This window comes from Sabethes cyaneus, chromosome 1, assembly GCF_943734655.1.
Source record: "Sabethes cyaneus chromosome 1, idSabCyanKW18_F2, whole genome shotgun sequence".
NCBI classification, from domain to species: domain Eukaryota; kingdom Metazoa; phylum Arthropoda; class Insecta; order Diptera; family Culicidae; genus Sabethes; species Sabethes cyaneus.
In genome coordinates, this window is record NC_071353.1 from 11,244,077 (window position 1) to 11,388,255 (window position 144,179).

The window sequence follows — 144,179 nt, forward strand, 5'->3', positions numbered from 1 at the left end:
GCGTAGTTGGTTGTTTATCTAATTTTTGTTTGTTTTTTTTGTTATGGTAATACTTTCCTTTACTTGGTATAATTTTTTTTCTTTGCTTTTGGGCGAAACGAAACATTCAATAACTTATCGTTAATCTCTAGCTGGTAGTTAGTCTATCATCGAAACAATAAAAGTTCGCATTCGTCGGTCCATTCGCAATTGTTTCCGTTATTAAGTATGTATATATGTATAAGATATGGTAGCCTCCTTTCAAAAAATCTGGGAGTGATTTTCAATTACTTAATTCTTTGCTCTACAGTCAGAGAGTAGTTCTACTAGAAGACTTGTTTGCATGGTTTGCTTCGATCATATTTTTTTTCACACTCATCGTGACTACTGGTTCTGTCGCTGTTGTTGTCTACTCAAAAACAAACAAAAAAATGCCATGAAAGAAAAAGACAACTACGGCCCCTTCCTTTCGGGTGGCGATCGTGTCTTTTCATATCAAACCATATTCCACCGCCAGCTGTGACGATTTTTTTTATGCGTTCATTTGATGATTGGGTAGATTCGCAGTTTGATAAAAGTACAGAAACGTTAAAGTTATATAGATAGAATGGTACTTGGCTTTTGAGGGAGTAATTTTTCTTTTGCAGAGAACATTTGGTGCGAGACTATAAACATACAAAATGGCTTGGCAACCAAGGAACGGCTTGGCATGTCAAAACACAGACCGAAACAAAAACCGAAAACCAAAAAACGGTGACTACTGGTTACTACAGGTTTTTAACTATTACTTTCTACTACTACTACTACTACTGCTACTACTGAGCTACTAGCACTAATAATGCCACTGTGATTATTCATTGCGAATCGGACCAATCAACCGGCACGTATAATAGGAAAACCGAAAACAAGCTACTTGCGCGCGTTCAAACTAAACACGATTTGCGCGATCGCACGCACGCAGGCATCATCATAATCATCATCTAGCTATGCTGTCAGTGAGACTGTGACAGGAGACGTACGGGTTGAAACGAGGAAACATTAAAATCATTTGCGCCTACACCGCCTACTAAGGGTTTTTTCTCTGCCGCCGTTTGACTACTGTGGGTTTTTATAGTTATTTTTTCTTCTTTATTCTACCTTCCGTGGCTTCGCGTGGCTTTCCATAAAGTTAGATACTTTTGCTTCACAATAATTGTAATTCGAGTTACTTTATATGTTTTCAACATATGTTTGGTTGTTTTGCTTCTTCTTTTTTTTTCTTTAGATTTAATTGTTTCACGTTTTCCTCTAGGTAATTGCTTCGTGGTTTATGTGTGAGTGTGTTTAATGCTGTGTGTTGATTAAACATGCGTTTGCTTCGCACTTTTTTTGGGGGAATATTTAGTTTTGTTTTTAAATTTATCAACACTAGTCTATTCACTAACTTTTTGTTTAGCTGGAAATTTAGTTAGTCAGTTTTATCTTCAAAAATAACATATTTGGTTTAGCTCTGATTAACTCTTTTCAGCTGTTTTGTGTATGTAAGTGTGTATTTGCCAGTGTCTGACTAGAAATCAAGGGATCAACTGATTCTTTCCCCCATTGTTTTTTTTTTTATTTTTGGTAAATTTGTTGTTTCTTTATCCTCACAAATATTCATTTAAAATAATTCCTATCTATGTTGCTTTTTCGGTTGTATATATATAATAGTGAGTTATAGTAGTATGTGTAAGTGAGAGTAGTTGGAGCCTAGGTTTTTTGCTCAATGAGTTTTGCCTCTGTTTGCCGTTTGTTCAAAAATCGATTCTTAATGGTTGACATTTATAGTGGTCTCAGGAGGCGAAAAAGTAGTCCGAAAAAGTAAAACGACAATCCAAAAAAAAATGGTTGATTGTTTTCGAATACGGTGTTTCGCACTGTTTTGACATTTCGGTTTCATAGGCTGAGTTTGAAATAAATATCCGTCAGAAAATGAACAAAACGAAATTGAAAATTTTGAAATTAATATGGAATCAACAACATAACCTTACGTTACGGTTACTTTGGGTTCAATAGACGGTTGCTAGGGTAACTCCCCAACAAAGGTAAACGAAAACCAATTCAGTTTCACACGATTTGCATAGTTCTCTCCCGTACTCTTTTACTGGACGATTCAGAGCTTCCGCTTGTGTGTACAAGTATGTGTTTTTGTGTGTGTGTGTGTTTATGTGAATGATGCTAATTTTTTCCACCCTTACTTGGCTACACTTCACTTCTGGCTAAGATTGATATCATTTACTGTTTGTTTTGCTTTCATTGTGTAATTTAACTTGTTTTTTTTTTGTTATTTTGTTGATATTTACAAACGTAACTATCACTACTGCATTCATTGTTACTATCTAAGTGCGTGTACCTTACCATTACTTTTAATTTATATATATTCCTTAGGTGTGATAGGTGTGTGTAATTTTTTTTCGATTCTTTTCCTTGGTGCAAATGTCACCATTTTGTTTTCAAAGCATTTTGTTGTTTTTTTTTTTGGATGTGTAATACTTCAACATTTTGTGTTTTTTTTCTGTTCATGTTTCACATGCTGTACTGGGTACTGGGTGCCTGCATTCGCATGCAAGCGGCAACGGAATTCCTCCACACCCCAGCGAGCGAACCGAAAGTATCGACGACGCGCACTCGTGCGCTCGCCATTTTTTTCTTTTCTGCACTCAGACTGATCTGCATGGACGATTGATTTACTGACGGTTGCTTTGATGGTGATGTTTGGTTGGTTGGTTGGTTGTGGTCATGAAGGAAAGATACAGGAAGGAGCTCTATTTATGCGGTGGCACACAGCCGCACAGTGACGATGGCCATCAAGGGAGCTACACCAGTAGGCTGGGCGCTAGCCATTCATCGTCAGCTAACTGGAAAGAGACAATGGCAAGAGAGAAAGAAGACAAGAAAACAGAGGTCATCGTTTGCAGCAGTGGTCATTCGCTATCATTGCGCTGTCAAATCAATACAAAAAGTTGTGTTTTTGAATGACATAGCAAAACTCAAAATTGGTAAACACAAATCAAAGAGTAAACAGTGCCATGTGTATCTGTGCGGCTGTGCGTTTGTTTTAAAAAGAAACAGAAAAAAACTACCTAACCTAGATGGTGCTGGAAACTACAATTTGGCTACTCAAAAATGATCGTGCAGTTGTTGTGTTTCTATTCTAGTAGCTCGTGCTAGTAGCTAACCAGTGACTGTATCTGTGGGCTCACCTGGAACTGCTGCATCGGATAGGCGACGACTCCGGCGGCCTGCGGGAGAGCACCACCTACGCCGGCCTGTGCCAGCTGCTGTGCGGTAGCAGGGATCTGGGCTTGGGTTGGAACCCCCGGCCATGCTCCTGGCAGTTGCATTCCCATTCTGAAATGAATGATTTCTCGTCAAAACTATCTTCATTACATAAAGCAAGAAATTTCCATCCTACCCCATATAACCCTGCTGGTAACCGGCAAACTGGCCGTACGTGTATCCCTGCATACCCTGGAGAAACTGTCCCTGGAGCGGTGCGGCGGCCGGTGCCGGCGTAGTTGGATAGGTCGGTGCTGGTGGATACCAATAGCCAGCCACCTGTTGACCGTACGCCGTGTTGAAGGGAAAACCGGCCTGGCTCAGGGCTTGACTTGCCAGTGAAGGAGCATTATTGGGATCACCACTCTCCTTACCCCAAGAACATTTAACCGTTTGGGCGTTAATTTCCGAGTTATGTACCGCTACGATGGCGTGAGTAGCTGCTTCTTTAGTAGAAAATCTGGGGGAAAAACACCCACATTAAATTTCAATGAAAACAAACGAATCAAAAACAAAAACGAACAAACTCACCTTACAAATGCGTAACCCTTGTCCTTGAAGACGCGAATCTCCTGTATGGTACCGAACGGGGAGAACGTCTTCTGCAGGATCTCCTCGCTCAGGCCACCGGCCAGCGTGCCGCCAACGCCGCCACAGTAGACGGTACAGTTGGTCGGGCTGCTTTGATTGTACACCTCGTCGAAAGTGAGCGGTTTGGCGTTCACTGGAATAGTTCAAAGGAGAGCCAAATGTTAGCCGGGAAAAGGTGATCGAGTTTGCGAGATCGAGGCACTAGGAAAAGCTTTCAATCTGAATGAAAAATTGAGTGAAAACAGTCTTGAGAAAGAGAGAGAGAGAGAGAGAGATGGAAAAAATTATCAAAGAAGAAAAATATTTACGTTTAGCTTTGGGTGAATCATCATACAAAATGACGGTTTTGTGGAATCAAAAATTACGCTTGAAAGAGTAATATTTTGTATGGTGAATTGCTATAGGTCTAGTAGAGAAAAATATTGTAAATTGAGAAAAAGTTAATACATTTCGAAAGTTTACTTTCGATTTTAACGAAAACCACCTGAACGTGAACAGTAATGTGCGGCATCACCTCGTCGCAGTTTCAAAACTATTCTTGCCATGTATACCACTTCAAAGCATCCTACCAGATCTGAGTTATCGATCCTTAGATAATTGGATGTAAGTCTAAACGAACGAAAAATTTGAGTAACTTTGAAAGTTTTGAAGAAAGAAGTTGTACAACAAGGTTCTGACAAAGTATCACGGAGGTATGTAAAAATGGATTTTGGGTATCTTCCAGGGTGAAGCTTCTATGTGACCACGGCCCGAGGAGCTATCCCCAGCATATTTAAGTTTGTATTTGTTGATAACATTGCTAGGAAACTGCTGATCTGGTAAGCGGAATAAAATGGCCGCACAGATTGATCAATAGTGCGAGGAGTTCGAGGAAAAGTTCGCAAAAAAGCTTTTATTTTGACTACTAATGTTTCCCTTGCCCTAAACCAAATGTTCTCTTAACCAGGTTACAATAAACATCAAACGCCAACGACATTGGACGCAGCACCGATAACAGCTCCCAATAACAACGCTTCCGTGTCCAATCTACTGTTAAACTTCTTCAACAGTAGATTGGCTACTGATTTCTGGATTTCTGGTTAAGTAGTGGCTCCTGTTATAACAAATATTGAGTGTGTTTAATCTACCTTTTTGCTGACAAATTGTTGTTCTACCCGAGCAGGAGCCAATACCTTATCCATACCAAATGAATATCAAGTTCAGCTATCATATCTAAATTTGATATTCGTTAGTTATCGCATTTTTTATAATGAATAACTTATGAATATCTCGATGAGGTATGATACCTCAATATGCTATTAATAAGTTATTTTACATTTTTGTACTATACCAAATAAATTCCTGAATCAGCCATGAAGCTACAAAGAATGACTTGTAAATGCCTCATTGAGGTACAATACCTCGATTGACGTCCCGTGTAGTAAAAATATTTGATATTATTAAGATATTGCAATAACAAAACGAGCTTTTATTTAAGTCGACCAAACCTCGTGATTTTTGACCATGAATTGCGGTCAGGCATATATTTTTTTTTTTGAAACGATGGTTCTACAATAGATGAAGGGACGGTAAAAGAAAAGAAAGACTCCTACTTTTTGTGCAATGCTGGAAGGTGCATGGGTCGAACCCATCTATAATCTGAGATTATAACCGGATTCGAACCCACAACACCCGCTAGGGCATGTGGCTCGCTGGTACAGCGTGTTAACCGCGGTTCTCAGCGCAAAACTCCGTGTCGTCGTCCCGCCAGTAAACACAAAGTTAGATTAAACTTCTCGGTCGGTGGTTTCTACAGTAGGTGGAGGAAGAGGCACAATTTGTGTCTAAAAATAGCCCAACCCATGTCGCTACATTAATAAGGGGGGTTGTGCAGTCTCCTTTTGTCCTCTGTAGTCCTCTCAGCACCTCTGTAGTTCATAGATACACGGGTACCAGCGAGCCACATGCCCTGGCGGGTGATGCATTGGACAAAAGGTAGGAGTCCCAACGACAACTTGTTAAGCGTAGCTACCTATTACCACCCCTCCCCCCCCCCCCCCAAGCAACACACATTTGGCACTTTTAGCTGCACAACAAGTTATTTATGACTACAATTGGTCACATATCGGTTGCCACAACTGGTTTGTAACAACTGTGCTACTAGACTAGAGCCGCTTCCTTTCCACTGTTTTCCCTCCATTCCCAAAAAATCTTTCTTCATTACTTTCCCTTGCCGTCCTTCATCTATTGATTGTAGAACCATCGTTTAAAAAAAATATTATTTAAGTGTTTGTAGAGCATTTTTAGCTATAATTTTAGCTATTTTACCTCTTATATCAGGCTCGTCAATACCAAATTCAGATATGCAGTTATTCACCAAAAAATATCTGGACCAGGTATTCTTCAGTAATTTTCTCCTGCTCGGGTAACGATTAACGCATCCCGGACGCCTACTTGTCGTTATTTTAAGTGGACCTACCTTAATCCCACGAGTGATCTTCGATTTTCCTGAGTGGATAAGTTGCTACGGATTCGCCATTGTTTATGGTGCTATTGTTATCGTCCAACTCATTAATCCATCGCATTCTGCTTGCTGGTAAAATGTCGGCTGACGAAAGAGAACGGTTACGGAGTGATACTGGATCTAATACTCCGGTCTCTAAGAAGGATGGTGACAATTTAGAAATACCGGGACCCATTTTGGAGAGTGCGTTACAAACTTTGTCTAAACGCTTTGATGAGACCAACCAAAAGTTCGACTCGTTTAAAACTGATCTCACATCCAAGCTGAACGAGATTAAACTGGACATACAAAAGCAAATTGATACCATCGAAAGCGATATCATCGAACTGGAATTAAAAAGCAGTGTAGAATTTCAATCGTTCCGAACGAACTCACCACGGTTAGTAATCGTCTGGATTCGGCTACCGAGAACATCCATCGTATCGAACTTCGAAATGAGTTGCTAGCTGTAGGTGTACCATATGTTTCAACCGAGGATCTTCAAGGTTATCTACTGAGTATGGCACGGGAAAGAAAAACAACACATATTCAATGCAAACGGCTGCGTTCCGGAAACTTATCTGATGGGGACCAATGCTTTACCTTGTTGCAGTTTTCGATGGCCAGTATACGGGACGAGTTCTATGCGAAATACCTGTCCAAACGCAACTTAAATCTAAAACATCTGGGCATTAATCTCGATCGTCGTATTTTCATTAATGAAAATCTCATATCCAGTGCAAGATCCATTAAGCAAGCAGCCTTGAAACTGCGTAAGGAAAACAAATTACAGCCAGTAACTACTAAACGGGGTATTATCTATGTGAGGAAAACCGCAAATGGACCATTGCTACCCATTACGTCCACTGAGCAGCTAGAATAGATTAGTTTATCTTTATCAAGTGCTTCACACTGAAATTTGTTGAACAAAATGTTTTATGTGAATGTATTGTACGAAATTTGTATGTAATTTAAGTATCCAGAATATCGTTAAGTAGCCAAAACATGATTATTGCTTGCGTTTTATAAGCTAATGTTTGACTCTGTACTATCCACCGCATTTCCCCAATACTCAATACCGAAAATCGTTATGAATGCAGCATTGACGGAGTTTAAATTAAATCTGTGTCACGCTAATGGACACCCTGGATAAATAATTTGAGTAAGCTGGAGCTGGGAGTCTCTTGGCTGGTAAACGGCTGAATAATGCGTACCGTCGGTGCATTGTGCAAGTGTAGGCATAAAATAGACCCTACAGTGTTGCAAAGCCTCTTATTCAGCAACTCCTATTCCTACCTCCTCGTGGTACCAGCCGGGATACGAGCAACTTTGGTGGAGATCGGATAACCACCCCGGTGGAAGCCAAGGTCGTATGCTGACAGGAAAGGAGGGCTCTTTCGAGCTTCGTTGGCCCTCCGGCAAAACAGGGGGTTGGTCTAGCAGGCTTTGCAAGCCATCACCACGAAAAATACTAAAGCACGGAACGAAGAACAAATAAATTCTCACTGGAACATTCGGAATAGACCCACGCGACGAAAAAGGACTGTGGATTGGAAACTCGGGACGTGGAACTGCCGATCTCTCACCTTCCAAGGGAGCACTCGAGTGCTCTCCGACGTATTGAAAAGCCGCAAGTTCGACGTCGTAGCGCTGCAGGAGGTGTGCTGGAAGAGCTCAACGGTACGTACGTTCAGAGATGGACATACCATCTACCAGAGCTGCGGCAACACACACGAGCTGGGTACAGCTTTCATAGTGATGGGCGAGATGCGGAAACGGGTGATTGGGTGGTGGCCAATCAATCCTCGAATGTGCAGGTTGAGAATCAAGGGCCGATTCTTCAACATAAGCATCATCAACGTGCACAGCCCTCACCTCAGAAGTACCGATGACGACAAGGATGAATTCTACGCGCAGTTGGAGAGTGAATACGACCGCTGCCCAAAACATGATATCAAGATCGTCATCGGGGATTTCAATGCTCAGGTCGGCCAGGAGGAGGAATACAAACCGGTGATTGGAAGGTTCAGTGCACACCAGCGAACCAATGAAATGGGCCTAAGACTTATCGACTTTGCCGCCTCCAAGAATATGGCCGTACATAGTACCCTTTTCCAGCACAAAATCCATCACAAGTACACCTGGAGGTCACCAAATCAGACAGAATCACAGATTTACCACGTTTTGATCGACAGTCGGCACTTCTAAGACATTATCGACGTTAGATCCTATCGAAGCGCTAACGTTGACTCGAACCGATGCCAGGCTCAATTAGATCTCGCGCGGCTGAAGCATCCAGACGTCGCCGCAAACTATGCGCATTCACTCGAAACTGCGCTGCCGGAAGAGGACGAGCTGGACGAAGCCCCTCTCGGTGACTGTTGGAACACTATCAGCAGTGTGGCGGAAAACTCCATCAGGCATGTGGCCCGGAATCAGCGGAACGATTGGTTTGACGATGAATGTAGGAGGGTGATGGATAAGGAGAACGCTGCGCGGGCGGCCAAAATGCGCAGTGCCACACGTCAGAACGTGGAAAGACACAAACTGAAGAAGATGCAGCGAAACCAAATCTTTCGGGAGAAAAAGCGCTACCAGAAATATGCAGAGTTGGAGCCGATGCATCGTTCTCAGGAAACGCGAAAGTTCTACCAGAAAATGAATGGATCCCGCAAAGGCTTTGGGCCGCGAGCCGAAATGTGTCGGGATAAGACTGGCAGTATTCTGACGGACGATCGTGAGGTCACCGATAGGTGGAAGCAGCATTTCGACGAACACCTGAATGGCGCCCAGGCGGAGAACCATGGCGGCGGGGAAAGCGATTTCGACGGTGCAACTAACGGGGAAGAGGTGTCAGCCCCAACGATAGGCGAAATTAAGGAGGCCATCATGCAGCTAAAGAACAACAAGTCAGCTGGAAAAGATGGCATCGGAGCGGAGCTTATTAAAATGGGACCACAAAAGCTGGCCGTTTGTCTACACCGACTAATTGTTAGAATTTGGGATACGGAACAGCTACCGGAGGAGGGGAAAGATGGGGTTATCTGCCCGATCTATAAAAAGGGCGACAAGTTGGACTGTGAGAACTATCGAGCGATCACCGTTCTCAATGCCGCCTATAAAGTGCTGTCCCAAATCATTTTTCGCCGACTATCACCAACTGCGAATAGATTTGTGGGAACTTATCAAGCCGGCTTCGTCGAAGGTCGGTCTACAACGGATCAAATATTTACACTGCGGCAAATCCTCCAAAAGGGCTATGAATACAGAGTTCCCACGCATCATTTATTCGTTAACTTCAAAGCCGCATATGATACCATCGACCGGAAAGAGCTATGGAAAATCATGGACGAGAACAGCTTCCTCAGGAAGCTCATCAAACTGATTAAATCTACGATGGATGGTACACAGTGCTGTGTTCGGATTTCGGGTGGATTGTCAAGTTCATTCGAACCACGCAGAGGGCTTCGTCAAGGTGATGGTCTTTCATGCCTGCTGTTCAACATAGCGCTACAAGGTGTTATGAACCGAGCGGATATCAACACGCGGGGCACGATATTCAACAAATCTAGTCAATTCGTCTGCTTTGCCGATGACATGGATATTATCGGCAGAACATCTGTGGCGGTGGCTGAACAGTACACCAGACTAAAGCGCGAAGCAGAAAAGATTGGGTTAAAGGTAAATACGTCTAAAACAAAGTACATGCTGGCCAGCGGAACCGAGGCCAAACGACACCGCTTGGGCAGTAGTATATTGATCGACGGCGATGAGTTTGAGGTAGTCGATGAATTTGTCTACCTTGGCTCACTGGTAACGGCGGACAATGATACCAGCCGTGAGATTCGGAGGCGTATTATCAGCGGAAGTCGTGCTTACTATGGGCTCCACAAGCAATTGCGGTCGAGCAGACTAAGTCCCCGTACAAAGTGCACCCTGTACAAGACGCTTATTAGACCGGTTGTTCTCTACGGTTGTTCTCTTCTCGAGGAGGACCTGTGAGTGCTCGGAGTTTTCGAACGACGAGTGCTAAGAACGATCTTCGGCGGCGTACAGGAGAACGGAGTATGGAGGCGGAGGATGAACCATGAACTCGCACAGCTCTATGGCGAACCCAGTATCCAGAAGGCAACTAAAGCTGGACGGATACGATGGGCAGGGCATGTTGCAAGAATGCCGGACAACTACCCTGCAAAGATGGTGTTCGCCTCAAATCCGGTAGGAACAAGACGACCAGGAGCGCAGCGAGCAAGATGGTTAGACCAGGTGGAGCGAGATCTGGCGGAGGTACTCGGTGTCGGAGGAATTGGAGAGCGGTAACCCTCAACCGAGTTACATGGAGAAACTTTGTTTGACAGGCTTTGTCTTAGGACAGCAAGCCACCTAAGTAAGCAAATAAGTAACTAACCTAAGCAGAAATTGTAATTACTCACTGATACACTGTACAATACAATATAATGATTACTACCTTTATGTAGTCAATAGATTAATAATTAATAGGTGATTAAGCCATGTCTTGGCAAAAGGGTTAAGCTTCTTCCGCTTGCTGCTTATATAAATTCGATGACGATAAAAGTCGATGACGATCAAATCGATGACGGATAAATCACAGGGCTGTATAAATTTATCCTAATAGGGGTTACTTGAAATTTACGTCGCAACAACACCTTAAATGTAAAATAATTTAGCAGTTTTTTAATTTAAAGGGTGTCTCACATCAAATTGCACCACGGAAGACACGCTGTAGAAAATTACCCATTGGGTATTTTTGCCTGAATAATTGGGAAGAAGTAGTTAAGACTGTATTATTTACACTGTATTTTTCTCGCTGTCAGTTTTACGAGAATTGGAAAAATGGTATCACCCGAAAAGCAACGTCGCGAATTGATTTTAGGAAGTACCTGGAAAATATTCAACTATCTTATCGGTACATCGGAAAACAACTCAGAATCGTCCAGCCAACGGTGAGTCGCGTGATTAAACGTTACTACGAAACTGTGAGCATCGAACGGAAGGAGAAATGCGGCCGAAATAGATATTCTATTAGTGATCAGGATCACAAGCGAGTCGTGGAAGCGTTAAGGAGTATCCCTATGCTTCGGCCATTGATGTGACCAAAAAGTTGAATCTGTCCAAGTCTTTCGTTCAGCCAAGGAACGGGAAGGACTGCATACGTACAAAGTGCGGAACGCTCAAAATCATGACGAACGGCAAAATACGGTGGGAAAGTCACGGGCCCGAAAACTGTACACCCAGATGCTGACGAAGCCTCATTGTCAAGGTGAACTGTCGGCAGCTTCCGGGGCTACTGTTCTTCACGCTGTTCGTGACTACAGGGTCTTTAAACAGGCAGATCTACCTCAAGGAGTGTCTACAGAAGCGACTGCTTTCTCTGTTGAGGCCCTACGATCTTCTGGCTGGATTTGGCTTCTTGCCACTATTCAAAGGATTTCTTTGAGTGGTACGAAGTCAACGCGGTTACTTTCGTATCCAAGGACATAAACCCCTCCAACGCACCGGAATCAGGGATGGCTAGATCACTTTGACTCAATTTTGATTCATTTAACAGTACTGTCTTAACGGGGCCAAATATGACAAAGTTATGTATGGGACATTTGTTGAACAGGTTATTGTCTATAATTTTGCTGAATAAAGTTTTGCTGTATCTTTTGTAGTTACGGCGCTACAATGCTAATATCTTATTAGTGACTAAATGAACGTTCATTTAGTCACTGGTGTATTACTAGCGTTGTGGCACCGTAACTACAAAAGATTCAGCAAATCTTTGTTCAGAAAAATTGTAGATTAGAACTAGTTCTACAAATGTCTCGTCTATATATATAAGAGCCTTGTCTGTAGCCAAAACGAGGGGTGCGATTTGGGGCGATAATGACCCACATTAAGCAAAGACTCAAACCAATTATACCAGATTGCATTCAAGACGAGCAAAAGTAACGTAGTTGCACCTCATAGAGTTACATAGCGTACCTCCGATTTAGTGTCAATTATACGCGAGGCGACGCGCGCGGGTTACAGCTAGTATATAATACTAGCTATCATATTTGGCTCGGCTGAGACGGGACTGTCAAATGAATCAAAATTGTGTCAAAGTGATCGAACCATCTCTGACCGGAACTAAGGCCCATCGAAAAATACTGTGCTCTTATGAAGCAGGCACTACGGAAGCATCCCAAGGAGCTCAAATGTGAGGAAGACATGAAGAAAAAGTGGGCTTCCGTACAGAAGCAGCTGCAGCCAGATGTTGTACAGTACTTTATGAGTGGAATTAAGCGTAAAGTGCGAGCATACGGTTATGGCATTGAAGTTGAATGAATGAAATAAGTATGCCAGAAGTTTATTAATGGGTTATATTTTATTGACGGAAAGTTTAAAAAGGTTCAGTAATTTTCTGCAGCGTTTTGTTCCGTGGTGCAATTTGATGTGGGGCATTAATCATCCAAATCTGAATTTCAATCAACGCATGTAAAAACAGGAAATTTGATATCTCAAAAATGCAGATTTCACTCTCATGTGCCTGAAAAGCGTTTTGAAAGTGTTTGTGATCGTTGAAGTATTATAAAATTGATTTTCTGAATTTTTCATAACCGGAGAACTTAACTGTTTCACAACCGGGGCGGACGCCGGTAAAAATTTATGGAATATTTTTTGAGTCAATTATTTGACTTAAAATTTGCCTGTGTGATGAAATAGAGGTCCAAAACTGAGGTTACATATATTCTACTACCTTTTTATTACCTTTGTTATACTATATAACAAAGGTTTAGGAATTGGTCGAAAAACACGAAGTTGATCCAAGGCCCGGAGGGCCGTGTCACATATACCAATCGATCAGGTTCGACGAATGAGCAATGTCTGTGTGTGTGTGTGTGTGTGTGTGTGTGTGTGTGTGTGTGTGTGTGTGTGTGTGTGTGTGTGTGTGTGTGTGTGTGTGTGTGTGTGTGTGTGTGTGTGTGTGTGTGTGTGTGTGTGTGTGTGTGTATGTGTGTATGTGTGTGCGCTTCAATTTTCAATCGCCTATTTCTCGGAGATGGCTGCACCGATTTGATCGCTCTTACTTTTATTTGAAAGGTATTATTACCTAGTATATCACTGTTAAATTGTTTCGCGGTCCGAATTTTAGTTTAAAAGTTATAAGCAAAAATGTGAAAATTACGTAACACGATTTTCTCCGGAACCATATAACCGATCTCATCGATCTTGGTACCAAATGAAAGCTCTTACTATTGCTAAACTTCACGACAATTTTCATTGAAAACAAACAAGTGGTTTAAAAGTTAGCCTTAAAAAACCAGTTTTGACAAGGTTCAAATGATCGCCTGTTTCTCAGAGATGGCCAAACCGATTTAGGCGCTATTAATTTCATTTGGCAGGTAATATAGCCGGATAGATCACTATTGAATGGTTTTTTGATTGGCTGTTTAATTTGAAAGTTATGAGCAATCGAATACACCACACCAAAATTAACAATAATTTTTAATGATTTTAACCAAGGTAATTTACCTAATTTCAATTATTTTAATATCCAACGAGAGGTTTTCACACTACGAATATATATGCAAAATTTCATAAGAATTGATTTCACCGGTCAAAAGATATTAACCCTCGAATACTCGCGCCAACTTTTATAACACAGTTACTCGCGCGCACAATAAATAGCCCAAACCCGAAGAAAACGTGCGCACTAGAGTTTAGACTGAGAAAACTTGGTTTTAAGTTTATCAAACCTTTGGAAGAGTTTCTTAGAATTGAAAACTCTATCGTCTGGTAGAATCTGAATTTTGATTAGTCCTCCCAAAAGTGAAATAAAAAATTTATTTTCCTTCAGTTTGAATATAACACATTGATGTGTTCCGCAAACTTTTAGAATATATTATTACAAGAAATTTTGCTGAAGACAGTGACCTTCTATCTCTTCAGCAAAGATAGAAAAATCTTATTTATTGTATTATATTGTATTGTATTGATTTGTAAAATCAGTTTTTCTATTTTAGCTCTTTTTGTAATTGTTGTATGAGTTTTTCAGGTATTTCAAAGTTGTATAAATAATAAAAATACACAACTTTGCTGAACATAGTATACCTTTATGTTTGCTTGTTTAGGAACTGTAGAACTTTGATTATAAAAAATACCCTGATTTTGACCCCGAATTACTCGATTACCAACAGACGGATACATTTTAAACATTTTACATTTGCTGGTAGTTTTGCTGCATACAGACACCATTTTTCCACATGAAGAAACGAGAGAAAATTCTAGTTGGGGCCAATTGCGGTACACGTTACATGCTGCTTGCTTCGTTTCTGTGATGTCAGTTTATGCTGATCTATTTTCCCAACAATTTAAAGCATTAATGCATTGAATAATTATGACATTTTCCTCATAACAAGTTAATTGAAGAATATACGTTAGTGTATACGTAATATACGATTTGTAACTTTATAACAATATGGCATTCAAAAACCTACACATGTTGCTTAAAATACAACAGCGTGGGTAACCGAAGGTTAATAAAAATTGATGAAATTTATTCAAGAAAACTTTATTGTTGTGAATCAAATAGAATGGCATTACATGAAATTATGCATAGTTCAAACATCTATAAACTAGACCTTTACTACGCAATGTTAAAGAATAATATTTTATCTTACAACTTACTTTTACTTGCAATTACCCTCATTAGTAGCAACTGACTTAGCAATTTCATGAGAAAAGCAACTATCAAAATTTATAAGTGCTTCTATTTGGTTCAAATTTTGTATACTTATTCAATTTCCAAAAAATACATGTAAACCAAACGTGTCTATTTCTATCTCAAATAGCAAGTAAGACCGTATAACAAAGGTTCCTTTCACCACTAGGTGGATTAAATCAGGTTTTCTGTTTTATTTTATACACAAAAAAATCAATCCCAAAACACTCAAAAAAATCTTTTTCGGGTAGTGTTTTCGAACACAAGCCCTACAAAACATTCTATAAGTTGTATTTTGATTTTTGTTTGCTGAAAAGCTAGAATACAATCTGATGAGACGTTGATAGTAGCTTGGTAGTGCTAGTTTAATAAACACGTCAAAAATAGTGGGTGTTTCACAACCGGGAACAATCCCCTATGCATCGCTGGCCGTTGTCGATCGCGTCGGTGTGCAGGCTATGGGGCCCGGTCACCGGTCAATAATCGTTCGGATTGTTTATCAACCCGCTTTCAGTCTAGTCAGCGGTCCAAACCGTGAACAGAGGCCCTTCTTATGATACTGAAGATAAATCTCCTGTTGACGTCGATGACGACGACATATTCATATTCATATATCGAATGCTAGTTCTTCGCCTTGTTTTTATTTTGGGCCTGTCCTCTGTTCTCCGCACCCTAGGGGGAAAATCATCACTAATTCTTAACAATATACACTAGTATGGTATGGTTTCGTGGTGATGAATTGGTTCTTCAGTTGGCATATGTATAACAAATTATATTTTAAAACAAACTGCGCAGCTCAAATTCCAAATCATTTTATGATTAATTTTTGTATTTTCATCAAAAGTCGAGACTGTTGTGCATACGTAATCATTTTGCATCGTTAATAATGTTATAGTAGTAGTATTTAATAGTAGCAGTAGTAAAATCACATGCGATTATCAATATCAAACAATCAAACAGTTATAAGTAAACACATCAAAATGGCTGTTGGGTACTTGGGAGACTAGTTTCTTCTACGAAGACACACCAACAGACAGAGAAACAAACAAATAGAGCTGACATATGACATTCAGATTAGGAGGATGGGAAGCACAGACACAGATATGGACAGATTAATATTTACAATTCGAGCTTGCTGTGGAAATTGGTGGAGAGAGAGCCCGTGCCCTGAAAAGGATCTATTTTCGAATTAGTTTTCTCCGCCGCCCCTCTGTCTCGTCGCCGTCACCCGGGGGCGGCCGGCCGGGGACGAGAAATCCAATTAGCGTAATGACTAAATAATTACCAAAACAAAAGGTTGTGCACACCGCAATATGTTGCGGACGAGTTTATTAGTAGCGGTTGCCATCGCGACACACCGCGCGTCCATGCACCACCACCACCCCCTCTGTCGTGTTGTTGAAGATGTGTGTGTGTGTGTGTGTGTGTGTGTGTGAGTGTTTGTGTATGTGATGACAAGTGACACGTACGGGGGGGGAACAAACAATTGAAACTAATTCCTCCCTCTTTAAATGTAGTATATGTTTGCTTTGATGCACACAAGTGTTAATGCGATGAAACTGGAATGTAAACTAAGCAATTGTGGAATGATTTTGGATAGTGCTTTGGAAAGTGCAGATTTTTTTTTTGATGTGCTATTATGTTCTAGGTAGGTTAAGTTTGGCATAGTTGTAGGGTTGAAAAATCCGGGATAGCTCGAGGTGGAAGGAAGGAAGGGCACTAGATAGACTGAACTAAAACTAGGACTCGGTAGATAGTTAGAGTAGAAGTTCAAGTGGAAGTAGTGCCGGTTGTAGTAGTATAAGCAGAAGATAGAAAAAGTATGAGCAGTAGTGGGTAGCAACGAAGTAGAGAAAATAGAGAGAAAAAAAAGAGGAAAAAAATAATTAAAATTAATTTTAGCGGTAACATGCACCGTAAACTTACATAAAGCAGTTTCTGGCCGCGCGCAGGTAAATGGGTCTACGATTTTTTCTAGCTTTTTTAAACTTTTTTTTGTGAATGTGTGTGTTGAATTCAACTCAAGCATTAAAGCTCTACTGCAAAAAGGCGTGGGTAACATAAATAATGTCAGAATTAGTTTTTCGCTTTTGTTTTGTTTTTCTTAAAATAACTATGTATATATATATTATTCAGGGTAGACATGAACAAGTAGATTGGAGTTTTATAGTTTTAAAACGGGGGAAAACAAGGCGGCTGTAGTAGAGGTGAGCTTTCGATCCGTGCAGTGGATTTTCTTTTTTCGGAGGTGGAAGTCTGCTAAATAGCTGCTATGTGAAGGGATAGAAAAGGTTTCGTGTCTTGCAGCGCTCAAATAAAACGATTGCATCAGACTCGGAACTGGGGAACACTTGATTTTTTCTAATAAATTTTCCCAAACAACGCAGAGGGGTTTTTGCTGGCATTTCTTTGCTACGCCAGGCAGCAGTCTGACAGCTTTGTTTTGCTTGTGTGACGAGGGACACCGGAGTGAACCGTTCACTCGACGGAAGACCTACATTCAACTAGAAGGAAATGTATTCCAAAATTTCACCCCGATGAATAGTTGTCCACATTCAAGTGGGACGAGCATCTAGAGAGGATAGGATGAGAAAGATAGAGACAGAGAGAGAGAGAGACAAATACACGGAGACCGAAAGATAGTGGTTAAACGAAAATCGAGAACAATCTACAATAGTCCAGGACTACTTTTTGCTAGGATGGGAGGAGGGGTTACATCAACAAGATTTATGTGTATTTCTGAATTTTGCATGAAGTGCACACATGATCGTCTTCATGGGGATTTCCGACGGAACAGGGAGGCAGACAACACTAGTGGGAACCATATATACCATATAAAACATACAGATAGCGGCCAACAGAGCAGATCCGACGATAGTTGCGGAACAGGAAAACGACATCCAACAAAAGGGAATGAAAGTGCTTCGTATCAAATAGGATCACTTGAAAGGATGGGCACATTGAGATCGTTACTCGGGTGAATCACCATTTGGACAGTCACTCTCCTCTCACAGACAATCGCACACCGATGCACACTTCCTCGAGTCGAGTTGAAGACAGAACATAAAATTGTTCCACAATTTATCTTGTTGATTAAAAAAAACTTTCATCGAGTTTGAATTTCCTCCTGTAAAACAAATCTCATGTGAATGCAACAGCAGATAATTGCGTCACGTTGCACACAGAACAGCGCAAACAGCTGCGACATTCCAGGATTTTAATTTGTGCCTAAGACGGCGGCGCGGCGGCGTGCTTTAGAGCAGTTTGTTCCTTGGGTGGAATGCCGAGCAGATTAAGAAACTTACGGCTGAAACTGAAAGCAAAGATAAGGTTTGCTGCGGTAAATGCAAACAGACAAAAAATCTGCACCGTATGTTGCTGCCTGATTTTTTTTTGTATCAATGCCAGGACACTCACACGTAAATGTGCTGTAGCCAGAGCAACTTTTCTCATCAAACTTTTTTTTCGCCCGGGTATTTCCCCGCACGCGGATGAATAAAAAAAGTATCCTGCCTGATGTACATCACACACCAACCAACCAACCAACCCGACTGGGGGCTGGGGCGATGTGTAAGAATTGCACAATGCGCGCACGAGAGGTGTAGCTTCTTGGGAGCTTCTTTTCCCCATTCCGGTGTGCAACATCGGCCACACCGGGACGCAGTGTATTTTTCTTCTTCCTTTATAAATTCGTAGTGCTTTGTTAACATTATGATTTCCTTGTTTTGCCTTTCGTAGGTACGCTGCTTGCTGCACTGCCAACCACCGAGGGAGACATACGTCTAAGACACACAAAGCCATCGCTGGGGGAAATTAAAACTAGTTTCTCTTATTTTCTCAATTTATGGTAAACTTTCCGCTGCACTTCTGTCGAGATTTTCTATTTTCCTTCCAAACCCGGAGATCATGGGATTTTGCACGTTTCGCTCCGATCTAACAGCTGCGACTGCCACCGAATCCGGGGGCAGGAAGGGCCGTTAATTCAACAAACAGCAATGCGTCTCCATTGAACGGCAACGCTCGGTAGTTTATGTTCAATCGATCACTACTCCCTCGCTTGTCGTTAAAATTAATGTTTCCAAAGTGTACGAGCGGGCTTTTCTTTGGGATTATACATAGAAAGCATGCTTTCTAGTGAAGAGAAAAAAAAACTCCCCATCATCTTCAACGGAAGCTGCGCTACACACAGTCTCAACCCTCGTCAGGCCGCCGACCGGTCGGTCTGTAGTCCAGGTTCGTTCGAGGCACCAGCACAGACACGCAGCCAAATTTTGATTAATTTGTGTTCTCGCTTGTTACATGCGGCGCGCGGCGGCCCCGGAGGTGTCATTCGTCACTGCTTGCTTCATCTACGTGAGCAAAATTTCGATAATTAAAATTTAATTAGTGAAGCCGTTCGCTTTTCAAACGCAAGTCAGGCACCAAGCCTAATCAGTCTTTTCGGAAACAATTGCAACACACCCGGGATGCCGGGATCCGTTCGTTCCCCTCGCATCCACTCGAAAGTGCCGTGCAATGTGTCTTATCATGATAGCTAACGGTGAATCTTAACGGGCGGCATTTCTTTCCTCGTCCTTGTCCCCTCTACCCACCCGCACCCAGTGTATTCAAATCAAATCGGTAATAAATCATAACGTGATTATTGTTTTGTGTAACTAATAAATCACAGCCAGTTAAATTAATATATATGCTAGCTGGCAGCTTGATGCTTGACGGAATAAGCTACGATCGTGTAATAAAACTTTACGCAGGATTTTTTTTTTGATGGGGGGGGGGTCTGTTTGTGCCATCCACACATTGCTGTTGGCTCCGGTTTGTCTGCACGTACGTACGTGGTAGGTACGTCCGATCCAATCGACGACGACGTCGACGGCGCGGCGTCTTGTCGTTGATCTCGTCAGTCAGCCACGAACCACACAGCGAAAGCGAATCACTAGGGGCAAGTTATTGTTTTGGGTGAAAGTTGATAAGACTGGCGTTTATTTATTATTCACAGCACGCGCAGTAGGCGTTGACCCGCCAGGCAAGGCGCGCGGTCGGCCGATTTGAACGGAACGAAACTCGGTTAAAAAGTTGCAATCAGCGGGCGAAAGAAGCAGAAATTTGAAATGTTATGAAGACATATTTTGCAATTCTTTAAATTAAACTGCATATTTTCATCACCAGGTAAGTAAATGTTACCATCAGTTAAAGGTTCTGCGTAGGGATTTCAACCTTGTTAATGTTAATGATATTTTCCTAAGATTTCAGCATTTTTTTTTTGGAACGCACCGAACATGCCCAAATTTCCGTTTTGAGAGCATCCACAACATTCAGATATGCCCAACTGTCTGTGAACAACCCGTAGACACCTTCGCCGATAGTTGTCCCTCTTTTCCTTTTGATGCAGCATTCTGTTTGATCCTTGTTGTTTCGCACCTAAAGCACGGACGAACAGACATAACCCTCACAGTCCCATTTTTCGTATGCTGTAACAATCAATTCAAAATTAGTGTGCTAGTGATAGTGTTCAGGCAGAAGGTGCGTGACGATATTTTTGTGGGATTTGCTTCAAAGACTTATCTGTTTGTCTGTGCATAAAGTATCCTATAAAATATTTCTCAATCAGCCTTAGTTGAGCGCTATTCGCCGGGTTCCACTGCTTGGAAATCACAGTTACGCCATTGTCGTCGTACCACTGCACTCTGTTTGATCAAGCTTGAATTATTGATGCAAATCGAGCGAGAAGCAATCCGCGAGCACGTAGGCTCGTAGCGTCGTTCTGCGCAGCCCGCTCACGAAACCGACAGCTCGTGCGCTGCCATCAACCTGCGAGTGTTTCAACCACTCAGAAAACCATCAGAAAGTCTTCTGACTGTTATCTTAAATTTCTTTGATTGTCGTCTCAACACCGTGCCTGAAAGTCGTCTGAAGAACATCTTAATACGATTGAAAGACATAAGAAAGTCGTATAAAAATCGCCTGAAGCTTGTTCGAGAATTGTTTGGAAGTCTAATGAAGCCCTCTGGAAGTCAAATGAAAGTGACCTGACTTAAATTTAACTAAAAATTGCCTAAAAAAGTCGTCTGAAGACAAACTGAAAATCTAGTGAAAGATATCAGAAAGTTATAGGAAAGTCGCCTAAAGTTTGCTTAAAAATCGCTAAAAAGTCGCCTGAAGGCCAATATCATCTGATATAAATCAAAAGGTGGTTTGTAATTTATTTAAGACGTTTAAAAGCCGTCTGAAAGTCGTCTGAACAGTTTACGACGGTCATCTGTAATTCGCTTGAAGACCATCTGCCAGACATCAGAAAGTCGTATGTAAGTTATCTGAAAGTTTTCTAAAACTTAATCGTTCGGGAATCATTTGAAAGTCTGATGAGGCTGCCTATAGGTCATCTGAAAGCTATCTGAAAGTCGATTATTGCCACCAGTAAGTCGTATGAGTTATCGGAAATTATTCTAAAATCGTCCGAAGGTCGCCTGAAAGTCTTTTTAACATCGAACGAAAATCAACTGAAAATCAGAAGAATTATTAATAATTTTTGAGCGTCTCAGCAGAAATCACGAAAAATCGAGAAAAAAAAATTCAAAATTTCTCACTTATTCATGTTTACCTACGTAAAAAACAATCATTGATCACATTTTATTTGTGGTACAGTTACTCTGTTATGGTTAAATTGCATAACTTCTGCCTAATTTTGATTAAAAACAAACTTTTCCTACACCTTTCCATAGCACCTTACTGCCATTCTTCCGAGAGCCCGGGAAAGGGATTTTGATACCGTACGAGAACCGGGATCTGAATATGTTTGCGACATTTCAATTCGAAAAATTTAATTCGAAAAACATTAATTTCGCAACATGAACGCGATGTTTACAATGTTTACCAACTATTTATTGGTTCAGATATCAAACGTTATATTGCGATTAGCGATGAACACAAAAAAAACTGAGATGCCAGAGAGGGTACTGTTGCTACGCTGAGTGAATTTATTGTTGCACAAAATTGGGTGGTTTCCAATATGTACAAAATGCGCTACAAAGTAACGACATCTGTTGTATTAAACAGGGAAACATTGATAGTTTCAAGCTGTTACAAGTATACTCTCACGTATGGCGCACGATGAAACACTAGCGCCAACTTCTGTTCTTTATTAACAGACACTAGTGGCGGTATCCTATTCCTAGCGATTTTACCATCTTTTGGTCGTAACCGTGAAGGTGAGGACAAAAATCATCGGAAAACTGTCTGTAGGTCTTCTGAAAGACATCAAAAAGTCGCATGCAAGTCATCTGAAGAAGGCCAGAATGCCATTTAAATGTGGTTTTTGAAAGCCATCAGAAAATCGTTTAAAATTTATTTGAAAGTTATCTAAAAGCAGCCCGAAAGTCATTTGAAATTCGTACGACGGTCGCCTGAAACTCGTCTGAATAGGGTAATGTCGTTAGCGTCGGACCAGTGTTCTGCTATGGTCGGACCACCGCGATTTTTTCAGTTTTAGTAACTCGTGATATCTATGTCCAAGCATTCTAAAACCTCTTACTGTGACAGCTAACATTTCACAATGTATTGTGATTTCAATCCTGTATTCAAAACACGCATGCTGAATTCACTGACAGAATGAATCAGTACAAAAGTTTTCCAGGTGCAGTGAACTTTTCTTCAAGAAATGATTCATGAAATGCAATTATCGAAATAAATATTAAAAATGTATTAAGTGTGTTGTACTCTATACGAAGACTATAGAAAGATCTCGTCGTTTGGGTAAGGCAAGGAGAAATGCTACAAAAGCGCTTATTGTAAAGGTCGGGCCACTTGTGCAGTCATGGTTGGACAATATCGCCAAAAATTTCGCACAGATGTAATTGAAAATGGGATATTTATACTTATATGGGCATTTGTTCACGGAATTTTCTATTTATTCTCTATTTAGAATTTCAATACGTATTTCTTGGATTTAGAGCGATGGGTCAACCTGTACAACATGGCCCGACTGACAACATTTTTTGTCTATAACTTTATTATTTTTCAAGTAATCAGTTTAAGATTTTCCAGAACTATAGCTTATTCTTAGACCTTTCCAACGATGCATTTCCGAAATTCCTTTTGAAACGGAAGTTTTGGAACCGGAAGTTACGCCAACCGGTTTCAGGTTTGATCCAACCCAACTAAGATAAGGTTCCGCCCAAAGAACAGTCGGGTAGGGGAGACCAGGTAGACTTGATCCCTTGGGACACTTGATCCATTCATTGTTTCTCAGTAAATACAATGCTGTTTTTATGCAGAAAAAAACGAAGTTGTACATTTCATTCAACTAACAAAATTGCAAAACAAAAATGTAATAAATTTTTACATTGCAAAGAAAATATAATATAATAAGATTTGCAACGGAATAATTCTCTATACTTCTTTTTTTAGTGAAGTCCAACTTTTTGTCTACGGAAAACTGCCTTGAAATTTTTGAATTACTTTTCAAATAAAAAATTAGCTAAACATGTTTATTCATTGATGCTGTATACATTTTACAATAAAACTTGTATATATTTTACAAAATTAATTTTCAGTAAAACTTACTACGACAGGTACACTTGATCCACATAATTTCAGTGACACTTGATCCTTTTGTTAGGAAATGAAGAGCTTGGAGGCCGTTATGTCGTAAATAATAAAATGAACAATTCTCCATATCGTAAACATTCGTTATGTAAAAATTACGAATAGTTTGGAAATCCGGCTAGAACGACCGCAAAAATGTTCAATTTGAATGTAATGACACTTAAGCGATATGTGAGAGAGCGAAAAAATGCTTCTGAAAAGTTCATCTACCAACCGGACTACGGAGGAGCAACCTGTGCATTTTCCAAGGATGAAGAAAGACTGCTCGGACAAAGAATTCATCTGAACAAAACAACTCATCTTCTTTGAAGAATTCTATTAATCAGGTACCAAAATCGATGATTCCGTACAATACAATTATCAAAACACCTGTAAATATAAAACCATTTCCAAAGGCATCACCACGTAAAAATATGCGAAGAGTAAGAAAACGAGGAGATACACATCCTTACAGATGCACCAACGAAATTGAAGCTGGAGGCCGCTCTGATTATTAAACAGGAAAAATATAATGCTTCAAAAATTAAAACCCAACGAAAAAGTTCTCGTCGCAAATTATAAGAGATGTCCAAATCTATACTTTTACAGCACTTAACGATTTCTAAATACTTTTTATACTTTTGAATTAAACTGTTGTACACTAAATAATGATACTATATGAACTAGGCCTATTTTAATAAAACTTCCAAATGAAAGTTGAGCTTTAAAAATATATATTTGCAAATGGATCAATTGTGGCTAAACGGGGGATCAAGTCTCCCGCATATTTTGAATATATACAATTTTCTGTACTTTCCAAAATATCTCATATCTTTTGTTTAGCGCTACGTATCACTAACTGATAAATTGTAGGTAGTAAGCTGTATTGTGAACTGCCGAAAAGTTGAAAACCCAGGTTTTTTTTCTGGTGGACTTTTGAGAAATATACATAAAACAAAATGGGGATCAAGTCTCCCTTGTTTCCCCTATCTACGAAATCCCCTGTAAGGATTGCTCAGCTGACGGGTATATCGGACAAACCCGTCGAAAATTTAAAACTCGGCTCAAAGAACATAAAAAAGCTATAGAGAACGAAAGGACCAATGATTCGAGTGTAGTGATGTATTCTATCTGCCTCCAACACAAAATTGATTGCGAGAACGCAAAGCTCCTAAAAATGTGAGAAAATCCTCTCATTTGAATGGGTGGGAATCGATGTACATCAGCACCGCAGATCGGCTTCTAATGAATGGAGATGAGGCCCTCATCTCATCGCCTCGTCCTAACTGACGAAACTGAATCTGTAGCAGACAACAAATCACAATACGTATGCAGTCGATCCAGTAGATGGGTTGGATCAAACCCGACAACGGTTAGTGTAAAAGGTACTTTTAATGTTTTGTAAGAACAAGAACCATAAGTGCTGTGTCTTGTTTGTCCGCGTTAAGTTGTTCTAACGTCAAGCAAAGCAGTCAATTTATAAGTCTTCTGACTTATCTGGAAATTATTCGAAAGTCGTCCGAACATCGTACAAAGGTCGCCTGACAGTCTTCTGAAGACCGTCTGTAGTACAACTGAAAGATATCAGAGAAGCCTATGAAAATCGACTGAAACTTGCTCGAGAATCATTTGGAAGTCTAATGAAGGCGTCTGGAAATCATCTGAAAGTGACCTAAAAGTCGCGTAAAGCCCTACATCGCTTGAAAGTCGTCTGAAGACTGTTTGAAAGTCTACTGAAAGACATCAGAAAGTAACTTTAGTCAATTAAAGTAGCAATTCGTCCCAAAGGTCGCCTGAAGGCCAATATAATCTAAAAGTCACCGAAAAGTTATTTGGATTCGTTTGGAAGATGTCTAAAATGTTGTCCAATCTAAATGTCGTCTGAGCTTCGTACGACGACCGCTTGAAATTCGTTTGAAGACCATCTTTATTTGAAAGTCTAATGAAGCCTTCGACGAATCACCTGAAAGTTAACTGAAAATCGATCGCAGGTTGCCTGAAAGTCGTTATAAAGTCGATTGAAAGTCGTCTGGAAGCCATCAGAAAGTTATTAGAAAGTCGTTCAAAAATCGTCGGAACATCGTACGAAAATCAATTGAAAATTAGAATTTATTTTTAATTTGTGATTAGATCTTTTAGTCATAACCAAAATACTCGTATCTGTGAAGGTCAAGACTGAAAATCATCGGGAAACTGTCTGCAGTTCCATTGAAATGCACCAGAAAGTCGTATAAAAGTCGCCTGACGGTCGCCAGAAAGTCGCCTGAATGCCATTTAAATGTCGTTAGAAAGTCACTCGAAAATCATTTGAAATTTGTTTGAAAGTCATCTGAAAGTCGGATAACCATCGTTCGCTGGTCGCTTAAAACTCGTCTCGTCTGAAAACCGCCTGCAAGTGGTCTAAAAGTCACCAGAAAGTCGTTTAAAAGTCATTTGTGAACCGACTGAAGTTTGTCCAAAAATTTTTTGAAAATCGAATGAAACAGTCTGCAAGTCGTCTGAAAGCCATACATGAGCCGTATGAAAGTCAGCCGTATGAAAATGATCTTAAAATACACTCAAGTCGCTTTTTACGCGAAAGATGCGATCTGCGTAAATCGAAACCGTGTAAATTAAAAATTAACTAAATTCCGAAATTCGTTTAAATTTTAAAATTGATGTAGAAAGACTCACGAATTCCATAACTACGCGTAGAGCACATTTGCGTAAATTTCAAAACTAAACTTCGCACAAAAACAGCGTCAATTCTGAAATTAGTGTGAAATCCGAAATTGGCATAAAATTAGTCGTAATAAAGCGACTTCAGTATAGTTTGAAGGTCACCTGAATGTCATGCCAAGGTCGATTAAAGTCGGTTTGAAAGTCGCACGAAAGTCATATGAAAGTTGTTTGAAATTCATCTAAAAGTTATTTGAAAATTCCTGATGTTCAACTGAAAGCCCTCTGAAAGTCATTGCTTATAACTGAAGGTTTGGGGCCGAATCAGCGCGACCATCACGAATTTCGAAAATACGCGTACACTTAGTCCTTATCACAATGCCGACGACACCGAACCTTTATTCGGAAGGAGAAGGTAATTTTTCGGTACTGGTCCAATCGAACGTTTATTCGGGAATGATCAAATTCGTGCTTGAATAGGCGATCAATAAATTGTCTCGTGATCGTATATATGTGAAAAACATTAAGTTTTATTTGAATTAAGTAATGATTTTACATTTTATTTATGTTTAATGTACGAGAAATATTTGAAACATGGTTAAGCAATATAAAAGATATTTAATTGAATTAACACACAGCGCTCGCGAACACGTCTGACTCTCGTGGTGGATCTCGGCTCACTGACTACTTCGGCTTACTCCTCTATGTAAGGTTCTCTCGTTCTTACATATATATACGATCGCGGGCGTGTAGTGAAACGTTTACCTAATTTGTCCATAGTTCGCAACAGCTAAAGCTACTTAAAAGCTTTTAGAGTTGTCTAAAACCCGTCTGAAACAAACTTGAACATCATCCGAAAGGCGGTCGGAAATCACTCGAAAACCGTTTGGAAGAGCCGAAATTTCCTGACCAATCAACAACAACATCAAAGAGCCTCTGAAGCCGAATACAATCATCTATGAAACGACATAGAAATAATGTACAAATGTAAACTTGATTGTCTTAAATTTCATCTTAATGATGCTTAGCTTAATTTGTCATCTGAATATCTTAAACGCCACGAAACAATCACGAAGCAATGAGCAGCGTAGCTAGATTAATTAACATCATAAAGTGCTGACTTTTTCGATATTGTTGAATTGATTTATACAAGAGATCCTAATGTCCTAATGAATGCTGTTTCATGTTTGACACATGATTATATTCACATTGTAATGTTGGTATGGTACAGTATAACAAAAAATAGCTACCAGTTTGAGTAGACAAGCAAAAGTCAAGGACCAATACTACTGCCTTGTAGCGCAAAATTACTAGTAGTTTATCGACAATTGATAAAGTTAATGCATAGTTGACACAATCAGCCAGGAAAGCCAATAGAAGGCGACAAAAAGCACATAAGTAATTAGTCGACGAAGTCGAAATGATTGACGTAAACCATCATTTGAACAAATCGATATGATAGAACGACAATTTCAGTTCGGAAAGGCCCTTACCATGCATGGCTGTTTTTTATGAAATAGTCCTCTGTTAAATCAATAAAATCTTAGGGGAACTTATCATGTTTATGTAAACTGCAAGACATGCAAACAGTTCAAAAGTTCCTACTTCCGGCAAAAGGGTTAAAGATTTATGAAGTAATCAAATTGTAGTATTGATGGTCGACGTTCTGCCTGAAGTGTATGTACTTGAATTATTTACAAATTGCGACCAAACACATTTCTCATTAAATCTCATTTCCATAATGATAAGCAGTGCGTACGAATTTCTGCTCGCTCATTAGTGAAAAACGAGCTGACTAAGCCCATTAATTTCGAACCCATCTAAATTCAAAACGCGAACACACTCAATTAAACGCACACACACAGAGCGGTGAGAGCCGGCCGTGCCGAGAGTGGCAAGCAGGGAAGAAGAAGCCCATCGATCGAACGCCCGCCCGGCTCGACTAGCTGGAAAGTAATATTTGCTCCGACTGCTAAATATTTCACAACCAACTGCTGACAATTATGGCAAACGCATGCCAAACATCATCTCATCACCATCAGCAGCAGTACCAGTAACATCATCCCCATCAAAACGGATTGTTCCCTTCATCCGGCAGTGTCTCTCCCCTGCACCCATCATTCCGATCCGACGGCGCTCGGGCGGCAGCGGCGGCCGATGAGTGCAGGTGATTCAGCAAAAAAAAAATGGAAACAATCGCCTAATGTTTCAAATTTTCCGCACGATTTAATTCAATCTCGTCGCTGGCTGCCGCCGTCGGATGACGGGCAAATCCGGGACGAAAATGGGACGGTAAATGGCGACGCTCCGCTCCTGCCTGACGCTCCGTCGATCATCCACGGGCTTGCTTGTTCGGGAGGATTTTGGGGTTATCGAAGTTGCTCTTTGTCCTGGCGAGTGCCTGCGGTATCATCACAAGGCATTCATTGCACGGCAGTGTCATGAAGGGGAGGAACGGAAAGAGATTGATCCGGCCCAGTTTATGCTATTTCCCATTCATCGGGTATCGAGCTTAATCGAAGGTGATGCTAGTTGATGAGGATAATAACAAGACAGTGACAGCCAGTGTCCTATCGCCCGGCTGCGTTGCCGGCTGCAAAGAAGGATACACGCTTTCAATTCCTGACATTTACATCCATTCATTCGAACGGATTATAAATCATGTCAAAACGGCTAGGAATGCAGCTTACTGCTGATTTGCATGTGTTTCATACAACATATAACTACTTGGTACAAGGACCAGTGGAAACTGTAACCGTAAGCTATTTCAATTTCATTGACGTAGTAAGTCATGAGATATGGAAAGCTAGGAAAGCAGTTTGCCGGTGACTTTGACCGGGACATAAATCTATCAGTGAGTGTAGCATGATTTTCGGTTTTTGTGATGCTGGCTGGTGGCAGTGCAGCAGCGTCGTCGGTGATGGGATTGGCGTCGTTAATGACGTTGACGGTTAGCACAGCGCCTACTATTCGTGTGCACAGCTAGGGAAAAGAGCGAAACTTGGACGTTATTTGCAGTGAAATGTTATGAAATATTTAAAGACCGGCATTGGTGGCAGCTCCAAACTGGGTATTTATATTTTATGCGATTTTCACTAAAGAAGGAGCTATCGGAAATTCGGAAAACTTTTCTATTCTATTAGGAATCAATGATTTTCATGTTGATAACATTGAGACTACAGGCAGGAAATTGATGATTTCCATCCAAGGTGAATATCTTTCCCACAGTCTGCTCTGGACGTGAATTTTCCGGGCACACCTGTTCCAGTTGCCAGGCGGCTCCGGTTTGTGCCTCAGCAGTATAAACATTTGCTACCATCAACGTGGTTGCATTTCACTATTATCACCTCGAATGAAAACAACGAAACAAAGGCCACTCTTCAACTCATTCACACCGAGAAACAATGGAACAGTAACAACAAACGGTACAGCAAAAAAAAGAATGGAGGTTGCCAACTAGGTAAGGCGGGGAACTGAACGGGGGGTTAAACCAAACAGAGCGTAGGAAAGAGACAGACAGTGAGGTTTACACACTTAACAACAGAGTGAGCTCAACATCACATGAAAAACTCGAAAGAAAGTTACCGTCATTTGCGTCAGCAACAGTGTGAGTGAAATGGCGACAGGTTATAGAATACTTGCTTTTTTCTTCGTCATTTTGTTTTGTTTTTTTAGACCATTTATAGTGAGGTAAAGAAAAAAGGTATGGAATTTTCTAGTTTCATTCGAAACTAGTCACAATCATAGAGGAGAGAGAGAGAGAGAGAGAGGGATAGAGAAAAAGAGACAGAGGGTGGAAAAGAAACGACGAATCAGAAAGAAAAAAGAGAGGATAGAAAAATCTCCGACAATACTTACATTCTGCCTTGGTTGCCGGTGGTTTCCTAGTGGCCCAGTTTGTCCTGATGGATCTCGATCCGAGCCATTGTCCATTCATGGCAGCTATTGCATTTTCCGCTTCCTGTAAGCAGATGAAAGGGGAAAAATGAATGAGTTAGAGATGCTGTTAGATGAAAAGAGAGAGAGAGGGAAAGGAAAGGGAACAAGTTAAGATGATATCCTAGAGCGTTACAAAAGCTGATGGCCAAGCACTTGACACGCACTGCTTGTGGTACTCCGTGGTACAGGTCGAATGGAAAAAACGTGGCATCCCCTTGGTTGGAGGCCGAATTTTAGAAAGCTGAAAGAGATTTTCAACATAAACTATCGCTTGATAATATTTTTAAATCATCAAAGAAAACATAGCCTGATTTAGAGATAAGTTTTTGTAATTTTTATGAGTCGTTAAACTAACTTTGAAGACATATTATTCAGACTTTTGAGGATCTATATTTGGCTTAACGAACCAACAAAGAACAGGAAAGGTGTAGTTGAAAATAGTGATAATATTTTGCCGTGGGGCTCTTGAACGGATTTCACTGCACAGTCGTCCGGCATCCTTGCAATGTGGCCGGCCCACCGTAGTCTCCCAACTTTCTCCAGGTGATACTATGGGAATCTCTCCAAGCAGTGGGTGTAGCTCGTGATGCATACGCTTCCGCCACTCTCCGCTTTCCGTTTGTACTCCGCCAACATTGTCTGCAACACTTTTCGTTCAAATACGGCAAGTGCGCGTATACCTTCCGTAAGCAAAGTTACTGTTTCAAGCCCGTAGAAGACTACCGATCTGATTAGCGTTTTGTACATCGTCCACTTTGTGCGGTCTGCGGTGGCATATGCTCTTTGATCGAAGCGTCTTGCGGAGGGAAAAGTAGGTTCGACTTACACCTTGAAAGCGTCATTTAATCTTCTTACTCATTTTTGTTGAATAACGGCCTATCTAGCGCTTGTTTACTAAATATTAGCTGTATAATGGCTGAATAAACTGATCTTGAAATAAAATGTTTGCTGGGCGGTGCCCAGAGATCGCAAATATACGAACTCGTCAACAACTTCCGGGTTCATCGCCGTCAATAGTCACTGTCCGTGGGAGGCCAACGTCGCTTTCTTTGGAAACTCTGCCTACCTGTCCAATCCAGTCATTGGGTCAGATTTGAGTGTGATATGGCGTTCCATCTTGTTGTAGACCAACGTAATGATTTTCCGATCTTTCGGTTGGTGCCCGAATGTTTTACTCACTGTACCGGAATCAATGGCCGAATACTTTTTTGATTTATTATACAACAGTAGAAGTAGTGACGTTTCCCCCCGAGGAAATATAATATAATACCGTTTGTAGTTTTGAAACAAAATGTTAGTACGCTGTATGAATCTTTACTGAAAATCTCCAATATGGCTCTTCGACAAAGCAAGTTCCTGGAAGTTCTTACTTTTTTCCAGTATCTAAAAAAGGACCCAAGCTAAGTTTCGACGGAACAACATGGCTTGTTCCCAAGACGTTCTATTAACACTAATATCTTACAGTTTAGTTCGTTCTGTCTTAGACATATGGAGTTCAGATCGACGCTGTGTACACTGACCTAAAAGCCGCTTTTGATCGCTGTTTAGAGCATCAAATATTGCAACGGAAACTCTTTTCACTAGGCGCTTCTGACGAATTTGTCAGTTGGCTTCAGACATACTTGACAAGTCGTGGACTCTCAGTAAAGCTAGGCTCTATCGAGCTCGGTATTTTTGCAATAAGTCTGGTGTTCCACAGGAAAGTAGCTTAGGACCGATACCTTTCCTTATATACTTTAAAGACGCATGTTTGAATCCCAACGGGATGCAAATAATCGTATGCGGATGATTTGAAAAGAACCTTAGAGGACTCTAAGCAGCAACAAAATCTTATAGACCGATTTGCCGAGGTGAATAACCTCTCTAGAAACAAAGCTCCAATCTAATCCAAGGGTCTCCTGTACAACGTGTTGCCAATGGCAAAGACCTGGAAGTTGAACTAAATTTTAAGCTCACCTTCCAACACCACTGTTTCTGTTCCAGTATTATATCAAAAGCACACTGAAACCAGGGATTCATTATATGCTTAGCCAAAGACATTTATGATCTACGTGCCCTCTACTTTTCACTAGTGCTAGTTCCATTCTTAGTACGGCGTTTCCGGTTGAAGCCCGTACGTACAATTGTGGATATCAAGATTCGAGATTGAAGACAGATGCAGACTGTTAAACATCGACAGCCTAGCCAAAGAAAGAAATGTTTCGAGTGCCACATTCGTCACTAAACTACTGAAACGGGAAATCCATGCCTCGAAAATTTTGTTTATGCTGAACGTACGTAGATCTCCTAGATCCCGAGATTTTCTTCGACCCGAGTTTCAATTAATGAAATGTAAATTCAAGGTAGAAAAGATAATGGGGAAATCGGGTTTGTCCATGGATTCACTTCAATAAGTCTTTGTCAGTGGAAGCCAAAAAAGTAAAAAAAGTAAAATAAAATAAAACAAAAAGTAAAATTTGGAGTAAACAATGAGCGATGAACGCAATTACGTTTAGCAAAAGAGAATGGCCCTTCAATCTAGGTACACCTCACATTGGAGGAGCATGGGAGCGCCTGGTCAAGTCGGTGAAAACAGCGGTAACTGTGATAACAGTCCATTCTCATCATCACATCGACGGGATGCTAGAAACTGTACTTCTCGAGGTTGAATCAGCGATGAATTCGTGACGACCATTCTCATACATCCCACTTGACCACGCACAACAAGAAGCATTGTCGCCAAACCACGTCCATCAACTATCACGAAACTTGGCGCAAGCAATTAGTACTTTACGGGATTACTATCTAGTGAAACACCTGATAGACACATTCTGACGAAACTGAATCCATGATTATTCGCCGACGTTGATACGACGCACACCGTGACTTGAAACCGCTGAAACCTGACTGGATCCTAGGACCTTATAACCTGGATATTCTAAAAGTTTGAGACGGACAAGTGTGGCGGGCAGTGACGGCACGCCACGCCAAGAGAAGCCGTGAAACGACCGGCTACTTCATCGGTGACCGGGTCTTGCCATTCTTATTGCAACAGTTCGGAACTGTTCGGAATTAACTGTAGCTATTAGTTGCGATTAAGGTGAAATTAGTCGTCGTCGATTCCGCAATTTTTATAAACAGTTTTTTTGTTTGAAATAAAAATTCTTTACTGGAAAATATATTCGCTGTGTTCTGATTGGCAAGAAGAATGCAGTGAATACACTTCCATAAACAGAAACTATTCTTGAACCCGGGATCAAATATAAAGACTGAAAAGTAAAATTCTAAGTCATTTTAGTACTCAAAATGGTGGATGAAGATTCAACAGGGTGCGTAAAAAATCGAAACTCAGAACCGTTTTTGGAATCGAAATCGCCCCTACCACTACCCTGCCCCTACCGCTGTTATAACTTTAATCAGCCGCGTCAGTTTGTTCGGACAACCGTGCATTACCTGCCATACCTGTTCGCGCTCGACTACATCTTATGGTACTCTTAAGTTACTCATGGCTTACTATGATTAAAATAAAATAACTTTTTTTGTGTTGGAAAACACTAACATGGTTTCTTCGGCAAAGTTGTAGCCAATATGAAGGCAAACAAAAATGAATGACGGTTTTTTTTGCTAGCTGTCAACACTACATCTTTTCAGATCAGCATGGTTTTTTCCAAAATGTTAGGTATGAACACCGCCTTGGCCTTCCGCCAGCTTGTCGGGACATGTCCCAACATAAAGCTGGCACGGAAGAGGTTGATAAGCTGGGACATTATAATCTCGTTCGCTTTTTGTAAGAAGATGGACAGTATGCCATCCGGACCCGGAGACTTCATTGGTTCAAAGGAGCTGAGTGCCCAATTGATTGAAGCCTCCGTAAACAGTCGACGTGCAAGTAGAACCGAGTCGTTTGACACATTGCGTGATGACTCAACTTGCTGCTACGCGCCGACGTCGCTTCCAGTGGAGAAGTGTTACTTTGGTAGCAAGTTCAAATTCGTCTTGGCCGGTGAAACGTCATAACGTGACATTTAGCAACGCTAACGAGTTAGCCAGTTTCTACGGAATCAGCCCACAGTACCCAGGAATAAAGGTACGCCATTAAAGAACAGTGTAAATAGCAAAGGCCCCATATTACTGCCATGGGGCACACCAAAGTTGTTTGTAAGCCGTGAGGAATGGCAAGCATTGAGAATCACACGCAGACTTGTGCCATGCAGGTATGAACTCAGAATAAAGGTGCTTATCACAATTTCAAGTAGCTTCGAGGCGGCAGCCATGATAATTCTTCACATTCCAACGATCGTCACTTTTGGATACTGGAAACTGGATACTGGAAAGGTTTTTGGTTTTGGTTTTTTTCGGCGACAATCCGCTTATCGAATCAATGCCGAATTCAGAAGCCGTCTCCACATTACTCGGTCTTGGGCTGCCACTCTTCAGTCGCCCCTAACACCCGCTGTTCTAGCATCCTCGTCAACAGCGCTCATCCAACGGGTACGGGGTCTGCTTCGAAGTCGTCGGCCTCTGTCGGGTTCCCTGCTAAATATTGTTTTCGCTGGTCTCACATCCGGCATCCTTGCTACGTGGCCAGCCCGCTGTAGCCTGCCGTATTGTAGTCGCTTCACAATATCCGCATCTTTGTACACTTGGTATATTTCATGATTCATGCGCCTGCGCTAGACTCCTTCGTCTGATATGCCGCCAAGAATTGATCGCAGGATCTTACGCTCGAAAACGCCAAGAGCTCGTCGGTCGCTCTCTTTCAACGTCCACACTTCGTGGCCGTAGGGTACCACCGGGAGAATTAGCGTCTTATAGAGCGCGAGTTTTGTACGGAGTTGTAGGCTACGGGACCTCAGCTGGCTACGTAATCCGTAGAAGGCCCTGTTGGCAGCCGCTACCCGCCGTTTTACTTCACGGCTCACATCGTTGTCACAAGTCATACCAACATACCAACGTAAATAAATTCGTCGACTACTTCAAAAGTATCACCATCTATCAACATCGCAGTCCCAACACCCGAAGGGCTACCCCGAAGATTACCAGCCACCATATACTTTGTTTTGGTAGAATTTATGATAAACCCTATCCTCGCAGCTTCCTCCTTAAGATGCGTGTACGCTTCTTCCACAGCTCTACGGTGAATACCGATGATATCGATGTCGTCCGCGAACCCTAGGAGATTTCGCGATTATGGTAGCGCTTCTCTGCACGCCGGCCCTTCGAATAGCACCTTCCAATGCAATGTTGAACAGCAAGTTCGATAGTCCGTCACCTTGCTTCAAACCATCTAACGTCACAAACGAGTCCGAAGTCTCACCCGCTATCCTGACGCTTGATTTTGAACCATCAAGGGTGGTAGCACGTATCAGCCTAATCAGTTTTGTTGGAAAACCATGTTCAAGAATAATCTGCCACAGCTCGTTTCGTTTAACTGAATCGTACGCCGCCTTGAAGTCTATAAACAGATGATGAGTCTGCAAGTTGAATTCTCGGAATTTATCGAGGATCTGTCACAAGGTGAACATTTGTCCGTCGTGGAGCGTCCCTCTCGAAAACCGCACTGGTATTCGCCAACAAAGGTTTCCTGTAACGGCCTCATTCTGAGGAACAGGATGCGGGAGAGAATTTTGTATGCAGAATGAAGGAGAGTAATACCTCGATAATTGCTGCATTCGAGTCGATGGTCCTTTTTGTAAATTGGGCCAACCAGTCCGTAGGTAATTCCTCCTCAGTCCATACCTTTAGTATAACCTGATGGATTGCACAATACAGCCGTTCGCTCCCGACTTTCAAAAGTTCGGCGGGGATGCCGTCCTTTCCAGCTGCTTTTCCGTTTTTCAGCTCTCTCGCTGCTTTCCTAACCTCGTCCAAAGTTGGTGGATCCACAGCTTGTCCATCATTCTCAATCGTTATCCTGTTTCTGTTGACCGTTCACCATTTAACAATACATCGAAATATTGTTTCCTACGCCTAGCCACCTCCGATCTTTTGGCAATCAGGTTCCCTTCCTTGTCGTTGCACAATACAGGGGTTGGCATGGTCCGGTTCCTGATTCCGTTGATCGTATTAAAGAAGCTTCTTGTATCGTGCCTCTCGAAGCAATTCTCCGCCTCCGTAAGAACGCGATCCCAGTGCTGACGTTTATTACGACGGTGAAGTCTCTTTTCGGCAGCTCTAGCATCTTGGTCTCTCTCTCTGCTCTGGCATGTCACAGTTGCAGCCAAAATCTGGCTCGATGTTTCTCATCAGTCACTCGCTGGCACTCTGCGTCAAACCACTCACTGGAAGTGGCTGCAGCAGTAGTACCCAACACTTCCCGCGCTGTAGTACTGATCGCGTCGTGGATGTGTCTCCAATGTTCGTTCAGGTTCTCGCCGAGATGTTCACCGATCCGCTCATCAGTCTTCTGAGAGTACTCTGCAGCAACTCCCTCCGCTGATAACCGCCGAATGTTCAGTCGTATCTTCCTCGTTGGTTTCGATTTGAATACGTTGGACAACCGGGCGCGGATCTTGCTTACTTCGAGATAGTGGTCCGAGTCAACGTTTGGTCCCCGGAAGGATTGCACGTCTGCGACATCAGAAAAGCGCCGGCCATCAACCAGAACGTGGTCGATTTGAGAGCAGGCCTCTCCATTAGGGTGTTTCCAGGTGTACTTCCGAATGTTCCATCGTGCAAAATGGGTACTACAGATAACCATTCCTCTGGCTGCAGCGAAGTTGATTAGCCTCAGGCCATTGTCGTTTGTGGTAGGATGGAGGCTTTCTCTACCAATAACGGGGCGAAAGAACTTTTCACGTTCGGCCTGTGCATTTGTATCCCCGATGACTATCTCTATGTCATGTCTTGGGCACTCTCGATATGTTCTGTCGAGAAGATCATAGAATGTGATCATGTGATACTTGAATGTCGTGCCCGCAATAGGATCTACTGCGCGGAATTCGCGTTCTCTCGTCTTCGGCCACCGCATTTCCTGGATGGCTGCAACCTCGACCTCCATCTTCTGCAGCTTTCTTGCCAGGATACCCGCGCGTGCCAGTTCAAGTAGAGTCCCTACATTCCAGGTACCAAGTTTCCAATAATCGTTGTCCTTTTTCTTTTGCCTGGGTCCATGCCGATTATCCGGTTATAGTTCCTTTCCTGAATTTCTCCTAGCGAAAGTTGTTTAAGCGTACTGCCTTACTGGGGCTGCGATGCCTAGTCTCACGGACAGGGCTGCTGTCTTGGGTATAGCTGGCGAGACACAGCGTTTCACAGCGTCAGCCGTCCACTCCGGATCAGTCGCTGTTGTGTGCCGCCCCTAACCTGGGATACAGCCGCATACCTGGTACGAAAACGGCGATTCACCGTGCAGCGGAATCGCCGTCGCGAGCAGCCCCTACCCTGGAGTCAGACGCTCACGGCTGGCAAGGCTGTTCCTTTTGCCAACACACTCAGCAGGAAACATAAAAGATTCCTTCCAAATTAGAGGAAATATCAAATGTGCTTAAGAAGTCGACTTATTTGATAAGAACGGACTGCGATGCTATTTCAGATTCAATTCCGATCGATGCAGTATTGTCGGCGAAATCAGAGACAAAAAAGCGTGCAAGTCATTCAAAACAATCCAAACAAAATTGAAGAAGACTCGAGATGCCATTGTTTCTTTATTAATCCTCTGGAAAACTACTAAAAATCAAATGAAGCGTTCGGGAATACCGACATTACTGCTGGTGGCGCGCCCCAAGTAATTGCGCTCACATTTGCCTGATTTACTCGAAATCCCCACCCACATTCGTTCGAATTTCGAGTGGTAGTTTTTATTTTTCCGCAGGATATCGCAAAGCAAAAAGTGAATTATTTCCAAATTTCTTAACCTCACAGACCGCCCACTGATGCACTCTGGCAGTTAACCTTCGTTGTTGTAGTGCTGCAAACAATTTCCTCAACTTTGGCGGACCCTTCCCAAGCGAAGTAGTCGGAAATCATCGTACCTACGCTCCGCCCTCCTTCTTCGTTTCAAAAGACAAAACAAACGCAAACAATGCCGGAAAAGGCTTGACAAAGTCGTCAACTTGTGCGACTCCGGTCGGTGGTTGGTGGCTACTCACTCACTGTGTCTGATGGTAGGTAGGTAGTAGGATCGTGTTCGCCGGCAGCTCCGAAACGAAACCGAAGAAGAACCGGTGCAAAGTGTTTGAATGTTTATCTGAAGCTAAATATTTGAAAACACAACTTCTGTAAACTTTGTCCCGGTGGTGGCGGCGACGAGGGCGGCGGTTTGGTGGACGACGACGGCTTTTGGCCTGCAGAACGGAACCCCATTTCCATCGAACAGGCCAACGGGGGAGGTGAGGAGGAGGGTGGACTGCATCGAAAAGTGTTTTCATAGAACGAGCAGCAATCTCATCATTTATTCATTCCTGCTGAAGAGGGCCCGCTCTTCTCAAGTGGAGTTGTACCGTTCAGTTCAAGGATCATTTCACTTACAAACAGAATTTCAACACTTTTCAACGCGTCCTTCCGCCGGCTGAGGTTGTCTGATAGCACTTCCGGTCAAAGGACCGACTCGGGTGGTGGCCAAACTATCAAGCCAACAGTATCAGCTACACACTCTTCGCTTTGCCCGAAAGCGAGGCACTTACCGGCATCCGGAATGGAACAACTTTCGAAATAAGCTATATAATAAACAAACTCGACTGGAACTTTTCATTTAGCAATATCCGCTTTTTATTGAGCTTATATACATTTATCTTGCATTTCTTCCCGTGTTGTTATGCCAAAGTGAGAGGCTGTAATTTTCCTTTTGTCTGCTGTGGCAGTGTCGACATTGTCGTTTGGTACACAAAAAAAGGAGCAGAAAACGCTTTACAAACTCGTGTCTGTCTACCCGGTCTTCTGGCAGTTAACTTGGCGGCGAAGACGGGCAAAGAAAAATTTTATTTGCCATCGATTTCATTCACAAAACATCCCCAATTTGGCTTTTAGCATGCTCTGAATGGCACTGTGAACGGCGGCTGTGTGAGCCGGGACATACCCAGAGTGCAGTTCAGTTCCACCAACAATAGACAATAAACTGCAGTTCGTCCTAAATAGCGTTGCGCACTGATTCAACCGACGTCGGTGCCAAGCCAACCCGTCACGGCTGGTTTTCTGTCGTTCTATATGGCACAGAAAAAACGGGGATACCCACTTTCGGTGACTGGAAAAGTTTGCCTTTTCCCAACAGTAAATCAATCCGAAGCGACGTGCTTGTTAATCAGCCAATTCAGATGTATGTAAATTTTATCGATTAAAACCATTCCGTCAGTGTCGATTTTCGGTAGCATTTTAAAGCTGTTCATCCCCATCCCCATCTGAGAGCCGGCTAGAAAGTCGACACGCAATCCAACGCCAAGCAAGGACAACGCCGAGAAAAGAGCCATGGATGTTACCACGTTTGCTGTCGCCGTTGTGCCACGGAAAATAGTGTGTTGCAAATTCAGCTCCATTACCACCATTCTCCATCCATGGCAGGCATTCACAAGGATGCATCCACGCCGGCGAACAACGGCAGCGAATCAACGACAAAAACGGCACAGAATAGACACAGGCAGCACCCGGCTGCCGCCGTTCAAGTGGCCTTCTATTGCAGCGGCAGTCATCATCGTCTAGTATGAAACCGATGCCGGAATGCTGGCACGAAACCTGCAGGAAAAGCCTACCAGAACAGAACGGTTATCTTGGCAGTCGTCGCTACTCGCTGTTCGCTTGAAGGACGCAAGCCAAACCGAGAGAGACAGACATACAAACAAAAAAAGAAAAAAAAAACCAGCAGCTTGGTTTTCATTGAGAAAACGAACAACGCACTGCAAAACATCACATAGTCACTGACTCACATACACTCACACACTCACAAGTGAAACGCTTCTCTGCAGTTGCAACTACCGTGTCACCCGTGTCGTAGTCGTCTTCGTCGTCGTCGTCGTCGTCATCGTCGTCAGCGTAGAACGGCGGCGTCAGTCAGTGGTGACTCAAGAGTGCATGACGAGTGTTTTGTACCAATCGTCTAGTTTGGAGTATCCTTTGAATGACTTCCAGAATGAATACAAAACAACAAAACAAAAAAGAAGAGTTACGCAGAAATGCTTAGCAATGGGATGCGAGAAGCTTTTTTTTCACGTGCTGACATCCACGCAGCAAGCAAGCAAGCAGCCACCGCACCGCCTACTAAGGATATGATACACAACACATCACTCTATGTCAACTACCGCAACTATGTAGATTTGATAGCGTTTAGTAATGGTTACTGCGTTTTCAACAACCAGGGGACGTAATTAGAGAGAACGAGAGACTTACAGACTCGGGTAAATGATATGAATGATATTACTTCACTTTGGTTTTGTTTAATTTTGTTAGCGTGATTGGAAGGTTCAGTGCACACCAGCGAACCAATGAAATGGGCCTAATACTTATCGACTTTGCCGCCTCCAAAAATATAGCCGTACGTAGTACCTTTTTCCAGCACAGAATCCATCATAAGTAAACCTGGAGGTCACCAAATCAGACAGAATCACAGATCGACCACGTTTTGATCGACAGTCGGCACTTCTTAGACATTATCGACGTCAGATCCTATCGAAGCGCTAACGTTGACTCGGACCACTACCTAGTGATGGTCAAGACTCTCCGTTGTGTGTGAACAACATTCGGTACCAACGCCAGCCTCGGTTAGATCTCGCAGGGCTGAAGCAGTCAGACGTCGCCGCAAACTACGCGCATTCACTCGAAGCTGCGCTGCCGGAAGAGGACGAGCTGGACGAAGCCCCTCTCGAGGACTGTTGGAACACTATCAAAACAGCCATCAGCAGTGTAGCAGAGAGCTCTATCGGGCTTGTGGCCCGGAATCAGCGGAACGATTGGTTTGATGATGAATGCAAGAGGGTGATGGATGAGGAAAAGGCTGCGCGGGTGGCCAAGATGCGCAGTGCCACACGACAGAACATGGAAAGACACAAACAGAAGAAGATGCAGCGAAACCAAATCTTTCGGGAGAAAAAGCGCTACCTGGAAGAGCAGGAATATGCAGAGTTGGAGCGGCTGCATCGTTCTCAGGAAACGCGAAAATTCTACCAGAAACTGAACGGATCCCGCAAAGGCTTTGTACCGCGATCCGAAATGTGTCGGGATAAGACTGGCAGTATTCTGACGGACGATCGTGAGGTGACCGATAGGTGGAAGCAGCACTTCGACGAACACCTGAATGGCGTCCAGGCGAAGAACCATGGCGGCGGAGAAAACGATTTCGACGGTGCAACAAACGGGGAAGAGGTGCCAGCCCTAACGATAGGCGAAGTTAAGGAGGCCATCATGCAGCTAAAGAACAACAAGTCAGCTGGAAAAGATGGCATCGGAGCGGAGCTTATTAAAATGGGACCAGAACGGCTGGCCGTTTGTCTACACCGACTAATTGTTAGAATTTGGGATACGGAACAGCTGCCAGAGGAGGGGAAAGATGAGGTTATCTGCCCGATCTGTGAGAACTATCGAGCGATCACCGTTCTCAATGCCGCCTAAAAGTGCTGTCACAAATCATTTTCCGCCGTCTATCACCAATTGCGAATAGATTTGTGGGAACTTATTAAGCCGGCTTCGTCGAAGGTCGGTCTACAACGGATCAAATATTTACACTGCGGCAAATCCTCCAAAAGGGCCGTGAAAACAGAGTTCCCACGCATCATTTATTCGTTGACTTCAAAGCCGCATATGATACCATCGACCGGAAAGAGCTATGGAAAATCATGGACGGGAACAGCTTCCCCAGGAAGCTCATCAAACTGATATTAAATCTACGATGGATGGTACACAGTGCTGTGTTCGGATTTCGGGTGGATTGTCAAGTTCATTCGAATCACACAGAGGGCTTCGTCAAGGTGATGGTCTTTCATGCCTGCTGTTCAATATAGCACTACAAGGTGTTATGAACCGAGCGGATATCAACACGCGGGGCACGATAGTCAACAAATCTAGTCAATTCGTCTGCTTTGCCGATGACATGGATATTATCGGCAGAACATCTGTAGCGGTGGCTGAACAGTACACCAGACTAAAGCGCGAAGCAGAAAAGATTGGGTTAAAGATAAATACGTCCAAAACAAAATACATGCTGGCCAGCGGAACCGAGGCCGAACGACACCGCTTGAGCAGTAGTATATTGATCGACGGCGATGAGTTTGAGTTGTTCTCTACGGGCATGAAACATGGACAATGCTCGAGGAGGACCTGCGGGTGCTCGGAGTTTTCGAACGACTTAGAACGATCTTCGGCGGCGTACAGGAGAACGGAGTATGGAGGCAGAGGATGAACCATGAACTCGCACAGCTCTATGGCGAACCCAGTATCCAGAAGGTGGCTAAAACTGGACGGATACGATGGGCAGGACATGTTGCAAGAATGCCGGACAACTACCCTGCAAAGATGGGGTTCGCCTCAAATCCGGTAGGAACAAGACGACCAGGAGCGCAGCGAGCAAGATGGTTAGACCAGGTGGAGCGAGATCTGGCGGAGAGTACTCGGTGTCGGAGGAATTGGAGAGCGGTAGCCTTCAACTGAGTTACATGGAGAAACTTTGTTCAACAGGCTTGGTCTTAGGACGGCAAGCCACCTAAGTAAGTAAGTATGCGCACAGGGAAATACTCAGCCGCAAACGGAGCCTGCGGAGTACCAGGGCGCCCTCCACAGTAATCTGCCCTTACCGCATCATGAGGGGCTCTGATGTGGCGAACTTTTCTTTCCCCTCAACTCGGAGGATTCTTATGGAAAACAAAATCAAAAATTCATCAAGTGCAGATACGGTGCAAAACCCGTTCGCTAGAGGGGGCATCCAGCGTTCTCCACCAACGGTGGAGAAGGATGTAACTAGGAGCGCTAGTGTGGGTGGCAAGGACAGCGGTATGCCTATCACGTCGGACACAGTGATGAACGGCCCAGCGCTAATCAGCGCGATGGAGAAGAATAGCGACGCAGTACCTAAAGTGGTAGCAGCGTCACAGCAGCTCGAGTTCACGTCAGGTCGCGGCAATTTCTCCAAGGACCTAAAGCAGAGCTTGCTCATGCTTCGGAGAACCTTGAATGCAGCGACCAAAACGCACAACGACCTCGTGGCGCGTGCAGGTGAGGCGAAGAAGGTGACCGTAAAGGCGTCGAAGGCAGTATAGACGGACGCCTGCCCGTTGACGAAGTGTCGCAACGCGGCCCAGAAGGCCACGGAAAGCACTCCCAGCAGCGGTAAGGCGTCGGCCAAGCGTCCGATACAGTCCCCGGGAAATAGCACCGCTGGTGGACCAAAAAACACCTGATCGGTAAAAGCTCTCAGGATAGCGAGTTGGCAGAGCTAACCGATGATCCAGCGGGAAGCTCCAAGACGAGTGACCCGTGGACCGAGGTTATGGACAAGAAAAAGGGCAGAGGAAGCTCCACTAAGAAAACAGCTCCATCTAAACCGGCAAGGAAGCGAGCGAAGAAGGGCGACGCTCTCATCCTGAAAACTGACGGGTCGAAATACTCGGAGGTTCTGAAGGCCATGAGAGTAGACGCCCTACTCAAGGATCTGGGTGTAAGGAGGATTCTAGTAGGGTCTCCAAATACCCAGCTTTAGCACCAGACGATCACTCGTCTGCCGGGATTACGGATCAGTTTGCCCAGGCTAGCACGTTTTCCTAACCCTATGCTAGAATCCACCTCCCAAACCCCAAAGTCCCAAATCCTTTCCAACCTGATTTCTTCAAGTTCAACTAAAAAACCAAATTTCCGTTTCTGTCACTCTCGTCCTATTATTCCAACCGTTTCGTTAAAACCAAACTAAATTGCAGCGAAAATTAACTACTTTCACCAATATCTGTTTCCGAGCAAATTAACGAATTTAAATTTAATTTTGTTTAATTTCCCTTTTTACTTTCCGATCTCCTTTCCTCTCCTATCTTCTTCTACCTCTCTGAGATACTATCAGTGGATCTCCCGGAGCGAACTCGCTTGCCAACGGGATCGATCGGTCTGATAATATCTCCACGGGCTGTTTGTGACGTCACTATCCTCCTAACCACTCTTTCTCGCGTGAGTCGTCCCTATCGTGTATTCTTCCACCCTACTGAACTATTGTACTCCCTACTAATGTCAATGTTGGGGATGGTGTGGTGCTAAATTGATGTTTCCAGAGTACTCGCAACTTTAATCCAGGGTTTTCCGATGTACGGCTATTTTACAGGGGACGCCCAGTGAGCGACACGAAGCTACGAGATGGTGGCGTAACCTCGGCTCTGATGGGGGCCACGGCAAATGGTAGCGACACAAAACGAGCAGCGATAGCAACCGCGTGGTACAACCGCAACGGATTGGCTTCTTCACACGTTCAAGATCGGGACTGCAATTTCGCGTGAGTCAAGCGGATCCACAGCACTGGCGGTTGGAGTCTTTCCCCACGTAGATCACTCGTAATCCTGGCAACTCGTAATCCTGGTCAAGATATTTTCCACAACCGCTCTCTGAATGCACCTATAGATGCACCCAGGGGATCCGCCGAGTCCACCGATCGAACCAGATTCGTTCACCGACGAATCGCGTTTCTCCTGACGAATTTCCAACGCACGGGCGACTGCTCACGTGGTCGCTGCGAACTTTTGCCTAGGTTTATAAAACCCACTATTGTTCCGACTCACGACTCAGCTTTATCTATATGACTCGCTACTATTTTATTTAAGCACTTGACTCACGAGGTTCTTATGGTAGTTAGAGACCCCTCCCCTCACTAAGAGGGCGGCTCCCATACAAATGAAACACAAATTTCTGCATAACGCGAGAACTAATCAAGCGTATGGAACAAAATTTTACATGTGGGTGTTTTTGGAGACAAGAATGTTTTCTATGGTGAATTGAAACCTCTCCCTGCTTTAGGAGGGGGGGGCGGGGGGGCTCCTATACAAATGAAATACAAATTTTCTCATAACTCTAGAAGTTGGGGGAGTTGTTTTCTACTTTACTGTGAGGAAAATTTGTATATTAAAACACCCATGAACTCCTCAAAAACTTGCAAAACTCGAGATTGTGACAAAGATCATCCGAGATTCATGATTTATGTACAACAGAGGTTAATTTGTGGCAATACGAAGTTTGTCGGGTCAGCTAGTATTTAATAAATTAAACTCAGCGAATTTTTAAATGATTTAACGAGTTGCACTTCGTTACACTTTATTTTAACTTGTTAACATCTCGACGGTCTAAGTGGGAAAGCACGCTAGCCAGACTCATCTAGCCTGTAAGTTTTCTAATTCTTGATTTTGTTCTTATTTTTATTTCTTATCCTAGATTGTGTTTCCGGTTTTTTGAAAACCGATTCTTATTTCTAAGTTTCTGTCATCCATAGGTGACTGTAATTCCCTACACGAAAGAATTTCCACCCATAATCCTCAATCGTCAGTTGATAGTTATTTCTATTGGTTCGAGCACTGGTTGCATACCTAAAGGCTAACGGCAATATGTACTAACGCTACTTATGTAATGGTTCTATACTCATTACAACGGGCGATATGATCCTCGAGTTAAAGAAGGACGCCACCAAGAAGAGTTCCGCATACAAGTCCATAGCGGAAGAAGTGCTCGGGGACGGAGTGCAGGTACGTGCTCTCACGCCAGAAGTGACTCTCCAGCTTAAGAATGGATTCGGTGGAAGAGTTCACCGAAGTGCTCGAGGTCGTACAAGCTCTCAAAGAGCAAAGTGGAATGCTACCACTATGGGCCAGAAATCAATATTTCGGGACAAATATATTTGCGGTTAAACGGCATGTCACAGCTCAATGTGGTCTTCGGCAACTTTTTGAATAAAAAATTGATGCATATTTTGAAGGGGTCGTCCAATATTTAAGCGTTACTTTAACAACAATTTAAGTAATAATTTTTTGAGTAAATTTTTTTTCACCTTTTTGGTTTCAAAATATTAAAGATAAACCAATTTCAAGTAATTGTTCTGAAGATATGAAACTTCTACCTTTTACCCATTTTCAGCAATAGACCTTTGTTTATAAACGACCCCTCAAAACACATTTCTTCTTGTAACATGTTTATTTCAAAAGACAGCTCAATGTGATGTTCTAGAAAATATTTTGCACATAAAAGAGGAATATTTTTGCTGGAGGCTGTTTTGATTTATGTGCATTAATTAATAAGATATAACTAATTTTAGGTTAAAAACCATCTGATGAAAAATCCGAATATCTTGGCCATCTGCAAGTATCTGCAATTAGTTTGCATGCCAATTTGTAGGGAGTTGTTTAAGTTATCTGCCCAAATGTGTATTTCAGAGAATACCTGGGAATACCTGGGAATAGTACGGATTTTTTTTTTTCAAACATTTTATAACTTAACATATAACAATGCGTCCTAGTGTCAAACAGTCTTCACAGAAAATATGTATTTCAACAACTTTCATACTGAATAGCTTTGCAGAACATTTGAAAGCAATAAAATAATAAAATAATCGTGTGCAAAATTATTGAGTGAAATTGATTTTTAAGTGCTCTTTTTTAACACATCATTATATTTCGCAACCGGTAAGAGATAGATAGTTACTTTATTCAGCAAAGTTGCTTATTTTAGTATGTTCTGCAACTTTTGGAGAAAAAAAACTTATTTTAAAAACTATTTAACAAAACAAAAGTTTGTATCACCCTAATGCATGAATTCATGGGCACCCTAATAATGCAGGAAGATGCGCTATATTTTATTATTTTACTACTCCGAAGACACCACCCTTGAAAAAGTACACATTTTTCATCAGACGGTTTTTAACTTAAAAACAGTTATATCTTATTAGTTAATGCAGAAAAAGCAAAACAGTTTTCAGCAAAATTATTCCTCTTTTATGTGCAAAATGTTATCTAGAACTGTCTGTTGATATGAACATGTTACAAGAAGAAATGTGATTTAAGGGGTCGTTTATAAACAACGGTCTATTGCTGAAAATGGGTAAAAGGTAGAAGTTTCATATCTTCTGAAAAAATACTTGAAATAGGTTTATCTATAATATTTTGAAACCAAAAAAGTGAAAAAAAGTTTACTCAAAAAGTTATTACTTAAGTTGTCGTTAAAGTAACACCTAAATATTGGACGACCCCTTCAAAAGATGTATCATTTTTTGCAGTCGGAAGCTTGCTTATTTTTGTGACCATTTTACTTAACTGAAAGTTATTACTACTACTCACCCTGCATAGATTTTGCTTATTAAATCTTTTCAACCAGCATATAATAGACCTTCCAAAACAGGGTCGGATCACAACAGGAGGATTTCCGGATGAACTGTCGCGTAATCTTCAAAAGATTTGCACCAGGCATTTTTCAGTAATGCTTTGAGCAGCATGCTGTATGATATGAGTCTCACACAGCATGCCATGGCCATGACCCATGACCACAGCTAACGTCAATATTGTCACATACCCCATGTGGTGCTTTTCTCTGTCACAAATTGGAATTACCCTTCGTGGAAAACAGAAGGCCATTCCGAAATTAGCCTATCAGAAATCGTTGATTGTCTGGCTGAAACGGTGACATGTGAGCGGCCTTTGTAGGAATTATCGGAATAATAATTCTGGATCCCAGTAAGGCAACTACTCCGAGCAGATTTCAACCTCTTAATCCAGAAAACTGTTACAGCTTTCGACATGAGTTATGGAATCCAAAAAAAATAGGAATGTACCCTCCTAGTGGTGAGAATTACTTCGAAGTTCTTTCCCACGAAAAAAAGTCTAATTAACAGCCAAACAGTAAGCAGTTACTGTGCGGGCTTGGCTTGTGAATATTTTCGAATTGAACCGTCGACTATTCTGCGGAACGGTCGTCCTAGCCGAACCCTGCGTCCAAAACATTGGCAAACTCTGAATCTTTCGGCACCCAACCAGTTTCTGGTGGAAACGTAAATGCCATTTCATCAACAGCCTTCCCACGCTCGCAATCATCTAATAACCCTAATTCCAGCTTCTCTTTCAAATAATTCTAGCTTCTCGAGCGAAGCGAGCCCGTATCGTTCGGTTCGGTGTCCGCCGTTCCATTGGCCAAAGCTTATAGGTACACACGCTCATCAGCGCATTCCAATTATTGTTGCTTTAGGTGGTGGTGGCGGCGATGGCGACTGCTGGCCATAGCCGCTCGTTTGCTAATTCCATCCAAACAGGTGGAGAAGAAACGGAACGGAACGTTCGGGCCACCAGCCATCGCGGTTGTTCTAATTTGCTTGACTATCCGACACACGCGCTTCCACCATTGGCACACTGGCCACACAGAGGCCAGGCCAGGTATTGGAAAATTATTCGCATGTGGCGATGCGATGGGTTGGGTTGCTGAACGTCCCTTAATATCCAACGCAGCCCACCACCGATGATCAATCCACCGTCCGTCGGCGTCAGAATCCAATTTTAAATGGTTCATGTTTCATATTCTGATTCAATCATGTTTGCGTTTTGGCCGCGTGGTGGAATCGGAGGGTCTTTTCTCGTTGGCAACGTGGAACGATAGGAATCTGCTGCTCCTTCGATTCACGAGCGCACGGATGACGGTCTCCACCGTTGTAGTAGCAACGTCGTGCTAGGTATATTTGCATGCGAGATTCATTATTGAAACTGTAAATAATTGAAAACGCGAAACAGTTCCGGGCGCAAGCGTCGTCGTCATCGTTCTCGTTCTTGTAGGCGGCGGCGGCTGGTACTCGATGGAACACGTTCTTCGGTTGATGTATTGCATTTCAGCCAACACGTTTAAGTTCTACCCGGCAACAGTAACAATAACGACGACAAAGCGAAACCAGAAGAGCTCCCCAGAATATTGAAATGATAATTTCCGAGACTCCGAGTGGTGCAAGCATCGCGCTACCGGCTGTCAAACGCAACGGTCTGTGTTCTTTTGCCATCATCGCAGGTAGCGTTGGCTGGCTCGGTTCCAATTCAAACTCACTCATCGCTAGACGGCGTCTCAAAAGTGCGTTACCAGGAGGACGTACTGCTTGGATGGGAATGCAACGGAAACTGGTTGCCAGGTTGCGTTGTTTGCTGCGTTGTCATCAATTAAGTCTGTTGGCAACTCGGCGAGCCTAGCTGTATCTGCATTTGCAACCGAATAATAAACAAGTCCTGCTCGGTGGCGGCGCGGCGGCGGTGCTGGCCGGTGTTTTCTAAACAGCAAACAAGCACACCAGAATCGCTTTTTACGGTTGGCGTTATACCTTTGCAGCGCAAAACGTCGTCACTTCGTCACCACTGAACGGAGATTCCTTCGCAATAGCGCGTATTCCAAACGAGCTTCGGACCGTATAAAGATAGTGACTCTAGAGGGAGTACTTGGACCGGTTCCGTTCCGATGCGGAACAAACCGTGGTCGCGTGTTGCGATATATGGTCGTGAAAAACACATTTCCTCGCGATGAAATATTAATTTCAAACGGTCATAAACTGTCGCTACCTTACGACGTTGTGTGTCGCGCTTCGCTTTGGCATGGTGCAACATTGGCACAAGGATTCCGGATGACACAGAATGGTGACGTGTGTGTCTGTGTGCATTTCTGAGCTGGTCCGGTCAGTTGAACTAACGGCTCAAAAAAAGTAATAAAACGTTGCCATTCACCACACCGCTTGGCGGCCTTTCAAAGTGCGATATTCAATATGCGTACAGACGGTTATAGTGAGCTCCCAGAAGAGCAGTTCGCGAGTTTTCCACACCTACCGGCTCGTGTGTGTCTGTGTGTGTGTGTGCGTATGTCCTGTTTCATCGACACGAATGAGCCCTCGGTTGGGTTTGGTAGGTTGTATAGATCCGCCATAAACCATACATGAATTATCCTCCCGGGCTTTAAATTATTAATTTGCTCCGGTGCAAATTGCTCGTTGTTGCTGCCATTCGCTGTTTTTGGCACGCTGGAATTAAGTTGGATTTTAGTTTTGAGTGGTGAATTTCCACACTCGCTTTGATCCTGGGCTAAGTGCTGAGTGTGCCTGTGTTTGGGTTTGCAAAATGGACTCCCGAAGGACTGCCTGCTGTTACTGTTGACTCACTTGCTATTCTTTCTAGTGAAATAAATTCACAACTATATGCGTTGGGTTGTCGTGTATACAGAGGCTCTTCCCTAGATAGATTTTTCAAACAAGTAAACAAACACAGATTGGAACGAAATGGAACAAGTTTTGTGAAGGAGGAATCAATTTACTGGTACTTTGCCGGTGGTGGTTCCCGGTGGAATCAATTTGTCCTCGCACCGGAAGAAACACTTTGAGGGAGTAAGCAATCTGATCCGAATGAATGTTTATACGTTACGAATAAAGTCGAGTTTCGTGTGATGATATTTTCTCTACAACAGTTAGGTTTTTGGGGAGCTCTTTGGGTATGGAATTTCTTCACGACTAACTCCCGATTCGCTTTACGCGGGAAGCTCTCAATCGATTCCCACACTTTCTCGCTCATCCTTGATAATCTACAAACAACACACATTACAGGTAGATCCTCTAATATGGTATAAACACTAGGGTGCCACATCCTCCCCCTGCGTAAAATGAACAATTCATTATACGATATTACTCCTCGTCAGTTATCGATTACTAGAGGACCCGGCGCGCGTTGCTACGCCATTCTAAAAAAGGAGTACATGCATAATCCTGAAGACTTGATTAATTGTAATCTTGCAACCAAGAGCTTTCTTTTTGACAACCCAAGATATTCCTAAATCAAGCCGCAAATTTCTAATCCAACGCCCCAGCATTTGTGACTTGTGCAGCAAGTCCAACGTAACGATTTGGGTTCTATTACCAACCCATAAAATGGTAATGTTGGCAAAATCGTAATAAAATGTCAGTGCAGTTCGATTGAAATCAGTTGAAAACTGGTCAGAAACCATAAACTTAGTGTAATCTCAACATTATTTTCTTCATATTTTCATTACAACAATGTATTTTCTCTTCAATTTTGTTTTTAAAATAAGTATTATATTATCTTACTTTTATTTAATTTGACCCATTAATTAGGCTTCACCGATTTATTTTTAACAATTTTGTTCCAAATTTATCTTATATTTTAGTATGGACGGCAACACTCGCGAGTTCGATTACTTTTTGAATATTGCAAAAAATTCTGTTTAATTTGTATGAGAGCCCTCCCCCCTTCCAGAAAGGAGCGGAATCTCAATACGCCATAGAAAAAAATGTTGCCTCCAGTAACCCCCAAATTCATTTGCTTGATTAATTGTCGAGTTATGGGGAAATTTGTGTTTTATTTGTATGGGAGCCCTCCTCTTAGAAGAAGGAGGTTTCTCAATCTACCATAGAAAAAGAAATTCTACCTCCAAAAACCTCACATATCAAATTTGGTTCCATTTGCTTGATTAGTTCCCGAGTTATAAAGAAATTTGTGTTTCATTTGTATGGGAGCCCCCCCCCCTTCTAGAGGGGGAAGGGTCTCAAAACAACCAAAGAAAAAAATCCTGTCTCTTGAAACCCCCACATGCGAAATTTGGTTCTGTTTGCTTGATTAATAGTCAAGTTATGAGAAAATTTTTGTTTTAATTGTATGGAAGCCCCCCCTCTTAAAGGAAGGAGAGGTCTTAATTTACTATAGAAAAAATATCTACCTCCAAAAACCTTCACATATCAAATTTGGTTCCATTTGCTTGATTAGTTCCCGAGTTATAAAGAAATTTGTGTCTCATCTGTATGGGAGCCCCCCCTTCTAGATGGGGTAGGGGTCTCAAACCATGCTAACAACATTCCTCACATCAAACGCAATATGTATGCCAAGTTTCATCAAAATCCGTCGAGCGGTTTGCGAGTCTATACCGGACACACGAACAGCATTTCATTTTTAATATATACATAGATTTACATTTCTGGTGCAGTCGTCAAGTTATTCTTGTTTGCTATATTGAAATTTTGTCAACTCTCATACATAGCCTGTAGAGAAATCGCTCTCGATTTTGTGATGTGTCGAAATGCCAAAATGTCGGAATGTTTAATTCGGTTTCAGGCATTTACTATACACTGAAGTCGCTTTTTATGCGGTTTTTTATGCGACTAATTTCACGCGGTTTTCGGAATTTACGCGGTTTTCGGAATTCACGCGGTTTTTTTACGCGGTTTTCGGAATTTACGCGGTTTTTTAACCCGGTTTTCAGAATTTACGCGGTTTTATACCCGGTTTTCGGAATTAACGCGTTTTTTACGCGGTTTTCGGAATTTACGCGGTTTTTTTTACGCGTTTTTCGGAATTTACACGGTTTTCGGAATTTACGCGGATGTGCTCAAAACGTCTATTTTTTCGCGTAATGTTGAAATCCACAAAGTTTTTTTTACACGAAATTTTGGTTGTTTTACGCGGTTTTTGGAATTTCCCCGTTTTTTTATGCGGCTTTTGGAATTTACGCTGTTTTTTTACGCGGTTTTCGGAATTTACGCGGTTTTCAGAATTTACACGGTTTTCGGAATTTACGTGGTTTTTTACGCGTTTTTCGGAATTTACGCGGATGTGCTCAAAACGTCTATTTTTTCGCGTAGTGTTGAAATCCAAACTTTTTTTACGCGAAATTTTGGGAATTTACGCGGTTTTTTTACGCGGTTTTCGGAATTTACGCGGTTTTCAGAATTTACGCGTTTTTTTACGCGCTTTTCGGAATGTACATGGTTTTTTTACGCAATTTTCGGAATTTACGCGGTTTTGATTTACACGGGACGTATCCTCCGCGTAAAAAGCGACTTGAGTGTATCTTGCCTTTAATATTGTACGTCTATGAACCTTGCTGCAATGGATTGCCATAGTCTTCTACCGATTCAAAGTTTTTTTGTTCGTGTTGACCCTGGGCTATTTCCGACTCAGTCTTTTCAAGCAAGAATTTTGGACGTTTGAATAGGGCTAGTATCTCACCCTGGTTGCCGCAAATACTTTTTTTTCTTTGTTTAGTCATACGTAAAACTTGGCACGAAAATCTTATTTAGATGACTTTGTGCTCAACTCGGAGCATCCGTTTCCGATGATCGTAAGTCGCAAGTCTTCCATTTGCTTAGTTTTGAGCTCAACTTATCGCTTTTGCTTAACCTTTTTTCATTTTGTTATTTTTCACTTGGCTTAGGCCCAACCCTGCTCAAGTCTGCTCCTTTGGTTTGGGCTTAATCCTGCTCGAATCTTTTCGCATGGCTTGGGCTTAACCCATCTCAAGTCTTTCCGCTTGGCTTTGGGTTATTCCTGGTCAAGTCTTTCCGCTTATTTTGGGATTAACCCTACTTAAGTCTTCTCGTTTGGTTTGGGCTTAACCCTACTAGCAAAGTTGTTATAAAACAGTTGGGGCAGCTGATTTAGAACCAATGTGAGTCGTAAATAAGTTTATTCAACTAAAACTGCCAAAAGTATGCTGCTTGGGAACCTTACTCAAGTCTTTCCGCTCATTTTTTCTCGGTTGGTTTGGGATTAAACCTACTCAAGTCTTCCTACATGGTTCGAGCTTAACCCTGCTCAAGTCTTTTGGCTTGGTTTTGGGTTTAACCCTGCTCAAGCTTTTTTATTTTCTTGTCATGAATTCCTTTGTATAACATCTTAATGAAATCTGAAAATAAATAAGAAACTCGTAGGCGGAATGAAATATAGTAAATAAGTAATAAAATTCTACTAAAAACTTTCATCTTTCTTGTTTTCACGTTTTAAAATATGCCGAAATGGCTGCTTTAATCAGAGGTTTGATAATTCGCAAAATGAATACATGCGAAAACAGAGAAATGGATGGTTCAATTCGCCTTTAACTGACGAGCCGCATACAATCACGCTTCATAGCATCGCTGAATACGAATATCGTGTGCAAAAGTGCGAAATAACACGTTCTGCTGCTTCTAGAGCAACTAACACTACTTTAAACTATTCACTTTTCATGACCAAACTATTTTGGACTTTTAGGGTGTCATCCGATCAGCCTATACCCGCTAAATCGACCAAGTTCAATGTCCAATATTCAGTTTTTGAACGAATTCCGATTTTTACAATGACGCTATAGGTTCGTGATAACATTAAATTCAAATAATCATTTTTTCACAAATTCTCCAACCACTACTGCTAGTTACTGTCTTCGCCGCAGGCTTCTGCCGTGCTCTGCAAAAAGTCTCAATTCTCGGCGTTTTACCGGAAAAGCGCAGAAGACGAATCGATTTGCTCTCTCTCTCAGTCGGATGTTACCTTCTCGGACGCGATAAGTTTTGTTTTGCTTTTGCAGTGCTTTGCTGCTTTGCTTTACCGGCGAGTAAGCAGCAGTTTGGTCTCATCTTGCTTTTTCTGCCGGAGCGCTACCGAATACTTGCTCTCAAGGTAACGGAGCAAATCGTTCCAGTCCACATAATTGCCTATCGCATATTCTCTTTGGAACACGGAGCGAATAGTCTCGTGTCGCCAGTGTGCGAAGAAAATATTAGCTCTGCTTGTCGTTGTGCTCCTTCTGCGCAAGCTGAGCGGTCGTAAGAGACAACAGTATTCAACGGTTGAACAGAAAGTGAAAACACTTGATCGTCGTAAGAAGCAGATTGCTCTACCTCTGTATGTATAAGATGAGCAAAATTAAACCTGCTTCGTCGTCCTTATCCGTTTTATTAAATTGAATGTTAACATTGTTTAGGTGAGATTTGCCTTAAAATTAGGGTGAAAACAACGCATATCATTGGACTACTTCGGCAATCCGTAAACTTTGCGTTCAAACTTCTTCATAATTGATACTGATATTACTGACTTTAGGCATTCAAATTCAGCGCTTGCACTTAAAACACCAGGTTCAGATTGCGATAAATCCCCAATAAATTCCGGGAATTCAACTTGCAGACTCACCATTTGTTCAGAGACTTCAAGGCGGTGTATGATTCAGTTAAACGGAATGAGCTCCCTTGATGGTTCAAAATCAAGCGTCAGAAGACGGGTGAGACATCGGACTCATTTGTGATGGTTTGTTAGTAGATGGTTTGAAACATCTGGTGACGCGTTATCGAATTTGCTGTTCAGCATTGCATTAGAAGGTGCCACTCGAAGGGCAATCGTGCAGAGAAGTGGTACCATCATTCACGAAATCTCACATGCCCCTAGGACTTGCGGACAATATCGATATCATCGGTGTTAACCGTAGAGCTGTGGAAGAAGCGTACATCCATCTTAAAGAGCAGGCCACGAGGATAGGATTTATCATAAATTCTACCAAAACAAAGTAAACGATGGCCGGCAGAGAGCGTGGTGGCCCTTGGGGCGTTGAAACTGCGGTGCACAGTGATCCAAAAGAGGGAAAAGTGGTTTTCTAGCGTCTCTTGTTTTCATTTTAGCATTTCGGGTCTTCAGCACTCTCATAATCTAAAAGTGTCAAAACTTGGTCATGTTTTACTATGATAACAATAAAAAAAATAAATTTTTGTGTTAGTAGTTAGAGACATGGTTTCTTCAGCAAAGTAGTAGAAAATGTAAAAACAAGCAAATTTGCTGAAGAAATAACATTTCTATCTCTATCCAGTGCAGAACTATAGAGCATTTTCTTTGGAATTTCTTTAAAAATTAGTTTTTCATACTTAACTTGTTGGTTGATTTTACAAGAACACATTGTTCTAGTCAATTATCGAAGTACATACTCAGAACACACGGTTTTGCAGAAGACGCAAATCTCTAAGACATTTACCTGCGAAGTTATCGCTTATTCAAGCTTTATTTTTTCTGGACTTTACAAGTCTATAGGATAGAATGGGGCAAGTGGATATATCAAATCAGTGCTTCACCTTGAAGCTTAGTTCAAGTACAACAAACTTGCATAGATGCCGCTTATCCCCACTCATTTTATGTTTGCGGAAGGCTCAATTCACGTCCACTTTTTTTGTGTTAATAGTTTGAGACATGGTTTCTTCGGCAAGGTTGTAGAAAATGTAAAGGCAAACCACTCTACTGAAAAATTGACATTTCTATCTCTATCGGGTGCAGAGCTATAGAGCATTTTTTAGAAAGTTCTTTAAAAATTAGTTTTCCATGCTTAACTTTCGTTGGTTGCATTTTACAAGAACATATTATTCTAGACAGTTATCGAAGTACTTGTAACACACGTTTTTTCAGAAGACCGCACACCTCAATGACCTTTTCTTTCAAAGTTATTGCTTTTTTAAGCTACTTCACAAGCCAATAGTAGAATTGGGCAAGTGGAAACATGAAATCAGTGCATTGCCTTAAAGCCTAGATCAAGTACCATAAACTTGTATAGGTGATGCTTGTTCCCATCCACCTCCTATCCGTACCTTAAAAATATTTAACCATGTTTTAATAATCTTTTAATTTTTTTTTTTTTTTGACAGAGAGGCCATATCATGAACATCCACGCAATTGTGGATACAGTTCCAATCAACAGCTTATAGGTAAACAGAAAGTCTGTCGAAATCGATTTTCCGAAAATTGAGTTCTCTCCTGTGTTCTTCTGACGTTAGTAGCGACCCCGAAAAATCGCCACAAACATTAATACGAATATGGAAGATGATGAAGATCTACTGGTAGTAGGGGATCCTCGGAAATAGTAACCACAGTACGGCTGACCTCAGACACAAAAACTAAATCTTGAGAGCGGTTGTTGTTATTCAGTTGTAGATTTACTTGATTCATGGTCAAGAAGCCCATGCCATCTACCAATGCTATATTCACTGGAGTTAAATACGACAAGTTATTAGGAAGAGTACCGCTCTCGTCTTTGCGCCATGCAGGACGGGATTAATTGTAATCGCCGTACACAAGGACAGTGTCACTTTGAGTGGCCCTGTTGCAGAGTTCACGGACGGTGCTAATGTGCTCTGCTATTAAATCAACTGATCGGCTTTTGTCGGGAAGAATGTAAATATTGCACATCAGGAAACGATGACCCCGTATTGTAGCAGAGGCACACACTTGCTCCAGCCGTTACATGTGTTAATGCGAGAACAACCATGCCGCTCGGCAACAGCAATTAACACCCCGCCAAAACTATGGTTGTCGCTGTTAACACTGGATCGGTCGCAACGGAAAACATTGAATGAGGTACCGAAATTCTGCATTGTGAATTGATGCTGTCATTTAACCCAGCCTCCTTTAGCATAATTACGTCGTCGTAGCTACAATCGAAAGATGGCAGAAAGATATCGTCAAGTTTGGTCGTCAACCTCTTACATTCTGATAATAAAACTAATGGGCATCATCGGTAGCAGTAAGGGTAAGGGCTGTTTATTCCTGCATCACTTCCGGTGTAGTATCGAGCGGAGTATCCAGCGTTGGCGTCAGGTTCACAGCTGGGGATCTCCAAAATTTTTTGACCGAATAATCCTTCAAACTCGCGGAATACAATACCTTCCGGTCAAGTCATACTACTTATATCCGCCGCTTTTCCCATCATCCTTACAACTTCAGGTTCTTGGGATATCTGGGAGATTTGCTCGTACCATAGCAGAAATTTGTTCCGGGCGAATGGGGGATCAGTAAAGCCAAAATTTGTTTGCCGAATTGTCAACTACGGGAACGGACACAACGTTTTGCCCTATTTGCTTAGAACCGGTTTGGCATTCGGATGCTTTACAAGCCAGATCAGGTATGCGGGGACGTTTTGCAGCACGAACTATAACCCGTTTATTATAAAACTTAAAACAAAACAAGCACCAGAAATAGTCAATCGATTGTCTTTCGAAACTGAAACGGTCAGTAGGTAGGTTGCAATCTCAGTTTCCGAATAAATGACGAACCTTTCCACGGAAAAGAAGCCAAAAGTTCGACACCACCATCCAGTGGCAATGGCAACCTCCGCCGAGAAGGCGCAGCAGAAGAACAGCCGGACGGTGGCGCTGCGTGTCTGGCCGTAATATAAATTGATAATTTGATCAACTGGGCTCGCTCGCTCGCTCGCGTCGTTTGCCCCTTCGGGAGTCAACCCCTAACCTAAGCGAACAAAGCCAGCAAAACACAAGGACCGAGTGAACTAAAAGACTTTTCGGCTTCCGCACTACATTCCCCCCCCCCCCCTCCACCGTCAGGGCAATCTCCACACATTTGGCTTTCACCGCACGTCTTCTCCCGTCCTTGCTTTTGTGGATGACGGTTCCCTTAGCTTTGATTATTTGTTTCAATTTTTATTTTATGCCTGCTTTATGACCGTTTCCTCCGCTTCGCTCTGCACGGTTTCACTGTGCTGCCGTGGTTTTTATTCACGTGGCATTTTTCATTCCCCAACTTCCGTCGTGGTTGTGCGACTTTGTGCGTGTACGTTCTTTGTTTTGGCAGATTTTTACTGTTCCTCTTCCTCCACTGCTGGGTGGATTGTCAAATGTGTCCGAAATATTGCCAAGAAGACGGAATCTACGGCACAAGGACGACAATTTCCTGTACACCTCCCGGTACAGGCTTGTACGGTTTGTGTGCCAGTGTGCATTGGGAAGTAGAAATAGGTATAATATTCTTATGATAAATCAACACTCTGCAGCTATTTTTATAGTGACACGATCGTCGGTTAACGAGGGGAAGGAGGGTAAGCGTAGTTGAGCGGCACTTTGTTAGCGAGCGAGCAAATTCCATAAACATAACGACTTGACTGCTGCTCGGGCCGTCGCCGGTTGCTGCGATGCGATGCGACGGTGTGTTCAAGCTTTTAGATCATGATTTTTATATTCACAGCGGCAACTCCACTTTGCCTGGCTCGCAGGATTTCTTAGCGCTAGACCATGTGTGTACACACGTACACACTCACACACATATGTGTGTGAGTGCTGAGTGAGTGCTTGCAGGAGCAACGGGAAGGCACGAAGGAAGCGATTCTGTCATGTTTGTGCTTGGGTAGGAGAAGTGTTCTCGATAACTATTAAATCTGACACTCGAGTATTTGCAGTCGCATTCCAGGAATTTCCGAAAGCACGGCGGTTTACCGCTGCTTCCAGTCCGGTGGTCCTCACGGCCGCCCGGTCTTCATCGTACGATTTCGATGTTCCCCGAACCGGCCCCGTTGTGTGGTGTTTGCATGCTCGTCTGCGGTGCCGGTGGCCAAGTGAGGCATGGTTGTGTGTGAGTTCCCTTCGCCTTCCAGTCCAGCCCATCCAGCCAGCCAGCCGACACGGTGCCATGCCACATGCCATGCCATGCCACATGTGCTTCCGAACGAAAGTGGTGAGAATATCAAAGTTGGAACCGGAAAACCAGCAGCCGAGAAATGTATAGCGTATAATCCTTCGATGGGCAAACATCTCATATATTCGAATAAATATCTTTATTTGTGTATTTGCATAAGAATCTAGGCTGTTTTCTGAACGTTATTGGATTGCAAATAGTGTTATTTATGTTTGACGTGCTTCAGCAAATAAGGGTTCGCTCTCTGCAGTGCATCCAGCATCCGGAATTGGTGCACTGAACTGGCTACGAAAGTGTAACCGTATATAAATCTCGAAACATGGGAAGCAGAGACAACGAAAGGAGATAAAGATATACACATACCATTTGCTCGATGTGATGCTAAGTCGAGTATTAGCAGCACTGTACAAAAATCACTTCATTGCCGTATCACTTTCATTGCCTTCGGTTCTCTGAACTGAACTCCCCATGTGAACCAGGGAACCATCCATCCCACGGTTTGAAGCAGCTTTGAAGCACTGTCAGTATTTTATTTATTTATTTTTTCCATCAGTGCCGCACACCACTTATAGTGCATCATCATCAGTTGCCCTCTCCAGTCCGCGCCACATTTTAACTCCATTTCGGCCTCCAGCCGTACTTCTTCTGACAATCCAACAAAGTTGAGTGAGTGCGAGAGTTGAGCATGGAGTGGAATCTTGATTACCCTTCTAGTAGCAGTGCTGGCTGCTGCAGATGCTGTGGGTTGCCGAACGACTTTTGCTCTATTCATCGGAATGTTCCTACCGAGGATTCAAGTGAAGCCAGCCAGCCAGCCAGCCAGCCTGGCCAGGGACTGGAGGAAAAAGGCTAATGTGCTTTCCTTAAAGCTGCACACTTAAATCGAGCAAAATAAACGATCTATAATTTAGATTACACCGCCGGAGAATTTCGCAACGGTTTGTGCCCTGATATGGATGTCGGATGCAGCAGCAAGTAGCAGTCGGGAATCGGTTGGGGTTTTCGGGCTCTCCTTTTCAGCTTATTGGCAAGCGTGCCTTCTCCCCCGGATGACAGTGACAAAGGGGCAACTGTAAGCCGCTGACAAATTAATGGCTTGACCTAGAAATAAAAACACGAGTTTCGAACACTGCACCACTGCACTGCACACACAGAAAGTGCACACAAACCCGGCGGGTAATCCATCTCGCTCTCTGCTGGTGCGATTTGTGTGTTCTGCTGGTTTCGAATGGTTTTAATCGATGGCTTCATATTTTCTTTCCGAAAGGTTTTCTGCACTGGACGGGGGGGAATTTGGATGTGTTCTTTTTATTAGTATTTGGATTTGAAAATATCCATTTTTCTTCGCTTTTTTATCATGGGTTGGATGGATTATGAGGCGCCTCCATTGTTCTTTTTAAGGAGACGCAGTTTTTAAGTCGCGAAAACAAGTCATTAAGCTTCTTTTTAGATCAATCCAATAAGTTTGCTCATGGAAAGAAGCCGGTTTGAAGGTTGCCCTAAAAAATATTGCGAAATTTGATTGGATTGAAACGAGAATCTGATCTGTCGCGGTCAAAGTCAGTCTTTGAGGCCATTTTTAGGTCCATGGTGCACGTCCATGGACACGAGAGGAGGGGCTGTAAGTGTCAGCATGTCAATAGGCACTAACCTCGCAATTAACAAAATGGCGGACGATAAATACACTTAACGCAGGGCTTTTTAGAACCGAACAGACTTATAGAAGCCAAACATCAATAATCGCCGAAGTAAATCTTGAATCCTGTATGACAAATGGCGTTTGAAAACAATGTGGCAGAAACATACAATTATGGTATTTTTCAAACATGATAAAGTCAGAAGCCAAAATCTTTCGCCGACACCATTTTTCATTCAAAGATGGCCGAAGATAGTTTTAAAACCTCTTAATTGGTATATTGCAAGGTTTTGAAACTATTCTTGGAACCGGGATTAAATATAAAGTATATAAAATGGTGGATGAAAATTGAATAGAGTGCATAAAAAATTCGAAGCACAGAGCCGTTTTTGAATCGAAAATGAGGAATGCTAACCGAACCAATCGCATCTTATGTTACTCTTAAGTTGCTCATGGCTTACTATGATAGTGATAAAAAAATAACTTTTTTGTGTTGGAAAAATACAGACATGGTTTCTTCGGCAAAGTTGTAGCAAATATAAAGGTAAAAAAATTTGCTGAAGCCGTGATATGTCTGTTTCTTTCGGGTGTAGAAATACAAGGCATTTTCTTTGGAACTGCTTTAAAATTTAGTTTTCCATGCGTAGCTTTTGTTGGTTGCATTTTACAAAAACGTATTGTTTTAGGCAATTACCGAAGCATTCAAAACACACGATTCTGCAGAAGGCCGCAATTCGCTAGGACCTTTTTTACAAAATTATCGCTTATTTAAAAGCTTTATTTTTCCCTAACTTCACGAACCTATTGGATAAAATAAGGTTTTATTTATTTTTTTTATATGCGCATACTATTAAACCACTTTATAAAACACAAAAACAAGTAAATTTATGGTTTCCATAACCTTCTAGAACACTGTAAGCTTTGGGAAACAATACGTTTACAGAAAGCTTGATAAAGATTAAAACAATTAAAAGATTATTAAAACATATGTTTACATATTTTTTGAGTACAGATAGGGGGTAGATGGGGACAAGGATTACCTATACAAGTTTATGGTACTTGATCTAGGCTTTAAGGCGATGCACTGATTTCAATTGTACTATTGGCTTGTGAAGCAGCTTAAACGAGCAATAACTTTGTATGAAAATGCAACCAACAAAAATTAAGTATGAAAAACTAACTTGTAAAGAACTTTCTAAAAAAATGCTCTATAGCTCTGCACCCGATAGAGATAGAAATGTCAATTTTTCAGCAGAATGGTTTGCCTTTACATTTTCCACAACCTTGCCGAAGAAACCATGTCTCTAACTAATAACATAAAAAAGTGGACGTGAATTGAGCCTACCACAAACATAAAATGAGTGAGGATAAGCGACACCTATGCAAGTTTGTAATACTTGACCTAAGCTTCAAGGTGAAGCACTGATTCGATATATCCACTTGCCCCATTTTATCGTATAGGCTTGTAAAGCTAAGAAAAAATAAAGCTTGAATAAGCGACAACTTCGCAAGTAAATGTTCTAGAGATTTGCCGTCTTCTGCAAAGCCGTGTGTTTTGAGTACTTCGATAATTGACTAGAACAATGTGGTTTTGCAAAATATAACCATCAATCGTTAAGTATGAAAAACTAATTTTTAAAGAAGTTCCAAAGAAAATGCTCTATAGTTCTGCACTGGATAGAAATAGAAATGTTATTTCTTCAGAAAATTGGCTACCACTTTGCTGTCTCAGGCCCATGTCTCTAACTACTAATACAAAAAAGTTATTTTTTTTTATTGTTATCATAGTAAGCCATGACTAACTTTTGACACTTTTAGATTATGAGGGCATTTATACGAACAAAAGTACTGAAGACCCGAAATGCTAAAATGAAAACAAAAGACGCTAGGAAAAAAGTTCCACTTTTCGCCCTTTTGGACCACTGTGCATCGCAGTTCCAACACTCGAACGCTCTCTGCCAGCCATGTTTTGGTCGAATTTTTGATAAGCCCGATCCTCGCGGCTTTCCCTTTAAGATGCGTGTACGCGTCTCCCACAGCTCTACGGGTAACACCGATGATGTCGTCCGCAAGCCCTAGAAGCTCCGTAGCCGCAAGGTTACCGAGTTTGCTTTGACAAGCGAGTGGTCGTGGGTTCGAATCTTAGTAGAATCAAGCCATTCGATGTCAAGCGACTTTAGCGACTTCTGACGATTGGTTTTGAACCATTAAGAGAAGCATGTATCAGCCTAGTCAGTTTTATTGGCAAACCATGTTTAATCATAATCCCTAACAGTTCATTTCGTTTAACTGAATCATGTGCCGCCTTGAAATCTATGAACAAATGGTGAGTCTGCAAGTTGAATTCCCGGAATTTATTGGAGATTTATCGCAATCTGAACCTGGTGTTTTAAGTACAAGCACTGAATTTGAATGCGTGAAGTCTGTAATATCAATATCAATTATCAAGAAGATTGAACGCAAAATTTGCGGATTGTCGGGGTTGTCCAATAATATGCGTTGTTTTCACCCTAATTTTAAGGCCAATTTCACCTAAACAATGTAAACATTCAATTTAATAAAATGGATAATGACGGCGAAGCAGGCTTCATTTTGCTCATCTTATGCATACAGAGGCAGAGCAATCTGCTTCGCACAACGATCAAGTGTTTTCGTTTTCTGTTCAACCGTTTCCTCTCCCTCCGAACGATGCCTGAATACTGTTTGATCGGATAACGCCCGAAAGAGTCCAAAATAGTACAGGGGAGCTTCGATATAACGTACATTTTCATTTTCAAGTTGTACGTTATATCGAAGCATACAAAAAGAACTTAAAAATATAGCTTATACTAGCTGACCCGACAAACTTCGTATTGCCACAAATTAACCTGTGTTGTACATAAATCATGAATCTCGGATGATCTTTGTCACAATCTCGAGTTTTGCAAGCCCCCCAGTGGGCAGCGCTTCCGACGGCGGGTCGCCGGCAACACTCGCGACCGTCTCGTCCTGAATGATCTAGTGTTACTATAGATAGTTTTTGTGGTATTGTATTGGCTAATGTTTTAGGGAAGAGTCTCGAATTTCTCGAGTTCGATTAGTTTTTGAGTTTCGCAAAAATTTCTGTTTTATTTGTATGAGAGTCCATATCCCCCTACCACAGGGGTGAGAGGTCTCTAACTATCGTAAAATAAATTCAAGACCCCAAAATCTCCCACATGCCAAATTTGGTTCCATTTGCTTGATTAGTTCTCGAGTTATGAGGAAATTTGAATTTCATTTGTATAGGAGCCCCCCATCCTAAAGTGGGTAGGGGTCCCAATTCATCACAGAAAAAAGTTTTGTCTCCAAAAACACCCACGTGTCAAATTTGGTTCCATTTGCTTGATTAGTTCTCGAGTTATGAGGAAATTTGTATTTCGTTTGTATAGGAGCCCCCCCCCCCCCTCTTAAAGTGGGGAGGGGCCTTATTCACCATAGAAAATATTCTTGCCCTCGAAAACTTTCACGTGCCAAATTTTGTTCCATTTGCTTGATTAGTTCTTCAGTTATGAGGAAATTTGTATTTCATGTGTATAGGATCCCCGCCTCCTAAAACGGGGAGGGGTCCCAATTCATCATAGAAAAAATTTTTGTCTCCAAAAACACCCACATGCCAAATTTGGTTCCATTTGCTTAATTACTTCTCGAGTTATGAGGAAAATTGTGTTTCTTTGGTACAGGAGCCCCCCCTCTTAAAGTGGGGAGGGGTCCTAATTTACTATAGAAAATATTCTTGCCCTCGAAAACCTTCACATGCCAAATTTGGTTCCATTTGCTTGATTAGTTCTCGAGTTTTGAGGAAATTTATATGGAAGCCCCCCCTTTTAAAGAGGAGAGGAATTATAATTCCCCTTATATAGAGGGGAGGGGTCTCAATTTACCATAGAATAAATTCTTGTCACCGAAAACACCCACATGCCAAATTTTGTTCTATTTGCTTGATTAGCTGTCGAGTTATGCAGAAATTTGTGTTTCATTTGTATGGGAGCCCCCCCTCTTAGTGGGGGGAGGGGTTTCTAACCATCACTAAAACCTTTCCTGGCCCCAAAAAACCTCTATATGCATACTTTCATGCCGATTGGTTCAGTAGTTTTCGATTCTATAAGGAACATACGGACAGACAGACAGACAGACAGACAGACAGACAGACAGACAGACAGACAGACAGAAATCCTTCTTTATAGGTATAGATTACTCTGTTTTGTTACTGTTTAACTACATTTAATAAATAATGATAATATAATCCAACTAGAAGTGTGTAGCAACCTTTTTCGTATTTTTTCCTGTACACAGTCCTGAACACTAACTTTTTCCAAACAAATCATTATATTTTGCTAACGGTAAGAGATAGACAGTTACTTCATTCAGCAAAGTTACTGGTTTTGGTGTGTTCTATAATTTCCCCGGTGGCAAAATAAATTTTGGACGCATTTAAAAAAAACAAATGTTTGTATCACCCTAATAGGTAGATTCACGGTCACACTAATAGTGTAATAAGATATATATTGATATATATATCTTATTACACTATATTTTGATAAAAAAACTTCTCCACAGACATTATCCTTGAAAAATTAGACATTTCTTACGTAATAGCCAATGATCGCGTTTTTGCAACTCAGCACTACTGTGCTGTGAAATACCCTAATTGGAACTCAGGAACCTTTACCAAGGCACTAGATGGCCATTATGAATCTGTGAGATTGAGGGATCTGTGAGGGCATTTAAATGATTGCGAATGAAACTTTAAATACAGTTTCTGAAGAAATTTGCAATACTTAAAAATATGTACGCTATTTCGAGGTAAATTGTACGTTATATCGAGTGACGTCGTATCGAGGGTACGTAATAACGAGGGTACGTTATATCGAAGTTTGCCTGTATTTATTTATTTGCCTTTTTGCCTTTCTACTATATAAATATATAGTATAAAGGTATAGCAATCACTTGAAAAACCGAAAATCAATGGAAGGCCCAGCGGGACGAATGTCAGGTACCATTCGACTCAGTTTCAAAAACAGAGCATTTTCTCTGTGTGTGTGTGTGTGTGTGTGTGTGCGTGTGTGTGTGCGTGTGTGTGTGTGTGTGTGTGTGTGTGTGTGTGTGTGTGTGTGTGTGCGTGTGTGTGTGCGTGTGTGTGTGTGTGTGTGTGTGTGTGTGCGTGTGTGTGTATGTGTGTGTGTGTGTGTGTGTGTGTGTGTGTGTGTGTGTGTGTGTGTGTGTGTGTGTGTGTGTGTGTGTGTGTGTGTGTGTGTGTGTGTGTGTGTGTGTGTGTGTGTGTGTGTGTGTGTGTGTGTGTGTGTGTGTGTGTGTGTGTGTGTGTGTGCGTGTGTGTGGACCCATTTAAATGATCTTAGTGTCAAATGAAAGGCCTAGATGTCCCATAAGTCGCTATTGCATTTTCTACTGATCGGACTTTTCGTTCAAAAGTTATGTATAAAAATACGAAAAATAAGGGACTTCATTATCTCAAAGATCCCTTAACCGATTTGAACAAAATTGATTGTATATGAAAGAGGGGCGTTGCAAAACCTTAACTTCCAAATTTTATGACGAATGCGCTGGTGGTTTGAAAGTTACATAAAGAAATATTGAAAAAAAAGCATTTAAAACATATTTTTGTTGCATATAAGTATTAATTCAATGAGATATATCCTACAATTTATTATTATTTGAAAATTATACTGTTGAGATCTATCAAACAAAATCGAGTTATTGAAAATCGGACGATCCATTCAAAAGTTATTCAAACTTTAATACTTGAGCATCGTATATTAAACCGTTAAAACGTGTAAAATGAAAATATATCAATCAAATGTGGATTGTATTCAATGTATGTATGTATGTGTGTATGTACGCATGTATGCGTGTATGTATGCAAATCAATGTGTGTATGTGTTTACGCTTTGCAATGTTGAAATTTGCATCGAAATACAAGAAAACTGAGAAACTTGTCAACTGGCTGAAGTTTTCGGAGCGTTTCAGTAGAATACTACTGTAGCTGTAGCTGTTAGCTAAACACACACTCGCAAAAATTCGTTGCAGTGCATGAAGAAAGCAGCAGCAGGAGTTTGAAAGAGATGCTTATGCCGGCGCGTTCGTTAGAATGAGTACGCGTGAGTGAAAAAATTAGACCACGCGAGTGGTCGCGAGGGCTTCGCAACACTGTTTGGAACATGTCGATTAGCTTTAGACTCAGCTATAGACTCGTACACTGCTGAACAAAGGTCATCCGAGATTCACGATTTATGTTCAACAATGTCTTATTTGTGGCAATACGAAGTTTGTCGGGTCAGCTAGTAAAGGATAAAAATTAGCATTACGTACAGATATGCATGCTAATAAACCGTATTTGATGCGCATAACTGGCATATCCGTACTATTTTGGAGGCGATATACGTGATTAGGAATAATTATAAGCGTTCCGAACATATAAGTTTTTATATATGATGATATCCAATTAAGCGAGGCTCACTTCGTAATGCTATACAATTCTGTGCTGAAAATCGTATGTATGTCAGTTATTATCATTATATACGATTGAAAATCAACTTGGGCGTACTTTATCAAGCTTTAGTTTTGATTTCGAATTTGTTGGGAGATATTTACTTACGATAATTTTCGCTAGCTGGGTCATTGTAGTACAGTGAGAATAGCAAGAAAGGATTTTAACCACCGCACGAAAGTAGCGGAGGCACCAAGATGCTTTCATTTGGCTAGCAGTATAGTGTGGTCAACGAGATCGAACGCTGCTTTGATATGCTGTAGACAAAATGAGCTGAACCCCAATAGATTTATCTGCTGTCAACAAGCATAGCAATTTATTCAATTAGTTAAAAATTCAATGTTCTTACTTTGTCCTGCTATTACCAAGCATGGTCTAACTATACAATGTTGTGCCCAAAGCCACTTGCCACGCCAAAACTAGACTGCAATCCATTGTTACCAAAATTTCCCGAATGCTGATTACCAGCGAGCAATTATTCTAATAGCTCTATTGCAGCAAATAGCTGGAAAAGTTTCTAATTAATGAAAATTATAATTAAGTGAAATACAACCCGGTTTCGCTACGTCACATTTCAAAAGCAATCAACAACACTTTCCCGCTGGAGAATGATGTAATCTGGCAATCCGTATAGTCTAGACAAAGGGCAACCGAGCTTGGCTTGGTTGTAAATCTCCCCGGAAAGTTAGCAAACACGGTCTGTAGAATCCGTGACGCGGGGCAAGACGGTGTGTTACCCGCGCCGGTAATGGCCTACTTTGTCGTTTCGCATCATTTGGTAGAGGAGCTGCATGAGGCAACCGAATCGAGACGTGAGTTCGTGACGAATTTGAAATGCCAGCACAAAACATCACCCTATAGTCTAGCTCTCTAGGTAGGGTAAGTGACTGTTAACTATTATCAACGAACTGTTCGAGCTGAAAACTAAGCCGTCAACCCTATTGGTTCGTGGAATCAACGATAAACTCCCAAACCCACACACACACACACTCACATACATACAGACAAAGCCAGATATGGTTTTGATATACATATATGTTGCACATAATGAAAATTTAATTTGTCAAATTCGTGAGGTGTGCCGAAAACATTGACACGCAAAGCAAGCCAAACCAAGCCAGGCCAGAGCGCCGGCATACAATCGTAATTCCACCGTGGGGCAAAGGTGAATCCATTGTTGCCTGTTGTTGACACCGCCACCGACCGGTTCTCGGGGGGTGGGGAAAGGCTGTTGACGCTAATGGCTTGAATTATTTTGCACAAAAATATGAGGTAATGTGCGGTTTTATGAGAATTATTGTGTGCAAGAGGTCCCGCACTGGGTGGCTGGCAGGCACATCAGCCAGCAGTGACAAATGGAATGTCGACAAAATGAGTGGATTATCTCCGCTGCGGATTGTGCGATGTTAGTAAGTGCAAGCAGGGCTGGCTGGCTGGCTGGCTGGCTTGGCGTGAGCAGGATATAATGGAGTGATCATTTGTCGTTACATATTGTTTATTCCCATCGTAAATGGGTGCGCAGTCATCGCCTGTCAGTCCCGGTTAACTGGGCTAAGTTTTTCGGCGTTTGCCGCATTTGATGTTTGCTTTATTGTGTGTATGGTTCAGCCATGTTTCAGAATTTGCAATTTATTTATGTTTTTTTTTTGACGCCACGAACGAACATCATATCCAATTTCCACTTCCAAACGATGCGCCTACTTTACCAAACTACGGATGTTAACAGCTCGTTTCACATGGAAATTGCCTCGTCTGTTCGTATATTTAATGCAGATATTAATATCAGTTGGCCCAGCTCGAGAAACTCCGGCCAGCCGACATGAGTAACGGCACCTTTCGAATGCTATTATTCACACATCTGTTGAACACACGAGAGCAAGACCAACAGTAATTGCATACTCGACGCATCTGTAACATACGATACACTCTGCCCATGTGGCAAAAGGCAAAACCTAGCGCAACCAACCAGCAAAAACAAATAGACTGAAAAAATAAACAAAGCAACCAATAGCCCAGAAATAACAAGTTGTTGGCGAACCACTTTTTGTCATTTATTATGTTTTACATAATTTGACACACTGCTGCTACACCTACACAAACACACCCATTTGCATTGCCATGGATGGCCCGAAACGAAACTGTTAATTAGTTTTTAAACAAGTGTGGAAATATACCCTATTGATTCGCCGGCAAACACTCTCCACACACATGTGTTGCCATGAACGCCTCGCAAAATTGAAACGAGCTGCAAACGACGGCGGTGGAAAATATGATGTAAACTGTTGTAAAATGAGCGGCCCACGTCGTCGGATCAGGGGATCCGTGCCTGCACCGGGTGTGTGTGTGTGTATGAGTCGATACTGCAGCCGAAAGTTTTCCGGCAATAAAAAGTGTTTGCTCGATGCAATCGATTTTCGGGTGAACTCCGCGAGTTGAATCGCCGTCGCTTGGCATCCTGGGCTCTTAGTGCTTCGATCACCAGCATCACCCCACCAGCCCACCTCGCCACGATGGGGGGATTGAAGCTTTCTTTTCCCGTGCAAAACCATCAGCGGAAGCTGATGCAATAAAATTGTATGAAAACGGGCTTGCGACAGCTGTTGCAAATGAAGTTCCCGAACGCTTCTTTTTTTATTTTATTTTCCTCAGCTCGTAGCTGATCGGTGTGTTTAAAAGCGATAAATTTTATCGTTCCCGAGTAGAAGACACCGATCAAGGGGTACGGCGGAAAAGACGGTGCTTCCTGACGATCCTTGGGTTAGCGTTACCCGTGTATACCAATAGCATAGCAATGAAACAATTTCAGTTTGAATAGGACATTTCAATTCAGTATTTCCTTCACTGCTGAACAAACAGCCAAATATTCGATAATGATCAATTAAACTATAGTATCTTCTGCAAGTTATCAAGAACTATAAAATCGATCCAGCTGTTGCTGAGTAGGGCGGATTAAGTTAGCATTCATCTGAAGTATCTAAAACACGGTAAGGTTTGGCTATGCCCCTAAAAATGTCATTCCAAAAAATCAATCTCGACGCTAATAACTTAGCGGTTTGCTGAACGACCTTCATTATTTTTGCTTCAATCGCTCGGAAAATCTCCGTTCGCGTTGACCCAAATAAAGAAAATTTTTGATTTTCAAGTGTGCAGAATTAAGTCTTGTTGAAACATTGGAACACTCAAAAGTCACGAAGTTGAGGGAACAGACTCATAGTTAATTAATTTAAAAAAATCATTGTTGATTGTCAAAAGAAATAAACCAGCAAAATCAGGACGTCAAATATTAAAAATCAAAACCATAAAGAAGTTTATAACGTATCTAGAATAAGTTTAAAAGAACAACATAGAGTAGGGCGGGGCATAAGTGCGATGTTTGAAGTTGTCATCAATTTTCGCGAGATATAAAGAAGAACAACAACAAAATATATTTTATAGTGATGCAGCTACTCAATGTCTTTACATTCAACTATAAATAATCTGGAATAATAGTGTTATTGAAAATAAATTCTTCATTCTTCTGAACACGTGCCGATTCGCACTTTTACCCCACTAGCGGGGTAAAAGTTCGATTACCGCGGGGCAAAAGTGCGAAGCTCGAATCCATGAAATTAGCACAGCAGTAGCTAACAAAACCATATTATCGTCAATCTGTGGTATGTTTCGGTAAGGAATATTCTCAATTTACACCTTTCCTATTTTCCGCTGGTGTATTGCAGCCTCCGACAGATCGAAACTTTCCCAAACGTTTGTTTTATGTTTCATCAGCGGAAAAACATTGTTTTTCTTCGACCAACATCTGTAGAGCACAGTTTTCTGCAGATCTTCCATTTCTACTATCTGTAATATAGTGCCAAAAGCTGTATATAAGTTATACATTTTTGCCCCGTCTGTGAATCGCACCTTTACTCCGCTAGGCGCTTGACCGGGTTTTGATTAAATTATGGAAAAGCGAAACTGTTATTTTCTTGATTCAAATAGAATTTCGTTTCGAAACAAAAATATTTTTAGGTTGTTATAAAAATTTCGTTTGAAACAAACGAATTTTTTCGCTCCGTGATAGAACTAGAACTCCTTTCCCCGAACAACCCCGTTGAGAACCGCGGCTATAACGCTGACGGACGAACAGCGTCGCCCGCAGTACCTTGCAAGTCGCAAGGATTTGCATAGTGTCGTCGTCCCGTCAGTAAAATGAGTTAGATTCTCGATCCATGAATCGAACTTTTACCCCGTCAATAAATCGAACTTTTGCCCCGCTAGGCGCTTGACGGGGTTTGATTAAATTATGGAAAAGCAACATATATTTTGTAAATTCTTCTCACCGCAATTTCAAGAGAGATATCTGAGTGATGTAAAACGCTGCTACAATTTGTGAATAAGTAAAATCCTCCTGTTGATATCGTATTTGCCGTACAACGAAATATTACATTAAAACCGTTCTAAAATAACTTTTACCCATAACTCAGCAACTATGATTCGTAAACAACAAATGTTTATGATGGATTTAAGCTGTCAAAGTACTCACCCATCCATGCCAATGTAGTCAATTTACTCGGAATCCGCACTGATAAATCATTGAATCGCACTTTTACCCGCATCGTACTTTTACCCCTCCTTACTCTACATAAGAAGTCCAAAACAAGTCTGAAAAAAGTTTTAAAAGAGTCTAAAAGATTTAAAAAAACCCGATTTAATCCACCTATTGGTGAAAGGAACCTTTGCTATACCATCTCATTTGTCATTATTGGGTTAGAACACGCTTTCGGAACATTACTCATCTTTTTGATAACACTATACTGATAAATTTGTATAACATTTCAAAACAATCAATGAATGTCTCCCTTTTATTTGTAATTTGGTATTTTGAGTTAATAGAGGGGACGCATTCTGGGGTTTCGTTTTAGTTAGAAACTGCCCGGATTTCCTGGATGCATTCGGAACATTCCTAGAACGTATCCGGCTGTGGCCAATGTAATCCTGGACACTTTATATGACGACAAATGAACTACTTTTTCAATTTTGAGTACTTAAAGTTGTCACATGTTGAATTTTAGTTCAATTCAGATATTGATCCCCGATCCGGAACATTCCCGAACGTGTTCAGATGTAGCCGATGATGTCTTGAACATTTTATACGACTACCAATGGTCTAGTTTTGCAATTTCGAGTACTTGGAGGTGTCGCATGACGGGTTTGTTATGATTCAAGGTGCTTCTATGTTCAAGTTTCATATATTCCGGAACTTGTTCCGGACATATCTTCGGAACCGTACATGCAAATTCTGTTCAATAGAATTCTTCTAGGCCACAAAACTGCGTGTGGTAGTTGTTATTTAGTCAAATCGGTCCAGGCATTTCCTAAAGGCAGATGTTTATTGTTATATTTTCACTACTGAGACTGTTATGCGTTTATTTGTAACTTGTCACTGGCATAGTTTGATTTTTTTTCTCAAAATTTTGGGAACAAACATAACATTACTCTTTGAAATATTGAAAGAATGAACAATTTAAAGATGATTCCCAGCCTACTTCAAAAGTGGTGAAAAATCACATGGGACTGTTATGCGTTTATGGGCAGTAATGGTAGTTATCATTAACACATATGCATGTGTATGTAATATACTGATAAATTTGTAGAATATTTGAAATCAATCAAAAAATCGTGTACAAAGCTCTTGGACAGGGTTGATATTTAAGGGGGACCCTCACTGGAAAGTCGAAAAACTTGTTTGTTTTGCATTTTCATGAGCCTTTTACCTTCGGAAATGTTGAGCCCAAAGTATTTTTCGAAACGTGGTCTCGAATTGACAGCGAAATTGTGGGATGGCTTGAAGGGAAGTGCAGTGCTGTACACTCTCCTCGAAACCATACCCAGCTAGCATTGTCATATGTATAAAAAGGTAAAAAGCAGCATTACGTACAGATATACATGCTAAATAAATCGTATTTCATGCGCAAAATTGGCATATCCGTACTATTTTGGAGGCGATATACGTGATTACGAATAATTTTAAGTGTTACGACTATATAAGCATTTATATACGATAATATCCGATTAAGCGCGAGTCGCTCCGTACTACTCTACGATCTTGTGCTGAAAATCGTATGTATGTCAGTCATTATCATTATATACGACAGAAAATCAACTTGATCCCACTTTATCCAGCTTTAGTTACGATTTAGAGTTTGTTAGGAGATATTTACGATAGTTTTCGTACATTGATATACGAGTTGGGGCTAGCTGGGTATGTTTTCAGCGACGGTGCGTGTATCTCAGTATCTAGAGGACCGATTTGGCTGAATTTTTTTTTGACGTGTAAAAATAAATTATCTAAATTGTGACGTGGCCGCTTTCCGATATCTCAATTTTTCAATTTTCGTTGCCTTTTTTTTTTTAAAATCGTTACACTTCGCAACCAGTAAGAGAGAGTTAGTTACTATGTACAGCAAAGTTGCTTATTTTACTGTCTTCTACAACTTTTGTAGAGACACTGTACTTTTTTGGACGCATTTAAAAAAACAAAAATTTGTATCGCCCTAATAGGTAGATTTACGTTAAGTTGCGCCATATTTTTTTTTAAAAACTTTTCGAAAGACACACCACCTGGAAAATTAAGCATTTTTACGCTAGATCACTAGATCTTTTTTTTCTGTTTGGTTCATATCAGTAAAGTTTGCTTAAATAATTTTATCAATGTTTTATCAAATAACTTTTGACTGGTAAGGCCGATTCTAATAAAATTTAGCAGATATGTTCACAGCGTTAAGACCTCTCGTTTGATACTAAGATAATTGAAATCTACCTAATTATCTGGTTAAAATCGTTATAAATAATCGTGAATTTTACTATGCTGTACACGACTGCTCATATCTTTCAAATCAAACATCCAATCAAAAAACAAATCAATAGTGATCTATGAGGCTATATTACCAACCAAATGAGACTAATAGCGCATAAATCGGTTTGGTCATCTCTGAGAAACGTTCGACTAATTGACACCCTGAAAGAGCACATTTTTAAGCATAACTTTTGAGCCGCTTGATTGTTTTCGACAAAACTATCCCAAAATATTTGCAGTAGCAAGATCCTTGATTTGATACTAAAATTGTTGAAATCGGTTGAGCGGTTCCGGAGAAAATCATGTCACGTAATTTTTACATTTTTGCTTATAACTTTTAAACAAAATGTCGGACCGCAAAACAATTCAATAGTGATCTACAAGGTGATAACACCTTTCAAATAAGCGTAAAAGCGAATGAATCGGTTCAGCCATCTCCGAGAAACAGACGACTGAAGTCAAGCGTCACATACACACATACACACACACATACACACACACATACATACATACATACACACACACACACTCACACACACACATCCACACACACACACATCCACACACACACACACACACACACACACACACACACACACACACACACACACACACACACACACACACACACACACACACACACACACACACACACACACACACACACACACACACACACACACACACACACACACACACACACACACACACACACACACACACACACACACACACACACAGACACACACACAGACATTGCTCAATTCGTCAAACCTTAACGATTGACATATGTGACTCGGCCCGGCTCCGGGCCTCGGATCAATTTCGTGTTTTTCGACCAATTTTTAAACCTTTGTTATAGTATAATTAAGGTAAAAACTGTAAAACTAGCCGTAAGAAAGTTTGGAAGGAATCTAAAAGAAGACAAAAAGAGTTCTAAATGAAGTTCAAGGGTGTTGGAACTGCAGTGTTGATAGATGGTGATACTTTTGAAGTGGTCGACTAATTTGTATACCTTGGTACGTTAGTAACATGTGGTAACGATGCGAGCCGTGAAGTAAACAGGCGGATAGCGACTGCCCACAGGGCCTTTTACGGATTATGTAGACAGCTGAGGTCCCGTAGCTTGCAACTCCCAATTCTCTCGGTTGTACCCTACGGCCACGAAGCGTGGACGTTGAAAGAGAGCCACCGACGAGCTCTTGGTGTTTTTCAGATCAATTCTTGGCTGCATATTAGAAGATGGAGTGTGGTACAGACGCATGAATCCCCAATGCCGTCGACTTCGAGGCAGACCCCGTACCGGTTGGATGAGCGCTGTTGCCGAGGATGCGACAAACAGCGGGTGTTAGGGGCGACTAGAGAGTGGACCGGGATGCCGTGGACAAGACCGAGAAGTGTGGAGACGACTCCTAAATTAGATCCAGATTAGATAAGCGGATTGTGGCCGAAAAAGTAAGTAAATGAAGTCAAAATGAAATCTAAAAAGAGTTTAAAAGAAGTCTAAAAGTAGTCTAATATATTAATATTTTTTTGAAATGATAGTTTTACAATTGATGAAGGGACGGTAAGGGCAAGTAATGAAAAAGGATTGGGGATGGTGGGGAAAGAGTGGAAAGGAAGGGGAGGGGGGGCGTAAATCGGTAGCTACGCTTAACAAGTTGTCGTTGTAAATCCTACCTTTTGTCCAATGCTGGAAGGTGCATAGGTCGAAGCAAGCTATAATCTGAGATTATAAAGGGGGGTTGTGCAGACTCCTTTTATCCAGCGCCTCTGTGTTTCATAGGTACACGGGTACCAGCGAGTCACATGCCTTGGCGGGGGTTGTGGGTTCGATTCCGGTTATAATCTCAGATTATAACTAGATATATAACCCAGTTAAAAATGATACTAATTATGCTATGAACAGAAAACTGTCTTTCGATCATACTGATTTTCGACGCAATTCCACCTACTCTTTCGAAACCTATACAGTTTATTATTAACCTATCGCTTCATCAGGATATGTCACATCCGTTGGATGATATTTTGAACTACATTTTTTATAAAATTTTGGTTTAGATTCTAGACCAAGACTAGTTTGCGGACCTTACTCCGATTCTGGACAAATTTTGCATCAAATTCGGAAATTAAATTATTTAATTTCTAGGTTTCGTATTTTACTAAGACGCTCCAAAAACTTCAATCAATTTCGGGTCCAGACTCTGAAATTGGACGGAATTATAACCAGATTTTGAACTACATTGTTGATCATCAGATTTTAATCCACCACCCAAATTTTGGTGCAAGTTCTGCTGAACCTGGACCGTATTTTGTACCTGGATGTTGTACCTTGTAGACCACTTTTTTCTATTAAATTTTGTTCCAGATTTTGTAATAAATTTTGGAACTGATTTGAACTAGAATCTGAACCAGAATTAAGACTAAATTTTTAATTAGATTTTGGCTATATTTTGTACCAGACTCTGGACTTGAACCAGATGATGGACCTCCCTCAGATTCTGGGCCAGATTTTGGACCACCAAATTTTGGATAATATTTTGGACCACATTTTTGATTTCGGATCAAATGTGGGACCAGACCATGACCAGATTCTACAGCACATTTTTATCAGATTTTGGTTCAGATTTTTAATCAAATTTTGGACCAGATTCTCATACTGGGCCAGATTTAAAACTTTATTTTGGACTATATGTTTGATCAGATTTTGAACCAGCAACCAGAATTTTGGAGCAGATTGCGAACCACATTTTTATCAACTTTTGTTTCAGATTGTAGAACAGATTTGGACTAGATTCTAGACTAAATTTTGGACAACATTTTGATCACTTTTTGGACCTCATTTTAGATCAGATTTTGGATCAGATACTGGACCTGAACAAGATCTTGGAGCTACACCAGATTCGAGATCAGATTTTGGACCATAGTTTTATCAGATTTGGATCAGATTTTGAATGATATTTTGAACCACATTTTTGTTATCAAAATTCGGACTAAATTCTAGACCAGCACCAGTTTGTGAATCTTGCCCCCATTGTAGACCACATTTTTTTATCGGATTTTGAACTAGTTTTTACATCAAATTTGGGTCCAGACTCTGAAACTGGAAATGGTTATAAACCAGATTTTGGGCCACATTTTTCAGATTTTAATCCACCAACCAGATTTTGGATCAGGATTCTGAACCTGGACTAGATTGCGAACCACATTTTTCATCAAATTTTGTAACAATTTCGGAACAGATTTGAGCAAGATTCTGGACAAGATTTTGTACCAGATTCAAGACTGGAACCAGATGTTGGACCTCCAACAGATTCTGGACCAGATTTTTATCAAATTTGGACCAGGTCTTGGATAATATTTAGGACCACATTGTTAATCAGATTTCGGATCAGATGTGGGACCAGATTTTGAACCACATACTAGACCAAGACCAGATTTTGAGCCTGGACCAGATTCTGCAGCACATTTTTAATCAGATTTTGGGCCAGACTTTGTATCAAATTTTGGACTAGATTTTCAAACTGGGCCTGATTATAAACTAGATTTTGGACTACATGTTTGATTAGATTTTTGGACCACATTTTTGATCAGATTTTAAACCAGGTTCTGGATCAGATTTTGAACTAGATTCTGGACCCGGACTATATTTTGGACCTGGACTGTACCGTGGACCACATTTTTTTTAACAAATTTTGTTTCAGATTTTGGAACAGATTTGGACTAGAATGTGGACCATGTTTTGGTTCACATTTTTCATCAGGTTTTGGATTAGGTTCTAGACCTGGTTTCAGTGCATCGTAGCGTGACATTATGGCGGCCGTGGCGAAGACCCGATTTGGCACCCACCAGTGTTCCTTTGAAGTTTATTAGCTTTTTAGAATTAGACTGGTATACATAACCTCCCAGTATCTGGTACTTCGTTACACTCGAGAGTGCCTTACTGAGGTTCAGGCCGTTTTTAGTACCCCCTAGAGCTAGCGCCCTTGGCGGGAGCCAGTCTGGCCAACAGCACGCTACGGCACTGATCGCCACTACAACATCCGGCATTGTATAACCATCCCCATCAGGATGCCACACATTCGGTACGATAATTTTGGAAAATTCCAGTATTGGTTACAGAGATTGGTTCTTTTTCTGTTCAAATGTTAATTCAATATTGTATCAAAAGAAAAAATAAACCTCGGACTTCTGCAATTTTTGGACGGTGTGCCGTGGAATATCCCTAATTGCATCACAAGGTGCAAGGCGCGAACTTCTCCAACAAGGAGTCAATGCAAATATTAATTTATCTCGCAATCATCTTCCTCACTAAAACAGTCACTTGGGGCTTTTCAATCGGCAGCAGCGATTGCGTCGGCGGTTGTACGGCTCGGTACGGTTTAGCGACCTCTAAACCATGTCCATAATGTTCCCAAGGGCAGCCGCCGGGAATTGTTTCCAAATAAAAAACAAAACATGTTTTCTCTTTCCCCTTAACGATAGCAAATTCCCTAACCATTTAATTAGATAGGTTTTTCCTTCTGTCTCCTTAAGTTGCATCCCATCCCAGCGCGCCTCCAGCCGGGATAATGTGTAGCACAATATCGTACAATAAGAGGGAAAAAGGCGTCTCGGAATACCGAAAATGAGCTCCGTCTTTTATCCCACGCATCAGTTCAGCTTTTCGAGGGGGCACACAGAATCCAGCCAAACTCCGACTCAGGCGAGCGAGCGGGCGGCGACGAAAAACATAACAAACGAAACATCATTACAGCTTAGATACCGTATTGAAAAGAATCTCGTTTTCGTTCGACTCACTTATTCTCACCCGGGCCGGGAGCGGCGGCATCATCGTCGGCGTCGGCGTCGGATCGGAGGATTGAAAGGGATTTCGCTTACGCTCGAAACCGCACCGCACCGACTTACTACTGTGCACTCACTCACAGTCAGTCAGTCGGTCGGTCGGTTGGCCGGGTTTCAGGCGGGGGAGGATGTAGCTCTGCTACTACTTTTTGAACGATTTTCATCATCATGGGACAGAGAAGCAGTGCACAAAAGCGATAGGTGGGTATGGGTGTGTGAGTGTATGTGTGCGTGCGGGTTGTTGGAGGGTGGTTAGGTGGATTGATGCCAAAAGAACAAGTGCTCTCGGAGAGCAGCAGCAGCAGCAGCACAATAGCGCAGTCAAGCTGAGTTGAATCCGGGGCTTCGGGTCGGGAAGGGGCCGTCTGAAAGGGTCTGAACAAAGGGGAAAGTGAAACAACATTGTAAGCGATTGAAGCTGTTAATTCGCTTGGTGTGACGGATCTAGGGTTTCTCGCTTACTGCGATGGGAAGACTTTTTGATTGCGACGAGTGCTTTTTTGCTGCCATGCGGGAGTGAGTGGAAAGAAAAAGCTTTTTACAACGGGACGTTGGGGGAGTTGTTAACTAGTTCGAAGTAGAAATCGGAAAATGAAGTATTCTGGGATCCTCTCGTTAGTGCGTCACCGCTTACGGCGTCCGTCAGTGTCCGGCGGCGTCTAGGGCCGGAGACAAAAGGTCCAACGGAACGGATCGATCGGGAAAATGAAGAATTGAAATCGTGCCGGGGACTTTCCTTTCGCTTGCATCTTTTGTCTTCGAATGGTGGACTTTATCTGTGCGAATAAATCTTGTAATCTTCTTTATTTGCTGTCGATTTTCTCGTGTTGGCTTAGCACGACCGAGACCAAGGGACGAGAGTCCCTTGAATTGGCGCGATTGTGTTCTTTTTCCTTTCTCCACTGTGCTGGGATTATTTGTTTTATCTATCAGTCGGCACGGTTGCTTCCATCCATGGCCCAGGGGGTCCACCAATGGACAGTAGGTTGGCAATATTCTTTCTTTCTTTTTTGTCTTGCCATCCGGGACTCAATCTCCCTTATTGGCACGCTTATGACATCGGCTGAGCATCGCGTCGTCTGTCCGTCCATCGGCTTGCGTCCATGCCGGGACTGGGGACCCAACACCGACCGAACAGACAAACCAACCAAACGAAAGGAACGGTAGCTGAATGGTTTGTATTTCGTTTTAATAGAATGGTCGGATAAAGTGTTATGTGTTCATCGCCGTTCACTAGCTGTATCAATCTGATGATTAGATGAAATTCGCCGTAATTTGATTCTGCTAGTTGGTTTTCGTTTTCTTCCTACCTCGCGCCAGCTCCGGGTGGTGATGGCGTGGCGGCTTCTGTTGGTCGTGGAAACCGCACACACAGACCCAGTCCACAGTGGTCCAGAAGGGCGAAAAGTGGAACTTTTTTCCTAGTGTCTTTTGCTTTCATTTTATCATTTATGGTCTTCAACACTTTTGTTCGTATGCATATCCCCTTAATTTAAAACTGTCAGAAGTTAGTCAACGCTTACTATAATGAAAATAAAAAAAAATACTTTTTTGTGTTAGAAAATATAGACATAGTTTCTTCAGCAAAGTTGTAAATGTTGTAAAGACAAGCAACTTTGCGGAAGAAATAACATTTCTATCTTTATCGAGTGCTGAAATATAGGGCATATTCTCTAAAACTTCTTTAAAAATTGGTTTTTCATACTTAACTTTTGTTAGTTGCATTTTACAAGAATACAATGCTCTAGGCAATTGTTGAAGCTCTCAAAATACACGTTTTTGCAGAAGACCGCAAGTCTCTTGGACCTTTACTTGCTGAGTTATCGCATATTCAAGCTTTAAATTTCACGAGCCCATGGGGTAAAATGGGGCAAGCGGATTTATGAAATCAGCGCTTCATCTTAAAGCTTGTGTCGTCGAGTACCATAAACTTGTACGGGTTCCGCTTGTCCCCAACCACCCAAATGAGAGTACGGCAAGCATAGGTTTTCTGTGTTGCGCGTTCGCTATAGGCTCGATACATGTCCATTTTTTTTGGTGTTCGTAGATAGACACATGGTTTCTTCAGAAAAGTTATGGAAAATACAGAGGTAAACAACTTTGCTAAAGAAATGACATTTCTGTTGCTATCGAGTGCAGAGCTATAGAGCATTTTCTTTGGAAATTCTTTAAAAATAAATTTTCATATTTAGTTTTTGTTAGTTGCATTTTACAAGAGTATATGGTTCTAGGCGACTATTGAAAGACTCAAAACACATGTTTTTGCAGAAGGTTGCAAAATACTAGGACCTTTCGTTACAAAGTTATCGGTTATTTGGGATTAATTTTTCCTTAACCTCACGAGCCAAAAGCGATAACTTTGAAAGAGAAGCTCCTAGAGATTTGCAATCTTCTGCAAAAACTTGTATTTTGAGTCCCTCAATAATCGCCTGGAACCTTATATTCCCGTAAAATGCAAACTCTCATGACACCAGAATCTAAACGTCTTTCAGCAGTTTCCAAATTGTTCGAGTTGTAATGTGTACAAGAGTTCTCGACGCTGCCAAAAATTATATAACGAAGGATCAACGAAGTTTCATGCCCAGACGATCAGTTTCGACAAACTTAATGCGCCTTGCGACGGAGGTTACACATTGTATGGAAGAGAAAGCGCAAGTTGACGTAATTTATACAGACTTAAAAGCGGCATTTCACTCAATTTACCACAAAATGTTATTGCATAAGTTGTCCCGACTCCCGACGTGGTATCTCTATTAATCTCTATTAATTTGGTTAGAATCTTATCTTATGGAGCGTGAATTGCCGGTGATGATCAATGGTTCTGTGTCACAACCGTTTTCTAACAAATCTGGAGTCCCACAAGGTAGCAATCTTGGACCATTGTTGTTCATTTTGTATTTCAATGATGCTGCTTTCGCTTTGAATAGATGCTTCAAGCTAGTCTATGCTTATTATTTAAAACTATACATGACAGTGCGTACGCAAGAAAATTGTTCCCGTCTACAAAATTCGCTGACATCGTTTGCTGACTGGTGCCATAGAAATAAACTGATTATAAGCGTGGAAAAATGCCAGATGATGACGCTCCATCGCTTGGTACATCCGATTTTGTTTGATTACCATATTGACGAAATTACTCTTACTAGAGTTACTGAAGTGACTGATTTGGGAATTCTACTGGATTCAAAAATTGATTTACATACTTCAGCAATTATATCGAAAGCAACGCGGCAGTTAGGATTTGTTTCTAGGGTGGCGAAAGATTTTTCGGATCCATATATCCATGCTCTCGTCTAACCAACCTCGGAAAGTTCGTCTATAATATGGCATCCTTACCAGGTCACACGGTGCCTCGGAATTGAACGAGTTCAGAAACGGTTTGTTCGATTGGCGCTGAGAAGCCTGCCTTGGCATGAACCTAACCACTCGCCACCGTATCCTGACAGATGCCGGCCTTCGGGGATAGATACTTTGGAACGACGACGGAAGATTTAGTAATCATTATGTGTAGCGGAGTTACTAAATGGTGAAATTGATGCCTCCGAAATGCTTTATGACTAATTTTGGTCAATAATAAAACCCAAATTGTTACTTGGGAAATTTAAAAATCGTTTCGGTGCCATTCTTGTCTCCCTTCTGTCTCAGTTTTTGAGTCTTATTAGATTTTTTTGTGTCATTATCATGTAATTTTTGAACACCGAATAGCTATGAATGACTCGCGGAACAGTAGAAATTCATTTTGTTAGGAAATAAAACAAAGTGAATTTCGGGTTGTGCTGCGCGGGTTGTTTGCGCAACATTCTCCGGCCAGTGAAAGTGATTCATTTCCAGAACCATCAGGATCCTGAACACACCTTCGTTGTCCAGTGACAATAAACAGATCTTCTTGACTGTTCGCTTGATTGTTACGTGCTGCGAGAGCACCGTGAAAAGTTCTTGATACGAAAGTTTATATTCAGTTCAGCAAGAACCCTTTTGACGGGAAATTTCATAGATCTTACCTCGGCCTCCCAAATGTCGCCGAAATGCGGGCTCCGGGGTGGAAAATGCCATTCAATTTCCCACTGCGCCGAATAATCATTCAGCTTTTTTTACGTTGTTTGTCTAGGAAAAAAAGGCTGCTAAACGACCTCCAATCCAGATGCAAAGCTCGGGTAGTCATGCGTATAACTACATACACGTAGCCCTTAATCCGTAACCAATTCAATCGACGTTCAATCCAGTTTTTGCCAACAGTGGCAAGCTCTCCCATCAGTTAAGAAGCTGCGTTGCCAGACTGTGCTGAGAAAAATTCGTAGTTTTAACATAGGGTAAAATTTTCGTTTCAAAATCAGTACAGAAGCAAAATTTGATTAAATATTGAATCAAATTTTAGTTCGAAGACAACCAAAACTGCCACAAAAGACGATTATTAAGACTGTTTTTTGTCATGGTCTCTGTTTTTGTTTTGCCTTTTAACGGATTTTTGTCATATTTATCACTGTTTTGGCTTCTTTACATCATCATACTGTCGACGTATATTCGTCGTTTTTCATTGTTATTTTTTGCATGTTTTGTCGTGTTTTTGACGCTCTTTTAACGTTTTTTATCGTGTTTTTTTTGTGTTTGTGTCGCTGTTTTGACGTCTTTTCGTCATCATCATCATATTTTCATGATATTTCTGTCGTTTGTTCATCCGTCGTTTCGTGTGCTTCGTTTTTAGCATTTTTCGTCGATTTTTTAGCGTTTTTGTCCGTATTTTTGTTGCTGTTTGGGTAATTTTTTTGTTTCTTGTTTCGCCGTTCTTAAGGTCGTCTATTCGTTATCATTTTTGTTGTTGTTGTCTTTTTGGCTATTTCTGTAATTTTAGGATCATCCATTTGCTGTCAAGGCAACAAAAAGCTGAGTTTTTACTATATTTCCGTCGTTCTTCCGTCGTTTTTGCATGTTTGTCACCTTTTTGTAGCTTGTTAATTGTTTTTTTTATCATGTTATGTTTTTGTTCCTGTTTTACCGTCTTTTTATCGTCTCTTTATCAACATTTAAATATGTATTTAGACTCAAGTCTGTTTTTAGACGTTTTTTTTACGATTTTTGAATTAACGCGGTTTTTTTTACATCATTTTTTTTAGCTGACACGAATTTTTTTACATCATTATTCGAATTAATGGAGTTTTTTCAGTGATTTTTTAATTCTAGTGGCGTTTTTGGTTATTTTTTCTACTTACAAACGCAGTTTTTACGACTATTTTTTTATTAACGCGGTTCTTTAACAACATTTTTCAAATTAACGCAGTATTTTTTAAACGGATTTCCCGTGTAAAAAAAGACGTGAGTGTATAGTCATTTCATCATCTTATTATTATCTTTTCGACAGCTTTCCCATTCATTTTGTCGTCTCTTCGTTTTCTTCTATTCGTATACGTCGTCTTTTGGTCACCTCACTACCATATTTCTGTCGTCTTTTCATGGTCTTTTTGCCTGCATTTCAACATATTTTCGCCGTTCTTTGAAACATGCTTTTGGCATCTTTTTCTGTTTTACTTTTGTACACAAAGAAGTTATTGTTTTATTTTCATTATAGTAAGTGATATCGAACGTTTTAAAGTTTTAGATTAAGGAGGATATTCATATGAACAAAAGTGCTGAAGACAATCTTCTTATATGTAAAAATGGATTTTTGTCTGTCTGTCGGGATGTTCCTTATAGAATCAAAAACTACGGAACCAATCGGCGTGAAAATTTGCATGTAGAGGTTTTTGGGACCAGGAAAGGAAGTTTTCGAGGGGAAGAATATTTTCTATGGTGAATTAGGACCCCTCCCCACTTTAAGAGGGGGGGCTCCTGTACCAATGAAATACAAATTTCCTCATAACTCGAGAACTAATCAATCAAATGGAACCAAATTTGGCATGTGGGTGTTTTTGGAGACAATATTTTTTTCTATGATGAATGGGGACTCCTCCCCGCTTTAGGAGGGGGGGATCCTATACAAATAAAATCCAAATTTCCTCATAACTGGATAACTAATCAAGCAAATAGAACCAAATTTGGCATGTGGGTGTTTTTGTAGGCAAGAATATTTTCTATGACGAATTGGGACCCCTCCTCACTTTAGGAGGGGGGGCTCCCATAGAAATGAAATACAAATTTCCTCATAACTCGAGAACTAATCAAGCAAATGGAACCAAATTTGGCATGTGGATGTTTTTGGAGACAAAACAGCGAGTAAGGAGAGGATCGCGAAATGGTACTTTCCACAAAAAAGTTTTCCGTGAAATGGTACATTCCGCTTAAGGTTTTTCGCAAAATGAGGGGACAGGGGAGTTGTTTTCTACTCTACTGTGAGGAAAAATTGCAAATTTGTATATTAAATTACCCATTCCTGGTAACTAATAAGCATTAACATAAGCAGCAAATCAGCGTATCTGGCATTTTATGCTGCACGTTGTTGTATATTAGCTTGTTATAAATTGGCATCCAAAATTGTATTCAAATTCTTCATGTCGGTAATTAGCTGTAAATTAGCATTGTCAGCACTATAAGAAGGTTATCAGTAAAGTGGCTTGTGACAAAGATCATCCGAGATTCATGATTTATGTACAACACAGGTTAATTTGTGGCAATACGAAGTTTGTCGGATAAGCTAGTAAATGATAAAATGCAAACAAGAGACACTAGGAAAAAAGGACCACTTTTCGCCCTTTTGGACTACTGTGCAGTCGTCGGAGGCAAGGACTAAGGAGACGGACGACGTAACCTAACCGCCAACCAGAGCCAATCATTTTGCGATGCTTGACTGTGTCGTACGATTCACGGTTGTGCTGCAGTGAAGCTCTCTAGCGCTAGGACTACACTAACTGACGTGACGTGGGTGCGGTTGACTGGCTGGAAATTCTGTATGTGTGTCTGAATGATTGAGAAAAGCCACTTACCGATTTCTTCACGAACGACACAAAGCCATAGCCTTTGGATTTCAGTGTCTGTGGATCTCGAACCACGCGGCAATCTCTGCAAAAATGAGAGAAAAAAAATAGAACCGGTATTAACACCCTATATATGACAGTTGAAGTCGAAAAAATAAAATCTTGTTATTTGCTATTCGATGTGTGTTACGCAGCTAAGAAAAAAGTCATGCTCAGCATTTAAACACGTTAAGAAATGTTCAGACGCTTGGCTATGATAATTCTGATTTATTTGTTTTTCTTCCATGAACCATTAATCGAGCTCAGGACATGTTGTTTTCCAAAGCTTGCCCCCCCTTACCACCGGCGAACCGTTTCGATTCCAATTTAATTTCCCGGTTTAGGTTAATAAAACTTACTTTTCCATCCACTTAACTTTTATTTCCTTCCGGTTTTGACTTCACACTTTATCATCTCCGCTTCAGCTGGCTGGCAGTGGAAACAGTTGCTACTCGGTCGGAGCTCGGAGTAGGTATTTATTCGCCAGCTCATCACCAGATTGAATTCGGACGGAGGAATCGCCTCCGTTTTTTACTCCTCTTTCCGAACAGCTCATTTTCCTACCCACAAGCTGGCAGCCATTTTACAGCCCACAACTGTAAAGCAGAACAAGAAAAATCACTCAATCCGCAGGGAAACCACCCACTCATGTTCACTGCCAGCAGCACCAGCAGCAGTGGCAGCCACAAGCTAATGATAATTCAATAAACAGGAATGGAAAACTATTAGCCAAAGCACTCGTTAAATCTTGAAGCACCACCATTTATCAACTTGTGCTCCACATTTTCTCTTTATTTCTTGGCAAGCGATACAACATAGCATAGAAGCACAAGCAGAAGAAAAAGAAGCGAAATAAAAAGGCACCCGGACGATCCCGGAGACAGGCGCCAGGACCCATTTATAAGCTCGGACTGTAATTCAATTGTTCTTGTACTGAGCGATTTTTTATCTCTCACGGCTTTCCGATCCCTGCCTGGCTGGCTAGCTGGACTGAAAGACGATGACGACGACAACGATGAACGACGATGGGGAAACGATGACGAAGCAGTGAACTTCGCGCGGAGCGGAAAATAAGGGGAACGACGCGCGGCTGGGTCCGGTACCCGGAAAGGGTATCCGAGATAGCACAACGATCTTGGAGAAATTGTGAAAAAAAAGAGGTAAATAAATATATCCTCTGGGCGATAGTTTTGAATGCTGGCGCGAGTAGCGAGCCAAAATGGATTTGCCAGGTTCAGGTGAGTACTTTTGGCTAGCGCGCACTAGGCAGCGGGAATAGTATTGCGGTGAGCAGAACGCACAGAATGTGGTTGATTACATTTTAAATATTGAAAGGAAAACTAGAATTTCAACTGTGATTTTTTTTTCTAACGAAACGATCGCTTGTGATGTACCTCAAGGTAGCCTGTTGGGACCATTAATTTTAAATCTCAATTTCCATCTCTTACACCGATAGCACAAAGCTTCGTAGGGAATTACTGGGTGGATTCCATGGGACGGCCACTACGAACCAATCTTGTAACATCGGACAGATCTTGACAGATAGAAATGTCGGAAGTGCAACGTGCTCACGCCACACATGTTTATTAATTTCAAAGCAGCATGCGATTCAGTCGATCGAGGCCAGCTATGGTAGATAATGTACGAACAAGGTTTGCTGGACAAACTGACCCGACTGGTCAGAGCTTCATTGGATCGAGTGATGTGTTCTGGTGACCGTGGACAACCACACTAGTACGGTGATTTAGAATCGGGCTGCTCATGGAGAACTAACTAACTATTCATACTAAACACGATTCTAAGCGTGCTTTCGAAGATTACAGACGTTTAAATGCTAGTCTTTATAAGTCGTATGTTTTGAGTGTTTAAACAGAATTACGTAGAATCCCGACTTTTTTTAGACATTTGTAAATTCGAAAAGAAAATGCTCTTCGATTCTACGGAAGATACGGTACCATCAGACACCTGAGAAGACGACTCAGGGAGTGGGGTTTAGGTATCACGACCCCCCTAATGGGGCGTGAGTATCCCAACCCACTAAAACCCTGCTCGAGTCTCCAGCCTCAATCCTCCCTGGCACCACCTTATCGGTATTACTACAGGGAGAGGGAAGTCTAACTTGATGGAACTGAATCGTCCACTGAATCCAGTTCATGGGAGTTATTTGCTACTTGCTTTTCGTCTGTTTTCACTTGCTATCCTGGACCAAGTGGAGCAGCCGATAAAGCTGCGTTAATGGTTCTTGCCAATTGCGTCGACTTTGGCATCTTCGAGATAACTCCTAACATGATCATCGCTGCCGCCAAAAATTCGTCCAAATTACTAGAAATAATCTTAAGCGATGCTTTAATTCGTAGCACTAAACACTACATTTCTTATAACCAGCATGGATTCGTGGCTGGCCGCTCTGTGACGACGAACCTACTTGACTTTACTTCCAATTGCATTACTGAAATGGAGCGCAAGGTGCAAGTAGACATAATATATACTGACTTAAAAGCTGCCTTCGATAGCATCAATCATCGTATATTGCTTGATAAAATATTACGACAAGGTGTTTCGCAACAGTTTGCTACATGATTACGCTCGTATTTGTGCGACTGAGTTTTCCAAGTGAAATTTGGCTCGAAGGTATCGTCCCCGTTTACGAATCTATCTGGTGTCCCACAAGGCAGTAACTTAGGATCACTTTTATTCATCCTATTCTTTAACGACGCTGCCTCTGCCTGGAAAGAGGATGCAGACTGGTTTATGTCGATGATTTTAAAATTTACTTGATGATTCGTTGCATCGCTGATTGTTATCGCCTTCAACTTCTCTTGGAAGCATTGCTAAATTGGTGCAAAGTGAATAACTTGACTATCAGCGGTTCCAAATGCGAGGTTATGACGTTTCACCGAATCAAATAGCCTATAGTTTTCGACTACAAAATTGACGACCAGGTACTAATAAGGGTTGAGAGCATGTGAATGGCCTTGGTGTGATTCTCGATCGAATCGCCGGTTGGGATTTATTGCCAAAATTGGACGAGATTTTAAAGACCCACACTGCCTTAAAGTCCTGTATTGTGTCTTAGTTCATCTCTTCTTTGAAAATGCGTGCCTAATTTGGACTCCGCATCAACTCTATTGAAACCCTTGAATTGAACGCGTGCAGAGGAGGTTCATAAGATTGGCCCTGCGTAGTTTGCCTTGGCGCGACCCGAAAAATCTACCTCCGTTGTATGAATTGTAAAATGAAGAAAATAAACGTATCAGAGAAGTTCAAAAACGGGCAATAAACAGAAAGATACTGTTTTGGTCATGGTCATCTCTAGCATAATAGCGGATCAAATATCTAGTGAAAACGGTTAAGTCTAAAGTTATATAAAGCCAACTGTACTTTTCCTGGGTGAAGATTAGTTTAGTTTAGATAGTTATTGCTGGTCTTTTCTGGTATGAAATGGGGAAGACCAAGGCAAATGGGGAAGACCAAGGCAAATGAGGAGCGTCCAATGTAGCCTGCCTACCCTATCAAGCCCCTACTACCTAGCGCCTCCATGTGGCCATACCCGGTAATGCTCTATTGTGCTAAATGGTGCGATACTGGGTGGTTTCCGGCTGCCTGACCTTTGCAAAACAAAACCGCGGTTTTAAACCACGACCTTATTAGCAATATAAGTTATTTTAATTATTTTTTTTTGTTTTAGCTTATGAAGCACCTCCTACTATATAGTGAAAACTTTGGCCAATACGAGTGTTATTACTGCACATGGATACCAGAAGAAAAAATTAAATTAAATATTAGAAGCACTTATGGATCCGCATAGGAAGCAACTCTGTTTCATTTGAGGGACTGCTGGTGAGATTGTTCTATTTTTGCCCATATACACCACATTTCAACGCCTGTTCTCCAGGTGAGGAGCGGCTCACACAGCGTCTGTCTCGGAACGGACGGCTGACTATGAAATGCTGTATCCCGCAAGCTATACCTAAGATGAGAGACCCATCAGCGGGATGTAGGTATAGCGACCCCTTGTGGTCGTGACTGCTGCTGCTTCAAAACAGAGAAGCCGAATAAACTCGCGACGGTTGCGTAGTGCTGCCTTCTTGACATGTAAAGACTATTGAAATGACGTAAAAAGAAAAGCAAAGCTATTATCGTTTAGCTTTTTGCTAGCTACATAACGCTGCAAACAGGCGAAATATGCAGTAATGGACTGGCTAATGTAAATCAATTTTCGTGCCGTGACGGTTGCAACCGCGGAATGACAGATCAGACAAGAGCGAATATGTTCAGATGGCAAAGAATGAAACTAAATGGCATCTGCACGACAAGCTTGTTTTTTGATAATTGTCATTAACAGCTGGACGTGGATGCGTGAGGGAGATTTCTATTCTAAAATACAGCAACGATTCGATAATTGAGGGTTCGTTAGTTGGGTGTTCGTTAGTTTGTTTTCGGCATCACAAAATACACAATATACGTATCAAAAATACGATACAATTATTTAGCACTATTATTTACTTATCGTTATTTTATTCCACAAATAGGTCAATATGGTGTGAAAAGTTTTGTTTAATATTCAAGGTTTCTTTGCAAAAACCCGCCTAACGTAGTTCAACGCGAGCTACGTTACGCAGTTGGACATCTGATTAAATTGCCATATTTTCGCAGAGGACTTCGGTTTAGAAGTTATTGCTGGTTTTTCGACTTTTAACGTGAGATATTATTTTCTAGTCGTGGATAGGTTGAACTTTCATTATTTTTTTTAAATAAGGCCATTGCAAATCATATTTAAAGTTTTTGTCACCCCCCCTTGGAAATTGGCTTGAAAAATCGGGGGGCAAAAAAATAATTTGTAGAATATGAGCCAAATTTCTTTTTATAAAATCAATTGTCTGTGGGCTCTACAGTCTGAAAAACTCGAAAAATGTATCTCCGAGTTGAATTAACGCTTCTAGCACGAAACAGAAATGGAAATTCAAACAATGGAATTTCCGAAAATCGTCCAAAAAAATTTTCTTTCGTTTTTGTCTTTTTCGTATATTTTTGCATAGAAAATAATAACGTATATATTAAAAGCAAGAATAGATTCGGTTTTTACATTTAAACCTTAAATAAAAATTCCTAAAATCCATGTTTTTTTGCTTGATTAAAAAATACACTTTGTTTTTTTTTCGCCACCCCCCCTTCAGTGGCCGAACACCGGAAGGACAAAAACTTTATAAAATATTTGTAATGGCCTAATCTACAATAACTTAACCCAAACCATTTAACACCCTACTTTGTCACTCCTGGATAGAACACGATGGCTGAATATGCGGTATTTATTCACAAAATTGTCAAAAAAATTACGAAAACACTGTCAAAAAGTTACCAGAATCATTGATAAACGCTTCAAAAACTTCCATATACAAACGACAGAGTGAAAACTTTGTTATTTTAAAGATAAGATAAAAAATCGTTATACTTCAGTATCAACTCTGCCAAGTTTTAGGGGTATTAGAGAAGTTCAAAAAACAGGTAATAGACAGAAGGAAACTGTTTCGACCGGGGCTATCCCCAGCAAAAAAATGCCTATATATCTAGTGAAAACAGTTGGGTCTAAAGTTGTACGAAGCACATTCTACTTTACCTGGGTGAAAATTATTTTTTGTTATCGAGAAATAATTTTTCATTCTTGGTGAATGACCAACTGGTTAAAACCACATTAAAAATAAAAATTTAAAAAAATTCATTCTATGAACAAAACATATGGGCACCCATGGGAAGTCTTTTTCGTCTTTTGTATGTCAATTTTTTATAGCGAACATGAAATATGAAAAGCCAAAAGTCCAACTTCAAGTGATAATTTCAAGTCCGATTTGAAACCCAATTTCAAATCTAGTTTCAAAGCCCAATTTAAACCCAACTCAGTTCTATTTTCAAGTCTACTTTTACGTTGAATGGTGGTGAAAAACTCCAAAAAAAAAAGTGTGAAAATTATGTTATATTATATCGAAATTTTTTGAATTATTTCTTGTTTGTCATTTTCTAACTCGGGAAAAACTACTGAATATTAACCTAGGTAATTCTAAAATTCATAGCTCATGAACCAAATAACGTAAAGCAAACAGTGTGCTATAAAAATGTTGATAATTTTTTCAGCATAATCACAGATGGATTACCAGTGGATCTAAAGGTGGTCCACATCCTACAGCTTTCCAAGAAAGGAAGCAGAAAAGGGTAAAATAACGAAAAAGAGCACGAAGGAAAACTGGACAAACGGGTAATAAAAATTGGTATGAAAAAATGATAGACGGGGGAAACTGGAACATGAAAAGAGAAAAAAAATGCGGAAAAGAAGAAAACGAGAAAGGAAAAGGCAAAAAAGAGGAGACTGGATAGCAAAAGGTAAAAAACGTAAAAGAAAAGACAGAAAAAAAGAAAGAATGCTTAAGAAACGAGAACGAAATTGAGGATAAACTGAACAGAAAAAGAGATAAAATAAGTTAATAAAGGAAAAAACGAACAGAAAAGGAGGAAAAGAAGAGGAGAAAATACGGAAGCAAAGGAATGGAGAAATGAAAACAGAAAGAGAAAAAAACGGGACAGAATGGGAGAAAGAAATAAAAACAGAAAAACAGGACATAATAAGTGGTATACAGTAATGTTCCGATTTTGTCTATCCCCGATTTGGTCTACCCCCGATTTTATTCCGATTACCCCCGAAGCTGATAAAATCAGCTTTTTATCCTGATTTTATCAGCCTATAAATACCTATTTTTAAACTTGATTTATGCAACTTTTCGTCTGCATGAAACTATTCTGATTAAGTGAGGAGAGTTTTCGAATGGAATGATGCCTTTTTAGCGTGTAATTCGGGGACAAAATAAGGGTATTTTTGTAGTTAAAGTTCTACAATTCCGAAACAAGTAAAGATAGAGGTATACTATATTCAGCAATGTTGTGTATTTGCGCTATTTATATAACTTTGTCGAACGTGAAAAAGTCATACAACTACAAAAATAGCTAAAATAGAAAAACTGACTTTAACGATTTTTCATATATGAGAAAGAGGTTTTTCTATCTTTGCTGAAGAGATAGAAGGTTATTGTTTTCGGCCAAATTTCTTGTAATAATATGCTATAAAACCTTGCAGAACACATCGATGTGTTATAATAAAACTGAAGAAAAATAAATCTTTTAATTGCACTTTTAGGGGGATTAATGAAAATTTGAATTCAGCTACACGATATAACATATAATTTTAAGAAACTCTTCCAAAGGTTCCATAAACCTAAAACCAAGTTTACCCGCTCAAAACTTTAATGCACACCAAAAAAGGTCTGGACTATTGTGCTGTGCCCGGTTGATTAGATTGTGTTGAGCTTTTGGTTGATCAATTGAGGGTTGAAATTCATTGTTTAGTAGAAGTCCTCGATATTGGAAGGTTTTAGATTTTTGAAAAAAAATATTAACCGAACTTGTCAGTTTCCCCATTTTGTCAGCCCAACATTCAACGTAGGGCTGACAAAATCGGAACATTACTGTAATAGATAAAAGATGAAAACCGTTACCGAAAAAAAAGCAGAAAAAGAATGGCAACAGGCAAAAGGAACAGCGGATAGAAAAAACGAAAGATAGAGGTAATCGAGACAAGAAAGGGAAACAAGTGAAACTAAAAGGTAAAAGAACAACGAGAGCGAAAAGAAAACCCATATGAGAAACGAGAGAAACGGCAAAAAACAGGTCAAACGGAGCACAAAAAACATTGGGCAAAAATGGGACAGTAAAATTAGAAATTAAAAACATGAAAAATGACAAAAAAAAAGAAAACCGAAGGGAAAGTGAATAAGAGGAAGCCAAAATCAAAATAAAAAGACAAAAAAAAAAAACAGTAAAACGGGGCAACACAAAGATGAAGGCGAAAAACGAGAAGAAAAAGAGATAGCAAAAATTGAAAAGTATAAAACTGGAAACGAAAATAAGAACAAGAGAAGAGAAAACCCAGAAAACGGGAAAGAAAATATACAAAAATAATCAAAATATGAACAAATGAGACACAAAATGAAGAAAAATTGAATACTGAAACAGAAAGCATGGAAGGAAAAGGAAAACAAGAGAAAACCGAATAGCAAGTGAGAGCAATAACCAATAAAAAACAGTACAGAAATGGAGAAAACCGGAACAAAAAATGAAAAAACGGGACTGAAAAAAGAAAAAACGGTCCAGAAAAGAGGTAAAACGTGTTCAGACTTCGTAGCCGGCTGTTAGAGTACAGAACAATTAAGAGGCTAGTGCAACGATACTATTGACTGTAGTATGACCACTCAGCCAAGATTCGAACATACGACGACTGGCTTGTCAGACGAGTATGGTACCTCGAAGCTTACTGGGCGGTTAGAATTCAAATCTAATTTAATTCCCATTGTAGATTCAATTTTATGACAAATTTAAACTCTGATTTCAAGTACAATATGAATTGCAATTTCAAGTCTAATTTAATTCCGAACCCAACCGCAAATTCAACTGGATTTATGTCCAATTTCGTTTCCAATTTAAAGTTCAATTTCGATTTTTATTTCAAATCCAATTTCAGGTCAACTTCAATTTAATTTAATTTCATATCAAACTTTAAACAAAAATCTCAAATTCTATTTTAAGTCCGATTTGATGTGTAATTCCAAGTAAAACGTCCAGTCCAAATTATTCCAACTTTATTCAAATTTCAAATCCAATTTAAAGACCAATTTCCAGTTTAATTGGATGTAAAGCGTCAAGTTCGGTTCGGGCACGTTAGCGTTACCTATCTGTGTTGAAAGGTCACTAGAAAGTATCAGTTTGGTTCACTTGACAGTCAAATTCACTTCCGATGGATAAATTTCTGTGATCGAGCCTAGTTTCACTTTTCTCGACGACCACATCTGACTTTGGGTTAAAATTGATATCCAATTTAAAGCGGTTTACTTGCGATTTTAACCACAGTACGATCTCCTACGTCAATGTTTGATCCTTTTGCTCTTTTGCTCTGTTTTCCATAGTCTTTCCCTTTGTTTCGCGGCTTCCATCAAGTATAACTTCCTTTGAAATAATCAGAACGAACTTTTCAGCACTGAAAGAGGAAACATTTCAAATCAAACTGCGGTCAAAACATTGCAGATTGATGGACCCTAGTCATAAGAGCATTCAAGAAGCGTTAGACAATCAAGCGAAAGAAGGCACCGAACCGGAATGACAAACAAAACACGGTGGCTAACAATCGCACAAAGAAGTTGTACCCCCAAAATCGTTCCGCATTTTGATTAATAATAAAATCTATTTGCAATTTTATTTAGCAAAAAATCAATCCCGTTTGAACGGTAGAAATTGATTCGCCCACCGAAACTGATAGGACGATTAATCGCCCGTCGAAGTTTCCGTAGTTTCAGCACTTCTTTCGGTTGGTCGGTTGCTTTTATTTTTAAGTCCCCAAGATCCCGGAGCGAGCATTTTCGAAGTTCCACGTCGAGAAAGAAACAAAGTATGTATCTCGCTTTTGTCAGCTGTATCCCCTGCTCTGTCCACTTCACCACTTCAAGCTTCGTTTCGCGTTCCGTGGGTCATCCCGCTTGCTCCGCAAGCAAACAAGGTGGTCGACGACGAGTGAAAGATATACACATTATTGCACTCGAGGCTATACTCCCGAACGTTATTGTTTAAGTAGGTACTATTTTCTCAACCCGATTTCGAATCATTTTTCCTCGTCGATCTTCGGGAAACGGTGCAGCAGGCACCACCCACTTAACGAAAGTGGGTAGTTGAGTGCATTCCACTGGCTGGCTGGCTGATGGAAAGCAACAAGAGAAAGCTGCAACTGTACAGAGAAGGAGAGCAAAAAAAAGTATGTGGAAATATTCGACTCTGACAGACTAATGGCAAGCCAGGGAGTTGAAGACGCTGACGGCGAACGGAAGTGGAGCAAAAGTAAACAGGCTTACGAGCGAGGCATCGAAGCAAGCAACGGAAGTGCTCGTAGTCATCCTTCTCACATGAGGAATTTTCATCGTTTTCTGCTTGCACCTTTTTTTTCTCATACCCTTCGTAAGTATCCTTTTCGGGCAAGGATTGCTAAACACGAAGAGAGTGTGTCGAGAGATGCCTTGATAAATTGTATCTTGATCTTTTCGAGTCCTTTCGGGAAGCGGTAAAAGCACAACCACCACTTTCACAAACAACCCCAGCCTCGTCGCAAACGAGGCCGCGACGAAGGCGAAACGTGTTGATATGAAAGGTTATCCTGAAATTACTCTGGATGACATTATCCGGTTGGAAATTGCTTGATAGTTTCGCCGCCGGTTTTGGGTTGAGCTGGCGGGCGGACGGACGGACGGACGGAGGGACGGACGGACGGAGGGACGGACGGAGTTGTTGCTCTCATACCGAGGTCCTCGGCGGTAACAAATTGCCGACCTGTCAGGGATGGATTTACTCCCCCCGCGTGCGCATATGTTGGGTCTGTGTCCGGATGTGTGTGTGTGATGTATGTGTACGTAAGTACGATGGCATCGTTTCGCCTTCCAGTGCAATCTGCTCACTCAAGACGAAAATAGTTACAAGTCATCACGTTTCGGCCTCGTTCCGGAGTCTGCAGCTGAAAGGACCTGACGGTCGGGATGAGCTGAGCGAATCGCCGTGGGTGAGGGAATTAATTTGCTAACACCGTACCGTTACAGGTGTAAGAAGATTACACGACCGGCTTACAAGTGACTGACTGGAGGGGTCGCTCTGTTTCGCAGCGAAGGGTGGCCACTGTCAATCTGAGTTTATAATTGTAGCAAGCTTTGAATAGCGACAACAACAACAACGTTAACAGCAGCAGCAGAAAAAGAAGATTTGTTTCCATCGTTACGCGCTGCAAACAACTGCATTTGCATTATGCAAATTCATCCGTAAAATCTACCCTGCAGCCTACTAAGCATCAACCCAACTGGAAAAAAACAAAGCAGTGCCACACTAAGGATAAAAGAGGAAACTCTCATTCGAAATCCATTAGCCAATCAGATCGTCATAAATATCATGGATAATTGATTAATGCTCCTGCTAGCTGGGTTTGGCTGGCTGGCTGGTTGGCTGGCAGGCAGCAGGAGGTCGTGCTGAGTGAGTGTCTGCAATGGCCCGGAACCATATTCCCAATAAATATGGATCACCTCACCTGGTCTCGGGTGCTGCTGCCTGACTGCCTGACTGGTGCCTGGTGGGAAATGAGTAAGTGCGTGTGCAAAATCCGGTCAAATCAGTGCAGCTCCCAGCCAGATACGAGCGAGTCACTCCATTTTACATATTTCAGTTTGTTTTATGACATCCTCTGTAACATCCTATTTGCTGCATTAAATATTCATAAACCATAGCAGATTGAGATGTGAGCTCGTTTCGTGTGTATTATTATTATGCTGCTGCTGCTGCTGCCGTTGAGTTTCTCTCTTCGCACGCCGGCAACTGCTAAGCCAAGCTGGAATGGACTTATCTTGTTTCTGATGACGTACATGTATCTGAACGTTTTGCAATGTATGTGGAGCGCTTATATAAAAGGCCGGACTGTGTGGTGCGTCCAAATCCGATGAGAAAGCAAAGGAAAGCGCACATGCATAATTTATACAAAATAGTGTCCTCCGGCCGGGGACATTCCGTCCACTCACTCGCTCTCTCAGTCATATCGCACGCTGTGGATCAAGTCGGCCTTGCCGAAACGCATTATCTGTCGAAACGGACATTTTATTGTGTCTCAATTATTGTCAACACCATTACTCTTCTTGGGCCTACTGCGACGAGGGAAATAGGAACATTTACATGCCCCGGTTACTGTGTGATGCGGCTTGAATCAATCCTTGCGCACCCGGCCGATGCACAGTGGTTTGAATTGTGCTCGGAATCGTGAATTGTTTTAATAACTCTTGTTATAGTGTTTTTTTTTCAATATGATGGCGTCTTCGGAAGAATTTTTGTACTTCAATAGACGCAACAACTGATGGTTAGTATTAGTTCGGAACTCAAACACAGGCGGCGCTGCAAAATTTAACTTTCTAGTTTGAGGATATAGAGCTATAGTAGGTTCGAGAAAGTTATAGATTAACTTATTATGAAGCTTTTTGTTGAAAACAATATTTTTCAAAGTATCACAGTTTTTGAGATATCAAAAATCGGTTTTTTCACTATAGCTTCGAAATTATGTGATTAAGGAAAAAATAACGTTCTTCAAACATTTGCTTTTTTTTAAAGTACACACTTTTGCAAAAGAAAATAAACACATAGCTTCTATACAGAGCGATTAAATAAACGATTTAGGTAAGAATAAAAAAGAAGGGGTCCTAATTCATCATAGAAAAAATTCTTGCCTCCAAAAACCCCCTCTTGCCAAATTTGGTTCCATTTGATTGACTAGTTCTCAAGTTATGAGGAAATTTGTCTTTCATTGTATGGAAGCCCCCCTCTTAAAAGGGGGAGGGGCCATAGTTCCCTTCCGAAAAAGGTTCAATTTATTATAGAAAAAAATCCTGCCCCCAAAAACACCGACATGCCAAATTTGATTCCATTTGCTCAATTAGTACTCTAGTTCTGCAGAAATTTGTGTTTCATTTGTATGGCAGCCCCCCCCTATTAGTGGAGGAGGGGTCTCTAACCATCATAAGAACCTTCCCCGGCCCCAAAAGCCCCTACATGCAAGTTTTCACGCCGATCGGTTCAGTAGTTTTTGATTCTATAAAGAACATTCGGACAGACCGACAGAAATTTGTGTTTCATTTGTATGGCAGCCGCCACGCCGCTTAGTAGGGGGAGGGGTCTCTAACCATCATAAGAACCTTTTCTGGCCCCAAAAACCCCTACATGCAAATTTTCACGCCGATCGGTTCAGTAGTTTTCGATTCTATAAGGAACATACGGGCAAACAGACAGAAATTTGTGCTTCAATGGTATGGCAACCTCGCCTCTTAGTGGGAGGAGGGGTTTCTAACCATCAGAAAAACTTCCTCGGCCCCAAAAACCCCTGCAAGCAAGTTTTCACGCCGATCGGTTCAGTAGTTTTTGATTCTATAAGGAACATTCGGACAGCCAGACAGAAATCCATTTTTATAGGTATCGATTTGTATGGGAGCCCCCTCTCTTAGTGAGAGGAGGGGTCTCTAACCATCATAGGAACTTTTTCTGGCCCCAAAAACCCCTACATGCAAATTTTCACGCCGATCGGTTCAGTAGTTTTCGATTCTATAAGGAACATACGGGCAAACAGACAGAAATTTGTGCTTCAATGGTATGGCAACCTCGCCTCTTAGTGGGAGGAGGGGTTTCTAACCATCAGAAGAACCTTCCCCGGCCCCAAAAACCCTTGCATGCAAGTTTTCACGCCGATCGGTTCAGTAGTTTTCGATTCTATAAGGAACATACGGACAGACCGACAGAAATTTGTGTTTCATTTGTATGGCAGCCACGCCTCTTAGTGGGAGGAGGGATCTCTAACCATCATAAGAACCTTCCCCGGGCCCAAAAACCCCTACATGCGAATTTTCACGCCGATCGGTTCAGTAGTTTTCGATTCTATAAGGAACATACGGGCAGACTGACAGAAATCCATTTTTAAAGGTATCAATTTGTATGGAAGCCCCCCTTTTAGTGAGGCAAAGGGTCTCTAACCATCACAGGAACCTTTCCTGGCCCCAAAAACCCCTACATGCAAGTTTTCACGCCGATCGGTTCAGTAGTTTTCGATTCTATAAGCAAAATACGGACTGACAGACAAACAGAATGAAAATAAAAAAATAACTTTTTTGTGTTAGGAAATAAATTGTTTCTTCGGCAAAGTTGTAAATATTTTAAAAATACGCAACGTTGCTGAAGTAATAAAATTTCTATCTTTATCAAGTGCTAAACTATAGGGCATATTTCTTTAAAACTTATTTAAAAATTGGTTTTTCATACTTAGCTTTTCTCAGTTGCATTTTACAAGAATACAATGTTCTGTCCGTTTATCGCATCCGTTTTCGGCATTTATCGAAGCTCTCAAAATTCACGTTTTTGTAGAAGACCGCAAATCTCTTGAACCTTTACTTGCTGAGTTATCGCATATTCAAGCTTTAAATTTCCATAGCTTCACGAATACATGGGGTAAAATGGGCCAAGCGGATTTATGAAATCGGCGCTTCATCTTACAGCTTAAGTCGTCGAGTACCATAAACTTGTACGAGTTCCGCTTTTATTGTACTGTATTGTATTGTATATTGGTCGAGTCATCTGACAATTGACAGTATCTGCATGAAAAATTAAATCCAAAACTAAGTCTAATGCAGTATCCTGGAACTTGTTATTCTTCTACTGAAAGCGCGTGAAGTAACAATTCCGAAGTCAAATAAGTTTTCGATTAGCGTGTAGGTGCGAGTGCATGACGTCACTGGTGCATAACATGCGTACATGGTCCGATGGAATCTAGTTGTCAGCAGACTCGAAGCTGTCTACGTGAAGCTCTAAAATCAATTCGAGACAGTAAAACCGGGGCGTCAAGCTCATTATTGAGAAGCTTGGCTACAAAAGTCGCTTGTTCATTCTTCCGACGACTCTCTAGCGTATCCAAGTCTAAAAGCTGACAACGGTCTTCGTAGCGGGGAAGATTATAAGGTAGACGCCACAGTAAATGTCTTAGAGCGATACGGACAAATCTTCGTTGCACACGTTCTATTCTAGCTGTCCAGCACAAGTTATGGGGATTCCAGATGACACAGGCGTTTTCAAGTATTGGTCGTACTAATGCGCAGTACAATGCTTTCAAGCAATGTGGATCTTTAACGTAACGAGCGATTTTTGGGATGAATCCCAGTTGCTGCGAAGCTCTTGAGATGACAGCAGTATATTGTTGGTTGAACGTGAGCTTGTTATCCAACAGAACTCCAAGATCATTAATCTGTTCGACGCGTTCTAGAACTACTCCGTTTATCTGATGGTCAAATGAGATAGACACATTGTAACGGTGAAATGGTATAGCAGCACATTTGGCAATGCTTATTGTTAGCTTGTTTCTGTTACACCAATCAGTGAAGATGTCCAGCAGTGTTTGCAATCGGCGGCAACCGTCAACCGATTTTACAACTAGGTAGATCTTTAGATCATCGGCATATACCAGTACGCATCCGGAACTCAGCAGAATAGCAATATCGTTAAAGTACACGGCGAAAAGCAAAGGCCCCAAGTAACTGCCTTGTGGGACACCAGAAGTATTACAACATTCACTGAAACTGTCGAATTCAGCTTGACATGTAAAGTACGGTCTGTAAGATATGAGATCAACCACGAAGTCCGTCTATCAGAAATACCCAGTTTAGAGAGCTTATGCTTAGTATTTGATGATCTACTGCAGCGGTTCCCAAATGGGGGTTCGCGAACCCCCAGGGGTTCGCCAAAACTTTAGTTTGCTGCAGAATAGTATAGGGAAATCCGTCAGGGGGTACGCGAACCAAAAAAAGGTTGGGAACCGCTGATCTACTGTATCGGACGCGGCCTTCATATCTGTGTACACAGCATCGATTTGCGTTCCAGCTTCCATTTGTGAGATGCAGGTACTGGGGAATTCGATCAAGTTAGTCGACTGGTCAACTGAAATATAGCTTTTGGTGCCAGAAAGACTTGTAATGCCTCTGTAGTTCCTGACGTCTCGCTTTCCTCCCTTCTTGAATACGGGAAACATATAGGACTGTTTCCACAGCGTAGGAGACTTCCGCTGCACAAACAGGGCAAGAGCAGTAGCGTAGCGACAGAGAATAATAGCTGGAATACCATCGGGACCAGGTGAGTAGGAGTTCTTCAATTTCTTGGCACCAGCAATAACCATATCTGGAGTGATGTCAGAAACATCAAATGCACCATCCGACGCAGTTATTTCCGCATCAGATTGCGTAGTACAGCCACTGGCGAACACAGAAGAAAAAGGATCGGCAAACAATTCGCAAGATTCGGTAATTGTCGAGGATTCCATTTCACCCAGGATCACACTAGAAGGAGTGGAAGAGTTTTTCCTCTTGGAGTTTACGAATGTCTAAAAGCTTTTAGGATTATTTCGCAAACCAAATTGCACCCGCAATACATAGGATTTGTAAAGAGAACTATTCAGATAAGTGTCACTGGCATCTTTGAAAGCGCGTTTATTTAGCGGTGTTCGTTACTTACGTAGTAGTCTCTGTTTTGCGTTCCGAAGCCGTTTCAATCTGGGCAGCTCACTGTTACTCCAGGCAGGTTTTAAAGGAGGTTTAACTCTAGGTACATTTCCATTCAACCAAGTGTAGATAGCATCCCTACTAGCACAGTGGTTATAAAATAGTTATGGTAACTGATTTAGAACCAATTTCAGTCGTAAATAAGTTTCTTCAACTAAAAGTGCCAAAAGTGTGCTACTTGGGATTGCAAAACTGCAATGTCATATCATTCACGTCCAGAAGGGAAGAAAGGTATTCATCAAATGCCTCAACGTATATACGACGATTATTTAGAGGTGCCATTCCGACATTGGTAGCAGGAGCGTCAACGGGATCTACCACTATAGGCAAAAATAAATCCAGTGGAGGAGGATCGACGGGAAGCAGCGGAGATATTGCGTAAATCACTGAGATCTCTTGATCAGGAAGGCAGTAAACGAGCTCGAGTGTTCATCCAAGGTACTACTCAGGTATTGCTCAGTGGATTTACTTGTTTTAAATTTAGGAATTCGACTCCATCAACCACTGCAGCACTAGCAGCAGGAAGCATGAGGGAATTATCGTATTGTACTCCATCCTCCTATTAAAGCAGGAAATGTGCAGTTGGTTGTAATCACCGCAAATCAAAATTCTGTGGTCAGAAACCACTTTCTCACGTAGCTCACGAATCGAGAGGATATGCTCGTCTATGAACCTGACAGTACCTTGCTTCTATCGGGAGGGATGTAAACTGCTACAAGCAAAAACTTCGTGCCTCTGATAACAGCAGAAATGCAGACTTGTTCGAACTAACTTCCATGGTCTAGATCGACCATCGAACTGTTGGGCAACGGCAACCCTGGGCAAGGGTGGTCCCTAACCACCCAAATGAGAAAACTGCAAGCATACATTCTATGTGTTTCGCGTTCACTAAAGGCTCGATACTCGTCCATTTTTTTGTGTTTCTTCGGCAAAGTTATAGAAAATATAAAGGTAAACAGTTATGCCAAAGAAATGACATTTCTATCTCTATCGAGTGCAGAACTATAGAGCATTTTCTTTGGAAATTCTTTAAAAATAAGTTTTTCATATTTACCGCATGTTAGTAGCATTCTGCAACAGTATATGGTTCTAGGCGATTATTCAAAGACCCAAAACACATGTTTTTGCAGAAGGTTGCAAATCTCTAGGACCTTTCCTTACAAAATTATCACTAGTTTAAGCTTTAGTTTTCCTTAACTTCACGAGCCAAAAGCGACAACTTTCTAAGGAAAGGTCCTAGAGATTTGCAATGTTCTGCAAATCTTCCGCTTTTCGCCCCTTTTGGACCACTGTGCACCGTGTGATGCCCGATTCAGGCGCTTCCATCCAGCAGGAAGGTGGAATGCAACCGGAAGGATATTAATTAAATTAAATTGATACACCGATGTCGAAGCATAACTCAAGATGTTCCACTCCACGTGTCTCCGTGTCGGCCGCTCAACCAGGTTCTCTCTCCATCTCCGATATGAATGCAAATGTGCCGATATATGATACATTTATCATCGCCTTGTAGCCTTGTGCCACCTGCGTCTACCTCAACGCGTCTACCTCAACGTCTACGCTCCACGCAAAACCAAATCACCCGCAAAACCCGGAACAAGGTGGAAACCTCATTATTACTATTATTATTATTGGTGGCTCTGTCGGGCGGCGGGGTGGGGCGGAAATTGTGAAGATAATAGATACACCGCATACCCGTATTGAAACACTGATTATTATGTACGATCGTTAAAGAAACAATAAATCCACATTAAATTTGATCATTGCGAACAAATAAACATAAATTATCTAATTATGATCCATCAATTAGCGGAACGTACATTTCCCGCTGTAAATTAAAATTAATTTTACAGTTGTTTCACCGGGAGACCGGGCCGTGTGACGCAATGTACTGCTGATTTGCTGCGACGCCGGGGTGAATTATTGCCGCAGCCCCAAACAAACGTCAATTGTACATTACCGAGCGTATTCATGGTTAATTAGTGCGCTAATCCAAGGCCATGTGTAGGGCCCCGCCGTTACGGTTGATTAGTTGCGTGAATTTTGGCCGTTTGATAATTGTGCGGAAAACCGCCACTCGGCACGGCATGGCACGGAACAGGAACCGAAACGAACGACGACTGTCACACGAAGAAACTGAATGAATGCGGCTTTAGTATAGTTTGCCATTGTTTGCCACAAGGCATTAAACCCCGGAGTAATGGTTTTACTTGATTCTTGAAGGTAAAGATCAATAAAAGCGCCAAACTCCTCTCATCCCGGGCTGTAAACTTTTATCTGGCGGAAAGTACACTCTCTCAAAAACGAAGGAAGTTAAATTTTGGATGGAGTCGCCTGGCATTCCTGGCAGCCAGCAGTGAGTGGAACAAAGGCTCGTAACTCCACTTCGGCTATGATGGGGAGCTTGTATGACTGTAAACTAGGATTTGCCAGACAATCTCACTTCAAAGCGGTACAGACTATCAATTACCCATAGCTGGAGATAACTTTTACCGTTAGCAAGTGAACGCGCGCGCGTGCTGATGCCATTACTGTCTACCGGGAAAAGTACTCAGTCTAAAACGAACGCACTAAACTGGTGAAGGGTAAAACCACCAGAACTCAAGCCAGTCAAAGCCAATTTCGCTACTTTAGCCCCCGTTCCCGTCGCCGTTTGCTTGCTTGCTTGCTTGCTGCTTGCTAAGTAGGTACGTATAAAACCTAGATCTGCCAGAGCGAACAAGTGCAAAACTTTCCGCAAGAGCAATTATATTCAAATCAGTTTTAACTACGTGAATTTTAAGCATCGTAAAATATTTTCCCTTTTACCGTTGTCGCGTTTTTCGGCTGACGAAATTCGCTGTATAACGACGGCTGCCGCTTGTTGAAACTTTCACGACGAGCACAGCGCAGGAAACCCCATTCAGGTATCCTTAATAACGTCCCGCCCCGCCCTCTTCCTTCGAGCGCGGAGTGCCTTTATTCAATACAGCAGCACTTATCCGAGGAATAGCGAGATAATTCATCCGGAATTAATAAGACACCGAGCTGGGATGGGGGGAGCGAAGCTCCCTCTCCCCGTCTTCCATCTTCTATTCTTCAACGTTTTTCGTTACACGGAACCAGCAGTGGTGGCTTGTTTTACCATCGGTTTTACATGCCCAGAAGCTCTCCGGTCATCCATCCCATCCATCCCCATACCGGGGTTGTTGTAGAACGGGGGAGATCCGACCGTATAGTTGGAAACACGAAAGCGCCAATCATCAGCTTTTTCGCTTTAGACGAAATTAGCATATCGTATCAATTTGGACTTGAATTATTCATTCTCATTTACAGCCCCGGGCGGCGGCGGTGGTGGTGGTGGCAGTTCCAGAAGGAGGAGTGGGAAGGAAGGCAGGAAGCGCGATGATGGAATTCGAGAAAACCATGGCGAACAAGCCGCGGGCTCCTCGGTTTCCTCGGGCGCGGGCTGCTCTCTGTGGAAGCAGCTTTTGCGAGTAGGAAGCTACTTTTTTTCCTCCCCGTCACCCCGACCGAAACCACATTATCGTTGGAAAACAGTTTCCAACAGCGGCATATGTAGGTATGCCTGCATACGATTGGGTTTCTGTTTCAGTTTCATCAATTTTGTACTAATATGTTCATTACAGTGAGCTATTTCATTTCATTCTATGGATTGGTGGAACGCGGAGTTATCTCAATCGAAATGGAACGGATTTTGTGAGGTTACCGGAGATACCCGGAACAGCAGATGAATTATCGTTTCTGATGAGCAATTACTGAGTTAGGACGTAATTAACAGTTATGTTTCACTTCTAGTGCGCAGTATTGGAAAATATCCAGAAATTAACGGTCACAATAGAAATCACTAAAGTTTTGCCAGAATGCATCCATATAGGGGAACTAAGTAAGACGAACAGGGTGGGTAAGACGGACAGGTGGTTGATTCTACCAGTTAAGCATTAAAATTCGTAAATATTTTGATGGGAATCCACCCAGCTTGCTATCTCATGATGTCTGAACGTTTCAATCATCATTTAAAACTTTCCAATTTTGATAAAGTACAAAAAAACTAAAAATTGGACATGATTCTGCGTTTGGATGTAACTTTTTTTCCGTCGGAATTAAGCTTTTTGAGTGGTTTAATTCCAAAATGTTGCCCATAGCATGAAGTATTTCGATTTATTACCTTTTCAAGTAATGTCTGCATTGAAATAATACGTAATTTCATTTGCGTATGAAAAATTGTGAACGCTTTAAAAAAATGTATAATGATGGGGTGAAATGGACAACTGCTAGTATGGGTAAGATGGTCAGTGAACATATTATATCAAAATAGTTGATTTTGCTTCTTAGTGATATCTCAAGCATATAAATGAAAATTTAACCGGAAAACGTGAAATTCAAACAAATCAGCAGCGGCCAGGCATGAAACAGTTTTTGGAATGCTTGTTCATATTGCTGCTGCCAAACAACTTTCTATTAGCTGCCTCTACTGGGAGGGGGTGGACTGCCCCCTTCATTTTTTGCACGCTACACCACTATATTTTACGTATTCAATTTGTCAAGGGTAAAAAATAATTATATGCGCTCAGTTGGGGCGATTCACAATACCTGTCCATCTTACCCTACACATTGTCCGTTTCACCCGCAGCACTGAAAAAGTTCACTTTTTCGGACCATTTTTAAAACTGAAAATACACATTGAAAAACATTTTTTGTTAAATATTTCACTAGCTCCTTTTGAAAACAATATGTTGAACTGAAGTAAACTGTATTTAGGTTTTATAAATCATAAGTTCTCTGCATTATATTAGCTGTTCTTCTTAACCTGTTCGTCTTACCCACAGTTCCCCTACTGCAAGAGAGATTGTTCGGAACTGTTGTCCCGCACGGAAACAAAACTGAAGGGATATTTGTGCACGCAGCAGGTCTCAAAGCGAGGAAAATCTGCTTTGCGTCAGTTACTTCCTTGAATTCTTTGCATAGTTTCAATTGTATTTTTGTCAAGTACGCAAATAGCTGTAAAGATGGAACTAGTAAGATGCACAGGACGTTAGTTAATTGACATTTTAACTGGCTGTCCACATGTTAGTTGTAAGACAATTAAACTTCAAATCAATCTATCCCAATGAATGGTGCTATCAACGATTTCGTGGCGAATTGACGAATGCGAATCAGTGTTGTGAATGATAATCCAAAATAGTTATTTATTTTTTCGGTTTAATCGCAGTTGTAAGCAAGCTCCTTAAGCAAGCTAACTTCGTCAACTACATACCAGTTTCAAGCCAGTTACTTAAAATTAACTCTTGCTACAAGTCATGCAAAATTTATCAAAATACGAAATCATCAGTATCAATTCAAGAAACTTCAATTTTATCCGCAGTTATTTCTTGGTGGCCGATTGATGGATGATATCCTCGAAGCTAACTGGGCGGGGTGAGTTATTTTCATTTATGAATGACGAAAATTAAAACGATTAGTCGACATTGTCTTCTTCGTCGCACGAAAAAATTTGGCTGGTAGGACTTCTTTAATGATAAAAATAGATTTAAATATTTAAATAGATCTCTTTCAGTTTTGTGGACCCAAATGCTACGGAATGGACTCCAAACGATAACTGCTGTTTCCAGCACCGATCGAACCAATCTGAAGTACAAGGCGCACAGGCAGTATGGGTCGTGGAATTCAGCTGAGATACGGAAAATGAACCCGAGGTTCCGTCGAGATTTAGCGACGCTATGACTATAATGCTCCCGGAAGCTTAGTTCTGAGTATATCAAAACACCAAAGTGACGTACCACATTTGATTTCTGTATTTCTTCGTTTCCTATTCTATAACTCCATAGAATTGGGTTCTTTCATTCTGCCATGCTGATAATCATAAAATTGCGTTGACACCAATCGTAAAACTTGTCAGCCCTTTTTTGCACAACAACTGACAGTCTCTGAGAGCACTGATCGTCCAGCAGCTTTTAAGATCGTCAGCATATAAAAGTTTGCAATTTCTCGTAAACACTTGGCAGACGTCATTAAAGAATATGATAAACAACAATGGTCCTGAATTGCTGCCTTGTGGGACACCTGAGGGATTAAGTATTTCAAAAAGTTTGGATGCCGGCACATAAAGAGGTTACTCCACGGTAGTTAGAAATATTGCATTTATCAACCATTCTCAGCACCGGAAACACCACTGATTTCTTCCAGCATTCCGGGACAACTGCTTGCGAAAGGGACAAATATTAGATGTTAGTCCGTAGAAAAAACTGAGAGTTTCTTTTATGCATAATTTAATTACATTACTTTTCTTTCGCTTCATGCCTCCTCACATAACGTTTGTTTATATTGCTCGTTTGGTTCAGTCCGTTCAGTTCTTCTGGTACCCTTCTTTGAGCGACTCGCGTCAAACTTTGGGAACTGGCTGAGAGCATATTAGGTTAACCGGCGTCTTTCTGTTAGACTGGGAAATACATATTCGAATCAATTTTGTAACCTATCTGGTGTCCCACAAGGGACACCAATGAATTTCGGTAATGCAGATCAAGTCGCCAATGAATTTCGGGATCTGCATCTACTCTCTCGTGCGATCCGTAATAGAATACGTGGCAGTGGTGTGGAGCCCTTATTGTTACATGTATTTACTCGTCCCTCAAGATTGGAAGCCATTCAATGTAAGTTGGGTTGTCTTCATAAGGAAGGTTTCTTTTCACGTGTAGACTCATCACTGCGACCAGTATTTTGTGATATCGCCCAGGTATTTACTGTATAAACAGCACTGCATTTCTTTTTGCTACAATCGCTATTGAGTGAGGGATATGCTTATTAATTTTATGCGTGCTTGTGTACAATGAAGTTTACCCTTCCTTCAAAGCTTACTCTACTTTACCCAATCGTTCCTCGCTGCGCTACCAGCACTATCCCATATTATAGCTGTCCCTAGTGAGGACTCATTGCGTTCCTCTGACCAGTACACTATACTATAAGAGGGACAAGAGGCTTCATTGCGGTAATATAGAATTTAGCAAGAAGACATGCCTAAGGTCACATGACATTGACATCGAATGGCATGATTCTACTAAGATTCCAACCCACGAGCACTTGCTTGTTAAAGGAGACTCGGTAACCTTGCGTTTAGAGCCTTCCCCCCTAAAAAGGTTTTAGTCGGCGAATTGGATTTCCCCGCCATTCTGGCTCAAATCTACACTAGTGCCATCCCAAGTTTTCTACGAAATTGGGAGTTTCTCCGACCAGACTTCAGACGCACCGAACATGGCCCGAGTGAACCCATTCGTGTTATGTGTTGTGTGGTTAATAGTGTATACTCTAGTGTTTTTATTGATGTAGACAACAGCGTCAGTTGAATGTACGAACAAATAAATAAATAAATAGCAGTGCCTCGCCTATCTGCCGGCATAAAAAAGATCCCATGGTGATCCTTAGCCTCTCATCCAGCAACAACCTCGAACGAAACTATGCGAAAGCTGAGTGTATGTCAGGGGCGGTTCTTGTTGGCTTGACAACTCCTCAACCAAGTGCGCGTTTGTACTCCAAGTGAGGAGTGGCTCACAACAGCGTTTGATTCAGAGCGGGAGGCCGAATTAAGAAATTTGTTGTCTCGGGATCACAGCTAAGAGCGCGCCACCATCACGAGACTCGGTAGCATGAGCCTCGTATAAGGCAACCTACTCGAACCAACCTAACTACGTTCAATAAAACCCCAAAAAGCCCAAAAAGTTCAGCATCATGGCATTGTAGGAGATTTGTCGCAAAGGCGACGTGTGCAGCATCTGTGGCGGCAAGGCCCAATTTTACTATAGTGATGGAGTAACTCGCGAGTTACCGAAAACTACGCGCACCTACCTATTGGATGACGCTTTACCTTTCTCTGTGAAGCAAGGTACTTCGAACTAACTGGTAACTGGTTACAAACATCTCAATGGCGACAGAAGGAGAAGGAACGTTAACCTACAAATGACAACAGCGTCCCGGCTGCCGATCTCGAAGAGTCAAACATTTTAAGCATTTGGAGGGAGGAGAACTACCAGAGGAGTGGATGGAAGGTGTGGTTTGTTCCATTTACAAAAAGGGCGATCGGCTCGATTGTCTTAATTAACGCGGCATTACGCTGATCAACGTCGCCTACAAGGTCTCCTTCCAGATTTAAGTCGTCTACCCCACAGAATTCGTAGGGCAGTATCAGGCGGGCTTTATGGGGGCCCGTGCTACTACGGAGCAACTCCGACAAATCCTCCAGAATAGTCGGGAGTACAACGTGCCCACGCTCATGCATCACATTCTTGTAAATTTTAGGGCAGCATATGATACAGTCACTCGCGATTGTCACCTCCATGGTTCAATAATCGTCTTCGCCGTTTGAAACAAAAGCGTGTCGTGTATAAGTTATCGGCATGAAGGATCATAAGGTAATAAAACATTTCTTAAATTTCGGAAACATCAATACCGGAGAACACTCACAGCACGAGCCCATCATTTTGAAAGGCAGCAAAGGATCGACTCCGCCTTTTCATTAGCGCGTGTTGGCGAAAGAATACAGCAATCGTTGTCGCCTGCTGCCTGCTAGAGACAATTACCCAGCTAGCATTTTTACATGTGTATAAAAAGTAAAAATCAGCAATACGTACATATATACATGCTAATAAATCGTATTTGATGCGCGAAATTGGTATATCCGTGGTATTTTGGAGGCGATATACGTGATGAGGAATAAACATACGCATTTCATCAATATAAGTGATTATATACGACAATATCCGATTAAGCCCGAACCGCTCCGTACTGCTATACGATTCTGTGCTGAATATCGTATGTATGTCAATTATTATCATTATATACGACTGAGAATCAACTTGGGCGGACTTTATTGGGCCTTAGTTACGATTCCGAGCTTATTACGAGTTATTTACGATAATTTTCGGTTATTGATGTACGATTTGGTGCTAGGTGGGTAGCTCCAATGATCGATGTCGATGTTGCCCGCTGCTTTCGCCATTTATTCGCCATTGTCGAGTTGTCACCAGGTCTCAGCAAACACGGATATACTATTTACGGCTCAGACCTGGCGACGTAGGATTCTAATGGCTATTACCTAGAGTTAAGCTTTCACCTTTGTAAATTTAGATTTAATAACGCAGCGGTTTTCTAGATGTCGAAAGTATGAGTTTTTCGTTGGAGTTGGAAGTACCCCCGTTCCAGAAAGATCCGTGACAGTTCAGTAGAATGGGGTATTTGCTGTTTGCTAAACAAGGAACTTTTACGACTCGCACAACACTGCATCTCATCAGAACAGCATTCATTTTTCCTGGCATATCTACCATCTTCAATCACGTATAGTTCTTATCCCTGTGTCCTACTTACATGGATCAGGGGCCTCAAATTGATGCGATTAATACGGACCTATCGACAAAGTTAATCATAATTTCCTGTGTGCCTGGCCTGCCAAACTTGACCGTCTGGGTGTGTTTTCGAAACCTTATCAACTGGTGCAAGTCGTACCTGACTGACTGTCGATTGTGCGTAAAATTGGGCTCAATAGAATCGGAAGAATTCCTCAATCGTTCAGGGGTTCCACTAGGCAGTATTCATCGCGTCTCAGCTGAGTTTCGTGATCCATTCAGCCTTGCTCGATCTAATCGATCGATCTATTGTATAGAGTACTATGTTCCGTAGTATTTGGACAGCTAGAATCGAAAAGATTCAATCGCAGTTCATAAAACATGACCCAGATGGGCTACCGCCTGTACGAAGCACAATGTCGTCTCCTGGAAATGGACACTCTAGAAAAGTGGCGAAATATCCAAAGGACGACCGACCTTCGTCGCCAAAGTACTTCTGGGAGTAATCGATAGGGGAGTGTCGTCGTGGTTGGGCCACGTTTTAGAATTCGATCATAACTTTCGTTTCAAAAGGAATTTTGGAAATCTAAATACATCGTTGCAAAGGTCTAAGAATAAGGTATATTTCCGGGAAGCTTTGAACTGACTGCTTGAAAAATAAAAAAGTTATAGGCATTTACGTGAAGACAAAAAATGTTGTCATAGTCGGGCCATGTTGTGCAGGTTGGGCCACTGCAGAAAATCTAAGACATACGTATTGAAATTCTGTATAGAGACATGTAAAGAATGAATTCCGTGAACAACGACTCATATAGGTACAAATACCCTATTTCGAATTGCATTTTTGCGAAATTTTGGCGATTTTGTAAAATCCATATTGCTACAATCGCCTTTTCCGAAGTGTATAACTCCAATGAAGAAAACAACAAAAATATAGGGTTTTATCGTATTAATTTTGCTTTATTTCATCACATTTTACGTGACTGACATTCTCTAGCGATTATTGCGCTCCTGCGCTTAAAATTATGGTGGCCCAACCATGACTACTCAAGTGGCCCGACCTTCACAAATAGCGCTTTTCTAGTATTTCACCTTAGCCTTCCCAAACACCTTACTGGAGGGGATTTTTCTATAGTCTTCGTGTGCAGCACAACACACTTCATACATTTTCAAAATTTATCTCGATAATTGCATTTCATGAATCATTTCTTGAAGAAAAGTTCATTGCGCCTGGAAAACTTTTTTTGTAAGATTTAGTCACTGAATTCAGTACGGGTTTTTTGAATACACGATTGAAACTCACAATATTGCGAAAAGTTAGCTATCACAGTAAGAAGTTTAACAAAGGTTGTATCATAGATATCATGAGTTGCTAAAACCGTAAAATCGTGATGGCCCGACCATAACAGTGGCCCGACGATAACGACAATACCCTACATGCCATGTTATTCAACATCGCTATTGCAGGCATAATCCGGCAATCGGGCATCGAAACAAGAGAAACACTCTTTGGCAAAAGCAGCCGACTTCTGGTCTTCGTTGATAACCTTGGCATTACTACTAGAAAATTTGGGACTGCGAAGGTAGTCTACGTCAGACTTAAAACGGAGGTTAGGAGAATTGGGTTACAAATCATTGCATTAAAAACTCAATCATATGATAGGAAGAAGTTTTAAAGAAAACGACGTTCGTCTCCCACGGGCAGTAACTATTGACGGCGATGAACCCTATTTCGACCGGTAGTCTTTTGCGGACCTGAGACTGTGCTGAGACTATGCTTACGGAAGAAAAACCCATCGAGAGATTCCCATGGTGCATCGACCGGTGGGTCGGCCACATCGCAAGGATGCCGCGGACGACTGTGCAGTGAATTCAGTTCTCTTCCAGAATTCCACCGGCAACAGGAATAGAGGGGCCCTATGTGCTAGATGGCTTCACCAGATTGAAGCCGATTTGCGTGTAACGAGACGCTCAACGAATTAGAAACGACTAGCCCAGGATCGAGTGCAGTAGAGAAAAATTCTTAATACAGCAAGAGCCATTCTGGCTTTATACTGCTAGCAGTCAGTAGTAAATACGACAGTTTCAGCAAGAATCAAAAAACGGTCCAAGGAGTCTTCCTTGGGGAGCTTGGCAAAAATAGAGAAGAAATGCGACTGCCAATTTGTACAGATATTGTTCAGCCGCTTAGGTAAGATAAGAGCCAGAAAATGAAATGTTTTTCATGCCTAGCTTATCACATTTTACTATCGCAGTTTGATGATTTATTGTACCAAATCCTCGATTTAATGGTTATTCTCTATTTGACGTATTATGAGCACGGTCAGCATCCCACATTGACTGGGTAATGTTCCAGCATATTTTTGAAAGTATAATATTTTGGGATGCCAAAAATAAACACTTTTGTAGCCAAAATCGGTCCGTCCTAAAATCTAAGTCCCACCGCATACCGCCGAAAATAATAGCCATTCCTTTCCACGTGTGCTCTTCGTATTACAACCTTTACGGCAATGTTGAATAGCAGGTTAGAGAGTGCATCCACTGTTACGAAAGCGGCCGAGGTCGCACCCACATGATTTTGACTCATACAGTGTTGTACGAATCAGCTTAACTAGTTTCAACGGAAAACCATGTTCTAGTATTATCTGCTACAGCTCGTTTCGTTCAACTGAGTCGTACGTCTCTTTAGAGTTCACAAACAGATAAAGAGTCTTCAAATTGTACTCTGCAAACGTGTTTAGTAACTGACGCAGCAGGATAAACATCTGATCCGTTGTGAAGCGACACTCACGAAAACCAGTTTGGTACTCGCCATCGAAAGACTTCGCTGACGGTCCTTGTAGGCAGAATTGAGCAATGTAATGTCTCGATAGTTTTTACAGTCGAGCCGATGTCCATTTTTGAAAATAGGACAAATGGGGCCATCCAACCAATTTTCCGGCATTTGTTTTTCCTCCCAGATTCCCGCTTTTAGTAGTTCAGCCGAGGTACCGTCCTTCCCACGGAATCGTTAAAGCTTGTTTTTTGATTCGAGATTCGATGAAATCAGCACGAGATCATCTGCAGTTATCATTTTTTTTGCATGGTTCACACGAATGTGCAAATGAACTCTGTTCGTACGAAACGAAATGAATTTGGTCGGTGAAATAAAATAATCAAAGGAAACATTGGAAATTCTGTTCATTAAAAAAAATGCCAACACAAGTTCTTATTCTGGTTGCGGCCGATTTCCGAATACCGAAATATGCTAAACTGAGCAGTTCCGCCTTCTTCTGCGAAAAGTGTTTCGAAGTACGAATTCGGAAGAGGTTCTAAACCGGCAAAATAGAGTGTAGCGGGTAGGTCGCTGCTACTGCGGGGGAAGACCAACCAGAACGAATTCCGGAGTGAGCCAGAGGAGTAGTTCAAACAAGTTCATTTGTGTGGCACCATTTTTTTACTGCTTCGCAAAAGAAACTGCAAAGCAAAGGAAACTCTTGCGCCGGTGGCTGCACAAGCTCCGTAATTTGCAGCTTCTAGCACTAGCTTCCAGTTCTACTCAGAGCGCAGCAATATATTTAAATTTCCATTTTAATTTAGATTTTGTTCCGTTCTTTATTTTGCCTCTGCAATGTTTCTATTATAGACAGCCTCTGTCTCGTCGTGCCCCGTAACCGCAGACTGCTTGGATCATGTCGTACAAGCGGAGCAGGTGTTCGAGTTTTCTCTCTGTCTCTCTCCCACTCGGTACTTTTTACACACACACAATCAACCAAACAAGCATACGGTAGTGCAATTGGTTGCATGTAGTGCAATTTCGAATTTACATAACGCCGACCTGCGAAGGAAAAATCTCGTTTTTTTCTGCTTCTCTATGTGAAAGAGCTTAGCAGCATTCGGAGGAGAGATGCCAAACATAACACCGACGACGACGACGACGACGGTGACGGCCACAGTATCGAAGGAAACGGCTGGCGGTCCTAAAATATAGCCCATTTCCGGTCGCATCCGCCTGCGTCATGCTAACTGCCCGCGTTTCTGCGGTGCAGATTGCGTCCGTTTAGCGGCGGCTTGGCAGTAGTGTCGGTAATTTACCTCCACTTACACTCTCGCACGTTGCCACGCCGATGCGGCGTTGCGGCAGGTGGCGTGGGGGGCGGTAATTCACGTGGTGTAATTTAAACGGGAAAAATTTCCGCCTGCTCAGTTGTGCTGCCGTCTGTTGAAAACAAACGAAAAAGAAATGAAATTTAAATTAAAAATAATGAAAATGTTGGATGCAGAAATAACGGCTCGACAGCAAGTTGACCAAACTTGCAGCAGATTTAAACGAAGTCATCGAATTTTCCCGCATGCTGAAAGCATGATTTGAAATCAATTTTTAATGCGCAATAAAACTTCAAACAGCTGCAATCCTCTGCGGGCGCACCTTTCCAGCAGATTCAATTATTATGCACCCGGTTGAAAGCTTTCTCCAAGCCGTAATTTATTAATCAAATAATGCACATACACAGCAGAGCAATGTACGTTTCTGATGCGCTGTGGGCTCATCCTAACTAACAGGTTTCAGCCTTCTCCGTCGGCTCTAATGCCATCAAACGCAGCCGATCCCGTAAGTGGTAGCAGCTGCAGCATCCGAATCGGGCCGACACCGAGAGGAGAATATTCAACTCTCATCTCAATTATGTTTATAATTCATTATGATTCCCTCTTTCGAGTTTGCTTTTGGATTGGTCGTATGTACGGACGGACGGACGGATGGCAAGCAGCACAGCAGGCCAGTGAGTGGCCAACACGGGATGGGAACAGTGAGGGAGGGGCTGCACAGTGATGCGATTGGAAAACTTTGGCTTCGCGTAGCCAAGCGGGTGCCGGCCACCGGAACTGAAATGGACCTAATGGTTCCCGGCAGCGGCAACAGCAGCAACAGCAACAGCAGCAGGTGAAACAAAGACTGCCTATATCGAACGCTGTACACAGTTAGACAGTGGTTGACAGTCTCAACAGGGTCGGGCACACCGTCCGGCACACGCACGCACAGGAGAAAATGGAGAATCGATGCTTAGATGGGCCAGAATTTATTATCCTGTTTTCGTCTCTCTTGGTGGAGGAGCCTCCTAAATGAAAGTTGTGATTCAAAACGCCCGCAGGGGGGGGGGGGGGGGGGCAAAAGCTGTCCGGGAACTTCGGCTGGCCGCTGCACAACTGTGCGCTGCGGAATTAATGAATATATTATAGAGCGATAGGTTTCGGTTTTAATTGGGATTTGCATATGGATTCGGGGAGGTAAATTGCAAAATAATTGTTGATTTGTTTGTCAATGCAATAAAAAAACGTGAACGGGATTTGTTTCGAGTGACAAAGGATTGGCAAATCTGTTGCGAATGCCGGTGTGTTAAATGCATTTTCTTCCGTAAGTTTTACTTAAAACAGGCCCTTTATTCAATTTTCTTAACAAAGCACTAAGCGTCTCCATCACGCACAGATTGATTATCTATTATGGTCTGGCAAATAAAATTTCTAATTTCTATGTTGCTGGCTTTGCTTTTTTTTTACATTTCTTTAGGTCATTCTGGCCTACTTTGCCAAGCAGCTGCCTAAGTTAACTCCGCCAGGGACGGACCTTCGCTGAAGAACTGCCACGTGTGGCTCCCTAAAAGTGAACAAGTGATGTGGAAATCTGGATTGGGACCCGAGCTGTCTGTCGCAAGCCAGGACAAAGGAGGAGTGTTGTGGTGGATCCATCCGGAACTGCACATCGAGTCTCTTCCGTGGCAAATCTTGTAAAAATCTTTAGCTCTCAATGTAGCAAGTAGTCTAGGAGCATGCTACATACTGGGCAAAGTGCGAAGGAGGACCCCAATCCTCGGTGTAATGCGCTCCGTGCCAAGGGATGAATGCTTGAGGGGGTCCAATAAAGTCGAACGGAGCCTGCACATACTGGCAGCTAAAGTTAGCATCGCTTGAACCGCCATAGAATATAGTATAAGTGTGCCAAAAATCTGACTGTAACACTTCTTAAGCTGATGGAGAAAATCACGGATAACTGTATCCGCAATGAGTTTTTAAAAACTCTCCGTTACATGTAAATCAACATGTATACCAACACGGCCAATCTACGGAAACCGCATTGCACTGCTTAGTGACGTTAATTGAGAAATCGCTCAAATATCAAGAGACAGCAATTTGTGCTTTTCTTGATATTGAAGGCGCCTTCGATAACACGTCCTTCGCGTCAATTAATACGGCTCTCTGTCAAAAGAGAATCGATCACACTACTGGAATGAGTAATGAGCTGGATTCAAGCAATGCTTTCGAGCAAAGAAATTACAGCATCATTGGGAGATACGTCAGTCACGATTTCGGTGATCAAATCTCCCCCCTGCTCACTGGTCACTGCTGGCCGACGCACTCCATCACAAGCTATCACAGCTTGGTTATGAGACTATTGCTTACGCCCACGACGTTGTACTTATCGTCAGAGGAAAGTTTGACGCAGTATTGTCAAGTCGCTTGCAAGGAGCTCTAAACACCACCATGTTATGGTGCTCACAAGAGGGACTTGATGTAAACCCCACCAAAACAGTCGTTATACCATTCACTAGGCGAGGGAAACATATCATTGCTCCCCCTATACTGAATGGTGTTAGACTGGGCTTCAGCAATGAAGTCAAACGCAACTTCGCCTATCTGGGCCCTGGGTGAAACCTCAACTAGCCTTTTGGTCATATAGTACTATTGCACGGCCTAGGATAACCTATGCTGCAGTCTAAGGTCAATGAGGTGACAGCTCAAGCCAAACTAAACAAAGTTCAGCGCCTGCTCAGATGCTAATTCAACACCTAATACAATACGTTTAAAATTAAATTGCAACGAAACTAAAAGAGATAGACGCTTTACGTCAAAAAACTAATTCGAGAACGGTTCCAGAGCTTTAAAATGTTGAACAACAGTAATCAGTTTTATCACACCTTTTTAGGAGAAATTCGATAAAAACGGCTTCAGAAACACTTATTTCATAGCTTTTTGCTTTTAGAAAGTCACTAAATCTCATGAAGTAGGGAGTTTAAGACCAATTTTCAGTACAAATTTTCTCAGCTTTCGAATGAAAGTAACCGAATTGAGCTAGCTAGCCTAGTTTTTGCAACAGAGCTAATTTAAGGCAAACAGAACCGAAAACTAAAAATGTTCAATAACTCTGTAACAATTGAGATTTGACCATATGCGTAGAAGGATTTTTTTCGTCAAATATGGTCCAAACATGACTTCCACTTCCAACCACTTTAATACTTCCAACCAGCAAGTGGTTAACAAAACAAAAAGTGATAAATGCTGTACGGACAATAAGTAGAATTTGACAGCCTCACCAGTCCCTAGTGACGAGACAGGAGCATTTGGATGGACGAGTTGGCAAGGATGCTAGAAAAAGTGTTTTGAATTTTCCGAATATTATTATCGAGAATCGAAATCAACATGCGGCTTGTGATCTTAAACAAATTTTTATATAAGAATTGCATTAGCATGTTTGAGAAACGAAAAAACACCTTTGCTAGTTTTGATCACCCAGTGGCAACTTTGATGTTTTCGTACAAAATAGGTGAAGCCAACCCATCTGGATCACTGGACCACTTTTATGCTAGTGTACGTGTAAAAGAACGATTAATACGATATTTCCGCACAAAAAGTCACATTTCATAAATTTGCCATGAAACAACTAACAAATGGCCCAATTTTGTAAAGAAGAAGAAGCTTATTATAACCTTACTATATATCATATTATAATTGTTATTATTGTTATCATTGTTATGAACAGCATAATTGTGGAAGGCTGGATGATGGAGTGGATTGCCAACCGGAGTCCTTAAGGTCTGAAACAGTTATGCCAAGTTCATCTTCTCACAAACAAGCCATGACGTGGGTTAAAGCTGGTGCAGCGAAATTGATTATTACATGGAAGGATCCTAATGTTGGAAGGAAAATCTTAAAACCCCGGAATGCGCACAAGTGTCTCTGCTTGTGGGTCCGCCAAACCCCTTTTGGTCCTTCTATAACAGCATTATTGTGATATTCATTTGATAATCAAATTTGGATCTACTGTAAGTCTACCCACATACACTGGCAAGTCCTTGAAATGATGGTGGATTTCCCTCTTACTACTACTACTACTACTAGTAAACTAAGCTAATAAAGTCAACAACTTTAATTTTTCTCGAAGTTCATTTTCTAATGTTTAAAAGTTACAAACTCAGCACGAATCCTCCTTCTTTTTCTTCAATCAGCATTCAAAAGCACTTATGACACGCATTGCAGCTTGCACGCTCGGTTTCCTGAGGCATATCGTCCCAACTAGGAAACAAAAGTTGTGAACTTTTATGCTTTTATGCTTGAATTTAGCTGCGAAATAATTCAACGGATTAGAATCGGTGATATTACGAAATGGGGTAAACTTTGACGGCCCACTCTTGTGTTGCATTTGACTGACAAGGGTAAGAAGCCGGCTGAAAGCAATAGATTTCATCTGGGATTATTTTCGCAACAATAAATTACAAATGATTTTTCAAAACATGTTCTATATGCTAGTAATTGGTTTTGACTTTTACACCCGCTTTATGGGCAAGAAACTGACGTTTGACATTCTATGAAATTCATCGCTATTCAGCCTACTTATCTCTGTAAACAGCAGTAAAGTTCGCTGCACATCTCTTTAGAAGTACAGTTTCTTTTTATTACAGGTGATCACATGATCTTCAAAAGACCCTATTTCGATCTGTAAAAAGGGTATTTTTCTAAAAATTTGTTGGTGATAATTTAACACAAAAGGTAGAACGAACACTCTTTTTAATAATCACTGTCAACAAAATACGCTATCAATTAATTAGCTACTGATTGCAGGATGACACAATTTTCCTCGTGGTCTCTAAAACTAGAACGTGCTACAATGATTCAATCTCGCCTGTCTGTCCTGTGTTCTCGAATACCGTCGAGGACAAAGGCTGCTACGACTGTAATGCATGAAGTGTGCGCACGAGAAATGTTAAACTAAAACCAGCATTTTTTTACCGAGGTCGTGCACGGAATCCCATCAAGACACTTTTCCAGTCGTCCGTCGCCATCTTCGATTGCGTTTGTTGTTGTTGTTGTTGTTGTTGTTGTTGTTGTTGTTGTTGTTCGCCGCCTGTCATCCATTGAGTCGAGCACGGCTGGTCGCCGCCAAAAGCCAAAATCATCACGCAGTGCAAAAGAGGAGAGCACGGATTAATAAATTTATTTCGGCGATAAATTATCATTATGTGGCACATTCGGCGGCTGCTGGCTGGAATCTAGCTACTAGCCGTCCAATGAATTACGTATTCGTTACTAGCAGCAGTACGTTTGTCCTCGGCGCGCGGTGTGTAAGGACTCCACTTTTTATTACTTCCCATTTGGCACAAGCGATGGGAACAACAAAAGCCACCATTCGGTATCGTATTGAGTGAAATATAAATTGATTCAGAATTATGTTGTTACAGAGCGATATACCATCTGGTGCGGTGCTGCTGGCATTCGCGATTCGCGGTTGCCTGGTAACACACATAAAGGAACCGCAGGGGTTGATGATGGTTGCTGCGGTTATTGTCAGCAGTCCTCCGTCTGTCCCCGCTCTTTCTCTCTTGCTCGGTGGGAACGCCGAAGGGGCTCCGATGATGATAAAAGTGCCTCTTTCACCATTGTCATGTGATAGTACTGGCATAAATTAAATGGCAATCATCGTTTGTAAGATGGCACATGTACGCCACTGTCGAATTGTCACATTTCCCTTCTCGCACTATACACAAACAACGGTGTGGAGGTGAGCTGGCAGTGGAGGTGAGAACGGCTCATAAATATTTCTCTGCATTATCAGCTACCTACTAGGAAAATAATAACAGAAAAATGACAAGTCGTTTATGTGTCGTTTGCTTTGGCACAGCACCACTGTAGTGTGTTGGTGTGTGCGTGCGAGGGTGAAAAATATACATCCGATATCAAGATTGGGCGAACAAAAAGGAGGCTCAACGGCGAAAGCGACGACGACGGTAACGATTGCAGATTAGAGCTTCGTCGGCAGTTCCAGTGGGGGCAAATTTGTTTTATTCCCAAACCCGAAGGATATGATGATAGTATCCGGGCGACAATTTCATTATTCTTTCCGGCGGCTTTCGTGCGGCAGCTGAACGAGAAACCAGGAATTCCTCAATTTGTCACGCACCAACAACGCAACGGGATCAGCCATCCGGTGTGCAGTGGGCGGCTGGGAGGTTGGCGAGGCGCAGAGCCTTCTAACCGTGGCGGAGACAAATGCCCGATGGCAACACAGAGTAGTACGAACAGCGGTGGTTGATGAAGAACGACAGCACACGACTTCATCGTTGATTTATTTGACAGAATTTATTGCACAAATTTCAATGACACCGGAAATAAACGGTATCTGTTTCGTGTTCGGCTGCCTACCGCAAGTCACTGGCTGGGCCCTCGAGTTGTGGTGGGCGAACATTCTTGTGTTTCGTCAAATTCCACAGCATGCTATGAGCTAACTGTTTGTCTGTTTCATTATTCGATGGAAATTTGAATATTTTTCCGGCTAACTTGATCAACCGCAAACGTCGCACAAAATGCCATCACAATCGAAGATTGATTCGAGAATGGAAAACGGCCGTCTCTCGTACCGGTGTTATTGAGTTATTCTTGGCCGGCTTCGGGGAAAAAAATATGCGATGTCCAGTGAAATATTGGAATGCGGAAAACAAACCCCGCTACCTGCTACCTATTCGTTTTGTGTGTATGTGTGTGTGTTTGTGTGCGTGGCGTGCACAGTCGAATGCTATGCAAGAGTAACCGTTTTCCAGCTGTATTTATTTTCTCACTTCTATCGAAAAACTAAAAGGCTGACTGCTGGGTGGTGCCAGGTTAGGTGCAGCATTTTTTTCCCTGCCAACGCAAGCAAAAATTCAAATGGGCTATGCATGCTGTTGATTTTTGCATATTTTGCTATTCTTTTCCCTCACGCCTCGATGGGCCCTTTTCCGACCGATCCACACAGACCCAACCAGCCGGCCCAAAAGGTTTCTGCAGCACAGTTTGTTGATTCACCTGGCCGTACTGGCTGCTGCATCCTTCCGGAACGTGTTGATTTTGACTTTACGGCTTGGTGAGGATATTTTTCCGAAAGAATCTACTACCTGGTACCAGTAGACAGCAAACATCAACATTAACATATATTCGTCCCCCGCTCCCCCCTTCCATGGTCATTTTCCACCGCCCGCCGCAACGATAGTGATGGTAGCAGTTCAAGTTCATTTATAATCACTTTCATTCGTTTGAATGAGCAACGAAAAAAAATGCAGTCCAGTCAAAAATAACTTCTTAACTCAAGCTGCTTGGCAAAGTAGGCCGGGACACAATACAGATAGTCGTGCGGCCCAGTAGTTCACGTGTGGTGGAGACGCTTAGTGCTTTGTTAAGAAAATTGCATAAAGGCACAGAACAGAAGTGGAAGTTGAAATCAGAACTCGTAACTCTTACCTTTTATAGATACCAGCGAACCTGGCGGTGGAAAGTGGCTTTTTACACGGAAAATTTACTGTACTGTTTGCCAACTTTAGACTAGCTGACCCAAAGAAGAGTTGCCAGAACTATTCTATGGAATTCCTGTACAGAAATGGCAAAAAAGGTGTTAATAATCTTTATGCTCACGCGACCAAACCAACAAAACTCGATCATGCTTGTATCAATTTAGCGAGATAGAAGTGAAGAATTTACTAGAAATCTCAATAACAAGTAAACAAGTAGCAATATTTTACATTCGTCTAACATAAAACTTCACTTTTCGGCCGAGAAACCATTAAATGGTGTTCGTTGATTTTGAAAAAGCTTTTGACCGACTCCGCCATGAAATTATCTGGGGCGCACTTAGGTATAGAGGAATTCCATACTTTCATCCATCTAGTCCATCTCATCGAGGCTCAGTCCGAGTCGTTTTCGGGCAAGTTTTGCACAACAACAGCGACTTGTCCGACCCTATAGGAACTACTGGTGGTGTGGCACAGGGTTGCATATTCTTATCGTCATGAAGATATTGACAGTAGAGCAAATCGAGAATTGCTTAGGAATCCTATTACGATGAAGGAGCTAAACGACTTCGACCTAGCCAATGATATTATCTTGCTCGCACAACGCCGAACGATATGTAGAGCAAGTTAGATGACTTTTTCGAGAGCTCCCACATAGTAGATGTCACAGCCAATGTAGTAAAGACTAAGTCAATGGTAGTAAACACTGACAATCCCACCAACTTCACAGTAGCGGGACTACAGGTTGAGCGGATGGAAACCTTTCAATATATTGGTAGCCAAACAACGCCTGATAGTTGTCCCGACCAACACCCGATCAATACTGATATAACTATACACGGATCAGGGGTGCCCTTGCAGGTCTGCGAAGCATTGGGCGCTCAAATTAGATCACTCTACCAAACCAAAACGTGAGTTTTCAGCTCACACATTAAATCCGTATTGCTAGTGACCTGACAGCTGGATATCCAGCGAGTAACTCCATCATCGTTGTCAACAACAACAACCGATGGCAACAAAAATTCGAGAACGTAGGTGGAATGGATCGGATGAAAGGGTCGAACAACTTCTGCAGAGAAGCACTCGACTGAAATCCGCAAGGGCAATGAAGAAGGGGCCCATCCAGAGGCTCATGGCGACGCAGCGATATCCGTTAGCCAGCGATATCCGGGCTATTGGCGAGAGCCTGTCCTGGCGACAGGTAAAAGCCATGGCGGGTAACCGCATCGAAAGTGGCGACCTCTGATATCATCCCTTTGATCTGCCGGACCGGCGGATGTGAGCCAATATCCAAGTAATTCAGTAGAGCCCCTCGGTTTCAGCATCCTAGTTTCAGTATCTCAGTCCTAGTGTCTAGGTTTCAGAGCCCAATTTTCTCCAGTGTTCCAGTTTCAGTGTCCCGAATCCAGCGTCCCAGCACCAATATTCCATTCTTAGTTTCCCAGTTTCCCAGTTGTAATCCCAGTCCTGGTCTCCTAATATCCCAGTTTCAGTGTCCCTGTGGCAGTCACCCAATACCATTGTCCCCGTTTCAGAACCTCAATGTCCCACTGTCCCAATTTCCCAGTATCCTAGTATTCCAATCTCGCAGCCTCAGTAGCTCGGACGCAGTTCTTAGCTCCAATATCGCAGTCTTAATTTCTCAGCCATTGTGTCCCAGTTCTAATCCCAGTGACCCAGTACTAGTGTCTCAATATCAATGTTCTTGTCCCAGAGTCTTACTCTACCGATCCGAGTATCCCGCAACCAGCAATCAAGTTTAAGTTTCCAAGTCCTAGTGTCTCAGTTACAAAGTCCTAGTTTTTTAGTACAGTAGGATTTCGAATTTGGCAACAAATGCGTGTCACCTCCCAGATAGAAATGCATAACGAATATTAATGTAAAAACATTACGATTACTATGAATTTCACTGTTTACAACACTTTATGCTGTAACTTCACTGTACCGTTATTGGAAAAATTTTCATATAATTGCAATAATGCAATAATGCAAATTGTTTCCAAGCAAATGACCGCCAGAAATCATCTCTATCTAAGGTCCAATCCTTGGCAGGTTGAGTTATTTGCAGACATAAATTGTGTCTCTTCCTCCGTCTACTGTAGAAACCGCCGATCGAGAAGTTTAATCTAATTCGTTTTACTGACGGGACGACACCACTATGCAGGCGCTTGCGACCTACTTGTTCGTCTATCAACATATTAGCCGCGATTCTTAACGCGGTTGTCCGGGGAAAGGCTCCGTTCCTATGGTATTGACCAACCTCGTTGTTTCTACGTCTTGACATCGAATGAGGTGTCAGGCATATAATTAAGTTTTTATAACGGTAGATTTTAAAATTGACAAAGGGAACGATAGAAGACGGTAATGAAAGAAAGAGTCGATAGGATCTAACAGATTGAGATAATAAGGCGTGAATGGGAAAGAGCGGAATTTGTTTATGTAGGTGTAGTGACCTCTAATACTTTCCTAATATAAGCGATGAATGCGGCTCGAAAATCATAATAGTTCGAAGCCTATCCAATTCATTGTCATCATATCTTTTCAAAAACATGAAATACCGTCATTAATCAGTCGGTTTTATTTTGTTCTAATAATCCGAAAGCCTACAATTTTATTTGCAGAACTCACCTTAAATTTCATTGTAACTTCGTTGTAAAACAGTGTAAAACTTACAGTGAATGTACCATAAATTTTACTGTTTTTGGTTTTTATTTGTATGGGAAAAAGCCGAAAAGTTTAGTGTTACATCCCGGGTAGAAATGCATAACGAATATTAATGTAAAAACATTACGGTTACTATGAATTTTACTGTTTACAACACATTATGCTGTAACTTCACTGTACCGTTCTTAGAAAATTTTTCATATTAATGTAAAAACTTTACGATTACAATGAATTTTACTGTTTACAACACTTTATGCTGTAACTTCACTGTACCGTTCTTGGAAATTTTTTCATATAATTCGGCAACAATGCAAATTGTTTCGAAGCAGGAAATAATCTATCTAAGGTCCAATCCTTGGCAGGTTGAGTTATTTGTAGACACAAATTGTGTCTCTTCCTCCGTCTACTGTAGAAACCACCGATCGAGAAGTTTAATCTAATTCGTTTTACTGACGGGACGACGACACTATGCAGGCGCATGCGACATACTTGTTAGTCTGTCAACATATTAGCCGCGATTCTTAACGCGGGTGTTCGGGGAAAGACTCTGTTCTTATGGAATAGACCAACCTCGTTGTGTACGTCTTGACATCGAATGAGGTGTCAGGCATATAATTAAGTTTTTATAACGGTAGATTTTACAATTGACAGAGGGATCGATAGAAGACAGTAATGAAACAAAGAGTCGAAAGGATCTTACAGATTGAGATAGGGCGTGACTGGGAAAGAGCGGAATTTGTTTATGTAGGTGTAGTGACCTCTAATACTTTCCTAATATAAGCGATGAATGCGGCTCGAAAATCATAATAGTTCGAAGCCTATCCAATTCATTGTCATCATATCTTTTCAAAAACATGAAATACCGTCATTAATCAGTCGGTTTTATTTTGTTCTAATAATCCGAAAGCCTACAATTTTATTTGCAGAACTCACCTTAAATTTCATTGTAACTTCGTTGTAAAACAGTGTAAAACTTACAGTGAATGTACCATAAATTTTACTGTTTTTGGTTTTTATTTGTATGGGAAAAAGCCGAAAAGTTAAGTGTTACATCACTTAATCACTCACCCCCTTATTCGCTGTAAAATTGGCGGTTTCTATTAAAATTTACTGCGAAAACATCGGTATTCATGGTAACTTCAGTGTAACTTTTACAAAGATTTGCATTGTTTCAATGTGGTTTTTCGAAGTTTTTCAATGTTTGTAACAGTGAAATTTAATGTTTTTTCGCTATACATTTTTATTCGGGTATGTTGTCAAAATCGAGACCCTTTTTTGATATGACAAAATTGAATGTAAATGCGTTAGAAAATGACTGCATATTATTAATCAACGATTGCATCCATTTTATGTCTAAAAAAACCCGCCAAGAGCTATCCATCCGGTAAAAATAAGCTTTTGGTAACCTGCAGTAAGACGCAGTTCTACGGTAATTAAAATATTATTGTTCGAAACCGTAAACTTTTTTTCAAGAACACACTGAGGGTATCACTTTTTCGTCATTTAAAGCATGTATGCGGAAACTGACTGATATTTAAGCATATTTTTGGAAGTGAAATATTTTGTGTTGCCAAAAACGAATACTTTTGTTGCCAAATTCGAAATCCCATTGTATCCCTATCCCACACTCCCAGGCCCAGTGTAATCGATATAAAACTCCTGTATTGAGGTGAAGGTCGTCAGAGGCTAGTTGCATTTTTTACTGATTTCAGTACTTTCACGACGAGAACAAAGTTGCTAGTAGTAGGTAATAATCTGTGATGAACAATTATGAAACGTAGAATCGCGTATCTATTTCTGCTGTTGAACGAGATCCGACAGTAATTCTATCACAAAAAATGCTGTTTACGGTGAATTTTATAAATATATTTTCGACACTCTACGACCGTTAATTTGATAGCAACAGTTATTGGTCAACTAGCTGACCCGACAAACTTCGTATTACCACAAATTAACCTGTGCTGTACATAAATCATGAATCTCGGATGATCTTTGTCACAATCTCGAGTTTTGCAAGCCCCCCAGTGGGCGGCGCTTCAGACGGCGAGTCACCGGCAACACTCGCGACCGTCTCGTCCTGAATGATCTAGTGTTACTATAGATAGTTTTTGTGGTCTTGTTATTGACTAATGTTTTATGGAGTCTCGAATTTATCGAGTTCGATTAGTTTTTGAGTTTCGCAAAAATTTCTGTTTTATTTGTATGAGAGTCCATATCCCCCTACCACAGGGGTGAGTGGTCTCTAACTATCATAAAATAAATTCAAGACTCCAAATTCTCCCACATACCAAATTTGGTTTTATTTGCTTAATTAGTTCTCAAGTTATAAGGAAATTTGAATTTCATTTGTATGGGAGCTCCCCTCTTAAAAGGGGAAGGGGTCGTAATTCACCATAGAAAAAATTTCTGCCATCTAAAACTCCCACATGCCAAATTTGGTTCCATTTGATTGATAAGTTCTCGAGATAAGAGGAAATTTGCATTTCATTTCTATGGAAGCTCACTCTCTTAAAGGGGAGATGGGCCATAACTCGCTTTCTAAAGAAGAGAGGGGTCTCAATTCACCATAGAAAAAAATCTTGCGTCCAAAACCACTTACATGTCAAATTTGGTTCCATTTGCTTGATTAGTTCTCGAGTTATGAGGAAATTTGTTTTTCATTTGTATAGGAGCCCCCCCCCCCTCTTAAAGTGGGGAAATCCATAGAAAATATACCATAGAAAATATTCTTGCCTACAAAAACACCCACATGATAAATTTGGTTCCATTTGCTTGATTAGTTCTAGAGTTATGAGGAAATTTGTATTTCGTTTGTATGAGAGCCCCCCCTCTTAAAAAGGTAAGGGGTCCTAATTCATCATAGAAAAAATGGTTGCCTCCAAAAACACCCACATGCCAGATATGGTTCCATTTGCTTGATTAGTTCTCGAATTATGAGGAAATTTGTATTTCATTTGTATAGAAGCACCCCCTCTTAAAGTTGGGAGGGGTCCTAATTCACCATAGAAAATATTTTTGCCTCCAGAAACCTCCACATGCCAAATTTGGTTCTATTTGCTTGATTAGTTCTCGAGTTATGAGGGAATTTGAATTTCATTTGTATAGGAGCCCCCCCCTCCTAAAGTGGGTAGGGGTCCCAATTCATCATAGAAAAAATTTTTGTCTCCAAAAACACCCACGTGCCAAATTTGGTTCCATTTGCTTAATTACTTCTCGAGTTATGAGGAAAATTGTGTTTCTTTGGTACAGGAACCCCCCCCTCCTAAAGTGGGGAGGGGTCCTAATTTACTATAGAAAATATTCTTGCCCTCGAAAACCTCCACATGCCAAATTTGGTTCTATTTGCTTGATTAGTTCTCGAGTTATGGGGAAATTTGTATTTCGTTTGTATGAGAACCCCCCCTCTTAAAAAGGTAAGGGGTCCTAATTCATCATAGAAAAAATGTTTGTCTCCAAAAACGCCCACATGCCAAATTTGCTTGATTACTTCTCGAGTTATGAGGAAATTGGCATTTCTTTGGTACAGGAGCCCCCCCTCTTAAAGTGGGGAGGGGTCCTAATTCACTATAGAAAATATTCTTGCCCTCGAAAACCTCCGCATGCCAAATTTGGTTCCATTTGCTTGATAAGTTCTCGAGTTATGAGGAAATTTGTATGGAATCCCCCCCTTTTAAAGAGGAGAGGAGTTATAATTCCCCTTATAAAGAGGGGAGGGGTCTCAATTTACTATAGAATAAATTCTTGTCACCGAAAACACCCACATGCCAAATTTTGTTCTATTTGCTTGATTAGTTGTCGAGTTATGCAGAAATTTGTGTTTCATTTGTATGGGAGCCCCCCCTCTTAGTGGGGGAAGGGGTTTATAACCATCACTAAAATCTTTCCTGGCCCCAAAAAACCTCTACATGCATATTTTCATGCCGATTGGTTCAGTAGTTTTCGATTTTATAAGGAACATACGGACAGACAGACAGACAGACAGAAATCCTTCTTTATAGGTATAGATTTCATGCTCAACGTAAATATGGCATCACTCCACATTTACACCCGTTTCGTTGGTAACGTACAACAACGACGGTCGCGGATTCGGAATTGCAATCGAAGTGAAGTTGTTCCTATCAATTCAAGTAAACAGTTTGGGTAAAATCATTATAATATCTTACAAAATAACTATTCGGGTGGTAAATTAAAGTTTTCTGTGTCTCAAGTTAAGTTTCACCAGTGATGTGACGACTGGAACGACTGAAAAAAATCAGAGGGGTTGTGTACAAGACACGACCGCATATATAGGTGACGCAGGACTACGTAAGTGTCTTTGTAGTGATAGTAGAATGTATTCATACTTGTAATCATTCTATTCTTCATGTATACATGCTATTTGCAACATATATACATGCTACATGCGTTATAAGTAACATTTATCAAAGTAGTAACATTGCATACGTTCAATTCTCAAAAGATTGTACATTTGAAAACAATTTAACAATATCAAGAAAACAAACTATTGCTTTCCTGCTACCTTATTGAAATTAAAGATTGTTTTTATTACCCATGTTTCCCCACGTTCAAGGGATTTTACCAATTCAATCCTATTTTATCAACAGCACATCTTTTCACTACACTTCTAATGGAACGGCAAGGATGCGTATTCATACAAAGTCGTATTATAACCGAACACTACAGCTGTAGTACATTTTTCCAACATATATATCAAATTCGCCGAGGTTTAATCGTCTCGCAGTAAGGAATTTGTGATCTGTTGGGATAATGAACTTGTGTCATTTTTTCTGGCACACTTCCCTAACACAGTCATCCAATTGGACTAGATTTAATCGCGTTCGTAAGAAATCTGTTGGTACGAGGGGGCTTTGTCACTCTTTCTGGTATACTTCTCAAGCAAGGACATCAAAATGGTCTAGGTTTAACCGCGGTGTTAAGAAATCTTGTTGAAATGAGGAAACTTTGTCGCTTGTTTTGGCTTACTTCCCAAGCACAGATATCAAATTGGTATAGGTTTAGATCATCGTAAAGAATCTTCCAACCAATCACGAAGCGAGAATTCTGGTAAAACATAGGTTCATTATTTTCAATTTTTCAATAGTTCAACTTCAAGAATCCATACTTTTCTTCATTTGGGTAAATTCTTAGAAGATTTTCCGATCGATTGGTGTAAGAATATTGAAAATCGATTGGAAAACCGCTGAGCTATTAGCGCTCAAAACCTTTCATTTTTCGTGACGCTCGCATTTATCGATTTTTTGGAATGGCACCCTATCTCAAAACTTGCCGTAAGACGTAGTCCTACGTCAAAAATTAATGAAGAATCGACGGCGAAAAAGTGAAAATATAGTGATGAATTTTAATTGGTCAGAAATCTCAGTATTTAGTGTAATTTATGCCCCAGAAAGTAATAGAACCTATAGAATGCAATGTTTAGTCCTTCGAGTTGCAAGATGTTTTTACGGCTTGCAGGTTAGATGAACTAAATTCATTATTGTGTGGACGGTTTCCCGAGTCTATGGAAGCATGTTGGTACACTGAAGAAGGGAAGGGAAGGGTGATATTCGGTGCCATACTGACTGCCATAAGGACTTTGACGACCTTGTCGTTAAAATCGCTTGTTACATGGTTACTATAGAAACAAAACTCAACACTTCTGTCGTTTTTGGTTTCTAGGACTGATTTTTGGCTGTTCAAGGGCGATCATGCAACTTCTGAAATTCGCAATAAATTCAAAGAGTGATTAACTCTTGCTGATAAAATGTGAAGATATTATCATATCAACTAAAAACTACGACTATAAATTTGCTGACACAATCCGCAATAACTATTAAGCTCAAAAACATACATCAACGCTAGTGCCATTTAGCACTGCAATGGAGCAAGAAAATCACTTTAATTTCGCCTGGCAAAACAACGAAATTCTTTGCCAGAAAACAGAAAAAAACACAAAAAAAGAAAACCGACCAAGATAAACCGTACTTTCTTACGGCCCATTTCCTCCGGCCGGCGGGGCTCGCTCAAGGTCAATGGCGGCGTCCCATCGAAGAAGCAATCAGCACTACTCGACCGACCGACGAACCGTCGATCCTTATTAGAACGAAAAATCTAGGAATCCTCCCCCAGGGTTCGCTCTTCCCGCGTCATTTATACTAGTCACCATAAATTCAAATGATTTAGCGATCAATTTGGCCATTGTTTGCTGCCAACGCTGAAGGGCGGCCGGACTAGCTCGCTCGCTCGCTCGCTCGCTACGTGCCTCAACTGGAAACCACAATTGAAGCCAAAGACAGAGTCCGTTAAAGCAGAGATAATATCCCTTCGTTGTTCTTGTTTCTTTTCGGCAATTCCACCCCTTCCCTTGTTGGGAAACAAACAAACACCCACCCACGAAAACAACGAACCTATTCCGGTTGCTCCCTCTCTTAGCAAAACACAAGCTACTTGATGAAACAGAAACCATCCAAAAAGGGCTCGTCGTATAGTAACGCAACATCAAAAAGAAAAAAAAGGGAAGCGGAAAAAATCCAATCCAAACAACAAGTCAAGCAGGCGTTGATTTTTTTCTCGCACGGCGTGAATCGACAACGACAACGTCGTCGTCCCCACCAAAACCAGCTGCTGATGTAATAATACCCACCCAAACCACCCCGTTGGCCATCGCATCCTCGTGGTGGTGGTGGTGATGGTGGTGATGGTGGGCACACACCAGTCAGTCAGTGATCCTACCACCGAAAATGGTCCTTACAATGTGCCATACAATGCCATGCCGATGTCGCTCCAACCTGAAATGAACTGCTGTGGAGGTGACGATAGCAACAAAGCAGCAGAAAAATCACCTCCAGTATTATCAACAAAGTGGTTTCTGCGGTTTTCAGGCTATCTAAATTTGTTTTCAACGATGTCGTCGTCGTCGTAGTCGCTCGTGACTAAACGGTGGGAGGGTCGGTCGGTTCTCTATGCCAAAAGCTCTGCTGCCTGGCCTGGTGCGAATTAGAATAGAAGGAACGGATATCCACTTCTACCCTCCACTTCTGCTCGGAGGGGAGAAAAAAGGAGTTAATCCAGAGTATCGCACACCGGTTCGAGACGAATATATGAGATTTAGTGGGTCCGGGGTTTTACGGCAATTGCAGAGCCATATCCGAGCCGAGGCACCGAGAAATGTTCAATGTTCGGGGTTCATTTTGCCGACCGAAAAACCAAAAATGGCTAAACAAAATTTTCCTTTTTTTTGTTTGCTCTATCGCTGTCTCTCTTCAAGCAGACCACCCAAAAATAACACAAGCTAATTTCATTCTTCGGTGCGGCGCGGCTTTGTTGTTTTGTTGGCCAGTTTTTGATACCCAGTCCCACGGCCCCGGCGTGTTCCGTTGTTCTGTTGCGGAGGGATGAACAGCACCTAACCGCAATGCATCCTGATGACAGAAAACGTAAACCACCTGGACTCTGGGGCGGGTAATATTTCGGTTTATTTCGGATGAACCAACCGTTTTTGCGTTTCGGGTGGAGTCAAGCGTATTGCGGTCACAACACGGATTATGGTTGAAATGTTGGAAACACTCGAAACCACCCCGGCACCACTGGAGTGTGTCACAGTTTCAAAGTGGAGAAAACTCCACAATGTTTGCTTTTATCCGCCTGGTGTGTTGAATATTGGAAAATATGCGCGATGGATGAGTTTAGACACCCAGTGCCAGGCGTCCATTAAAAGTCATCTGGGCATCCAGAATAACAATCGTCTGCCACGAAGTAATAACTTTGTGTCGTCATTGATAAACAACGAAAATAGTAGAGGTCCCAAGATGCTGCCTTTTTGGGGACTCCGAAATGGTTACAAAACCAGTTAGATTGTGACGTTCCCAGCTTCACAGCAATTTAACGAACTCGCAACAGGTACGGTTTTATACTATAATAAGTTGGTGGTTATGGACCTTCCAGGAAAGAATCGATGCTGTGCAGTTGATAGTTCGTTGTGCTGAACATTAGTCGATCAGAGACAACCCAAAGTAACAATACTGAAGCCTCTTCGTTTTATTTATATTTTACTAGCTGACCCGACAAACTTCGTATTGCCACAAATTAACCTGTGTTGTACATCAATCATGAATCTCGGAAGATCTTTGTCACAATCTCGAGTTTTGCAAGTTTCTGAGGAGTTCAACCTTAGATGATTCATTTTGGCAGTTATGTAACTATGAAAGCATCCCAGGTAACCAATAAGCATCACCAATGCTATTCAAATGTAGGCCAATAAGCATTTAAGTCGCCTTAAATGCTACTTAAATGCTATTTTGGCAACATATACAGCTACTTTACTGATAACCTTCTTATAGTGCTGACAATGCTAACTTACAGCTAATTACCGACACAAAAAATTTGAAAACAATTTTGGATGCCAATTTACAACACCTTTGCAGTCAAACAGCTAATATACAGCAACGTGCAGTATAAAATGCCAGAAACGCTGATTTGCTGCTTATGTTAATGCTTATTGGTTACCAGGAATGGGTAGTTTAATATACAAATTTGCAATTTTTCCTCACACTAAAGTAGAAAACAACTCCCGTGTCCCCTCATTGCATAGCCAGAAAGCGGACAGTAATATTCACCATGATTGTACAACATTTCGCCGAATATCATTTTGCGAAAAACTTTAAGCGGAATGTACCATTTCACGGAAAACTTTTTTGTGGGAAGTACCATTTCGCGATCCTCTCCTTACTCGCTGTCACTCGTTCCAGGAAATCCAGGTAGACCTAGGAAAACAAGTACACCTAGACAGTAGTGATTTCTGCGGGGAGTTGCCTCCTCCCAGTGGGCGGCGCTTCCAACGGCGGGTCACCGGCAACACTCGCGGCCGTCTCGTCCTGAATGATCTAGTGTTACTATAGATAGTTTTTGTGGTCTTGCTATTGACTAATGTTTTATGGAAGAGTCTCGAATTTCTCGAGTTCGATTAGTTTTTGAGTTTTGCAAAAATTTCTGTTTTATTTGTATGAGAGTCCATATCCCCCTACCACAGGGGTGAGGTCTTTAACTATCATAAAATAAATTCAAGACTCAAAAATCTCACACATGCCAAATTTGGTTCCATTTGCTTGATTAGTTCTCGAGTTATGAGGAAATTTGTTTTTCATTTGTATAGAAGCCCCGCCTCCTAAAGTGGGGAGGGGTCCTAATTCACTATAGAAAATATTCTTGCCTCCAAAAACACCTACATGCCAAATTTGGTTCCATTTACTTGATTAGTTCTCGAGTTAAGAGGAAATTTGTATTTCGTTTGTATAGGAGCCTCCCCCTCTTAAAGTGGGGAGGGGTCCTAATTCACCATAGAAAACATTCTTGCCCTCGAAAATCTTCGCATGCCAAATTTGGTTCCATTTGCTTGATTAGTTCTCGAGTTATGAGGCAATTTGTATTTCATTTGTATGGAAGCCCCCCCCCCCCTCTTAAAGGGGTGAGGAGTCATAATTCCCCTTCTAAAGAGGGGAGGGGTCTTAATTTACCATAGAATAAATTCTTGTCACCAAAAACACCCACATGCCAAATTTTGTTCTATTTGCTTGATTAGTTCTCGAGTTATGCAGAAATTTGAGTTTGATTTGTATGGAAGCCCCCCCTCTTAGTTGGGGGAGGGGTATCTAACCATCACTAAAACCTTTCCTGGCCCCAGAAACCTCTGCAGGCAAATTTTCACGCCGATTGGTTTAGTAGTTTTTGATTCTATAAGGGGGATGTTCCAGACAGACAGACAGACAGAAATCCATTTTTATATATAAGATAAAGGTATAAATCATTTCCTCTGGGTTTATCATGGTGTTGCGTAATACCAAAACGGTACAAGTCAAAAACTACTTATAGCTAGTTAAAAAACCGTAAGCATCTGATTAAAGCAAATTTATGTTAGTTTTATGGTGCTATTAATATGGTAATACCCCGTCCAAACAGATTTATTACTGCTACTTATTATAAAGAATATTGCCGTTTCCTAGCATTTTTTTTTTTGGTCGCCAAACAACAATTCATCGAAGCTCTAATGCGAGTTGCAGAAAAGAAGTCATTATTAGTCAGTTTTCATATCAGAATGCAACTAGAATGACTTTGATATACACTAAGATTGACTTGTCGAATATATGTATTATTTTTCAACAGTTAGTTTTCAAAAATAGCAAAATTTGGCGGCGCACTAATTTTAGCCACTTATCATTCCAATCTGCACGAAAAAATTTAATGCGCATATGCTGCACAGCTGCGTGAGACTTCTGAAAATTTATTAATCATTCTATGGGAGGTTTTATTATGGTCACTGTAAATCAAATCAATCAGGATGTTCTGACAGTAAAACTTTACCTTTTCTGTTCACGGCTTTATATTTTCCAGTCAGTAAAGCTGTCTGGGTGCTTTAACTTTTTACGCAGCAAGTTTTATAACTTTGTCGAACAGAGCGAAAAGCTTTATTAGATTATGGCGGTTGCAGTCAAATAGCGAAAAGCATAATTGGTTTTATTGCTCATTTCACAGGAGGGTATTAAACCTATTTGAACTTATGGCTTGACTCTTCAAGAGCTTATAAAAACCATCAAAAGATTCTAGTGAAGCTCATAGTTTTATTAGCGATTTTATGAAGTTGGTCATGAAAACCACTAGAGGAACGTGATAAAACATAAATTACTGCTTGGGTTATCACCCTTCTTGAACACAAAAAACATATAAGACTCTTCAAGATACAAGGAAATGGTTGGCATTGCAAAGAAAGATAGAAGATAGAAACTTCAAAACTTCAAAAGGGCGTAACTAAAAAAATTATTAAACCATTTTTTAAAAATTTGGCCAAAAGGTGCACAATGAGGCAGTGTAATACCAAATGAAATTGATCGTTTTGATGGCTCAACTCAACTCATGACACTTTCTCTTTTCCAACTGTGCTTTCTCTCTCTTTCTTACTTTGCTGAGAAAGAGCGACAGGACAGTTAGAGGACACATATAGGACAGATAGAGAACAGATAGATGATAGATAGAGGACAGATAGAGGCTAAATAGAGGCAAGGTAGAGGACAGATATAGGACAGATAGAGGCTAGATAGAGCACAGATAACTGAACAGCTGGATGGCTAAATAGCTTGATAGCTGAATAGCTGGATAGCTGGAAGCTGCTGGATAGCTGGATAGCTCTAGTTAGCTGAATAGCAGGCTAGCTGGATGGATGGATAGTCGGATAGTTGAATAGCTGCTGGATAGGTGGATGACTCTAAATAGATGAATAGCTGGATAGCTCTAAATAGCTGGATGCTTGCATAGCTGGATAATGGATAGTTGGATGGCTGGATAGCCGGATAGCCGGATAGCTGAATAGCTCTAGATAGCTGGATAGATGGATTGAAAAATAACAAAAAAGTAAAAGGGCAGAAACTGAAAAAGGACAGAACAGAAAATGAGAAGTGAATAAGAGAAAAACATAAAGTAGAAAAACAGAGAGGGCGATGAGAAGAGAGAGAGAGAGAGGTAATAGAGAAAAATAGAGAGAGGTAGGAAACAATAACAGTAGAGATTAACGATAGGAAAAGTTTTGAAGTGAAAATTTCAAAGCAACGTTACAAATAACACTTATTTGACTTGACTGACTCATTCCTTACAAGTGAATTACAGTTTCTCGTCAGTAAAATAAACTAATAAAGTTAACAACTTTAATTTTAGTCGAAGTTCATTTTCTAATATTTAAAAGTTACAAGCTCAGCTCGAATCTTTCCTCTTTTTCTTTAATCAGCATTCGAAAGCATTTATGAAATGCATCGCAGCTTGCACGCACGGTTTCCTGAGGCATATCGTCCCAAATAGGAATCAAAAGTTGTGAACTTTTATGCTTTCAATTTAATTGAGCTTGTATCCACATGCGAAATAATTCAACGGATTAAGAATCGGTGATAATACGAAATGGCTGGTAAATGGCTAGGTAATGCGTACCATCGGTGCCTTGTGCACTGGGCATAAAATAGACCCCACAGTGGTTCACAGCCTCTTACCTAGCAACTCCTACCCCAACCTCCTCGTGGTACCAGCCGGGATACGAGCAACCTCGGGTGGAGATCGGGTAACCAACCCCGGTGGAAACCAAGGTCGTATGCTGACAGGGGGGGAGGGCTCCTTCGAGCTACGTTGGCCCTCCGGCGATACTGTGGGGTTGGTTGCGGGCTTTGCAAGCCTGAACCACCAAAAAAACCAAAGCAATGGACTCCGTAAGTAATAATAATAACTCTAATCGGAACAATCGGCAAAGACCCAGGCGACGAAAACGGACTAACGATTGGAAATTAGGAACATGGAACTGTCGGTCTCTAAATTTCCTCGGAAGTACCCACGTGCTTTCTAAAGAAGTGAAGAGCCGCAAGTTCGACATCGTAGCGCTGCAGGAGGTATGCTGGAAAGGAACGATGGTACGTACGTATAGAGATGGTCATACCATCTACCAGAGCTGCGGCAATACACACGAGCTGGGCACAGCTTTTATAGTGATGGGCGAGATGCAGAAGCGGGTGATCGGGTGGTGGCCGATCAACCCCCGAATGTGCAGATTAAGAATCAAGGGCCGATTCTTCAATATAAGCATAATTAACGTGCACAGCCCTCACCTCGGAAGTACCGATGATGACAAAGACGAATTCTACGCGCAGTTGGAGCGTGAATACGACCGCTGCCCAAGACATGATGTCAAAATTATCATCGGGGACTGTAATGCTCAGGTTGGTCAGGAGGAGGAATTCAAACCGGTGATTGGACGGTTCAGCGCTCACCCGCAAACGAACGAAAACGGCCTAAGACTTGTCGACTTCGCCGCCTCCAAGAACATGGCCATACGTAGTACCTTCTTCCAGCATAACCTCTACCATCGGTACACCTGGAGATCACCCAACCAGACAGAATCACAAATCGACCACGTTCTGATAGATGGTCGGCACTTTTCAGACATTATCGACGTCAGAACCTATCCGGGCGCTAACATTGATTCGGATCACTACCTAGTGATGGTAAGGATACGTCAAAAACTATCTGTTGTGAACAACATACGATACCGCCGCCCGCCACGGTATAATCTAGCGCGACTGAAGCAACCAGAGGTCGCCGAAAACTACGCGTTATCTCTCGAAACCGCGCTGCCGGAAGAGGGAGAGCTGGATGAAGCCCCTCTTGAAGACTGTTGGAATGCCGTGAAAACAGCCATTAACAGCGTAGCGGAGAACGTCCTAGGCAGTGTGGCACCGAATCGACGTAACGAATGGTTTGATGAGGAATGCCAGCAGATATTGGATGAGAAGAACGCAGCGCGGGTACAAATGCTGCGTAGAGCCACCCGTCAGAATGTGGAGCGATACAAACAGAAGCGGAGGCAGCAAACCCGACTCTTCAAGGAAAAGAAGCGCCACCAAGAGGAGAAGGAGTGCGAAGAACTCGAACAGCTGTACCGCTTTCACGACACACGGAAGTTCTATCAGAAACTCAACGGATCTCGCAAAGGCTTCGTGCCGCGGGCCGAAATGTGCAGAGATAAAGATGGAGGTATCCTGACTGATGACCGTGCGGTGATCGAAAGGTGGAAGCAGCACTACGATGAACACCTGAATGGCGTGCAGGCGGAAGACCATGATAGCGAAGGAAGTGACCACATTGGTGCAGCAAGCAACGAAGATGTGCCACCCCCATCGATAAGGGAAGTTAAAGAAGCCATCCAGCGGCTGAAGAACAACAAAGCAGCGGGAAAGGATGGCATTGGAGCGGAACTTATTAAAATGGGCCCGGACAAGTTGGCCGGCTGTCTGCATCAATTGATTGTCAAGATTTGGGATACGGAACGACTACCGGAGGAGTGGAAAGACGGGGTTATCTGCCCTATCTACAAGAAAGGTGATAAGCTGGATTGTGAGAACTACCGAGCCATCACTATCCTGAATGCCGCCTACAAAGTGCTGTCCCAAGTCCTCTTTCATCGACTATCGCCAATAGCCAATAGATTTGTGGGAAGTTACCAGGCCGGCTTCATGGAGGGTCGGTCTACAACAGACCAAATCTTCACCCTGCGGCAGATCCTCCAGAAGTGCCGCGAATTCCGAGTCCCCACGCACCACCTGTTCATCGATTTCAAAGCCGCATATGATAGCGTAAACCGACAAGAGCTATGGAAAATTTTGGACGAAAACGGCTTTCCGGGTAAGCTTACTAGACTTATCATGGCTACGATGGATGGGATCCAGTGCTGTGTGAGAATCTCGGGTGGATTGTCGGACCCATTCGAATCTCGCAGGGGACTTCGACAAGGAGATGGTCTTTCCTGCCTGCTATTCAACATTGCGCTTGAAGGTGTTATAAGGCGAGCGGCGATCGAAATGCGGGGCACGATTTTCAATAAATCCAGTCAATTTATCTGCTTTGCTGACGACGTGGATGCTGTCGGCAGAACATTTGAGGCGGTGGAAGATCAGTACACCAGACTGAAACGCGAAGCAGAGAAGATTGGATTGCAGATAAATACGTCTAAAACGAAGTATATGCTGGCGGGCGGGACCGAGCGCGACAGGGCTCGCTTGGGCAGCACCGTGGTAATCGACGGGGATGAGTTCGAGGTAGTCGACGAGTTCGTATACCTTGGCTCGCTGGCAACAGAGGACAACAATACCAGCCTCCAGTGAGATTAAAAGACGTATTATCAGCGGAAGTCGGGCCTACTACGGACTCCACAAACACTTGCGGTCGAACAATCTGAGCCCCCGTACAAAGTGCACACTGTACAAAACGCTAATTAGACCGGTTGTCCTCTACGGGCACGAAACGTGGACATTGCTAGAAGAGGACCTACGAGCACTCGGAGTTTTCGAACGGCGGGTGCTAAGAACCATCTTTGGCGGAGTGCAAGAGAACGGTGTATGGAGGCGAAGAATGAACCACGAGCTCGCGCGTCTCTACGGCGAACCAAGTATTCAGAAAGTGGTTAAAGCTGGACGGATACGTTGGGCAGGACATGTTGCTAGAATGCCGGACAACTATCCTGCAAAAATGGTTTTCGCATCAAATCCGGTAGGAACAAGACGAAGAGGGGCACAGCGAGCGAGGTGGCAAGACCAGGTGGAGCGAGATCTGGCGAGCACTGGGTGCCCGCGGAACTGGAGATCAGTTGCCATGGACCGAAACAGATGGAGAAATTATACTGCGCAGGCCTTGTCATAAGACGTTAGGCCAATTAAGTAAGTAAGTAAGTAAGATAATACGAAATGGGGTAAATTTTGACGGCACCACTCTTGTGACACCACTCGTGACGCTGCTCACGGAGGACATAGGCGCCCTTGCCGTATTCGAGCGGAAAGTGCTGTGGACGATATTTGACGGAGTACAAACTGAAAGCGGAGAGTGGGCGGAGGGTGTATGAATCACGAACTACAGGTACTGCTTAGGGAGACTCCCATAGTACATCTAGCGAAAGTTAGCAGGCTACGGTGGGCCGGACACATCGTAAAAGGATGCCGGACGACAGTGCGACGAAAATAGTCCTCTTCAACAACCCCACCGGCACCAGCAACGGGGGGGCCCAACGTGCACGATGGTTCGACCAGGTCGAAAGCGATTTGCGACTTCTGAGACGACTAGGAAATTGACGACGGGTGGCCCAAGACCGAGTTGAATGGAGACAAGTGCTTGAAACAGCACGAGCCACTCCGGCTCGATGCTGCTGAAGAAGAAGAAGTTTAATTTGTAGCAATACGAAGTTTTTCGGGTCAGCTAGTTATTGGTAAACTAACACAGGAATTGGTACAAAGACTATGGGACACAGGGACTTCGACATTTTTATGTATAGCAGCTTATCAAGCACTTGTACACTTGTTTGGTTTTAACTATATAATAGTTGAATAAGCTCTTAAACAAAAATGTTTGTTGATGTTGTTGTATGTTTGTTGTTTGGAGATTTTCAATCCAATTTTAATAAAGTATTGTTCAATTTTGTACGACTTTTTCATAAAATGGTTAAAATTGAATTGAATGAATATTATCTTAAGTTTCATATAATTGTTTTCCAGCTTCATTTTTTCACTTTTCTAATTCACGACACGGCTCATATGAAAGAAATATAGTTTGCCACCTTAATTTTAAAATTTGTAAGTCAACGGAGTCTTGGTGTTTTTATCCTTACTTGAATTGTTTTATTTTCTATATTTTTTCAAAGATTGAAACGAAGATTGAAAATATTGTTAGAGGTAGGTATAGAGTTTCTAAACAGCAACTCCCAGGAAGCAGGATCGGCACAGATTTTACATTATTTGGGGTAGTTTATCGAAAGCACAACGACGTAATTGACGTTCAACAAAATACTTTCACCGAGTTTAACCGCCAAAGCGACAGGATTGGGTTCCCCTAATTAAATCTCTACAAGTTGAAAAATTCCCAACTAATTATCTAAAAATTGAAAACTTTTAAGCATCGTGCAGCCGCCAGCGTTGGAGCGGAGGTCTTATTAAATTTGTGTCTAGAAAATCCTTTCCCGAGTCGCAAAATTGGGCTAGAAGCCCAAATTAATTTCAGCAATATTTTGAACTTTATTATTCAATTGAGTCACACACTGACAACCGCAACGAAGTATTTACCCTTTTTTTTTTTGAAGAGCGACACAAGCTCAATCAACCCTGCATTAATACTTCATGTGTGCTCGCTTTTCGGTTCGGAGTAAAATTCCCAGATCAGAACCTGTCTGCTTGTCACGAGTTTTACGATTATTAACTTCTGCGGCCAGTTCAATCAAACAGTTATTTTTCCTCTATCAGTCGGAAAAGAAACGGTGTGCTCGCGAATCATGATTTGTTGTTGGACATGAAATAAGGATTCCATACAGGAGTTCCCCCATTTCCACCGATTTTCTACGAACGGGCAGCGGGCGGGGAACTGGCAGGGTGAAAATTCAATTTACTCACAATTGATAAATATTTGCCATATTATAGTTCAGCCGGGAAGCCCGACCAAACGACGGCGCAACCTTTTGCACTTCCGCAGGCATCGTTTCGTTTGGTTTACTTCGGCCGCAGCGCATCGGGGCCGGGGGGCGGTAGGCGAATTGTTGAACAAAAAAATCGGGTTAGCCGTCGTTTCACATACTGACTATTACTGACTGTGCCGCGGGCGCTGCCGCAAACGAAGAAGGCTTACCGAAAATAATGGAGAGGGCAAAAACTGAATCATAACACCTACCGGACCCAGCCGCAGCCGCCGTCACCACCGCCCATCTGTGGCAAGTCGGAAAAGGATTCGCGCGTGAAAGGCAGCAACACGAAGATGTTCGCTGCGCCCTTCCCGAATCTTCCAATAAAGGAGGTGGAAAACCGTGAAGAGAAATGAAAAATTCCAACAGCTGCGGCGGGCCGAACCAGTCAGTGGAGCCGGTAAAATAGAGTTTATAAAATGGAGGGTTTATAAAAATGGAAAATATAAACGAAATCAATAGCTGATAGGCAGGCCAGCTGAGAAAGCATTTGCCGGAGGAGGAGGAGGAGGGTACAAACTAGGGGAGAGGACTCCGGTTGCATGGAGACGATATTTCGCGATACACACGGAACGGAATGGTTTCGAGGAGGTTTTCGGGTGAATCCTATCAAACCACGGCGCCGCGACGCGCCGCAGGCGGAAGGCTCGACGTGAAGTGTATATGTAGGACATATCGTAATGTAAATATAAATAACATAACAGTCAGAAGAGGATTTCCTAATGGGGGGTTTAGAATGAAAAACGCGGTAAACGGTGGGCCAGTGAGTAGCAACAACAACAACAACGGCGTGAAAGTATGAAAGCCTTGATCACACCGACCGACAGCAGTCGGTCGCGGTCACGGTCGCGTTGGATTCGCGTGAACCGGAAAAAATACTGAACCCTGAGACGGGTTGCAGTGAAGCAGAATGTTGCTTCAGCAAGCGAGCTAAGCTGTTTTTCAATAGAGATTGCAGATTAATATTTAGCCCAACTTACGAGGTTGTTTATTTTGAAGGAAATATCCTTCTAACCTACTTGCTAGAAGGATTCTAGCAGAAACGAGCCCATATTTTAGTGGATTTAAGCCCCGGGATCGGGAAAGTTTCAAGCAGTTCTCCACGCCAGCAGATGAGAAAAAAAAAACATGTTGGGTTGATCTGACACAAATGAGTTTGTTTTTCAAAGGATTGATCGCTATTACCATGGCAATGCACGAGCTACGAGTGGATGCTAGACAAGGATGTCATGGATTGCTGCTAGAGTCAGTAGGATCATTGCACTAGCACAGCAATTGTACCGTATTCCGTAAGAGCCGACTGCGATGA

At 41.7% G+C, this 144,179-nt stretch overlaps 1 protein-coding gene across 1 annotated transcript; it reads right to left on the reverse strand.

The window, feature by feature from the left end:
• Positions 1 to 2,813: 2,813 nt before the first annotated feature.
• LOC128745120 (cytotoxic granule associated RNA binding protein TIA1) lies at positions 2,814 to 86,136 on the reverse strand. The gene is made up of 6 exons (XM_053842112.1): positions 86,068 to 86,136; positions 30,156 to 30,258; positions 3,808 to 4,000; positions 3,413 to 3,736; positions 3,177 to 3,348; positions 2,814 to 2,855 (listed from the first exon to the last, which is right to left on the reverse strand). The coding sequence occupies exons 2-6, from the start codon at positions 30,232 to 30,234 to the stop codon at positions 2,814 to 2,816; spliced, it is 810 nt and encodes a 269-aa protein (XP_053698087.1). The 5' UTR covers positions 30,235 to 30,258; positions 86,068 to 86,136.
• Between the last annotated feature and the right edge of the window lie 58,043 nt (positions 86,137 to 144,179).

Coding starts and splice junctions, on each gene's coding strand:
- LOC128745120 (XM_053842112.1), bottom strand. CDS start 30,234: ATGAATGGACAATGGCTCGGATCGAGATCCATCAGGACAAACTGGGCC. Junction 4,001..30,155: donor ACCGGCAACCAAGGCAGAAT/GTAAGTATTGTC, acceptor GAACTATTCCAG/TGAACGCCAAACCGCTCACT. Junction 2,856..3,176: donor GCCCACAGATACAGTCACTG/GTTAGCTACTAG, acceptor GTCTCTTTCCAG/TTAGCTGACGATGAATGGCT.